The sequence below is a fragment of the Mobula hypostoma genome, chromosome 22 (genome assembly GCF_963921235.1).
Source record: "Mobula hypostoma chromosome 22, sMobHyp1.1, whole genome shotgun sequence".
NCBI classification, from domain to species: Eukaryota; Metazoa; Chordata; class Chondrichthyes; order Myliobatiformes; family Myliobatidae; genus Mobula; species Mobula hypostoma.
In genome coordinates, this window is record NC_086118.1 from 27,829,543 (window position 1) to 27,973,721 (window position 144,179).

General features: G+C 43.0%; 1 protein-coding gene and 1 long non-coding RNA gene across 3 annotated transcripts; one reads left to right on the plus strand and one right to left on the minus strand.

Annotated features, from left to right (window-relative positions):
* The first annotated feature begins 30,081 nt into the window (after nucleotides 1-30,081).
* On the plus strand, nucleotides 30,082-88,284 carry LOC134336505 (uncharacterized). The gene is made up of 3 exons (XR_010015808.1): nucleotides 30,082-30,212; nucleotides 30,332-30,516; nucleotides 87,811-88,284. It is a non-coding gene; the product is annotated as an uncharacterized LOC134336505 (long non-coding RNA).
* Nucleotides 88,285-107,299: 19,015 nt separating this feature from the next.
* LOC134336507 (uncharacterized) lies at nucleotides 107,300-120,950 on the minus strand. 2 transcript variants are annotated; one of them, XM_063030776.1, is made up of 4 exons: nucleotides 120,737-120,950; nucleotides 115,877-116,230; nucleotides 110,971-111,068; nucleotides 107,300-109,117 (listed from the first exon to the last, which is right to left on the minus strand). In XM_063030776.1, the coding sequence occupies exons 1-4, from the start codon at nucleotides 120,834-120,836 to the stop codon at nucleotides 109,019-109,021; spliced, it is 651 nt and encodes a 216-aa protein (XP_062886846.1). In that variant the 5' UTR covers nucleotides 120,837-120,950; the 3' UTR covers nucleotides 107,300-109,018. The 2 variants fall into 2 exon arrangements, 1 of the variants encoding a protein (XP_062886846.1); XR_010015810.1 differs by lacking the exon at nucleotides 110,971-111,068.
* Nucleotides 120,951-144,179: the final 23,229 nt, after the last annotated feature.

The following is a 144,179-nucleotide window of genomic DNA, read 5'->3' on the forward strand; positions in this document are numbered from 1 at the left end:
TGACCAGTCTTGGGGCTGTCATAAGGGAAGTCGTTAGTATAGTTGCACTAAAAATTTCTGAACATAGACTCAGTTGCTCCCTAGAGCTAGTTAATGGTCAACAACAGCCATTCAAAAGAAAGATTGAATTAATCTTGGCTGTAGATTTGCAGATCATGCTCCTTCCTTTGGTTTAACAGAAAAAGTGTTTTAAAAGGTTATATTTTAAATTTAACCCTATCTTTCATTGGTGATAACAGGATCCATTGCTGAATTGTGAAGAATGCAGTCTTCTGAGTTGTAAACAAATTTTACCTGGAATTCCATTCAAAGACCTTAAGGACTTAATTAACACGTGTAAGGGGTCTCACTTAACTGTCTCAATTTAGTCAGTTACAAGGGACACCTGAAAATGGACCAGACAAATTTAACCATGGCTCAGTTCAATCACAACACAGTGATTACATAAATGAAAGACCATCTCACATTACAACAGAGAAAAGCATGTAATGTGTATCAGTTCCTTTACCCCCAGATTATCTGGATGTAAGTAAAGCAGACAAAAAATAATTCCACTGAAAATTCATACCACAGACTATAAAAAAGAACTCCGACTGTGTGTTAGTTCCTGACCGATGAACATTTGAGAGAAAATAGTCTATTTCTGATTGCTGAGTCCTCTTCTGTACTCCCTTTTCACCTATGACTGCATTCCTGTACATGGTTCTAACTCCATAATCAAGTTCGCAGACGACACCACGGTGGTTGGCCTAATCAGAGGGGATGATGAGACGGCCTACAGGGACGAAGTCCAGCACCTGGCCGCATGGTGTACTGACAACAACCTGGCCCTTAACATCCAGAAGACCAAGGAGATCATTGTGGACTTCAGGCATGCTAGGAGCCACACTCACGTCCCCATCTACATCAACGGAACTGTAGTGGAGCGTGTATCAAGCTTCAAATTCCTTGGTGTCCACATTTCCAAGGATCTCACCTGGTCCCTGAGCTCCTCCAGCCTGATCAAAAAGGCACAACAGCGCCTTTATTTCCTTCGGAGCATCAAGAAAGCTCACCTCTGTCCCATGATATTGATGGACTTTTACCACTGTACCATTGAGAGCATACTCACCAACTGTATCTCAGTGTGGTACGGCAATTGTCCCATATCGGACTGCAAAGCACTCCAGCGTGTGGTGAAAACTGCCCAGCGGATTATCGGCACCCAATTGCCCACCGTTGAGAACATCTACCGTAAACGCTGCCTGGGCAGGGCGAAAAGCATTATCAAGGATGCATCTCACCCTAACTATGGACTTTTTACTCTCCTCCCATCCGGTAGGCACTACAGGAGCCTCTGCTCCCGCACCAGCAGGCACAGGAAGAGCTTCTTCCCTGAGGCTGTGACACTGCCGAACCTCACATCACAGTGTTAAGCAGTATTGCATCCGTATTGTATTGTCTCAGTACTTTTATATTTGTGTGCTGTAGCACTTACTTTTTATTCGCAGTTATTTTGTAAATAACACTATTCTTTGCATTTCTCGGTTAGATGCTAACTGCATTTCATTGACTTTTTATCTGTACTCGACACAATGATAATAAAGTTGAATCTAATCTAATCTAATCTAAAAGCTGCCTCCTATTGAGAGCTCACAGCATGTTGTATAAAATTATGTTGTTGTTTCTTTTCACACCGCGTGGCACATGGGACGGCATTTATGCCGTTTCTACAGCATTTGATTGTTTTTTTTATGAGACCAACGTTCAACTCAGCGCCAGCGGAAAGCACGCAAGGAGCTGACCGGATTCAAACACAGAAACATTGACCTCGAAGACTGATGCTGATGCCTCCACAGCATTGGCCAGCACTACATGATGTACTGATATTAATCTCTTCTAGATACTTAATTCAATGACATTTGATTTCTGCTAATTAAAGTAAGTGTATTGCAATAGTTTGAGAAATGTAGTATACTTAACCGTCATTGCTGTACCTGTACACGTAAGGATCAGAAAGGAAATACTGTGCATTAACCAGCTACTTTGATGTGTGTTGCTTGAATTTCCAGCATCTGCAGAATTCCTGTTGTTTACTGTATCCACCATTGTTTATGGGCGTGCTTATCAAAATTAGATTATGGGGACACTCAGTCCTCGTTTATTGTCATTTAGAAATGCATGCATTAAGAAATGATACAATGTTCCTCCGGTATGATATCACAGAAACACAAGACAGACCAAGACTAAAACTGACAAAAACCACATAATTATAGCATATAGTTACAACAGTGCAAAGCAATACCGTAATTTGATAAGAGCAGACCATGGGCACAGTAAAAAAAAGTTTCAAAGTCCCGCTAGCCCCAACATCTCACGCAGACGGTAAAAGGGTGAAACTCTCCCTGCCATGAACTTCCAGCGCCGCAAACTTGTCGATGCAGCATCCTGGAAGCACCCGACTACAGTCCGACTCTGAGTCCGTCCGAAAACTTAGAGCCTCCGGCCAGGCCTCCGACACCGAGCTCCGAACACCATCTCTGCCAGGTACTTCAACCCCGCCCTCGGCTGCCAAGCAACAAGCAAAGCCAAGGATTTGGGGCCTTCCCCTCGGGAGATTTCGGATCACACAGCAGCGGCGGCAGCAAAACAGGCATTTCAGAAGTTTCACCAGATGTTCCTCCATGCTCTCACATCTACCTCCATCAAATCAGAATTGTTCACGGCATCCTACTTAACAGATAACAGATATTCATCACCGGAGAGGCCACGCGTGCTGCGTCGCGTCGCCATCTTCTGCTCCTCCTCAAAATTCAATAATGAGAACTACTTATTTATTTAAAATGAGGAACAGCTTCTGTTTTTCCATTATTTTTCTGAGATTGTACAGGATGTTGTAATATCGACATTCCTTCTACCAAGATCAAAAAGGAACTCATGATTTTCTTCCAGTAAATCGTGATTGTAATAAATTGTTAGCTGGGTTGATCTTAGTTTGCTGCAGGTCATTTCACTGAACAATGGAAAGCTACATGAAGTGCAGAAAATGGCTTCATTTGCCTCAGGCCCAACGTTACTGGCAAATTTGTCATCCTTCTGGAAATGATTAACTTAAAAAGATGCTTGTATCTTTTACTTAGTCAGAAATGCCTCTGCCTACCAGACCACTTTTGATGTTCAACTTGTTTAATTACTGCCTTCTCTGCTGAGGTCAATCTCATCATCACAGTCATACAGCATGTAAAATGATTCTTCCGCCCACCATGTTTATGTCAATCTTTATGCCCATCTACACTAATCCCATTTGCCCTCATCAGTTGCATATCCTTCTGTGCCTTGTCTATTCAAGTGCATCTCTGACTGCTTCTTAAATATAGTGATTCATTCTTATTCTGCTTCCTTCTCTGGCAGCGCATTCCAGATGTCAATTACTCGGTGTAAAAGAAAATTTTCCCTCAAAACTTCCTCTCACTTTAAATGCATGCCCTTTTGTTTTCGATGGAAAAATTCTGACTTTTCATCCAATCCATGCTGTTTATGATTTTATATACCTCTATCAAGTCACACATCAGCCTTTTCGACTACCAGGAGAACTAGCCAAGACTTTCCAATTTCTCCCTCCAACTAGAAGCCTCAAATTCAGGTGAATCCTAGTGAATTTCCTTTGCATTTTCTCTAATGCCAACACAACCTTTTATAGTGTGGAACTGTACTTTCCTCCCAGTGCTTCGTCAAGTCGTAATATGCCTTCCCAGCTTTTATATTCTGTGCTCTGACCAATGGAGTCAAGCATGCCATTTGCCTCTTCACCACCCAATTAATCTGTGTGGTCACTTTCAGACAATCCTGTATTGAACTCTAAGATCTCTCTGTTCATAAACATAGCTCAGTACCTTGTCATTTACTCCATTTCAATTTTACTCAATCTTGTTTTTATTGCAAGGGAGCCAGTTCAAGACAGTAGTAGAATCATAGAACCACAGAGCACACAGCACAGAGCATAAACAGGCCACTCAGCCCATCCAGCCTGTGCCAAACATATATTCCATTTAGTCCCATTGGCCCGCTCCTGGACCATATCCCTCCATACCTCTCCCATCCATGTACTTACTCAAACGTTTCTTAAGAATTGAAATTGAGCCTGCATACACCAATTCTGCTGGCAGCTCATTCGGTATTTACAGCAAGCTCTGAGTGGAGAAGTTTCCCTTCAGGATCCCCTTAGATAATTCACCTTTCACTCCTACACTATGACCTCTATTTCTCGTCTCATTGAACCTCAGTGGACAAGCCTCCTTGCATTTACCCCGTTTATACCCCTCATAATTTTGTATTCCTCTATCAAATCTGCCCTCCTGTGCTCTAAGGAATAAAGTCCTAGCATAACTTCAGGTACTGGTAACATCCTTGTAAATTTTCTCTGTACTCTTTCAAACTTAGTGACACCTTTCCTAAAGGCAGATGAATAGAACTGCACACAGTTTTTCAAATTTTACCTCACCAACATAACATCCCAACTCCTGTACTCAGTACTCTGATTTACGAGGGCCAATGTGCCAAAAGCTCTCTTTAAGACCCTATCAACTTGTGACACCACTTCCAAGAAATTAAGGGTCTGTATTCCCAGATACTTTGTTCTACTACACTCCTCAGTGCTTTACTGTTCAATGCCTAAGTCCTATCCTGGTTTGTCCTCCCAAAGTGACTTGACTGCATTAAATTCCATCTGCTATTTCTCAGCCTATTTTTCTTGCCGGTCCAAATCACATGGCAAACATTAGCCTTCCTTGCTGTCTACTACACCCCCAGTTTTGCTGTTATCTGCAAATTTGCTGATCCACATCAACAAATCTTTAATATAGATGACAAACAACAATGGACCCAGCACTGATCCCAGAGACACACCACTAGTCACACGGACCTCCAGTCAAAAGGAAACCATCCACTTCCACTCATTAACTTCTCCAGCTAAGCTAATGTTGACTCCAATTTATTACTTCATCCTGAATGCCAACTGACTAAACCTTCTAGACAAGCCTCCTGTGCGGCTCTTTGTCAAAGGCCCTACAAAAGTCTATGTAGACAACGTCCACTACCTTTCCTTCATCAAGGTTCCTGATAACCTCCTGGAAAAACTCTATAACTTTGTTTAGATGTGACCTAGCAAAACACAAAGCCATGTTGTAGACATAAACTTGCGTGGAAGTTCTTCAGAGGCAATACAATCCATTTGGACAAGTTTTACTTCTGACTAAGAAGGCACAGTGAATCCTACAACTTATATTGGATTGTCTGTCAAGCTCCAATTGATCCCCATCTGCGTAGGAAAATCAGTTCTGTACCCCTTTCTGTTTTGTGCAATTGGTACTTGTTAGCTTCCCGACCCTACCCTGGCTTTAAGCTCTTTTTCTTCACAGTTTATTTTGCATTCCAATGATAATACTCCTTTCCATACATTTTGTAATACCTGCAATTTTCTAAGTAAAACAAAGGAACAGTTCTTTTGATAGGTCATCAGCTTGAAACATTAACTTTGTATTGTTCTCCACAGATGCTAGCAAACCTGTCAAATATTTTCAGCATTTCCTGTTTTTAAACTGAATAAAATAATTAACTCTGTATTTCAGCATCACTCCTACCTTTCTATCTGTGTATTAACCATTCTCATTCTACAAAAAATTAAAATGGAAGGCAGAATACTAATGATTTACTGGCCTCTTTTGTACATCATTGGTAATTTGAAAAATACATATTTGTGTTGATTCAGCCTTCATATTGAATGTGTTGTTTTCCTTCATTTATTCTTTTCCAGCCCTGTTACACGTCCCCTACATTATTTTTCACATCAAAATTACCAAACAGTATTCACATTCAACCATATTCTAAGTAAAAATCAAGGATACCATTCATGACTATGTGTTTTTTCCATGATTGAGGGAAACTGAGATCAGTTGTGTTATCAATAAATGCCAAGGTTCAAAGGTGCATGTACAGTACAACTCTGACATTCATCTTCTCCAGATAGCCACGGAATACAGAAAAACCATGGGAGTTGTTGAAAGAAAAGGTATCAACCACCCCTCCCTGCATGTATAAGAAAAAGAAAGGAACCTCTCAAGCCCCCCAACCCCCCACCCGCTCCCTCACACAAAAAAACTAACAGATCGCTCACACGGAAAAATGGCAGCTGGAACATTAAAAACCCAAGGCCCCAGCCCCCTCCCTTGTAAAACAAAAATAGCGACAATAACATCAAACCCCCAACTCCCTCCCACACAAAAAAGGACAGCAACAATAGTATTAAACTTCTAACCCCTCTCTCACACACAAAAACTAACAGATCGCCTACGCAGAAAAATACCAACAAAAACATTGGAACCCAAATCCTCAACTCCTCCCTCATACTAAAAGTATTGTCTGCCCATCAATCAGCAGCAAAAAAGAAAATGCAAAAAACTGAAGGAAACCAATATATACTACAGTCCAATAACCACATAAAACTCAGTATAACAAAAGCACTACAGAGAAAATAAAATCAGGTAAAGATGTTGTTACGAGAATACACATAAAATTAAGATGTTTGCTGGCCTGGGCTAGCATCAGTGGCATCAGCAGTTGGTCTGCCACCTGTCCTCAGGGGAAGGAGAGATAAGGAACAATGGAGCAGCGTCTGGAGATGTGTAATGAAGGGATGTGGGAGAGAGAGCTGTCTGGAGCGGCTCCCCCCTTTGAACCCTGAACTGTTTGAAGTGATGGACAGGCGATACCCCAGCAGGGGGATAAAAAGGGACAGGTTCGCTAAGACAGACACACACGCCACCCGAGGTAACGAGACCCTGGAAGCGGTACGCTTCTCACGAGTGGGTGAGAAGTACCAGACAACGACCAGGGTGGAAAGGTACGATCAGCGGGAACCCGGTGTGTGTCCGCCCTTGCCTGGGTGCCGGGTTCACTGCAGAGGATCGACCGCATCTGGAGGAGGGGTCACAGTCGGTGACCCCAGGTGACATCACCAAGGACCCGCCCAAATGCTGTTTGTGAGCCATCTCGCTGGTCTGTGAGTGAAGCCGTTCTGAATGATGAGTTGTTCCTGTTCTCTCTGTCTCTTCCCCCACCTTGTCCATCGCCATGGCAACGATTACTGCAAACTGAACTACTAAATGGACTGAACTTTGAGTCATTTTGAAATTGGTCATTTACCCCTAACAACGATAGAGCTTGATTGATGCTGTTATCTTAATTCTGTGCACATGTGCGTTTATCATCGCTGAACTGTTGCATTTATTATCCTTTCGATTAATGTGTTGCTTGTTTCTTTAATAAAACTTTCTTCGTTCTAGTACTCCAGACTCCAACTGAGTGATCCATTTCTGCTGGTTTGGCAACCCAGTTACGGGGTACGTAACAATGTATATATGACAAAAGTTTTATTTGAGAACGTCACCTACTTGTCCACAGCAAAGTGCAGAAAAATGCGGAAAAGAAAATAACTCAAGCTAAGGAAATCATCAAAATACTGTTTAAAATAACATGAATTCTGGGTTAACACAACTAATATGTTATGAGTTGTAACTTTAAAATGCTAAATGCTAAATATCACGCTGCTTTTAAATATGAAAAAAACTTTAATATGCTGAATTGACATTAATGCGTAAAACTACAGTTTAACAAAGACATTTTTAAGCATGGTGGATATTAAGAGGATAAATGTAAGTCAGAAACATTTTCTGGTTTCCACAGTGAAGCCAACTAATTCAGGATTTCCAACACAACTGTGGTAGGCAGGACAGAGATAGGCAGATATTGGACTCACAGTGTGTGACACATTATCATTGGTTTGCCAGCTGCAGAGCATTAATGCCAAAATGTCCTTGTGATTAATTGATCCTGTTGACTGAATTAGAATCAGAACCTAAACAGAATCAGGTTTAATATCACTGACATATGTCATGAAATTTGTTGTTTTGCAGCAGTAGTACAGTGCAATGCACAGCAAATACTACATACAACCAGGAAACTCACAGGGACCATCTTTTACTATGGGGAACTGTGAAAATTTGCAAAATGCTTCAATCCATATCTTTAGAAGGTCCCGATTAATGGAGGAACTTTTTGAACTGTAATGCTTTGAGGTAAAGGCAGCTGGAATCAGGTAAGACAGGATCTTCTGACAAGAACAAAATATAATACAGACAGGAGCAGCCACTAGTACAGATCAAAAGCTGCCCGTCTTTCAATAAGCAACTCATGACTTAACTCACCAAAACTTTCCACCATCTGCAAGGGGCAAGTCAGGTCTGTTGCCTACTGGCTAAGGTGTGTGCTACCTACAAAATGTACTGTAGTTACTCACCTAGCTTACCTTAAAAGCATTTTCTAAACCATGAAGTTTCCCACCATGATAGACCAGGTACTAGGTAAGCAAGTAAATGGGACACCTTTATCAGTACGTTTCCTTCCAAATGGCACACTCCAGATTTACGAATGTGTTACTATGAGATCACTTCTGCACAATAATGAAAATATATTCACCAGGAATGCAGAAATTCAAGATGGTAACTTTCTTAAAGGCAATTAGTGGTGGACCGTAAATGTTGGCCTTACTAATATATCAACTGCCTATAAATAAAACAACAAGAAAATAATCCTATCTTTAGGCGTAGCATTTCAAAAATAAGAGCTCACCATCAAACACACATTCGGCAAAATGACACAGCAGGTCATGAGCATTTCTCACTGCTCCAGTAACCAGGGTTCTATCTTGACATTTGGAGCTGTCATTGTGAAGAATGCTCTTTCAGTGATAGTATGACATTCTCCTGGATTCTGCAGTTTGCCCCCACATCCCAAAAATATGTTATTTGGTAGGTTAATAACTCCTGGTATGGAGTTGATGGGCAGGTGAGAGAGTATGGGCTGCAGATAAGTGTATGTGTGTGTGAGATAAAAATACTACAACTGTGGAAATTATCATCCAATGATCCTGTGTTCTCTGTCTCAGATGACGACGTCAGTAACAACTTTCAAGGGGATGAACCCTCAAAAGGTGTACCTGGCAGGGTGTGATGAAGTGCTTTGAGAAATTAGTCATGCTCGATCAACTGCCTAAGAAAGGACCTGGACCCATTGCAATTTGCCCATTGCCACAATAGGTCTACATCGGATGCAATCTCACTGACTCTCCACTTGGCCTTGGATCACCTGGACAATAGTAACACTTAAATCGGGCTGCTGTATATTGATTACAGCTCAACGTTCAACACAATCATTCACTCAGTTCTAATCAAAAAGTTCCAAAACATGGGCCTCGGTACTTTCTTCTGCAACTGGATCCTTGATTTCCTCACCAGGAGACCACAGTCTAAGCAGATCGGAAATAATATCTCCTCCTCACTGACAATCAACACTAGCGCTATTCAAGGATATACTTCTCTACTTTTCTACTCTTTCTACACCCACGGCGGGACACAGCTCAATTATCATCTATAAATAATATCATCCGAGGGTATTCTAATTGGTTGCATCACTGTCTGATATGTAGGGGTTAGTGCACAGGATCAAAAAAAAGCTGTAGAAAGTTTTAAACTCAACCAGATACATCATGGGCACCAGCTTCCTCACCAACCAGCACACCTTCAAAAAGTGATGCCTAAAAAAGGCAGTATCCATCATTAAGGACCCCCATCACCCAGGACATGCCATCTTTTCATTGCTACCATCAAGGAGGAGGTACAGGAGCCGAAAGACACACACTCTACATTTCATGAACAGCTTCTTCCCCTCTGTCATCAGATTTCTGAATGGACAATGAACCTATGAACACCTCCTCAGTATTTTTCCCTCTTTTTTTCATTACTTATGTAATCTATTTTTATATATAAAGTAATTAACACTATATATTGCATTGTACTGCTGCTGCAACACAATAAATTTCATGACATATGCTGGTGATATTAAACCTGATTCTGATTGATAAAGTTGTACTGAAAGCTGGACATTAATTTGATGGATTAAATGGAATCTGTCTATGTTATGATAAGAAAGATCCCCTCTGTTGTAAGAAATTCAACTGCAGAGGTATTCATAAACTCACCTTTGAAACTTAGAACTAGAAATTAACAAACTAAGGGCTCTTTCAGAGATCAGATTTTTGCCTTTTTTAGCAATGACAGATTTATCTAACCCAGAGAGAATAATAAAATAAAAGCATTTCATTCTTGTATGAACTTGTTCTCTGCAGTTTGTAAAATATTCTGTACTTTCCTTCCTCTTCCTCCGTCCACTAGCAAGATCACATTTGCACTATGATCATTAGCACCCATTTACATCAATTAGTGATATTCAAGCTGAGACCTTGCTTCTAAAGGGAATCCTGAATTAAATCTCTTGGCATGGATCAAGAGAATCGAATTGCTTCAACATATCAAACAAGGAAAATAATATTTAATACAGAGCCTTTCTATCATTCTATTAAATAGTTGGAATATTTACCATGTTGACTGCAGATCTTCAACTTCTTGCAAAGAAAAATGGACTTAATTCTTAAATGAGTACAAATCAAATTTATACTGAGGTGGGTATCATTTCTGAATTTGATGAGACTGAAAGAATAGAATGAAGAACAAAATGCTCTCTTCCATGCTTTACATTCAAACATAAAGTATGCCTAAAGTGCAGTTCCAAAGACGAAGTTAATTTTATCCACCAGATCTTGTTCTTCACAATGGAGAGACATTGGTCACTGAGAATCTTAATGACTTAATATTTTTAACCTAGAAGCCTCCTCTCTGTCAGCATCTTGACTGACCAGTTTTAGATTTTGCAGCAAGACGACAAGCGGTGATTGAGGCTGGAGCTTCCACTGAATAATTTAGAGTTCCTGAATGTACATAAACATTAAACAAGAACCATCTGTAAAATGTGTACAAAACTGACGAGGTGCTGTCATATTGATCTCTGTGAGGGGTCGGTTTAAAATGTCTGTGCAGTTTAGCACACGTTGTAGGACTGTAGAAACCTTTGTCATCTACCCATGTGTACAAAACCTCTATACTAAACCATCAGCACAGCGAATGAGGAGGAAATGGTGATAATATCATTCAAAAAACATACTGAGGAGACTCCATTATTGTTTTCCACTCAAAATAATGAATACTACATTCTACTTTATGTAACATGATCTAACACATCAGAATATAACCTATTTTCCATTCAATTCATGTATTATATTTCCTAATCTAATTCAATGTAAAGATTTTACAATATTCACTTTCTTTGAGATTAAAGAAAATCAGGCATTATTATATTTTTATACACATAAAACTTGAGAGCATATCCATGTATGTCTCCAAGCAGTGAGATACCGATGTGATACATTAATCTCTCAGCCATGAGTAATCCTCAGAACGGTTTCAGCTCTTCACTCTCTTCACATTATTTGCATCATTTCAATAACTCTTGAGTTTCGGTTCACATTGGATTTTTGCAGTGCACGCACATTTACTATTGAAAGCAGTATTTCATGTTACAACAAGAAAAAGCAAAGACTTCAAAGTATTAACTTTGAAATGCGAGTGTATTGCTGTTTCATATCATTGTTACACACTATTCTGCACTACATTTATCACAGTAGCAATGTAAATGTAGTATGAAAGGTTTCTAAAGGAACCAAAAGCTGAATAAATGATAATGAGTAGCTCCAGGGCCCCCTAGTGGTCCTTTTCAACCAAGAGTTGAACGTCCTTGAATTACTCCTGATGTTGTTATTCATTATAAATATTTAACTAAACATTGATGCATGTTTACAAAAAAAATCAAAGTTATACTGTGAAAAGTTTGTGTATTTTCATTGCCCTTCAGTAACACTGCTAACTGACTTGAAAGGACATCACAGCTATGGTTGGAAATTTCAGTTTCAGCTGGGAATGCCAAACATGCTGTTCCCTGAGCTATTAAAATTCATGAGATAAACTTGTTTCCATAATGCTGTTTGGTTTGGAAGTGAATGACAACAACTGAACAGTGATAATTTTTCGAAGCAGGTTCCCACATACCCTGGAGGTAATTTGCATCCTTGGCCAGGATTGGAGAGGTGTTCCCAAACTAAGCTTGTCAACTTCTGTCAGGGTATCATGTAGATAGAGTCCACTGCAGTATTTGTACTGGTGGTATGAGAGGAACTGATGTCTAGATTGCTTTGTCTTGGATGATGTTAAGCTCCTGAAGCTGTTACCCAGCATATGGCTTGCTGTCGTTGCCACAGCCTTTTTGCAATTTGGTCCAATTGTGGTTCTAATCACTGCGCAAGTGTGTTGACATCAGTGAGTTAGGCCGGCGGGAGGCATTTTAAAGGAAAGAGTTTTTTCTTCAGCGGTTTGATCGAGGCATGACTGCACAAGTGCGTGGACATCAGCAAGTTAGACCAGCAGGAAGGATTTAAATAGAAGACAGCTTTATAGAGCGGGCATCAGAGGAGCAGGTGACAGAGTAGAGGGAGTCCGTGTAGGAGGGCTTCGGCTCCATGGAGCTTTGGCAATAACGGGTTGAGGCGAGGTAAGTTATTTGTGAAGAATGGAAACAGGAAGTATGTCTGTGAGGCTGGTATTCTGGACTGAGTGTCAGATGTGTGATGTCTGGAAGACTCACAGCCTTCCGGACAGCCACATCTGCATCTGGTGCGTCAAGCTGCAACTCCTTAGGGACCGGGTTAGGGAACTGGAGACGCAGCTCAATGATCTTCATCTGGTCAGGGAAAGTGAGGAGGTGATAGAGAGGAGTGATAGGCAAGTAGTCACATCAGGGTCTCAGGAGGTCAATAAGTGGGTAACAGTCAGGAGAGGGAAGAGCAAGAGTCAGATACTAGAGAGTACCCCTGTGGCTGTCCCCGTTAACAATAAGTACTCCTGTTTGAGTACTGTTGGCAGGGGGCACGAACTACCTGGGGGAAGTAACAGTGGCCACACCTCTGGCACAGGGTCTGGCCCTGTGGCTCAGAAGGGTAGGGAAAGGAAGGGGATGGCAGCAGTGATAGGGGACACTACAGTTAGGGGGTCAGACAGGTGATTCTGTGGATGCAGGAAAGAAACGCGGATGGTAGTTTGCCTCCCAGGTTCCAGGTCCGGGATGTTTTCTGATTGTGTCCACGATAGTCTGAAGTGGGAAGGTGAACAGCCAGAGGTCATGGTACATATTGGTACATATCCCTGTAGACATAAGTAGGAAAAGGGAGGAGGTCCTGAAAACAGACTACAGGGAGTTAGGAAAGAAGCTGAGAAACAGGACATCAAAGATAGTAATCTTGGGATTACCGCCTGTGCCACGCGATAGTGAGTATAGGAATAGAGTGAGGTGGTGGATAAATGTGTGTCTGAGAGATTGGAGCAGGGGGCAAGGATTCAGATTTCTAGATCACTGGGACCTCTTTTGGGGCATGCGTGACCTGTACAAAAGGACAGGTTGCACTTGAATCCCGGGGGACCAATATCCTGGTAGGGAGGTTTGCTAAGGCTATTTGGGAGAGTTTAAACTGGAATTGCTTGGGGAGGGGGAACTGAACTGAAGAGACAGAGGAAGGGGTGGTTGGCTCACAAATAGAGAAAGCTTGTAGACAGTGTGAGAGGGAGAATAGGCAGGTGATAAGAAGAAATATGAACAAAGCGGATGAGCTTACAGCGTGGATCACTACTTGGAGCTATGATGCTGTGGCCATTGGAGAGACTTGGATGGCTCAGGGACAGGAATGGCTACTTAGAGTGTCAGGCTATAGATGTTTCAGGAAAGACAGGGAGGGAGGCAAAAGAGGTGGGGGCGTGGCACTACTGATCAGAGATAGTGTCACGGCTGCAGAAATGGAGGAGGTCATGAAGGGATTGTCTACTGAGTCACTGTGGGTGGAAGTTAGAAACAGGAAGGGGTCAATAACTCTACTGGGTGTTTTTCATAAACCACCCAACAGTAACAGGGACATCGAGGAGCAGATAGGGAGACATGTTCTGGAATGGCGCAGTAATAACAGGGTTGTCGTGATGGGGGATTTTAATTTCCCCAATATTGATTGTCATCTCACTAGAATGAGGGGTTTAGATGGGGTGGAGTTTTCTCAGTGTGTTCAGGAAGGTATTGGGAAATGAACCTGGTCAGGTTTCAAGTCTCTCAGTGGGAGAGCATTTTGGAGATAGTGATCATAATTCTATCTCCTTTACCATAGCATTGGAGAGGGACAGGAACATTCAAGTTAAGAAAGCATTTAATTGGAAGTAAGGTGGAAATATGAAGCTTGCTGGGAACTTGGAAGCATAAATTGGGAACAGATGTTCTCAGGGAGATGTACAGCAGAAATGTGGCAAATGTTCAAGGGATATTTGTGTGGCATTCTGCATAGGTACATTCCAATGAGACAGGGAAAGGATGGTAGGGTACAGGAACCATGGTATACAAAGGCAGTTGAAAATCTAGTCAAGAAGAAAAGAAATGCTTACGGAAGGTTCAAAAAACTAGGTAAAGATAGAGATCTAGAAAATTATAAGGCTAGCAGGAAGGAACTTAAGAATGAAATTAGGAAAGCCAGAAGGGTCAATGAGAAGGCCTTAGCGAGCAGGATTAAGGAAAACCCCAAGGCATTCTGCATGTATGTGAAGAGCAAGAGGATAAGACGTGAGAGAATAGGACCAATCAAGTGAGACAGTGGAAAAGTGTGTATGGAACTGGAGGAGCTAGTTGAGGTACTTAATGAATACTTTGCTTCAGTATTCACTATGGAAAAAGACCTTGGCGATTGCAGGGATGACTTACAATGGACTGAAAAGCTTGCGCATGTAGACATTAAGAAAGAGGATGCACTGGAGCTTTTGGAAAGTATCAAGTTGGATGAGTCACCGGCTACTATGGAAGGCGAGGGATGAGAATACTGAGTCTTTGGCAATGATCTTTGCATCATCAATGTGGATGGGAGAGGTTCCTGAAGATTGGAGGGTTGTAGATGTTGTTCCCTTATTTGAGAAAGCGAGTAGAGATAGCCCAGGAAATTATAGACCAGTGTGTCTTGCTTCAGTGGTTGGTAAGTTAATGGAGAAGATCCTGAGAAGCAGGAATTATGAACATTTGGAGAGGCATAATATGATTAGGAGTAGTCAGCATGGCTTTGTCAAAGGCAAGTTGTGCCTTCTGAGCCTGATTGATTTTTTTGAGGATGTGACTAAACACATTGATGAAGATACAGCAGTAGATGTAGTATATATGATTTTTAGTAAGGCATTTGATAAGGTACCCCCATGGAAGGCTTATTGAGAAAGTAAGGAGGCATGGGATCCAAGGAACATTGCTTTGTGGATCCAGAACTGGCTTGCCCACAGAAGGCAAAGAGTGCTTGCAGACAGGCCATATTCTGCATGGAAATCAGTGACCAGTGGTGTGCCTCAGGGATCTGTTCTGTGACCCCTTCTCTTCGTGATTTTTATGACCTGGATGAGGAAGTGGAGGGATGGGTTAGTAAATTTGCTGAAGACAAAAAGGTTAGGGATCTTGTGGTTGGTGTGGAGGGCTGTCAGAGGTTACAGCAGGGCATCAATAGGATGCACAACTGGGCTGAGAAGTGGCAGGCGGAGTTCAACCCAGATAAGTGTGAGGTGTAAACACGAGGAATTCTGCAGATGCTGGAAATTCAAGCAACACACATCAAAGTTGCTGGTGAACGCAGCAGGCCAGGCAGCATCTCTAGGAAGAGGTACAGTCGACGTTTTGGGCCGAGACTTCGTCCTGACGAAGGGTCTCAGCCCGAAATGTCGACTGTACCCCTTCCTAGAGATGCTGCCTGGTCTGCTGCGTTCACCAGCAACTTTGATGTGTATTGCTTAAGTGTGAGGTGGTTCTTTTTGCTAGGTAAGATATGATGACAGAGTATAGTATTAATGGTAAGTCTCTTGGCAGCATGGAGGATCAGAGGGATCTTGCAGACCAAGTCCATAGGACACACAAAGCTGCTGCTCAGGTTGTCTCTGTGGTTAAGAAGGCATATGGTGCATTGGCCTTCACCAATCGTGGAACTGAGTTCAAGAGCAGAGAGGTAATATTACAGCTATATAGGACCCTGGTCAGGTCCCATTTAGAGTACTGTGCTCAGTTCTGGTCACCTCACTGCAGGAAGAATGTGGAAACTATAGAAAGGGTGCTGAGGAGATTTACAAGGATGTTGCCTGGATTGGGGAGCATGCCTTATGACAATAGGTTGAGTGAACTTGGCCTTTTCTCCTTGGAATGACAGAGGATGAGAGGTGACCTGATAGAGGTGTACAAGATGATGAGAGGCATTGATCATGTGGATAGACAGAGGCTTTTTCCCAGGGCTGAAATTGCTAACATGAGAGGACCCATAAGGTGCTTGGAAGTAGGTACAGAGGAGATGTCAGGGGTAAGTTTTTTACACAGAGAGTGGTGACTGCATGGAATGGGCTGCTGGCGATGGTCGTGGAGGCGGATACAATAGGGTCTTTTAAGAGGCTCTTGGACAGGTACATGGTGTTTAGAAAAATAGAGGGCTATGGGTAACCTGAGGTAACTTCTAAAGTAAGTACATGTTTGGCACAGCATTGTGGGCTGAAGAGTCTGTATTGTGCTGTAGGCTTTCTATATTCTACGTTCTATAATCAATTTAATTAAATGATTTTATTATTGTCACATGTTTGAATTTACAGTGCAAGACTTGTCTTCCATGTCGTTCATACAGGTCAATTCAATACAACAATGCATAGAGGTAGTACAAGGTAAAACAATAACAGATTGTGGAGTAATGTGTTGCACTACAGAGAAAGTGTCCATTTTACTATAGTAGGAAACCATTCAACAGAAGCTGTCCTTGAGCCTGGTAATTTGTGCTTTCAAGATTTTACATGTTCTGCCTGATTGGAGGGGGCAGAAGACAGAATGCCCAGGGTGGGTGGAATGTGTGATTATACTGGCAGTTGATTTATGCTGATGTGATTACTAACCAATGGCAAACCCCAAGCAATAAATTGTAATGGCATGTCAAGAGAGGTGGTTGGGCTTTCCCTGACATTGGCTGGCATGGTCCTGCCTTTGCTGTTCCTTGGGACAAATCAGCACTTGCCCGAATATTGCCTTGGTTCTGTTGCACGCAATCATGGATTGCTTCATTTTCCGAGGAGTTGAGAATGGAGCCTTATTCCACGAAAGCTGCTAGAAGCAGGCTTTGAATATTTTTTTAAAGCAAATGTAGATAGGTATTTGATAGAGAAAGTTCGAAGCAGGTATGTGGAACTGAAATCTGCCATTATCTTATGAAATTCAGAACAGGTTTGAGAAGCCAAGTGGTTTCCACCTGCTCCTAATGTGTATGTTTGCATTGTGCTGGCATCACTGAGCATTCACAAACTATAAGATGTAGGAGCAGAGTTATGCCATTCTGTCCATTGAGCCTGCTTCACTATTCCATCATGGCTGATTTATTATGCCTTTCAACTCCATTCTCCTGTGTTTCCCCATATTCTGTAATGCCCTTACTAATCAAGAACCTATCAAACTTTGCTTTAAATATACCCAGTAACTTGGCCTCCACAGCCATATAGTATGTGGAAATAAATTTCACAAATCCACTCACAAATAACAGAAAATTTGCAGTTGCTGGAAAACCAGGCAACACATACAAAGTGCTGGATGAACTCAGCAGGCCAGGCAGCATTTATGGAAAAGAGTACATTTGACTTTTCAGGCCGAGTTCCTGTGGGGTCCTCCAACATTTTGTGTGGGTTGCCTCCACAAATTCACTGTCCTGTAGCTAAACAAATTCCTCTCCATCTCTGTTTTAAAGGAATGTCCTTCTATTTCTCTCTCTCTCTCCCCCTTTCTTTCTATCTCTATCTTTATCTCTTTATCTCTAAAATATAATGATTTTTGACACTGATTGTTCACGAGAAATAAGCAGTAAGACAATTTGAAACTGTTGCTCACTGTGGTATCAAGCATTATGTCTTGGGGATTTCAGAAATGGCCAGGTGTAAAAATGAAACTATTTCACTATTTCAACAAGTTAGAAACTACGAATAATTTTGAAGGTATCAACAATCATCTTGAATGTTACAATGAAAATGAAGATTTGGAGAATGCATTGTATGAAAGCAGTCCATTATCTGCACTCAGTGTCTGTGCTGATTCTGACAATCAAAAGAATATGGCAGAATAAATTGATTGAATTCCTCCATTGATATCTATTCGAAACCAATACAGAGTTTTGTAGTATTGTAGTAGTGTTAGTAATGTTCTAATTTGTTCTGTAATTAATTTAAATATATAATATGTTACTCAATTAAACAGTGTCTTTTCTATATCTTTTAACATTGGCTAACTGAGGCAGTCATTTAATATCAGGCTATTTCTGACTTTAGTTCAATAGTTCATTAGTTCCATTTAATATCAGAGAAATGTACACAGTATACATCCTGAAATTCTTTTCCTTTGCAGGCATCCATGAAAACAGAAGAGTGCCCCAAAGAATAAGTGACAGTTAAAACATTAGATCCCCAAAAGTCCCCCTTACTCCCCCTCCCATGAACAAGCAGCAGCAAGGCGATGTTCCTCCCTCACCGTGCCTCCCCCACCTCCACAAAAAGCATCAATACCCTTCACCCACCAAGCATGCAATTGCAGGGTTCCCAATAAAGACCATGATCTGCAGTTACAACGAAAACTAATCATTCTCCAGACAATTCAACATGCCACAGGCTCTCTCTCTCCCTGATAAAGCGAAAAAGAGATGTCCCCTTTCACAGCGAGAGGGAGACGCAACAGAACAACTCACTGATTTATGGTGTTAAAACTTCCATAGTCTTGATCTAAGTCACCAAAGTGTCAGATCCAATAAAAATACCAGATTTCTAACCCAGAAGTCATGTAGTGGAATTAAGCAATTAAGGTCATCCACAATTTTTCATAACTGGTTTTTAAAGTAAACCTGGAAGGGAATATGCAGTATTTATGCTCAGTGGCCTACAGAAAGATAGTCCAGTTAATGGCATAACCAGAATGGCCTGTTTACATCTCCTAAATTTATATAAAGATTTAGTTTGAGTTGCAGCATAAAATTATGGAAAACAGACTTGATCCTTTAATTTGAAGTTATGCCAGACTCAAGTCAATTACCAATTCTGATGTTGTAAACTTTTAAGGCAACATTTTTAGTTGCAAAGTCTAAAGTCTTCAGTATAACTGAATGCATGTTCGGAGGTCAATGCAAACACATCCCTCCCTTATTTTTAACTTGATTTCACTTGGGAAAGTTCAGTTGATTTAATGGTGGACTTTCAGTGTTAATTATCAAAGTTTAGCCTTGTTGACAAAGAAGACTGAAAGAATTTGTTTGCTGCAAGGTTCTTCAGTAAACAAGGTTTTGCATTGTGAGACAAGAGACTGCAGATGCTGGAATCTGGAGCAGAAATCAAACTGCCTGAGGAACTCTGCTGGTCAGATAAGGTTTTTGGTGAGCAAAAAGCACAATAGGAGAAAGTTTCACTTGGAATGCATTTTATTAAACCCTTCCTTCAAAATATGTAAACAAGTCTATAAAAATTACTTATAAACAATGGATTACATATAAACACTGCATACAATGACGGTAAAACAGTACATGATAAGAATAAATATGCCTGAACTGTTAATCATTACTTAGCTCTTTTGACATTAATACTTGTAGTGGTATTTTTTGCTTAACATTGGCACATTCATGTGGTAATACTGTATTGGGATATCTGTGTTTGTTTTACTTTAAATGTGAGAGTATTTTTCAATTTAAATCCAATAATGGAATTTTATTCACTGGTCATAATAAAATGCGGCAACATCATGATATAGGTAAAGGTCAGCTAAGTGGTCACACCACAATAACATATGAAATTATCACAAAATTTCTAAAGCTGTCACCATTTCTTTTAACAAATGCATCCAGACCTTCAGTAACAATGATTTTAACTCATAATAATATTAAAGACATCAGGTGGCCAATTGCAGAGTCAGAATGGTGGTTACCACCTCATGAAAATTGACAGAAACAAATGCCTCAGGAAACCAAAAATCTTTTAAAAGGACATTGAAATCAGGCCATGGTCATATGGAAGTACAGCATTGGATATATTATTCATACAGAAAGCAACAACATGGGAAGAGACAAACCACTCATAGACAAATTTGGAATTGGAATTTCCTTCCTCAATGCCTGTGGTTTGGCTGTCTGCAAAATGTATTAAATCCACAGAGAAGTAATTACCATGGTTTCACAACGTCTGGATTCCGCCCCCAAAATGTTTGAACATGTTACCGAGAAGAAGCCCACTCAATGGATATTTTTAAGGGCTGACAAATCTATTTTTTCATCAAAACGTCTTTGTATGAAAATGGTTAGAATGTCCATTTGGATTCTATTTTGATCAGAAGACAGCAGATTAATTTTAAAAGACATTTATGACCGGCGGTACCCCTAGACCAGTTGTATCCCATCGAGACAGTGTCAAGATAAATTCAGAAATTATTGTATCAGAAAAGAGGTGAGAAGCACCTGCATACATATTTATTGGTAGCAAGTGTGGAGAATGAAAGGGGAAATGGCAGAATGGTGGGCAATACTTAAGTAAAATTCTGCAACTGAAAGAGGAATGAATGTGAGACATAAATTCTGTAAGATACATCATGGTAGGCTGAACCAGAAGATTAAGGAGGAGTACGGACCATCAGGCCGTACTCCTGCTCCCAGTTTACAAACAGAAACTGAAACGGGAGGTCATGGTGTCAAAAGTGGTGTCGCATTGGATGGAGGAAACGGATGAGGTGCTCCGTGACTGCTTTGAATCGGTGGACTGGTTAGTATTCAAGGACTCAGCAGCTAACCTCAATGAGTATGCCTCAGCTGTCACAGACTTTATTTGGAAATGCACGGAGGACTGTGCGTCTCACAAGACGATCCGGGTATTCCCTAACCAGAAACCTTGGATGAATTATGAGGTCAAGTCCCATTTGAAGGCTAGAGCTGCGGCTTTTAGGTCCGGGGATACCAGTCGCTACACGGAATCCAGGCGTGAACTCCAGAAAGCCGTTAAGTGCGCCAAGAGGCAATATCGAGCCAAGTTGGAAGCCCAGGCTAACCAGAGAGATGCCAGTAGACTATGACAGGGTCTAAATGAGATCACTGGGCGCAAAGAAAAGGTTGGGAATATCAATAACTGTGGCACTTCTCTTCCTGATGAACTTAACGTATTCTACGCAAGATTCGAACAGAAGAGGAGCGTCCCGCTCCCTCCGGATGAACCGGACCTAGTGGCATCGAGATTCATCGTCACCGAGGAGGACGTTAGAAGGGCCTTCCTGAAGATAAATCCAAGGAAGTTGACGGGCCCAGATGGCATCCCGGGACAGGTTCTCCAGGCCTGTGCAGGCGAGCTAGTTGGAGTGTTTGCTGGCATCTTCAACTGCTCCTTGCTTCAGTCTGTTACGAGAATACACATAAAATTAAGATGTTTGCTGGCCTGGGCTAGCATCAGTGGCATCAGCAGTTGGTCTGCCACCTGCCCTCAGGGGAAGGAGAGATAAGGAACAATGGAGCAGCGTCTGGAGATGTGTAATGAAGGGATGTGGGAGGGAGAGCTGTCTGGAGCGGCTCCCCCCTTTGAACCCTGAACTGTTTGAAGTGATGGACAGGCGATACCCCAGCAGGGGGATAAAAAGGGACAGGTTCGCTAAGACGACACACACGCCACCCGAGGTAACAAGACCCTGGAAGCGGTGCGCCTCTCACGAGTGGGTGAGAAGTGCCAGACAACGATAAGGGTGGAAAGGTACGATCAGCGGGAACCCGGTGTGTGTCCGCCCTTGCCTGGGTGCCGGGTTCACTGCAGAGGATCGACCGCATCTGGAGGAGGGGTCACAGTCGGTGACCTCAGGTGACATCACCAAGGACCCGCCCAAAAAGTTGCTCGTGAGCCATCTTGCTGGTCTGTGAGTGAAGCCGTTCTGAATGATGAGTTGTTCCTGTTCTCTCTGTCTCTCTTCCCCCACGTTGTCCATCACCATGGAAACGATTACTGCGAACTGAACTTTGAGTCATTTTGAAATTTGGTCATTTACCCCTAGACAACGATAGAGCTTGATTGATGCTGTTATCTTAATTCTGTGCACATGTGTGTTTATCATCACTGAACTGTTGCATTTATTATCCTTTCGATTACTGTGTTGCTTGTTTCCTTAATAAAACTTTCTTAGTTCTAGTACTCCAGACTCCAACTGAGTGATCCATTTCTGCTGGTTTGGCAACCCAGTTACGGGGTACGTAACAAGTCTAAGATCCCCTCATGTTTTAAGAAGGCAACGATAATCCCAGTGCCAAAGAAGAGCAAGGTGGCATGCCTGAATAACTATCCACCTGTGGCTCTGACATCAATTGCTATGAAGTGCTTCGAGAGATTGGTTATGGCACACATCAACCACAGCCTACCGGTCAACCTCGACGCTTTGCAATTCACCTACCGGAGCAACAGGTCAACGGCAGATGCCATCTCTCTGGCCCTACATTCCTCCTTAGAACACCTGGAGGATAAAGACGCATACGTAAGGCTCCTTTTCATTGACTACAGCTCTGCCTTTAATACCATCATTCCAAATAAACTGATTCTTAAGCTCCGGAACCTGGACCTTAGCACTCAGGTCTGCAGCTGGATCTTCAGCTTCCTCATAGACAGGACCCAGGCTGTAAAAATAGGGGTCAAGCTCTCCTCTACAATCGCTCTGAGCACCGGTGCCCCACAAGGCTGTGTACTCAGCCCCCTGCTTTACTCACGGTACACCCATGATTGTGTAGCCAAGTTTCCATCAAACTCAATATATAAGTTTGCTGATGACACAACAATTGTAGGCCGTATCTTGGGTAATGATGAGTTTGAGTACAGAGAGGAAATTAAGAACCTGGTGGCATACTGTGAAGACAATAACCTATCCCTCAATGTCAGCAAGACGAAGGAATTGGTTGTTGACTTCAGAAAGAGTAGCGGACCGCACTACCCAATTTACATCGATGGTGCGCAAGTGGAACAGGTCAAAAACTTTAAGTTCCTTGGGGTCAATATCACAAATGACCTGACTTGGTCCAACCAAGCAGAGTCCACTGCCAAGAAGGCCCACCAGCGCCTTTACTTCCTGAGAAAACTAAAGAAATTTGGCCTGTCCCCTAAAACCATCACTAATTTTTATAGTTGCACCGTAGAAAGCATTCTCCTAGGGTGCATCACAACCTGGTATGGAAGTTGTCCTGTCCAAGACCGGAAGAAGCTGCAGAAGATCATGAACACGGCGCAGCACATCACACAAACCAATCTTCCATCCTTGGACTCACTTTACACCGCACGCTGTCGGAGCAGTGCTGCCAGGATAATCAAGGACACGACCCACCCAGCCAACACACTTTTCGTCCCTCTTCTCTCCGGGAGAAGGCTCAGGAGCTTGAAGACTTGTACGGCCATATTTTGGGAACAGCTTCTTTCCAACTATGATAAGACTGATGAACGGATCCTGACCCGGATCTGGGCCGTACCCTCCAAATGCCTGGACCTGCCTCTCGGTTTTTTTGCACTACCTTACTTTCCATTCTTCTATTTTCTATTTATGATTTATAATTTAAATTTTTAATATTTACTATTGATTTGTAATCCAGGGAGCGGGAAGTGCAGAATCAAATATTGCTATGATGATTGTACATTCTCGAGTCAATTGTTTGGTGACAATAAAGTATAAAGTATAAAGTATAAAGACAGATGTGATCCATGGTGGCTTGGTAGATTGGATTCAAAACTGCCTGGGCTGTGGAAGGCAGAAGATGGTGAATGAGGGATGTTATTCTGACTGGAGGTCTGTGATTAATGGTGCTTCCCAGTGATCAATGCTGGAATCTTTGTTACTTGTGATATAAATGACTTGGACGAAAGTGTAGGTTGGTAGATTATTAAGTTTCCAGATGACACAAAATTGATGGAGTTGTGGATAGTGAAGATGTTTGTCAAAAGATACAGGAGGATGTAACTCAAACAGAAATACTGAACAAGCAAAAAGTACGAACAGAGTTTAATCCAAGCAAGTATGAGATGTTACTCTTTGGAGGTCAAATGTAGAGGTAACTATACAGTAAATAGTAGGAATCTTCAGAGCACTGATATGCTCAAGGATATTGGATGCAGGTCTGTAGCTTCCTAAAAATGGCAATGTAAGTGGCAGGGTGATAAAGAGGGCATATGGCATGCTTGCATGTTGTATGGGAATTAAGTATCAAACTTATAGTGGCAAGTTGTGCTGCAGTGCATAAAACTTTGGTTAAGCTATGTTTGAACTATGTGTGTGGTTCAAGTCGCTGCATTTCAGGAAGAATGTGGAGGCTTTGGAGAGGATGTCACAAACAGTATTCGCTCTTGGGGAGATTAAATGGAGTTAGGGAGTTAGGAAATGCTTTGGATTGTTTTCTCATGAGCATTAGAGGCTAAGGGGCAACCTGATGGAAGTTCATAAAATTAACTAGCTGGCCAACATATACTTCTCATAACATTATGTATTTTTTACAAGATGGAAATTTCTGATACTGGAGGGCATAGCTTAAGATGAGAGGTGAATTTTTTGAAGGAGATTTATGAGGCTAGTTTTCACACAGGGTAGTGGAAGCAGATATGACAGCAATGTTGAACATGAATTTAGACGGGGATATGAACAGGCAGGAAATGAACAGATATAGACCATGTGAAGAAAGATGGAATTGATTTAATTTGGCATCATGGTTGCAATAGACATTGTGTGACTAAGGGCCACTTCTGTAATATACTGTATTGTTCTATGTTCTATCGTTGTATCTTGCTCCTCAAGAAAAAGCTGAAGATGGGAAGAAACGCTTTGGTTAAGAGAAATCAGAAACCATGAGGTTCTGAACATATAAGCAAAGGACACAATGTGGTTAGCACAGGAGCATAATCAGAATGGAGCAAGGTTTCAAGAAAGAGGTATAAGGCTGCATGAAAAGTATCTAGACACAGATGAATAACAAAGGTATTGAAAGGCTAGCAGGTGAGAGAGGTCAAGTTGAATTTATTGTTATGTACAAGGCATGTGAGGTACAGGTAGAATGAAATGTACAGTGCATCATCCACATGTAGATTCACAGAAAATAAATAAACTATGCATACTTTATACAATACTGTGAAGAAAAAACAGACTGTAAAATAAAACATTAATAAAAAAACACACACAATCAGAGGAAGTCCACAGAGGAGTAAAAGTGTTTTATTGCTGGGGTGGGACTAGGGTTGTGCAGATCAGTTCAAGGACCTGATGGTTGTACAAACATAACTCCTCCTGAACCCAGCAGTGGGGGTTGGGGGGGAACTTCTCTGCCTCCTGCCCAGTGGAAAGGAGGCAAGTTTAATGTCAAAGCGAGAATACAGTCAAATTGAGAACAGCAAGATAATTGCAGGAAGACGATAACAAACGTAGGAAATTATTTAACGTATCAGGATTGTGTTGTGATAACTGCAATGCTGTGAGAGCAGCAGAAGGAAGTTAAAATGCCGTTATTATTCAGCAGATGAGGAAGAGTTTGACGGACTCGGGCAAAACCTATAGAGAGAGAGAGATGCATGGTTGGTGCTGTGGAGGAAGGAAATGTTTCAGACACATGAACAAAGAAGGGAGAAGTGGAATTTATCAAAACAAAATGAAAGCAGGCCATAAAAGCAAGGGGTTAATGTGTCCAGCACAGTACAGAAAAAACGTATCTGTTGAATGTTCACAACAGGAATTCTGCAGATGCTGGAAATTCAAGCAACACACATAAAAGTTGCTGGTGAACGCAGCAGGCCAGGCAGCATCTCTAGGAAGAGGTGCAGTCGACGTTTCAGGCTGAGACTAGTTAGTCCTGACGAAGGGTCTCGGCCTGAAACGTCGACTGCACCTCTTCCTAGAGATGCTGCCTGGCCTGCTGCGTTCACCAGCAACTTTTATGTGTGTTGTCTGTTGAATGTTCCATTGTTTGTTTGTTTGTTTATTGATTGATTGACTGATTGATTGAGACACGGATAGAAAAGGCTCTTTCGGCTCCTTGAGTCACGCTGCCCAGCAATCCCCCAATTTAATTCCAACCTAATTAGATTACACTAGATTAGATTAGATTATGAGGACATGCAGTCCTCTTTTATTGTCATTTAGTAATGCATGCATTAAGAAATGATAAATAATCCTCTAGTGTGATATCACAGAAACACAAGACAGACCAAGACTGAAAAACTAACAAAAACCACATAATTATAACATGTAGTTACAACAGTGCAACAATACCATAACTTGATGAAGAACAGGACATGGCACAGTAAAAAAGTTCAAAGTCTCTCGAAAGTCCCACATCTCACGCAGACAGGAGAAGGAAGAAAACTCTCCCTGCCATGCCTGACCACAGTCCGACTCTGAGTCGTCTGAAAACTTCGAGCCTCCGATCAGCCCTCCGACACCGAGTACCGAGCACCATCTCCATCCGAACGCTTGGACCTCAGCCTCAGTTGCCAGTGGCAGGCAAAGCCGGGGATTTTGGGACCTACCCTCGGGAAGATTCTCGATCACACAGTAGCAGCAGCAGCGAACCGGCATCTCAGAAATTTCTCCAGATGTTGCTCTGTGCTTTCACGTCTGTCTCCATCAAATCAGAATTGTCCACGGCCCCTATTTAACAGATACGATATCATTTCACTGGAGAGCTGCGAGCGCTGCGTCGCGCTGCTATCTTCTCCTCCCGCTAAACATTGTAATTGCGGGACAGTTTACAATGACCAATTAACCTACCAACCAGTACATCTTTGGACTGTGGGAGGAAAGCGAAGCACCCAGATCAAGTGCACATGGTCAAGGAGAGAACGTACAAAGTCCTCAGTAGCAGAGACGGGAAATGAACCCCAGTCACCTGTACTGTAAAGTGTCGTGCAAATCACCACGCTACCATGCCGCCTGTATTGAATCACGGTGAATGTTACTCTTCCCCATACTTAATGGAAAAAAAAATCTTTGGTGAACCTTGGAGAAGGAGGGAATGTTGAGGAACATTCTCTGTGCTCAGAAATGATAGCAGCAATGCAGGATTTTGAGAAACCAAGAGAGAAGAAAAAAGCCTGCACTTTAGTCTGGATGGGGCTGTTATGACAGGGTCATGAAGTAAAACATATCCAGCTTGTGATAAGTCAGAATGATGGTAAACTCAATGCTTACGATAGTTGTGGATACAGAAGGGGTGATTCATTTAAGATCAAAGTGCAAGCAAGTTGCTAACAGATTGGGGCCTGTTTATTATGAAACACAAGGAAGATGGTTGAATCAGAACCATATGTTAGCAGATGAGCCTCATTACTCACTCAGAACCTATTGCCAGATCAGGGTTTCATTTGGTTGACTATGGCGTGGCAGAAGTACTGCAGAATTTCTCAGCATTTTGGGAGGATGAACAGCACAGGCAGATTAGAACCAAGCAAAAGGAGAGATGGAGGAAGTGTGCGGGAGATGAAAGCACATATCAAGGCCCTGAACAGACCCAAAGAGCTATGGAAAGAAACAATTAGTGGGATCAGCAAAGGGAGAGAAATATTAGGATCAGACTGCATGAAAGCAAGATTAGTGGTAGAATACTAGGCATAAACATTAGTAGTTCAGAGTGAGCCCATGAAAATCCTCAAGCAACAATATAATTTAGTTAACATTAATGTATGCAGTTATTTTCACAAAAGGCATTTACTACCCAAGCTGCTGCCCTAACTAGGAGATGTATTCTATTGAAATTGTGTAAAGGATGTAGTATTATATATATAAGTTGTCAGGACTCAGAGATCCTTATACTCACCGGGAACCACACTCGTATTGGGTGAGTTTTGCAACCAGATAACTTGTTGCACAAATTTCATAAGCTATTACATTTCTTGTTAATTTCTTAATGATGAACAGAAACTGAAATAAAACATGTTTTATATTTGCACTTATGGAACATGAGAGAACTTTTTTTTAATTCGCTCTGCTTTTTTATTGTTCTGGTTGTGGCATTGGTATTGGCCTATTATTGTCACATGAACAATACATTAAAAAGCTTGTCTTGCACTCTGCTCATACAGGTCAAAGCCATCACACAGTGCACAGGGAAGGACAAGGTAAAACAATAACAATGCAGAATAAAGTGCAGCAGCTACAGAAAAAGTGCTCTGCAGGTAAACAATTAAGTGCAAGATCATAACAAGGCCAAAGGTCCATCACACAAGATGTCCATCCCAGCGTCTGATAAAGTGGAATAGAAGCTGTCCTTCAGCTTGGTGGTGTGTGCTTTCATACTTTGTATCTTCTGTCTGATGGGAGAAAGGAGCTTTACTATAAATGATCTACAAAGTGTAATAGTTTTACCGTCTAATTTATTCAATATCTGAGTTCTCAAAGTCTAAACTGGGTAACAGGGCAGATAAATTAAATGCATGAAAAATGCTTCCAGTTAATCATCTCTTAATAGCTAGAACAAATTATTACAACGGGAACTTAGCCAAGTGGCAATAAAATGTCATTTTATTTATGGAACCCAAATTAAGAGCAATTTACAAACCCTTGCACTGTAAAGCAACTGAACATTCAAGATAAGATTACAATGCTTGACAGATTCATAGATCTGCTGTCAATTGTTTTTTTTCTGTTCTATGGTTCTAAGGGGCAAAAGAATTTTTGGCAGGTTTTATTTGAGTCTTCTATTCCAACAGTATAATCACGATTTAATTTTATTATACTTTAAAGAACACCAGGTGTGATTTTGCTCTTCTCTGCGATTTAGATGGTTGATTAGAATCACCCAGTTTGCAGACACGTAACAAGTAGCAAGGGTGCTCTTATTTACAATATGTGTACAGGTTTTTGATAGACTCCAGAGCTGTCTGGTCAAAGCCTTGGGGATCTTCTCCGAGCACACACATCAGGCTCAGACCACAGTTTTAACATGCTTCTATGGCTTCTATGATGAACTGAAGGAAGTTGAAAAACATCCAGGCCAAAAAAGCAGAAATATGGGACCTTCCACTCATCTGTCATAGGAAGGAGAAATTTCCAAAGACTGGTAACTCATTTTTGGTCACTTCCTACCATTTTCCTTGTACGGAAAGTGAATAAATATTGATGGTATCTGTGAACTGAAGACAAGGCATGATTTCTATAGCCGTGGTAAGATTCCAATTCTGCTAAAAGGATTAAATTTGGGCCAAATACTTTCTTCAGACTTTCAATTATGTTCCAACTCAACATCCTGAGATTTAATTTTATTTGCTGCCTTGCTAATTTTACATATAATTCTTTCTTCTAGTTTAGGATGGCACAGCTGAAATTGAGCGACAGTTTACTGGTGGTTAACAAGGCAAGTAATATGACTAATTACTTTATTAATTATACTCTTTCCGTCGTAAATTGTGGTATACTATCTCCACAAACAATGAAGAGGTGAGCAAAGACGAGCATGACTCGAGGATTGAGCCATGCGGGTGCGATGCAAATTTGAAGCATGGCATGTTTGTGGAGAAGTAGTCAGAGCGAGGTTGAGGCATGGTCGGGATGATGTCGGAGTCGGAGATCGAGTTGGAGCGAGCGGATCTCAGAAGAGGAGTTTCAGAGCCCATTCACCTAATCTGGGAGTGAGGTTGGACCAATCTAAGCTCCAAACTGATTTGAAAAGGTTGAGAAAGGCCTCGGGCTGGGCGACAGTGTACAGGCCCAGAACGTATTGCTGTGGTAGGGCCCGGGGTCTAACGCAGGGAATGACCTTGTGCTTGAATAATTAAATGCTCGCCCAGATAGGCTGTAAAGACAGGGTGCTGGGACCAGAGGCAAGGGTCTGGCCAATTCTGCTTGCTCTTCTGCAGCATTTTCTCCTCCCTCTGCAGTGCTGAAGCTGTGAGACTGCTCTGGCTGCTACGTGCTTTGTGCCTGTGACCTTTGCAGTGATTTGCCCCGCTGTGTAATGAACTGAAACCAAGGCTATGGGTTGCTCTGGGCTCCAGGTCTACGGACTCAGTTTGGTGCAGAATGCTTTTTTTGTTTGCATGATTTGTGTTTTCTCCCCCTCTTTCTCTGCACTTTGGGTGTTGGTCTTTTTTTCAAATTGTTTATTTTTTCGGGTTCCTTGCTTTGTGACTGCCTTCACGCAGACCAATCTCAAGGTTGTATAATTTATACATACTTTGATAATAAATGTACTTTGAGTCCTTGAATTCTTTGAATCTATGTTCATTTTACATGATTGCTGAGATTTATTTGACAGTTTGGTGTTTCTGCCCAGGGTTTGGGATTCTCAGAAAGTCAGACTGGACCACTGCAAATCCTCCACAAGCAGGTTGTTTGATTTCTGGACCAGTGGTTCTCAGCGTCGGCCATATGTCCCCAAGTGGGTCACGGTGGATATTGTGGGGACCTCAAGTGAAAAAAAAAGAAATGGGGGCCACAGGAGCATCTGAAAGGGCCATGGTAAGTTTACTGTTTTAATGGAATATTACTAAAATACATCAATAAATAATAAATGAATATATGTCATTGCAACCTTGATTGAAATAAATGGGAAAATATGCTAGATGATGCAAATGAGGAAGCACAACAGCTTATGCATGTGTTTGTATGTGGGGGGGGGGGCGGTATGGGGGGGCATGCAACATATCATTAATTGTCTCTGCTCCTGGTCGACCATGTAAAAATCACTGTTCACACCCTGCAGGGTCGCCCACTGAGCTGCACTCCACATCCACCCCCAAATCACAAACTGCAAACTGGGCGGGTCGGTCTGCAGCAAGTATGCAGCAGGAGGCTGGTTCGGTTTGCCTTTCACTGTCCTGTGCTACTTACAAAACATGACAAGAAGGTTGCAGTTACTGCTACGGGGTCATCTGCCAGAAACAGCTAAACTGCAGAGAGTTGCTACCAGATATTCAAAAACCCGTCAGTTTGCGTCGGTTACAAGGATCTCACGAAATACCCAAAGTAACAATATTAAGTTGCTGGTTGGAAGAGTTTTATATATTATAAATAAAGTATCCTTTTCAGGGCTTTGAAATTGTTTAATTTTTCATATAATATATTTAACATATCATAATATCATAACCTGTTAAAAGATGATGATTGATTTACATTGGAATAATTAGTACAGTTGACCAAAAAATACACCTTAGCAACTATTGGAGACTATGGAGGGTGGGGACAATAGAGGTAAATGAAAGTCAGAAGTGGGCCTCGAGCAGCAAAGGCTTGAGAACCACTGTTCTGGACAAAGGCTAAAAAGTTTCCAATGCATTTTATCTTGTACACTGGGCAGCATGTCGTTAATCACATGAACCTGATGCATCCTATTTCATTTACATTTCCACAATGACAAAGCCTGAGCTTTTATAACCAAATAATACATACTCACTAATACTCTGAATTTCATCTTCACTGCTAAATATTCTAAGAGTTTTGAAGTAGCAAGCCAGAATTAACCATATAACCATATAATAATTGCAACATGGAAACAGGCCATTTCGGCCCTTCTAGTCCGTGCCGAATGCTTACTCTCACCTAGTCCCACCTACCTGCACTCAGCCCATAACTCTCCATTCCTTTCCCGTCCATATAGCTATCCAATTTTACTTTAAATGACAATATCGAGCCTGCCTCTCCCATTTCTACTGGAAGCTTGTTCCACTCTCTGAATAAAGAACTTCCCCCTCGTGTTACCCTTAAACTTTTGCCCCCTAACTCTCAACTCATGTCCTCTTCTTTGAATTTCCCCCACTCTCAATGGAAAAAGCCTATCCACATCAACTCTATCTAACCCCCTCATAATTTTGAATACCTCTATCAGATCCCCCCTCAATCTTCTACGCTCCAAAGAATAAAGACCTATCTTGCTCAACCTTTCTCTGTAACTTAGGTGCTGCAACCCAGGTAACATTCTGGTAAATCTTCTCTGTACTCTCTCTATTTTATTGACATCTTTCCTATAATTCGGTGACCACAACTGTACACAGTACACCAAATTTGGCCTTACCAATGCCTTGTACAATTTTAACATTACATCCCAACTCCTATACTCAATGCTCTGATTTATAAAGGCCAGCATACCAAAAGCTTTCTTCACCAGCCTATCCACATGTGATTCTACCTTCAGGGAACTATGCACCATTATTCCTAGATCCCTCTGTTCTACTGCATTCTTCAATGTCCTACCATCTACCATGTATGTCCTGTTTTGACTAGTCCTACCAAAATGTAGCACCACACCCTTATCAGCATTAAATTCCATTTGCCATCTTTCAGCCCACTCTCTTAACTGGCCTAAATCTCTCTGCAAGCTTTGAAAGCTTACTTCATTATCTACAATGCCACCTATCTTAGTATCATCTGCATACTTTCTAATCCAATTTACCTCCCCATCATCCAGAACAGTAATGTATATGACAAACAACAGTGGACCCAGTACAGATCCCTGAGGCACACCACTAGTCACCGGCCTCCAACCTGACAAACAGCTATCCACCACTACTCTCTGGCGTCTCCCATCCAGCCACTGCTGAATCCATTTTGGTGGCATCCGTTAGTCTTGCGAGATCATGGATCTGCTCCTGGACTACTTCAATATTAATACCTAACGATTGAACCTTCCTAACTAGCCTTCCATGTGGAACCTTGTCAAAGGCCTTACTGAAGTCCATATAGACAACATCCACCGCTTTACCCTTGTCAACTTTCTTATTAACCTCTTCAAAAAATTCAATAAGATTTGTCAAACATGACCTTCTACGCACAAATCCATGTTTACTGTTCCTAATCAGACCCTGTCTATCCAGATAATTATATACACCATCTCTAAGAACACTTTCCATTAATTAACCCACCACTGACGTCAAACTTACAGGTCGATAATTGATAGGTTTACTCTTAGAACACTTTTTAGGCAATGGAACAACATGAGCAATACGCCAGTCCTCTGGCACCATCCCCGTTTCTAATGATTTTTGAAATATTTCTGTCAGAGCTCCTGCAATTTCTACACTAACTTCCCTCAAGATCCTAGGGAGTATCCTGTCAGAACCCGGGGACTTAACCACTTTTATATTCCTTGAAAGCACCAATACTTCCTCTTCTTTAATCATCATAGTTTCCATAACTTCTCTACCTGTTTCCCTTACCTTATACAATTCAATATCTTTCTCCTTAGTGAATACCGAAGAAAAGAAATTGTTCAAAATCTCCCCCGTCTCTTTTGGTTCCACACATAGCTGTCCACTCTGATTCTCTAAGGGTTTAGAGTTTTCTCCCGTAATATTCCCTGGAGTTTAGAGATTCTTCTGTAGCCACAAGAATGTTACTTGTCACTAAAACTGTCTTCAGCTAGAGCAAGCAAATGGCTTGCAGGGTGATATGCTCTTGATTCAGAGGAATGTGGCCTCCTAACTGAGATACACTCATTCTCATGGGAAATCACTGGAAATCAGCTGAGCTGACAGAAATTGAAACAGGAGAGAGCCCCCTGGCCCGTGCACTTTTTCTTTCATTTAATGTCATATCGGCTGATTTTCATCCTGGCGTATAACAATAAACTATAAAATAAGCTTTTTTTTAACTGTGCCCATGGTCTGTTCTTTATCAAATCATGGTATTGCTTTGCACTGCTGTAACTATATGTTATAATGATGTGGTTCTGTCAGCGTTAGTCTTTGGTTTGTCCTGTTTTTCTGTGATATCACTCTGGAGGAACGTTGTATCATTTCCTAATGCATGCATTTCTAAATGACAATAAACTAGGACTGAGTGTTCTCATAACCTAAATATTGTTTCAAACAAATGCAGAGCCTCATAAGTCTGGCAAGCATTTGGTTGCCATATTCACGTCTGAAATGGATGAAGGAAATGACTTCAATCCTTTATAATTATCTACGTTCTCAAGGGCCTTTTCCCAATATTGATGTATCACTAGCATAGACAAATATGAGAAGAAATGTCACAAAATAGCAGTTAAACTATTGCAATGTTTTACTTTTTAGAGTAAACTTTTATCTAGAATTAGCAGCTGTGAAGGCCAAGTCTTTATGTATACTTAAGGCAGAGGTTGAAAGATCCTTGATTGGTCAGGGCATGAAGGGATACGGGGAGAAGACAGGAGTTTGGGACTGAGACGAAAATTGGATCAGCCATGATGAAATGGTGGAGCAGGCTTGATGGACCAAATAGACTAATTCTGCTCCTATATGTTATGGTCTTATGATTTACTTTGAAGTATTGCTGACTATTTTGAATTTATTGCGAAGAAAATTTCCAACACACTGTCGTTAATTTTTGAATCCTTTCACTCTCCAGAAGTCTGCCTCCTTTGTCTGCTGAGCAGCCCCTCACTTAAGAAAAGCATTACCTTCATTTAGTAATGTTAACTGATAAATGGAGAATAATGATTGATAATGATCAATGGGGGAAAAGAAGCATTTGGTTTACTCATACACAAAATGCATGAGGAACTCAACAAGTCAGGTAACGTCAATAGAGGGAGATAAACAGTCAACATTTTGGGCTGCAATCCTTCATTGGGACTGGAAAGGAAGGGGACAGAAGCCTGGATAAGAAGGCAGGGGTAGGGGAAGGCGTATAAGCTGGCAGGCGATAGATGAGACCAGGTGTGGGGGAAGGTGGATGGTTGGGGGAGGGGGGGATAAAGCAAGAAGCACAAAGCTAGGAGGGGACAGATGGAAGAAAAACATCCAAGGAGAGTACAATGGGTGTTACAGTTATGCTGAAAATAGAAATTCTACAGAAAGGAGAATCTGGAACAAAATGCTTTAGGAACCCAAGAGAAGGGTCTTGACCCCAAATGTCCACCAGCATTTCTTCATTACTGCTGCAGGAGCAGCTGAGTTCCTCCATTGTTCTCTGCTTTTTTATTGGAACAGTCTCTCTGCGACTGCCATCCTCTCCTGCAGTATCCTTCTCTTCAAAGATCAGGGTGACGAGGCTGTGGATTTGGGACTGAAGCTCTTCACTGCTCAATTCTAACATGTTAGCAGGGATAGGCGAAATAAGTGCAGGAATGCGAGAGCAGCTCAAGGAAATGTTAATCATTCAACTGGTGAGGAAGAGTTTGAATGGTTTGAGTAAAAGCTACAGAGAGTCCTGGTTGGTGCTTTGAGGATGGGAATGCTTTCGACATGTGGTGAAGGAAGGTAAAAGTGGAACTTGCCAAACTAACCAAAGGTGATGGTATAAAGCATAGAACAATGTGCTCAGCAGAGCACACAAAAACCTCAGCTGTGGCTGGATGAAAACCCATTGCATTGAAATGATAATAGCATCTACTCCCAAGTCCCTGTTATTGTTAAATGTGACATCTGCACTCTGCATATCATGGCTGCGGATGAGTTTCCAGGCCTCCTGCTCACTCTACCTCCACATTTTCTGCTGGGCTTCTGTCATGAGATGCCAGACCCTGCCAGTTCAGGAGCACCTGACACTTGCGGTTAATTGCTCCCTCAATCTCTGGTCGTTCTTATGAAGGCAGTACTTATTGTTCTAGTTCGAGAGACCAATTTCATCTCATTCTTGCAGCCTGGGATTTGACAGGTTGTTTATGAGGGGGTGATTGAAAGGAATCAGCTTTTGGGGGACTTGAGGGTCTTAAAGTTGGTCATGCGACATATTTCTGTTGACACTGAGTGCTTTGGGCCCACATCGATGGTGATAATGGATCAGATGAAGTAGTGGTCAGTTTATCTGTTAGCTTCGCCTGCAGTAACATTGGTACCCTGGATATCTTTGTGGACTCTTAATGAGACAATGATATAATCCAGTAGGTAACAGTGCATGAAACTGGGGGTTGCCACAGCTTGCTGGCTAGCATAACACTTCATAGCATCAATGATAGGGGTTCAATTCTTGCCACTGTCTAGAAAGAGTTTGTGCTCCCTGTGACTGTGTGGGTTTCCTCCAGGTGCTCTGGTTTTATTTTACATTCCAAAGATGTGTAAATTAGTAAAAGTTAGTAACTTATGAATATGCTGTGTTGGAGGCGGAAGCATGTGGGCTGCCCCAGCACATCCTCAGATGCATTCCACAGTATTTTTGGATGTTTCAATGTATATGTGACAATTAATGCTAATCTGTATTTATCTCTCTGTCAAAACAAGGTGTTTATTATGAATTTTAATTTAAATTTGAATTTATTTAAATCTTACATCCATCCCACAACATAAGGGATTAAAAATCTTTGTGTTGTGACTCTGTTACATTGTACAGACATGTGAGTTTCTAGGTCTAATGGCTTGTAGAAAGAAGCTGTCCCATAGCCTTTTGGTCCTGGTTTTAATGCCGTGGTACCATTTACCAGATGGAAACAGCTGAAACTGTCTATGGTTGGGGTGACTGATGTTCCCGATAATCTTCCAGGCCTTCTTTACTCACCTTCTGCCGTAAATGTCCTCAATGGAGGGAAGTTCACATCCACAGATGTGTTGGGCTGTTGGAACCGTTTTCTGCAGTGCCCAGCGATCAAGGTTGGGGCAGTTTCCATACCACCCTGCGATACAGCCAGTCAAGGTGCTCTTAGTGGTGTCCCTGTAGAAGGTCTTGAGGATTTGGGAGCTCGTGCAGAAAGTCTTCAGTCGCCTGGGGTGGAAGAGATGCTGGTGTACTTTTTTTTTGCCTCACAGCCAGTGTGTACAGTCCAGGTGAGATCTTGTGTGATGTGCATATCAAGGAACTTGAAACTACTCACCTTCTCAAATGCAGTCCCATTGATGTCGATCGGGGACAAAACCACGCTCTAAATATTTCACTAAGAGAAGGACCAGTAAGAGTTGTTCCTTCCTATTTGCTAATCATGCCCTGTTGGAGGGTTGAGTCCCTTCCCACTCTTAAATTGCTGTAACTTAGGAGGATTATTTTGTCCCGCTTTAGCTACAGGATAGAATTTTTTCAAGTTTGGAATATATAGGGCCTGTCTCCTAAAACCCTCACTAATTTTTATAGATGCACCATAGAAAGCATTCTTCTAGGGTGCATCACAATCTGGCATGGAAGTTGTCCTGTCCAAGACCAGAAGAAGCTGCAGAAGATCGTGAACACAGCCCAGCACATCACATGAGCCAATCTTCCGTCCTTGGACTCACTTTACACTGCATGCTGTCGGAGCAGCGTGGCCAGGATAATCAAGGACACGACCCACCCAGCCAACACACTTCTAGTCCCTCTTCCCTCCAGGAGAAGGCTCAGGAGCTTGAAGACTCGTACGGCCAGATTTGGGAACAGCTTCTTTCCAACTGTGATAAGACTGCTGAACGGATCCTGACCCAGATCTGGGCCGTACCCTCAAAATATCCGGACCTGCCTCTCGGTTTTTTTGCACTACCTTACTTTCCATTTTCTATTTTCTATTTATGATTTATAACTTAAATTTTTAATATTTACTATCAATTTGTACTCCAGGGAGAGCGAAGCGCAGAATCAAATATCCCTGTGATGGTTACAGGTTCTAGTATCAATTATTTGGCGACAATAAAGTATAAAGTATAAAGTATATAGCCAACTCAGGATTGGGGTGAATTCACAGATGACTGTAGCTTGTTGGCTCTGCACCAGAGTGAGCCAAAGGATGTTAAGACATTCACTTAACATCAATTTGCTATCAGTTCTTGATAGCAAATTTCCCTCTTTGAAGTTTTATTTTTCAGAAGAGGGTGCATTCAGTATCCTCTACTTTAAACATGACCACCTCCTGCTTGTGCTTTACCCAAGGTCAAGCTGTCTGAGCTCCTGCACTACGATTGCAGAGAAGTGTTCTGATCTGATACTCCTGGGATTGTTCATGAGGATCTTGACATTCTTGTTTCTAAATTTCCTATTATGGAGTAGTTGTTCACTCTGTGTGTGCTCTTTTAACGTAACTGCTTTAGCAAGGCCATTGACAAGGTCCCACATGGGAGTTTGGTCAAGAAAGTTCAGTTGCTAGGGATTCAGGATGAAGTAATGAATTGGATTAAACATTGGCTTAGCTGGAAAAGCAGGAATGTGGGAGCAAATTGTTGCCTTTTTGAATGGAGACCAAGAACTAGTGGTGTGCTGCACGGATCAGTGCTGGATCTGCTGTTGTTTGTCATCTATATCAGTGCCATGGGTGATAGGGTAATAAAATGAATAAGCAAATTTGTGGCTGGCATCAAGACTGGGGGCATAACGGAGAGCAAGGATGGAGATCAAAGCTTGCTGTGGAATCTGGACCAGTTGGATAAAAGGTTCAATTTCATGTCAGAGAAATGTATACAATAAACATCCTGAATGCTTTTTCTTCGCAAAACATACGCGAAAACAGAGAAGTGCCCCAAAGAATGAACGACAGTTAAACGTGAGAACCTCAAAGACCCCCTCCCGCGCGTAAGTGGTAGCAAGGCAACAATAACCCCCTCCCCCAACAAAAAGACGCACCTGCTACTGAGCAGGAGTGTGAGCTAAGTGATAGCAAAGACACAGACCTTGCAGTTACCCCAAAGACTATCACATTTCACTCAGCATTCGGCAACCCAGAGGTTCTCTCTCTCCCTAATAAGGGAGAGGGAGGTGTCCCCCATTTTCATAGCGAGCGGGAGACATAACAACAACCCGCTGGTTTATGATGTTAAAAAGTCCATTTTGTCGCTTTTTACGAGCTCTTTGTCTGAAAATCACAAAGATCTCGGGTCTTCGGGCCCACAGTGAAAGATTTTCCAGTCTCCCCGACACACAAGTCTCCTGACATGACACTGACCCTCAATCCGCCTGTCTCCAGAGCCCCAAGATCTTAGGCTTCCAAACACTAGGCTGCCTCTCAGGCCGAACCCTTGGAGTGCTGAACAGCCGCAGGTTCTGAAACCTCGAGAACGGGTCCCATTCCCACATAGAACCGAAGTCTGCGTGTAACTCCAGGTCAGGGTCTACAAAAGAACCCTGAGAGGGAAAAATAAAGATATTAGCAATGGAAACAGAGCTGCTTCTGAAGATAAAAGTAAAGGAGTCGCTGTTTAGCACCATCTTAACTCCGCCTCCTCCACCAGTCCACCAGTGGGCTGCAAGGTGGCAGATAATATTTAATGAAGACAAGTATGAGCTCTTGCACTTTAGGAGGACAAACCAGGGCGGGACTTATGCAGTGAGGGGCAGGGCACTGAAGAGTGCTGTACAGCAAAGGGATTTGGAAATACAGATTCATAATTCCTTGAAACTGGTGTTACCCTTGAGGACTTGAATTACAGGGAAAGTTTGAACAAGGTAGGTCCCTATTCCCTAGAGCACAGGTGAATGAGGGGAGACTTGATTGAGGTATGCAAAATTATGAGGGGATTAGATAGCAAATTTCTGCGAATGGAATTCTTTTTGGCACAAAACACAAGGTGATCATTGAAATTACAAATTACATCAAGGTCTGAAACTTGACAGTCATACAGCCAGAACATGCTGCCAGCTCACTCCTGGTCTCTTGGCTAAGGATAAACACCATCTAATATGCAAATACTGACCTGCTAGGTACAGCTGCCATCAGGTCAATATTTGCATATTTGGTGAAGTTTGGATTGCATAATGTCCTGTTTATATCGTGGTGGGAAATTGCACAATGCAATGGAGCAGTGTGTGTGACTAGAACAAGCCCTTCTCACAAGATCAACTTAATCGCTGGCCAATTCCATTTCTCTGAGCTAGACAGATTGTCAAACCCATCACTTCTCCGCAACGACTTTAAATAAACCAAAAGTTTAATAATAATAATTTTTAACAGTTTAAACATTTAAATTCACTTAAAATCATTTAATTAGGAAACTGAATTAAAACAAAATGTATGTAATTGCTTTTCCTGCTTTTCCACGGTAGTTAGACTCAACACAGATTCTCCAGTGTAACTGCTAAGGAATTGCAGTAAGTTCTTACATTGCTGGTGAAGTCCTGTAATAGACATTTTCGATGCAATGTTTCATTTTTCCTAACTGAATTAAAAACATAGATTTTGTATATGACAAGTAATTGGCTGAGACAGAGCTTTGATGTGATGCCTTTTCTGATGAGAAGGGGATTAGAGAGAAGAAATTTGCAGTGGGAAATTCAAACAAGATTCTGGGAAACATTTTTTACCCATCAGACCTGGGAAAGAACTCAATGCCACAAGCAACACAAGTTGGATCATTAATATTCACTTAAATATTTTACACATACAGTACAGATACTAAGGCATTTTTATAGCCAACCTTTGACACTTGTGTAGGCTGTAAGTAATAAGAATACACAAAACTCTAGACCACAAATAGATGATTCCATGTATTTATAATCTGATTTATTTCACAATCTATTCCGGAGGAGAAATAAATCCTTTTGACATCTAACCCACAACAATATTTATGAAACTAATACACAATCCCTACATTGTCCCTGGCTAAGCTAATTCAAAGTATCTCTCCGGACCTGCACAGTCCATTGTCTAAGTTTAAATGAGGGAGGGGGGGCCTCCGTCGGTCAGAGTTGACTGTGAATATTGCGTCCTAGCTGTCTAGGTACGCAAGCCTGGGCAGGACGATCTGGTTGTAGCCCACGTAGCAAGCTCCCCCTCTTGACACATCTGATGAACCCAAAGGAACAGCAGAAACTGATACAGTTTGGTACCAGCAGCATCACAGGAGTTGCCAATCAGCATTGAACTCAGTGTAAGACTGCCTTAGGGATTCCAGCTCTGGATTCCTCCCTTGGGGTTTGCTCCTGAAGACTTCACCGTGAGAGGGTCTAGCCGCAAGGCAGTGGAGGTTTGAGATCAAAGTTTTTCTTTTCCTAAAGGAGCTGCCAACCACGACTGATAAGCCCCATCTGCCCAAAGCAACTGGTTTTAGGGTGCCAGTAACCCACCTTTTCCCCTTAACTGTCGGTAGAAATGGTTCTGCCGGACTTGATTGTCAGAGCCTATTTGAGGCACATGACCATTGGGAGCATTTACTAGGTAGTGAGGTAGTGGGAGCTTGTCCCCATTACCACCCCTGGCTATAACAACCTTAATGTAAGTACTTCATCTAAAATCAATGTTCCTCTGCTTTCATAAAATTCATCTATCTGAGCCTAACGGGAAGAGTGAGGGAGTTTAAAATAATTGCAAATGGAGATTTCCCTTTGTGAAACATTTCAACAGGCACACAGGAAGCTGGGAGCTCCAATGCCGTAATCAACTCTGCTTGTTGACACCACTCCCATAGGCCGAAACAAACAGGTGATGAATCAGCATTTAGGAAGGAAATTAAAAATCTGACTGCGTGGTGAGATAACAACCCCTTACTCAAAGTCAGCAAAACCAAGGACCTGATTATTGCCTTCAAGGGGAGAAAACCAGGGGTCCATCAGCCAGTCCTCTCTGGAGGGTCAAAGATGGAGAAGAATATCAACTTTAAACTGCTTGGTGTTATTATTTTGGAGATCTGTCCAGGGCCCAGTACGATCATGAAAAAAGCATAGCAGTGCTTCTACTTCATTTGGTGTTTACGAAGACATAGCATGACATCTAAAGCTTTGACAAACTTCTCTAGATGTGTGGTGAAGAGTATATTGACTGGCTGTATCACAGCCTGATATGGAAACACCAATGCCCTTGAATGGAAAATCCAACATAACATACCTGTCTATCACAGGTAAAGCCCTCCCCACCCCTGAGCACATCTACATGAAATATAGTTGCAAGAAAGCAGCATCTATCATTAGGGGAACTGCACCACCCAGGTCATGCTCTGTTCTTGCTGCTGCCGTCAGAAAGAAAGTACAGGAGCCTCAAGACTCACACCACCAGCTTCAGTAATAGTTATTACCCCTTAACCATCAGGCTCTTGACTTAACCAAATAGAATTACATCACTCAAATTCACTTATCCCATCAATGAAATGTTCCCACAACTTATGGACTCATTTATCTCATGTTCTCAATACTTATTTTTTATTTCTTCTTGTTATTTATTTCTTTTTGTACTTGCACAGTTTGTTGTCTTTTGCTCATTGGTTGAATGCCCAATTTGGTGTGATCTTTCATTGATTCTATTATGGTTATTATTCTACTTTGGGCCTATTTAGAATGCCCACAAGAAACTGAATCTCTGGGTTGTTTATGGTGACATATATGTGCTTTGAACTTAGGAGTTTAATCTGGACAAAGGTGAAGTGTTGTGCCTTGGTAAGTCAAATGTAAAGGGATAACCTCAGCAGTGTTGAATGAGCATAGAGATCTTAGGGTCCAAGTTCATAGCTCCATGAAAGTGGCTACACAGATTGATAGGGTGGTTAAGAAAGCAGATGTCATGCTTGGCTTTTTTAGTTGATGTACTGAGTTCAAAAGTCAGGAGGTTATGTGGAGTATTGCATACAGTTCTGGTCGCTCTATTATCGGAAGATCGCCTCACTTTCGGAAGGATGTGGAAGCATTGGAAAGGGTACAGAGGAGATTCACCAGGATGCTGCCTGGTTTAGAGAGTATGCATTATGATCAGAAATTAAGGGAGCTAGGGCTTTACTCTTTGGAGAGAAGGAGGATGAGAGGAGACATGATAGAGGTGTACAAGATAATAAGAGGAATAGATAGAGCGGATAGCCAGCGCCTCTTCCCCAGGGCACCACTGCTCAGTACAAGAGGACATGGCTTTAAGGTAAGGGGTGGGAAGTTCAAGGGGGATATTAGAGGAAGGTTTTTTACTCAGAGTGGTTGGTGCATGGAATGCACTGCCTGGGTCAGTGGTGGAGGCAGATACACTAGTGAAGTTTAAGAGACTACTAGACAGGTATATGGAGGAATTTAAGGTGGGGGTTTTTTATGGGAGGCAGGGTTTGAGAGTCGGAACAACATTGTGGGCCGAAGGGCCTGTACTATGCTGTACTATTCTATGTTCTATGTTCTATATTAAGACCATTGAGGCTTTGGAGTGGATGCAGACGTTTTTACCAAGATGCTGCCTGGATTTGAGCGCATGTGCTATAATAAGAAGTTAACCAAACTTGTGTTATTTCCTCTAGATCACTGGAGGAGCAATCTAATAGAGGTTTATAAGATTTTGAGAGTAATAGGCAGAGTAGACAGACTATCTTTCTCCCAAGGTTGAAATGTCAAATATCAGAGGGCACGCATTTAAGAGGATCTTTTCAAAGGAGATGTGAGGGGCAATATTTTTACATAAAGAATGATGGTGCCTAGAATGCACTGTCTGGGGCAGTGGTAGAGGCAGGTACTTTAGGGACTTTTAAGAGATATTTGGATAGGCAAAGGAATGTGAGAAAAATGGAAGGGTATGGACATTGCGTAGGAAGAAGAGATTAGTTTAGTTGGCCACTTGATTACTAATTTTAATGATTCTGTTCCTGTGCTGTACTGTTCTATGATCTATATCCCTATGGAGATTTTTCAGCACATTAGTATATTACCAAAATACTACCAGTATGTCTCCTGTTCCACTAGGGGCCTACATACCCTTGACTAGTGCTATTCATCAATCTAAGATGCCTCCCGAGCCACCCATTGTTCACACAGTGGTAAATCAGACCACCAGTCTGTGCTCCAGAAGCAGAAATGTGGGAATCCAGTACAGAAAGTCATGACGCAGCAAAGTTCGCTCGCCTAAAGGAAGCTGTCTGCTGACACGAGTATCTGTTTCAGAAGCAGCAGGAAAACATTGACCACTGAGTCGGCAGTCTCAACCAACTCTCCACCTCATTACAGCAACCCCCACACTCGTCAACCTCCTCCCTTAGAGCACCAGAGCAAGGTTTCGAAGGAACCCCAACCTGAAGCCGCAACTTCCTGTCCCAGTGCGTCTTCCACTTTGAGCTCCAGCCATCTCTGAATTCTACAGACAAAGGCAATCTCACTCTTGACTGGGTGATCTCTGACCTTAGCTGATGCTAACGGACAATAAAAGGACCTTTTACAATAATTATGAGGATTTCACCACTGAGATGCGCCGGGTTTTCAAATACCTGGAAGTGGAAGTGGAAGGGGGTGCTGTGGATTGGATACATTGCCTTCATCAAGACTCATGCTCAGTGCAGGGTTGCACCATGGAATCATGGGCCCTTGTGCAGAATGTGTCTGGAATGTGGAAGCACTGCTGATCCATTACCATCATGGCATGTTGAAGAGCTTGAAAGAAAAGCTGTCAACTCAGGAGATGTCCATCCACCTCGACAGTCTCATCACTCTAGCCCTCTGTATTGACAAGCGTCTTATGGCACAAAACCGCAGTTCCATTCTCAGAGCCACTTAAGGCCGCAGGACCCTCATCAGCGATGACTCCAGTATCCACGCAGTTAGGGAGAGCTTCCTTGTACCCGCAAGAACATGAGCGTTGGTGGAAGAATATCCTGTGTGCTTTCTGCGGAGCAGCCAATCAGCTATGCATCAAATGTCGACGGCATCCGGGAAGTGGTACCACCGGTTAAAGGCAAGGGCCTTGTATCTGGTGAGCTCCTTCCAGTCCCTCATTCCAGCACCATAGCCTGACTCACTCTCTCTGTCCTCCTCCATATCCAACGGCTCTAAGAGCACGGGAGGCTCTGGTGGATTCCAGTGCAACGGGCAGCTTTCTGGACTGGAATCTGTATGTGGAGCTTGGGCTCCTTACTGAGAAGATCTTTCACTCCTTCTGCATCATGGCCATTGACAGACATCCATTGGGCTCCAGGATGTTTAGAGCATGCACATGGCTTGTGCACGTGATTATCTGAGCGCACTCGAGTCCATTCAACTCCACCATATTGACTCACCCAAAACTCCTCTCATTTTGGGTTACCTCTGGCTCTCCACACATGACCCTCACTTTGTCTGGTCATCCGGTTCACTGCTGTGTTGGGGACCCCCCCCCCCCAACCCCCACCTGCAACCTCAGGTAAATTAACCCCGTAAATTCATGGAGTTGATGAAGATCCTCAACCTCACAAAACATCCACAGGAATGTGACAACTTAGCCATCGCCTTCAGTGACAGGGAAATCAGCACCCTGCAATCTCAGAGACTACACGATTGTGCATTCGACCTCCTTTTAGGCATCACCCCTCCCTGAGGTTGTCTGTTCTCCTTCTCCTCTCCTGAGACCCAAGCCATGAACTGCTAAAGCTTCAGTAAACCATCCCAGTCCCCAGCCAGTGCAGGATTCTTCTTTGTCAAAAATGAAAGTTGCTTGGGCTGCAACCCTGCATTGACTACTATGGACTCAACAAAATCACTATTAAGAACTGCTCCCCCTCTCCCCTTGATGGAAAGGGCATTTGAAATACTCCTTGGGGACAAGATCTTCACCAAACTCGATTTAAGAAGCACAGGCAACCTGATCTGCATCCTCCAGGGAGATGAGTGGAAGACGGCATTCATAACACCCACTGGCCACTACAGAAGCAGAGATCGTCTCCTGCTACCTTCTGCTTCCCTCTTCACACCTCAGTGAATTTGTCGATTGCCTAGCATCCATAGGACATGGTCAGATAGTAAGAGCAAGTGGAGAAATTTCTGCAAATCTTTACTGCCTTGAACCCATGGAAAAAGTATCTGTACTGGGCCAAACTGTCCCATAATCGACACACCTCCTCTGCCATGAAATGCTTCTTGGCTACCAAACCCATTGTTCCCTGTAGAGGACCCAACGGAGGAGGCCCTGGTTTGCTGCTGCTGGAATGCTTGGCGGAAGACACAGAAGGCCATCCTAGCTGCCAACCATGCCTACTATCACTAGGCCAACTGCTGGAGGGACCCAGCCGGACTACTCCAACATGGAGACCATGTCAGGCTGTCCACCAGAGACTTACCTCTGCACATCAACTCGCCCAATCTCTTGCCCTGGCTTAATGGTCCTTTCAAGTTTACCCATCACATCAATCCAGACACTTACCATCTCCAGCTGCCACCCTCCCCCCTGGATCACACTTACCATCCACATGTCTTCCTTCAATCTACCTGAGCCTGCACCCTCTGGAACCTAGGATGGCAGAAGGTGGTCCAGAGCACACGATTTGCCAATTGAAGGGTTCACTTCATTGTGGACAGGGTGTGCAGTACCTGGTTGCTTGGGAAGGGTATGACTCAGGGGAGAGGTCTTGCTTCATGGATCCATCACTCGTTGAGGAATTCCATCAGACCCATCAGGCACATCCCAATATCCACTCAGCTAACAGGATTCACCTGCCACTCATTTCTAACTCATCACCTGCAGCCTATTTAAACCCTGCCCTCATCCACAGTCCTTGTTCTCCCATCAAAGCAGCCAGCCTCCACCAGTTACTCCTAGCTTTTAGTTACCTTGTCTGTGGTGCATATTATCTGTTCTCTCGTATTTTGTGGCCTCTCATGGCTTGTTATTTTACAGTCTATTATTAAAGTTACTGTTCAATGCTGAATTGTCTCCACTGTGCTGCTTTTGGGTCAAGCCTCCTCTACGTTTCCTGACAACAATATTAACAAGTGCGTTGAGGACTGTGTTTCAAAGAGAACAATTGTGTGTTACCAAACCAGAGCCATGGATGAACTGGGCGATCTACTTCCTACCGAAGTCTAAGTCTGAAGCATTCAAATCAGGTGACCCTGATCTTTACAAGAAATTGAGATATAATTCCATAAAGATATCAGAGATACCAAGAGAAGATATCAATCAAAATTGAGTACTAGACTAGCTGTCAGTTGCAGGGCTTAAATGGTATAAAGGGTTAGAAAACAAAGTCAGAAAGCATAGCTGACCACAGCCCATCCCTTCCTGTTGAGCATAACATACTCTGTGCACAGAATGGCATTAGAATGCCACCACCGATCCCAACAGCCTTGAGTGCACCTGAGACATTTTTAACCTCCCTCTGCTTCAACTGGTGGTTCTCACCTGCTTTTAGAAGAGCATTGTCATTTCAGTACCTAAGAAAAGCAAAATAATTAAAAAAGACTAACACCCAATGGCTCTGACATCCCTCATCATGAAGTGCTTTGAGAGGCTGGTCATGGCACGCTCCAGCTTCAGCCTTCCAGGCAATCTCAACCCATTGCAATTCACCTTCTGCCAAAACAGGTCTATGCCAAGTACCATCTCCCTGCCCTACACTCATCTCTGGAATATTGAGATAGTAAAAACACCTAGGTTAGACTAGTGTTTATTGACTACCACTCTGCCTTCAATACTATAAGTCTTAGGAAACTTATCACCAAACCCTGGATCCTGGAAGTCAACACCCCCATCTGCAACTGGATCCTCAACTTCCTGAAGAACAGACTGCAAACTGTAGGGATAGACAGCAACATCTCTGCCATGATTATTCTAAACAGTGGTGCTCCACATCTTCAACCCCCTTACTCTACTCCCTGTACACTTAAGTCTATAGTCAGATTCTTCTCTAGCTCCATCTACAAGTTTGCAGATGATACCACTATTGTGGGCTGCACCTCGTATAATGATGTTGGAGTGCAGGAAGAAGGTAGAGAGCAAAGTGACATGGTGTCATGACAACAAACTTTCTCACAATGTCAGGAAAACCAAACAGCAAGTCATTGACTTCAACGATGACATCATTTATTCCAACGATGTTGAGTTTGAGAGGTTGACAGCTTCAAGTTCTCAAGAGCAAAAATCACCAATAACCATGTTCATGTCACAGCCAAGAAAGCTCACCCATGCCTCCAGGAGACTAAAAAAATTCTGGATAGTGCTTACCAATTTTTATCAATGCATCACAGAAAGCATTTTATCTGGCTTGATCTGGCAACTGGTCTGCACATGACTGCAAGAAACTGCACAGTTATGGACACAGCTCAATACATCATGGAAAAAAGTCTCACCTCCATGGATTCTGTCTATACTTCTCAATGCCTCAGTAAAGCACCAGCATAGTCGAAGACCCATCCATCACAGCCATTCTCTCTTCTACCCTCTTCCATTGGGCGGAAGATAACAAGGGCCTAAAACCATATGCCACTATGCTGAAGTGCAGTTCGACCTTGCTGTTATAAGACTATTGAATAATTCCTTAGTGAGATAAGATGGATTCTTAACCTCATAAGATCTTGCAACATATTGTTTACTTGCATTGTACTTTCTCTGTTGCTGTTAGGTTTTCTTCTACATTCTGTTACTGCTTTACCTTATTCTAACTCAATGCTTTGTATAATGAACTGTACAAACAGTATGCAAGACAAGTTTTTCACTGTATCCTGGTGCATGTGGAAGTGATAAACCAATTCCAATTCTATTTTCTTCAATGCACAGTTACAGATAAGGGGAGTTGGTATGTTTGAGAGAGAAAATTGGGGGAGATTGGCTAATTCCAGCTGTGGGACAGTTCTGGATGTCTGACGATGGGCAATCTTGCATGCTTTTCTCTGGAGTGGAGAAAGCTCAGGGGAGAACTGATAGAGGTTTATGAGATTAAAAGAGACATAGACAGAGTAAACAGGCACCATCCATCTGCAGGGTTGAAATATCTAATACAGAGGATACATTTAAGATGAGAGAGGGTTAAGTTCAAAGGAGATGTGCAGAACAAATATCTTTACACAGACTGCTGAGTGCCTAGAATGTGATACATATGAGGGTGGTGGAGGGAAATATAAAAGAAGTGTTCAAGAGGCTCATGGAGGTGCAGAAAATGGAAGGATGTGGACATTTTGTAAGCAGAAGTTATTAGCTTACTTGGGAATTTTATTACTAATTTAGTTATTTCTGCACAACATTGTGGGCTGAAGTTTCTGTTCCTCTGCTGTGTTGTTCTATAAGTTGAAGAGTGATCTTGTACAAGGTCATGCTAATAGAAAATACATAGCAGTCAGCCAATAAATATGAACATTATTGCTGCTGTGCATAGCTAGACTAGTTTGCCTCAGGCTATGATGTGACCAAATATCTTAGACAATTTTCATCAAACCTGCAAACTGTTTTCTGAAGGCAAACTGACAGTGACATAACAATACTCACATTTTGAAAACTTATAAAGCACAGGCTGGATGGTAAGCTTCAATGAAGAATGATATGAATTCAGTTTGATTGAAATGACTGAATAACTGTTGCTGCAAGAACTCTTTAATTAACATGACAGAGACTAATCGGAACCAGAATCAGGTTTACCATCACTGTCTTAAATTATCTGAAATTCATTGTTTTGCAGCAACCTTGCGGTAAGTTGCAAAATAATTTAACAGTACAAAGAAAGGGAATGATGAGATGTTGTTCATGGCCCATTCAGGAATCTGATAGCAAAGGTGAAGAAGCTGTGTCTGATGGTAGTAATGAGAAGAGAGTATGCCCAGGTAGTGAAGGTCGTTAATGAGGATGCCGCCTTATTGGGTCACTGCATCTTAAAGAAGTCCTTGATGGAGGGAAAGTTTCTGCCTGTGATAGCCCTACACCCTTTGCAGCCTCTTGTGATCCCAGGCATGATGCAACTAGTCAGGATGCTCCCTACAGTATGTACATCTATAGAAATTTGCAAGGATCTTTGGTGATATACCAAGTTTCCTCAAACTCCAGATGAAGTAGAGCTGCCGGTATGCCTTCTTTGTGTTCACATCAATGTGTTGGGTACAGGACAGATCCTCTGAGATGTTGACACCCAAAATCTCAAAATCTGAAAGCTCCACACCCTTTCCACTGCTTATGCTCAAATATGGACATTTCTAATGCATATTCTCTTGACTTCCCCTTTCTGCTGCCCACAACCAATACCTTGGTCTTGCTGATAGTGAGTGCAACGTTTTTGTTGTGACACCATTCAACCAGTCGATCTACATCACTACTGAATGCATCCTCACTGTCATCTGAGATTTTACTAGTAACAATGAATTTGTCTGCAAATTTATAAATGGCACTTGAGCTGTGCTTAGTCACAGTCATGAGTGTAGAGACAGGAGAGCACTGGGCTAAATACAGATCCTTACATTTCCCCTCTGTTGATTGTCAGCGAGGCGGAGATGTTATCATAAAATCTGCACTGACTGTGGTCCCTTAAGGAGGAAGTCGAGGATCCAGTTGCAAGGAAGTTAAAAAGACCCAGGTTAAGATACTTGGTGATCAGTACTGAGGGGAATTTGGTATTAGATATCATGGTGTGCACTGACAGACAACTGAACCCAGGTATAGAGAAACGACAGTCTTGCATGTTGAGTCAGAAATAAGAGTTTATTCATCGAAATTCCAACTGGTTTGACTGAGCAACAGCGCGAGCCGAATCATTCTCGAAACACACACAAGGTCCCTTTGATAAGCGCTAATTGGGAGTCAGCTTTAAATAATTACAGCAGGCTGAAAACCCGTGCCAGTCAAAATAAACATGACAAGATTAAGCAGAAAGCACAAGGGTTTAACGACTGTAGATAACACAACAATTAACAGATACAGTTGCAAGGCTAGCAGGGCTCATGACAATTACACCGAGCTATAATTGATAAACAGCAGTCTGACATATGTTTTCCTGTTGTCAAGATGATCCAAAGTGGATTGGAGAACTAGTGAGATTGTATCTGTTGTATACTGGTTGCAACAGTTGGCAAATTGAGCATGTTTAGATCCTTGCTCAAACTGGAGTTAATTCTAGCTATAACAAACCACTCAAAGCACTTTATTAATGAGCATTGCAGATAGAGCCAGCTCACACTGCTCTACTTGGACACCAGTATGATGCCCTTTTCAAGCAGATGGGAACCTCAGAACACAGTAATGATAAAAGGTGAAGATTTCCTTGAAAACTCTAGCCAGTTAGTTGGCACAGTTTTTCCCTCACCCTGCCATGTCCATCATCGGAGCTTGATGCCTTCCAAGGGCTCGCATTCTTGAAGGATGTTCTGACGTCAGCATCTGAGACAGATCACAGGATCACCGGATACTGAAGATGTGTGCAGATGTATCATTATTCTCCCTTTCAAGCTTTGCATAAAGGGTGTTGAGCTCTTTGGGAAGTGAAGCATCATTGCTGTTTATGTGACTGCTTTGAGTCAAAAGACTGGACCATGTTCAAAGACTCAACTGATATCGTAGATCATATGTCACCACCACAAAAGACTTTTCCAGCAAGTGAATTGAGGACTGTGTATCCAAGAGGACAATCCATGTGTTTCCAAACCAAGAACCGTGGATGAACTGGGAGATCCACTCCCTACTGAAGTCTACGTCTGCATCATTCAAATCAGATGACTTTGATCTTTACAATAAATTGAGATATAATTCTGTAAGGCTATTTGAGATGTCTAGAGATAGCATTAATTAAAATCAAGCATTTGATGGCTCTGGGCCTGCACTTACAGGAGTTTAGAAGAATGAGGGGGATCTCATTGAAACCTATCAAATATTAAAAGGCTGAGATAGAGTGGATATGGAGAGGATGGTTTCTACTGTGGGGGAGTCTAGGATGAGAAGGCACAATCTCAGAATAGAAGGATGATCCTTCAGAACAGAGATGAGGTAGAATTTCTTTAGCTAGAAGGTGGTGAATATGTGGAATTAATTGCCACAAGCAGATGTGGAGGCCAGTTCATTGGGTATTTTTAAAGTGGAGGTGATAGGTTCTTGATTAGTAAGGGTGTCAAATGTTATAGGAAGAAGGCAGAGGAATGGGGTTGAGAGCAATAATAAATCAGCCGTGATAGAATGGCGGAGCAGACTAATTCTGCTAATGGCCCAATTCTACTCCTATGTCTTATGCTGTTAGGTTTTAACTTGAAGGAAGTAACAGCATGTAAACACAACTACAGCTGTTATGTATCTCATTGTGTCTCTAATTTCACATGGAATTGCCTTTTTGCTCTCACAATTAAGCTGCTTCACTGTGGTTCAAGTGTTTCACCATAAATGCATAATAATGATCAAGCACACTGGGAAGAAATTCAAAATTATTTCTGGAGGATAAAATGAAGGCCAGCTTTGTGTCATGATTTCTCACATTCCTTGTGGAAATAGTTCTAAAGTGGAGGGTGCAAAGCGCAGAAGCAGCCCTCCTCCGCACACAAATCAGGGTCTCATTACAGGGCCTGTATAAAATCAGTCCGCAAGTGAGCATCTCATGCCCTGCTCAAGGTTTATGTAATCTACCAATACTACAAAAGTGGCTATTGGGCAGAGGCAAAAAAATTAGATTTGTAAGATTCAGCAGCATTGGGTGAAATAAAGTGTTATGGCAGACAGCCACCTGCCCTATCTCCCCCACCATATCCATCTTCCACTTTTTTTCCAGAACCTATTTATGCAACTGTTTCAAGGTTAGACTATAAGACTATAAGACAAAGGAGCAGAAGTCGGCCATTCGGCCCATCGAGTCTGCTCTGCCATTTTATCATGAGCTGATCTATTCTCCCATTTAGTCCCACTCCCCTGCCTTCTCACCATAACCTTTGATGCCCTGGCTAGTCAGATACCTATCAATCTCTGCCTTAAATATACCCAATGACTTGGCCTCCACTGCTGCCTGTGGCAACAAATTCCATAGATTCACCACCCTCTGACTAAAAAAATTTCTTAGCATTTCTGTTCTGAATGGGCGCCCTTCAATCCTTAAGTCATGCCCTCTCGTACTAGACTCCCCCATCATGGGAAACAACTTTGCCACATCCACTCTGTCCATGCCTTTCAACATTCGAAATGTTTCTATGAGGTCTCCCCTCATTCTTCTAAACTCCAAGGAATACAGTCCAAGAGCGGACAAACGTTTCTCATATGTTAACTCTCTCATTCCCGGAATCATTCTAGTGAATCTTCTCTGTAACCGATTACACTCACAGCCTGACTTGAAATTGGTCAAGCCTCTGTTTTGTGGAAAATCCGTTTGCTGAATAGGAGCCAGACGCTATATAATACAACCTCATTCAACCCTGAGGTTAATCTTTTAAGAAACAGGCTCAAGGGTTCCAATCATTGTAACTGAGGTCGTGTTCTTTCCCACTGTCACCAGGCAAACTTCTGTATACATTCTGTAAACAAAATGTTTTTCTACACCAGTCGAATCTGAAACAAAGGTTAAGTGCATAATAATTCCTGAAATTTACCAATTGCTAAGTGAAAATCTTAACGTACAATAGTAATAATTAGAAGTAATTATAGGCCAAGTTTTTTGTGCAGGCTCAGATTCCTCTGCGTGGTAACTGAATAACTGCATGTAAACTGGAGGAAAATTGTGTGTAAACTGTATGATAAAGGACTCTAGCTCATTCGAAATGTTCTTGCTTAAAGCAATAATGCAAATTATGTTTTGATGATTAGTTTTAATTGTTACGTACCCCGTAACTGGGTTGCCAAACCAGCAGAAATGGATCACTCAGTTGGAGTCTGGAGTACTAGAACTAAGAAAGTTTTATTAAAGAAACAAGCAACACAGTAATCGAAAGGATAATAAATGCAACAGTTCAGCGATGATAAACGCACATGTGCACAGAATTAAGATAACAGCATCAATCAAGCTCTATCGTTGTCTAGGGGTAAATGACCAAATTTCAAAATGACTCAAAGTTCAGTCCAGTTCAGTTCGCAGTAATCGTTGCCATGGCGATGGACAACGTGGGGGAAGAGAGAGATAGAATAGGAACAACTGATCATTCAGAACACTGCTTCACTCACAGACCAGCGAGATGGCTCACAAACAGCTTTTGGGCGGGTCCTTGGTGATGTCACCTGAGGTCACCGACTGTGACCCCTCCTCCAGATGCGGTCGATCCTCTGCAGTGAACCCGGCACCCAGGCAAGGGCGGACACACACCGGGTTCCCGCTGATCGTACCTTTCCACCCTTGTCGTTGTCTAGTACTTCTCACCCACTCGTGAGAGGCGCACCGCTTCCAGGGTCTCGTTACCTCGGATGGCGTGTGTCCTGCCTTAGCGAACCTGTCCCTTTTTATCCCCCTGCTGGGGTATTGCCTTTCCATCACTTCAAACAGTTCAGGGTTCAAAGGGGGGAGCCGCTCCAGACAGCTCTCTCTCTCCCACGTCCCTTCATTACACATCTCCAGACGCTGCTCCATTGTTCCTTATCTCTCCTTCCCCTGAGGGCAGGTGGCAGACCAACTGCTGATGCCACTGATGCTAGCCCAGGCCAGCAAACATCTTAATTTTATGTGTATTCTCGTAACACTTCCCCCCTTTAAGGATTTTTACCGGGAGGTAAAAATTACAAACATGACTACATTATCTGATACATACACAATATACATCTTTATCAGCTATTTGGCTAATACAGAGAATTTGAAGCTGTCAACACCTTGACAGACAGTCATCACATTTTCTGTTCCTTTTACACGTGTTATTAATAAAATAATCCCTTAGACCAGGCTCCAACTCAGCAAACTTCATAGTGGCCAAAAACACTGATGAATTGCGACCAATGTAACCTCTCATTTGGTTTTGTCCTGGACCACAACAACAAGGGTCGTCCCATTCCGGCTCAGTTTTCTCTCGCAAGGGCTTAGTAGGAGGGGGACGGGTATTGACCGCAGAGTTATTGCAAAACTTCCTGCAGTACCCCACCATCTCCAAGAGCCTTCTGAGGGCCCTCTTGTCTGTCGGGGTTGGGAGGTCAGCGATAGCCTGCACTGCAGCCTGCATCACTGCCAGCTGCCCCTGTGTCACCACAATTCCCAGGTAGGTGACCCTCGTGTGGCCGAATTCATTTTTTTCAAGGTTCACTATCAAACTGGCTTCAGACAGCCGTATTAAATTGCCAATACACACCTCTGTGGTCATCAGCCCTTTAGTCACTGAATTACTCAATATATATGAGTGTTCTTTACTGGGCTGCCCTATTGTAACAGACATAACCCAACGTCCCAGTTCTTTGCATTTCCTCGGGACAATCAAACACATAGGTGCGAGTCGTTTAATTACTCCTTCTAAAGATTCGCTTTGGTCGGGGATTAAGGGAGAGACCTTATCAGTAGACCTGGCCAAAACAATAGCCTTCTCCCATCTGACCGATCCCATCCTAATCTTTTCAAAATGGTTTTTTTCTCTTAGCAGGGGGCCCCTAGCTTCATTGATTTCCACGCTAACACCGACTAGGTTTGTTAGCATATCAAAAGCCGGTGACCGTCTCAGTTCGCGTCGGTCATGATCAATAACATTCTTCCCCCTGGGCAGCCGGTAAATCTCTTTCATGATTCCACCAACTGTTTCCTCCAGCACTGCAAAATGTCCACCGGGGGGTACCTCGTGGGCCATGTTAAAAACCTCATCCCCATAACTCTTTGCACCACCCCCCATTCCTCATCTGCGGGTACTGTACTTGATTTCCCTTTCTTCCTTAGCACTTCCTCCTCCGCACAATAGCTTGTCAAGGCTGTGTCAGAGAGAGCTGTCTCTGCCAAAACCATCAGCCCCTCGTCTCGCTCCTGCGTCTGCAAAAATTCTTTCCTGGCTACTGCTACGTCTGTCCCAGCTCCCTCACTACCTCTTATCTCACTACACCCTGTCTCATACAAGGTTGGCAGAAATGTTTCAGCCAAATTCACCATCGCGGGCGGGGCCTCCATGCTGGCAGGCTGACCCGTCAATCTCACGACTGGGAACACGATTCCTCCGGCGATGTCATTACCGAGCAAGACTTCCACGTCTTTCATCGGTAATTCGGACCTCACCCCGATCGTGACTAGTCCAGAGACCAGGTTGCTCTGTAAATGTATCTGGTGCAAAGGGACTGACTCTGTCCCTTCCCCAACACCTTTGACCTCTACCTCCCCAGTCTGGGTCTCTGAGCTAAACTCTAATACACTCTTCAGTATTAGTGACTGACACGCTCCCGTGTCTCTCCAGATCCGCACTGGAACTGGTTTTAACCCCTCCTTCACTGACACCAATCCGGCCGAGATAAACCTCTCGCGCCCTTCCTGAACTTTGGCAGACCTGTCCTTCCCTAGCGGTTCGCTTAACAGTTCGATACAGCCATTCAAAATTTCCGCTTTTCCTTTCCCCGTCTCCTTCCTTGGGGCAAAGCACCTGGACGCAAAGTGTCCGACTTTCCCACAATTATAACAGACGACCCCAGGAGACTTCCTACCAGACTGCTCCCGGTCTACCTTATCCTTTTCACTAGTCCCCGGCTTACTTTCTGACTTTTCCGGCGGACTCTCCCCGCCGTCCTGACTACCCTTCTGGTAGCCTTTACTCGGGGCAACCTTCATTTTATGCGTCAACGCATACTCATCCGCTGACTTAGCAGTTGCGGCTAACGTGGCTGCCTCTTTCTCATTGAGGTAGGGTCTCATACCCTCAGGGACACAACCTTTAAACTGCTCAATCAGAATCAGCTGCAGCAGTCTGTCATAATCCCCCTCTACCCCTTTCGAGGCGCACCAACGCTCACAATATGTTTGCATCTCACGAGCAAACTCCAAATACGTGCGGTCCCACCGCTTCCTCGCATTCCGGAACCTCTGCCGGTATGCCTCCGGGACCAACTCATAAATCCTGAGGATGGCCTCCTTCACCACCTCATACTTCTGGGCATCTTCCGCGGATAAAGCGGAGTAAGCTTCTTGGGCTTTCCCTTTCAGTACACTCTGAAGTAACACAGCCCACTTATCCCTCGGCCATTCCTGACTTATAGCCACTTTTTCGAAGTGGAGGAAGTACCGATCCACATCGGTATCGTCAAATGGGGGAACCAGCCTAACCTCCTGGGTCACCCGGAACCCTCCACCTTGGTTCGGCACGAGCCCCTGCTCGGCCCTTATCTTTAACTTCTCCAGCTCGAATTCCCTTTCCCTCTGTTTCTCCTCTCTCTCCAACTGTCTGTCCCTCTCTTTCTCTTCTCTCTCCAACTGTCTGTCCCTCTCTTTCTCTTCTCTCTCCATCTGTCTGTCCCTCTCTTTCTCTTTGTGTTCTAACTGCCGTACCCGGAACTCGTGCTCGAGTCTCAGTTTTTCAAGCTGTACCTGTACCGCGTCTCCAGCAGGTTTTTCAATAGACACCTCCCCCAGCTCACCTTGGGGAAACACTCCTTTAGATACATAGTGCTCTACAATAGCTCTGTGTATCTCCTCTCTCCTCATTGTCGACTTCACCTTGGCAAGATTCACCCGTTTGGCCACAGCTATCAATTCCGATTTCCTGGCATCCTCTAATGCCTCCAAGGTCGGCGCCTTTATAAATTCCTCAACCTCCATTTCTGCTGTTTGTCTTTTCTTTCTTTCGGGAATTTTAACCCAATCAATTTACTCCGTCCCAAATTTAGCGTTCAAAATCCCGGACGAGAACCCCACTTATGTTACGTACCCCGTAACTGGGTTGCCAAACCAGCAGAAATGGATCACTCAGTTGGAGTCTGGAGTACTAGAACTAAGAAAGTTTTATTAAAGAAATGAGCAACACAGTAATCGAAAGGATAATAAATGCAACAGTTCAGCGATGATAAACGCACATGTGCACAGAATTAAGATAACAGCATCAATCAAGCTCTATCGTTGTCTAGGGGTAAATGACCAAATTTCAAAATGACTCAAAGTTCAGTCCAGTTCAGTTCGCAGTAATCGTTGCCATGGCGATGGACAACGTGGGGGAAGAGAGAGATAGAATAGGAACAACTGATCATTCAGAACACTGCTTCACTCACAGACCAGCGAGATGGCTCACAGACCAGCGAGATGGCTCACAAACAGCTTTTGGGCGGGTCCTTGGTGATGTCACCTGAGGTCACCGACTGTGACCCCTCCTCCAGATGCGGTCGATCCACTGCAGTAAACCCGGCACTGGGCCCAGGCAAGGGCGGACACACACCGGGTTCCCGCTGATTGTACCTTTCCACCCTTGTCGTTGTCTGGTACTTCTCACCCACACGTGAGAGGCGCACCGCTTCCAGGGTCTCGTTACCTCAGGTGGCGTGTGTCCTGCCTTAGCGAACCTGTCCCTTTTTATCCCCTTGCTGGGGTATCGCCTGTCCATCACTTCAAACAGTTCAGGGTTCAAAGGGGGGAGCCGCTCCAGACAGCTCTCCCTCCCACATCCCTTCATTACACATCTCCAGACGCTGCTCCATTGTTCCTTATCTCTCCTTCCCCTGAGGGCAGGTGGCAGACCAACTGCTGATGCCACTGATGCTAGCCCAGGCCAGCAAACATCTTAATTTTATGTGTATTCTCGTAACATAATATACAAACACTGACAACACAGAAAATACAAGGATGAGAAAAGAAGTTGCAGAAAGTGCAATCGGTTGCTAACCAGCATTAATTTAAAATTAAGACTGGTTAGCAAATGATTTAAATTTAACTTTAAACTGCGCTGTCTGTTATCTTCCAATACTCTTAAACCTGATGTAAGAGGTTTGTGAAGTAACTTCAGTAGAAGAGGTTAGCTGATATTTCTGTAATGTAAATTTTAAGGTATCGAAGCGAAGTTCTACTTCAGGCACAATCCAGATCCAGATTAATCCCAGTCTGAAAAGAGTTCCTTTTTTCCTTAAGGTTTCAATCAATAGCTTATATATTGGTCTTACAAATTATGATTTTTTTTCAAAATATCGGTTCTAAAATTATATATTTGTATATAAAATTAAGAAGCTAATTGTGACTGTGATCTTGATCAGGGTAAAGGAATGCTGATACGTGGGTGAATCAGCAGCTGAGGCTGTAGGAGGACACAGAGAACATTCTAAGTGATGGCTCTATACATTGCATAGTTTCATGGGAAAAAGGATTAGTAAAGATTGAAATAACTATCAAAAATGCAGCAAATATCAGAATCAGGTTTATTATCACCGGCATGTGGCGTGAAATTTGTTAACTTAGCAGCAGCAATTCTATGCAATACATAATCTAGCAAAGAGAGGGAAAAAAAACATTGTAATAAATGAACAAGTAAATCAATTACGTGTATTGAATAGATTTTTAAAAATGTGCAAAAACAGAAATGCTGTATATTAAAAAAAGTGAGGTAGTGTCCAAAGCTTCCCATGTCCATTTAGGAATTGGATGGCAGAGAGGAAGAAGCTGTTCCTGAATCACTGAGTGTGTGCCTTCAGGCTTCTGTACCTCCTACCTGATGGTAACAGTGAGAGAAGGGCATGCCCTGGGTGCTGGACGTCGTTAATAACGGACACTGCCTTTCTGAGACACTGCTCCCTAAAGATGTCCTGGGTACTTTGTAGGCTAGTGCCCAAGATGGAGCTGACTAGATTTACAACCTTCTGCAGCTTCTTTCGGTCCTGTGCAGTAGCCCCTCCATACCAGACAGTGTTGCAGCCTGTCAGAATGCTCTCTACGGTACATCTATAGAAGTTTTTGAGTGTATTTGTTGACATGCCAACTCCTAATAAAGTATAGCTGCTGTCTTGCCTTCTTTATGACTACATCAATATGTTGGGACCAGGTTAGATCCCCTGAGATCTTGACAACGAGGAACTTGAAGCTGATCACTCTCTCCACTTCTGATCCCTCTATGAGGATTGGCATGTGCTCCTTCATCTTACCCTTTCTAAAGTCCACAATTAGCTCTTTCATCTTACTGAAGTTGAGTGCCAGGTTGTTGCTGTGGCACCATTCCACTAGTTGGCATATCTCACTCCTGTACGCCCTCTCGTCACCACCTGAGATTCTACCAACAATGGTTGTATCGTCAGCAAATATATAGATGGTATTTGAGCTATGCCTAGCCACACAGTCATGGGTATACAGAGAGTAGAGCAGTGGGCTAAGCACACACCCCTGAGGTGCACCAGTGTTGATCGTCAGCGAGGAGGATATATTATCACCAACCTTCACAGACTGTGGTCTTCCGGTCTACAAATACTTGGTAGGAGGCAAAGAGTTTGGAGAGAGAAATGTCTCTTAATGTCTCAGACTGGTGCAAAATCATCAGCCTGGAAAGCACTGACATTGCTTCTGGACTCATCATTCCACAGATTCATCCTGACCTACTGAATATTTCTAGCATCTACTGTTTTTAATTCAGATTTTTGGTGTTTGCAATATTTTGTTTTAAGTAAAAGATATTGTTGTTTTGAAACAGGTGAATGAGACATGTTCTTTCTCATGCCTGTGAGGACGAAAGCTACGCTGCAAACAGTTTGAGGCAGGGTCCTGTCATTGATTTCAGCTATAGTGTACAATAGAAGTAAAAACGAGCTGGTGTAAACAAAACTCCGAGGTCCTAAGGGCTAAACTTTTCACAGTTCTGGGTTCAGCCTATTTTCAACATCACACCATTGTTTCAGAGTTTAGGAAGGAAGTCCTGATGAAGGGTCTCGGCCTGAAACATTGACTATTTAATCTTTTCCGTGCTGTCTAGCCTGCTGAGTTCCTCCAGCATTTTGTGTGTGTGTGTGTGTGTGTCTGTGTGTAGGAAGGAAAGTCTGTATTAACAAGAGAAAATCTGCAGATGCTGGAAATCCAAGCAACACACACAAAATGCTGAAGGAACTCCGTAGGCCAGGCAGTATCTATAGAAAAGAGTAAACAGTTGATATTTCGGGTCGAAACCCTTCATCATTGGGTCTCTTTGTAAGTCTATATTAGTATTTTTTTTTTCCAGAGGAAAGATAGACATAAAGGTAAGTAGATTTAGAGAGAAGTCTGGAATATAAAGCTGTGTTGGCTGAAGACAGAACCACCACTGATTAAAGCTGAGAATGTTTAAGATATTAGGAATAATGCTGTTATCTTAGAAGGTTGTAGGGCTAGAAGAGATTATAAAACTAAGGAAGTCTGAGGCAATTCAGGTTGATTTTAAATTAAAGTTGACAATTTTAAAACTGCTTGAGCTCTTAAAATTGCAAGCCAGTGAGCCTTGAAGTGATTGGTGAGTGCCACTCACTGAGTTAAAGTATGGGCAACGGAATTTTGGCTATCCTGAGGTTATCAGAAATTAGAACAAGGGAAGCTAGTAAGGTGAATGTTGTAATAATCAGGTTAAAGCAATGTTGTAAATCATAATTGAAGGTTTCAGTAACAGGTAATTAGAAGCAATAATAGTTTTAAGAAGTTATGCAGATGTGTAACTTGCGCTATAAAGTTCACTTTGGGGTCAAGTATGAAACCAGTGTTACAAAGCACCTATCTTTCTCTCAGACCCTTTGCCAGGGAGAGCAAGAAACCCATTTGAAATGAGTTTGTCAGACAATCTCTTTAGTCTCCTCCTGATATTTGATTGGAAAAAGAAACTTCCTCTCATCAAAGAAAAGATATTAGTTGGACAACTAAGAGAATGCGAAGTGGCCGTGAAGTTGAGCTGGACTTCTAGCATTCATGATGGTCGACTGGTACACCAGCCACCACCTTCTATGTGCATTTCCTTCAATGTGTGCTATCTATAGCAGGTCTGATAACTACTCTCGCCTCTCTTTTACTCTTTATATATCTGAAAAATAATTTAGTATCTTCTGTGATATTAGTGGCTAGCTTACCTTCATATTTCATCTTTTTTCTCCTTTTGGCCTTTTTAACTTGCCTTCTGTTTGCTTTTAAAAGCTTCCCAATCCTCTAAATTTCCACTAATTTTTGCTCTATTGTATGTCCTCTCTTTTACTTTTAAGTATTTTTTTACTTCCCTCGTGTCATCCTGACCTTAGAAAACTTCTTCTTTGGGATATATCTACCCTGTATCTTCCAAATTGCTCCCAGAAACTCAAGTTCTGTTGTCACTCCTGCTAATGTCCCCTTCCAATTAACTTTGGCCAGCTCCTCTCTCATGCCTATATAATTCCCTTTACTCCACTGTAATACTGATATATCTGACTTTACCTTCTCCCTCGCAAGTTGCAGAGTGAAGTTTATTATATTATGATACTGCTTCCTATGGGTTCCTTTACCTTAAGCTCCCTAAACAAATCAGGTTCATTACAGAACACCCAATCCCAAATAGCCTTTCGTCTAGTGGGGTGAACCACAAGCTGCTTTCAAACCCTATCTCATAGGCTTTCTACAAAATTCTTTCTCCTGGAATCCAGCACCAACCTGACATTCTTGCATATTGAAATCCCCCATGACTATTGTAACATTTTCCTTTTGATATGCATTTTCTATTGCATCTTCCATTGTAATATGTAGCCTGCAAACTGGCTTATAGTTCCCTGACATTGTCTTCCTACATTTTTGAACAAAAAAGTCACATTGGCTGTTCTCCAAACATCTGGTACCCTCCCTGAACTTGGAGAGTTCAGAAAATGTTTAAATAATGAGTTCATTTATCTCTGCAGCCACATCCGTTAAAATATTGGTTAAATTATCATCTCCTGGTGATTTGTTTGCCTTCAGCCCCATAAGTTCCCCACACCATATACATTCTGTCTGGGATTTTTACAAGTTCCTCCCTGCTATTTTAAATTAGCCCTCATAATAGCTTGTGGATATACTGTTTCACAATGAAGACTAATGCAAAAATAATCCTTTAAACATACCCTCGCGTGCAAGTTGCAATATGCAAGTTTTCTCTCAAAAATCATTTTCTCCCTTCTTAAAAGCTTGTCAGTCCTTGGGCTTACCACCAGCCCTTTCCACTTTTACACAACATTATAATTGCCTTACTTAAGTTGAAGAGAGTGGTTACGATCTAGTGGCAGTCACTGTCAAACTATGAAGGGTGATTGATAAGTTCGTGGCCTAAGGTAGAAGGAGTCAATTTTAGAAAACCTAGCATATTTATTTTTCAACCTAGTCCCCTCCTTCATTTATACACTTAGTCCAGCGATCGTGGAGTGTACGGATCTCTTCTTTGTAGAAGTCGGCGTCTTGGATCTCCAGCAAGTGGTCCACAGCAGGGGTGATTGATAAGTTCGTGGCCTAAAATAGAAGGCGATAAGTTATCCTTTCTTGGAACGTGCCTCTGTCACCAACTTACTCCAGTTGGATTTAGGATTCGTTTTTGAGCCTCTCAATTTGGACCTTCTGAGGATCCCAGGTACTCACATTTTATTGACTCTGCCTCTTGTTGCTTCTCCCGTCAAGCTCTGAAGGCGACCCTCTCCACCATGAGGAGGTATTTGGTGTCCCTGTCCCAGATCCTTCCACACCTTTGGGACACTTTCTTCGCCGTCTGTAATGGTCCTACCCGTTATTTCATCCTCCGTCGGATCCATGCCTGCAATCGCCGTTTTTTTGACTTTGTCATGTTAGGCAAAGATCGCAAGATCTTACATCTGCAGACCCCAGAGCCTGCCGGCCCCGATGCTAGCTGGCATGAACTTCATGTTGCAGCCGCTGCGATCTCACTGGCTCCAACACTTCAGGGCATATTCAAAACCCGGACTCCAGCAATGACCATGGACACCTTCAAAGTGATTGCGCAACCATCAACTGCGACTCCAGCCTTGAACTCCAGGCCGGGTCTTCATGTGCTGCTATTGTGACTCCCGTCTCCCCTTCCCCCACCACCACTCTGCAACTCCGTATCCCTCAGATCCCACCGTCAGCTCCTCCTGGGCCCTCAGAGGCTCCACCTTCCTCTCACCCCAACCCTCCCCTCTCCATTGACACTCCCAGCCTCCCCTCTCCCCCCTCTGATCCCAGCTCTCATCCGTGCCGGGTCTTTACCATCCCCTCTGACCTTCAACTGTCTGAGGCAGAATGCTCTGTCCTCAGTAAGGGCCTCACCTTTGTCCCCCTTCGCCCACACCTCAGCGAGTTCCACGTTCGCCATGATGCGGAACTCTTCTTCTGCTGTCTCCATCTCCGAGCCTACTTCTTCGGCAAGGACTCTTCCACCCCCAGCGATGACCCCTTCTCCTGTCTTCAACCCTCCTCCTCTTCATGGACACCCCGCTCTGGTCTTCTGCCTGCTCTGGATCTCTTTATTGCTAACTGCCGACGGGACATCAACTGTCTCGATTTCATCGTACCTTGTTCCCATTCCAACCTTACTCCTTCCGAACGCTCTGCTCTCCACTCCCTCCGCACTGATCCTAACCTTACTCTTAAACCCGCCGATAAGGGGGGTGCTGTTGTAGTCTGGCGTACTGACCTCTACCTTGCCAAGGCACAGCGACAACTCACAGATACCTCCTCTTATTTACCTCTCGATCGTGACCCCACTAAGGAGCACCAGGCCATTGTCTCCCACACCATTACCGACTTTATCCGCTCAGGGGATCTCCCATCCACTGCTACCAACCTTATAGTTCCCATACCTCACACTTCCCGTTTCTACCTCCTACCCAAGATCCACAAACCTGCCTGTCCTGGCAGACCTATTATCTCAGCTTGCTCCTGCCCCACCGAACTCGTTTCTGCATACCTCGACACGGTTTTATACCCCCTTGTTCAATCCTTTCCTACCTATTTTCGTGACACTTCTCATGCTCTTAAACTTTTCGATGATTTTAAGTTCCCTGGCCCCCACCGCTTTATTTTCACCATGGATGTCCAGTCCCTATATACTTCCATCCCCCATCAGGAAGGTTTCAAAGCTCTCCGCTTCTTTTTGGATTCCAGACCTAATCAGTTCCCCTCTATCACCACTCTGCTCCGTCTAGCAGAATTAGTCCTTACTCTTAATAATTTCTCCTTTGGCTCCTTCCACTTCCTCCAAGCTAAAGGTGTAGCTATGGGCACCCGTATGGGTCCTAGCTATGACTGTCTTTATGTTGGCTTTGTGGAACGATCTATGTTCCAAACTATTCTGGTATCTGTCCCCCACTTTTCCTTTGCTACATTGACGACTGCATTGGCGCTGCTTCCTGCACACATGCTGAGCTCGTTGACTTCATTAACTTTGCCTCCAACTTTCACCCTGCCCTCAAGTTTACCTGGTCCATTTCCGACACCTCCTTCCCCTTTCTAGATCCTTCTGTCTCTATCACTGGAGACAGCTTATCTACTGATGTCTACTATAAGCCTACTGACTCTCACTGCTATCCGGACTCTTCCTCTTCTCATCCTGTCTCTTGCAAAAATGCCATCCCCTTCTTGCAATTCCTCCGTCTCCGCCGCATTTGCTCTCAGGATGAGGCTTTTCATTCCAGAATGAGGGAGATGTCCTCCTTTTTTAAAGAAAGGGGCTTCCCTTCCTCCACCATCAACTCTGCTCTCAAATGCATCTCCCCCATTTCATGCACATCTGCTCTCACTCCATCCTCCCGTCACCCCACTAGGAATAGGGTTCCCCTGGTCCTCACCTACCACCCCACCAGCCTCCGGGTCCAACAAATTATTCTCCGTAACTTCTGCCACCTCCAACGGGATCCCACCACTAAGCACATCTTTCCCTCCCCCCCCCCGCTTTCCGCAGGGATCCCTCCCTACGCGACTCCCTTGTCCATTCGTTCCCCCCATCCCTCCCCACTGATCTCCCTCCTGGCACTTATCCTTGTAAGTGGAACAAGTGTTACACATGCCCTTACACTTCCTGCCTTACCACCATTCTGGGCCCCAGACAGTCCTTCCAGGTGAGACGACACTTCACCTGTGAGTCGGCTGGGGTGATACACTGCGTCCGGTGCTCCCGATGTGGCCTTCTATATATTGGCGAGACCCGATGCAGACTGGGAGATCGTTTTGCTGAACACCTACGCTCTGTCCACCAGAGAAAGCAGGATCTCCCAGTGGCCACACATTTTAATTCCACGTTCCATTCCCATTCTGACATGTCTATCCATGGCCTCCTCTACTTTAAAGATGAAGCCACACTCAGGTTGGAGGAACAACACCTTATATTCCATCTGGGTAGCCTCCAACCTGATGGCATGAACGTCGACTTCTCTAACTTCCGCTAATGCCCCACCTCCCCCTCGTACCCCCTCTGTTATTTATTTATATACACACATTCTTTCTCTCTCTCTCTCTCTCTCTCCTTTTTCTCCCTGTGTCCCTCTCACTATACCCCTTGCCCATCCTCTGGGTTTTTTTCCCCCCTCCCCCTTTTCCTTCACCCTGGGCCTCCTGTCCCATGATCCTCTCATATCCCTTTTGCCAATCACCTGTCCAGCTCTTGGCTCCATTCCTCCCCCTCCTGTCTTCTCCTATCATTTTGGATTTCCCTCTCCCCCTCCCACTTTCAAATCTCTTACTAGCTCTTCCTTCAGTTAGTCCTGACGAAGGGTCTCTGCCCTCTTCCCTCTAGGAAGACTGTACCTCTTCCTAGAGATGCTGCCTGGCATTCACCAGCAATTTTGATGTGTGTTGCAGGAGATAAGTTATACAGCTTTCGTTATATGCACTGGCAGTTCAACTCTTTGAGTGATTATGCAGAAAATTTGAAGTTAATAACTCATCTCCTTTTACCTTAGGCCATGAACTTATCAATCACCCTTGCTGTGGTCCTCTTTCTGGAGGTCCAAGACGCTGACTTCTACAAAAAAGGGATCCGTATGCTCCATGACCACTGGACTAAGTGTGTAAATGTAGGAGGGGACTATGTTGAAAAATAAATGTGCTAGGTTTTCCAGAATTGACTTCTTCTACCTTAGGCCACAAACTTATTAATCACCCCTCGTATATCTGGAATTCTGTCATTTTGTGTTCACTACCTCCTTGTGAATCTTTAACCCAGGCAACCTGTTCATATGCTATATCTTCACATTATGGTCTGGGTCAATTTTGACCCGGCCCAAGAATCCCTTCATAACAAGTGTCTATACCAAATTTTGAACCACAGATCTATTTAGAATGTATAGTCTATCTGACATTAATAAATGGGTGATTAATCCTTAATTAATGTTTCAGAGATCAAAAATCCATTTCAATGGATATGAGTCAAATTTGATCCAGAACAGCCTCAATGTACAAAAATTGGTAGTACCTGTACAGAAGTATAACATTTTTAAATATTTTCATTTTTGCGCATTTTGGGTCACTTTAGGAAAAGTCATCAAATTTCAGCTAAAAAAAATGGCATTCAGGGTGTTTTTACTGCTGTCAAATGTTAAAACGGGTCAAGTTTGATCCGAACAGTATGTAAGGTTTAACCACAAGATCTCATGTTCATCCTTCCTTATTACTCATGACCAAATCTAAAATAGTCTGCTGCCTGGTAAGTTTCGTAACATACTGTACTGAGAACTAATCCCTGACGCACTTCGTAAATTTCCTCTTCTGCAATACCCTTGTCAGCTTGATTTATCCAATCAATATATAGGTTAAAATCTCCCATGATGATTCTGGTTTCCCTTAATCATGCCTAGTAGTTCTTTTTTTCTCCATTTATGTTCCATTCTATCAAGAGATGACATTTTGGGGTCTATAGCTACTCCCCACATACAAGGGGTGATTGATAAGTTCGTGGCCTAAGTGGAAGGAGTCAATTTTAGAAAACCTAGCACATTTATTTTTCAACATAGTCCCTTCCTACATTTACACACTTAGTCCGGCGGCCGTGAAGCATATGGATCTTAGACCTCCAGAAGGTTTCCACAGCAGGGGTGATTGATAGGTCTGTGGCTTAAGGTAGAAGGAGATGAGTTAGACAGCTCTCATTACATGCACGTGTAGTTCAACTCTTTGAGTGATTATGCAGAATGTTTGAAGTTAATAACTCATCTCCTTCTACCTTAGGCCACGAACTTATCAACCACCCCTGATGAGTTATTAACTAATGAATTATTAACCTCAAACTTTCTGCAGAAGCACTCAAAGAATTGAAATCCATGAGCTGTATAACTTCTCCTTCTACCTTAGGCCTCAAACTTATCAATCACCCCTGCTGTGGACACTTTCTGAAGGTCCAAGATCCATATGCTCCACGACCGCAGGATGAAGTGTGTAAATGTAGGAGGGGACTATGTTGAAAAATAACTGTGCTAGGTTTTCTAAAATTGACCCCTTCTACCTTAGGCCATGAACTTATCAATCACCCCTCGTATATTGTTTCTCAGTTTTTTATTATTTCAATCCAAGTTGATTCTACGTCAAAATCCACTACTTTATTTCACATCTCAGCATTGCTCAGATACTGTACTTTCCTTGATAACAATAACCTCACCTCTTCCCGTTTGGTATGTTCTTTTCGTACATTGTATCACCAGGAATGTTGAATACTCAGTTCTGGTTACCCTGCAACTATATCTCTAAGGGCGATATTGGACCATACTTGTACTGTATGTTGCTATCTTATTGCAAATACTATTGATATTGGTTTATTACTGTCACAGTTATTAAGATACAGTGAAACAATTGTTTTACATACAATGATAAAGGTTGAATAATTACACAGTACATTGAGCTAGATAGAATAAGGCAGAAAAATACAATACAGGATAAAGTACAAAAGCTACTGAAAAGTGCAATTGAGGTAAACAATAAAATGTAGGGTCATAACAAGGTCAAGAGTCCATTTTATTGTACAAGAAGTCCATTGAAGATTTTGATGGCAGTGGGACAGAAGCTTTCCTTGAAACCTTGTGATAGGTGCTTTCAGGTTTTTGCATCTTCTACCCAATGGGAGAGGGGATAAGAGACAATATCTGGGATGTGGTCTTTGTTTAAGCCTGTTTCTTTACTGTTAGTGAGAAATATAGACAGCGTCCATAAAGGTTCCTGTGATGTGCTGAGCCATGTCCACAAGCCTTTACAGTTCTTTGTGTTCACATGCAGTACTCTCACACATTGATTGGCTATTTCTCCTTCACTATCCTGTGTCTCTACTCTCTCATTTCCTCTCAAATTATCAAGCATTCTGTTTCTGGAATTTTCCATTCCTCCCCTGGATCAAAGACCTGTCGACAATGCTATTTATGTGATTCCCCAGGACTCTGGTCCCAGCATGATTCAGGTGAAGCTCACTCCCAATAGAGCAGCTCTCTCCATTCCCAGTATATTGGTGCCAGTGTCCCATCAATCAGAACTTCTTACTACTGTGGCGACCCATTTTCTGGCACACACGAACCGGCTCACGAAACAGCGTGCGCAGGCAGAGGGCTGGCAGCAAAAAGGGCGCCAGGCCATCTTCACCAGCAGGGGGAAAATCCCGCGCGCAGAAAGGGTCTGGGAATATGCATTCCCCACAGTAGTCCCGCCCAGGGAGGGCGGGAACGGGAAGGCTTTAAAGCGGGCCGCGAAGTTTGAATAAATCTCTTTCATCGCAACTCTAACTCACTGACTCCGTGTGGTTATTCTAGCGCTGTGTGTAGCACATCTCTACAATTGGTGACCCCGACGGTCCAAACGATATTTGGACCAGAGATGACCGACGCTGCATCTGTTCACGCAGTTTCGTTAAAACTGCCAAGCTTCTGGACGCTGCGACCCCATTTATGGTTCGAACAAGCAGAAGCACAATTCCACATACGGCAGATAACCTCGGAGTCCACTCGTTACTACTACGTGCTGAGCTCCCTCGACCAGGAGACTGCTGCACAAGTTGAGGAGTTTATACAGTCACCTCCGGAGGACGGCAAATACACAGCATTCAAAGCCCTGCTCATAAGGACTTTCGGACTCTCACGGTGCAAACGAGCACGCTGCTTAATGCACCTGGATGGTTTGGGAGACAGGCCGCCGTCAGCATTAATGAACGAGATGCTGGCCCTGGCTGAAGGACACAAACCCTGCCTCATGTTTGAGCAGGCGTTCCTAGAGCAACTGCCCGAGGACATATGCCTGCTGCTGTCTGACGCAGATTTCAGCAACCCCCGGGAGGTGGCAGCCCGAGCAGATGTGCTGTGGAATGCCAGGAAAGAGAGAGGGGCATCCGTCGCACAGATCACCAAGCCGCGTGCCCAACGACAGACCAGACCAGGCCCGGCAGCAGAGCCTACAAAACCCGGCGACGGGAGTGAGGAGCCCAACGAACAATGGTGTTTCTACCACCAGCGGTGGGGCACGGAGGCCCGCCGCTGCAGACCGCCCTGCAAATTCCCGGGAAACGCCAGGGCCAGCCGCCGCTGATGGCTACGGCGGCTGGCCATCAGGACAGCCTCCTGTACGTCTGGGACAAGCAGTCGGGACGCCGCTTTTTGGTCGACACCGGAGCGGAGATCAGCGTCTTACCTCCAACGAGTTACGGCACCCGCAACAGAGAACCGGGACCCACCCTGAGGGCCGCTAATGGCAGCACAATACGAACCTATGGCACCCGCACGGTGCGGCTACAGTTCAGCTCCAGCCGGTTCACGTGGGACTTCACACTGGCCGCCGTGGCCCAACCACTGCTGGGGGCAGATTTTCTACGAGCCCACAGCCTGCTGGTCGACTAGCAAGGGAAGCGATTAGTCCACGCCAAGACTTTTCAAACGTTCTCCCTGGATGAAGCACAGTTGCCAGCCCCACACCTGGACTCCATCACGCTGTCCGACGATGAATTCACCAGGGTCCTGGCGGATTTCCCATCAGTACTGACACCGCAGTTCACGGCAGCCATGCCCAGACATGGAGTACAGCACCACATCCCGACCCAGGGACCACCCCTCCACGCCCGTGCTCGAAGGCTTCCCCCGGACAAGCTCCGACTGGCGAAGGAGGAGTTCAAGAAGATGGAGGAATTAGGGATCATACGACGGTCCGACAGCCCATGGGCCTCCCCCCTTCACATGGTGCCCAAAGCAACGGGGGGCTGGAGACCATGCGGTGACTACCGCAGACTGAACGAGGCTACAACGCCAGACCGCTACCCTGTGCCGCACATTCAAGACTTCGCAGCAAACCTACACGGCGCAAGGATCTTTTTCAAGGTAGACCTCGTCCGGGGATACCATCAAATCCCTATACATCCGGACAACATCCCCAAAACAGCACTTATCACCCCGTTCGGACTTTTCGAATTCCTCCGAATGCCGTTTGGTCTAAAGAATGCCGCACAGACTTTCCAGCGGCTAATGGACGCGGTGGGACGCGACCTGGACTTTGCATTCATCTATTTGGACGACATCCTCATAGCCAGCAGTAGTCAGCAGGAGCATCTGTCCCGCCTGAGTGAATTCGGCCTTACAATCAATCCAGCCAAATGCCAGTTCGGACTCGACACCATCGACTTCCTGGGCCACAGGATTACTAAAGACGGGGCAACCCCGCTGCCCACCAAGGTAGACGCGGTCCGCCTCTTCCCCCGACCCAACACAATCAAAGGCTTGCAGGAATTCGTGGGTATGGTGAATTTCTACCACCGTTTCCTCCCCTCAGCAGCCCGAACCATGCGCCCCTTGTTCACTCTAATGTCGGGTAAGGGCAAGGACATTACCTGGAATGAAGAGGCCGCAACCGCTTTCGTTAAAACCAAAGAAGCCTTGGCAAACGCCGCGATGCTAGTGCACCCCAGAACGGACGTTCCTACTGCCCTCACGGTGGACGCATCCAACACAGCAGTCGGTGGAGTGCTGGAACAACTCATCGAGGGTCGCTGGCAACCCCTGGCGTTCTTCAGCAAACACCTACGACCACCCGAACTCAAATACAGTGCTTTCGACCGGGAGCTATTGGCACTATACCTGGCAATCCGGCATTTCAGGTACTTCTTAGAAGGTAGGCCCTTCACCGCGTTCACTGACCACAAACCGCTTACCTTTGCGTTCACTAAGGTGTCCGACCCCTGGTCGTCCCGCCAGCAGCGACATCTGTCCTACATCTCCGAGTACACAACGGACATCCGGCATGTCTCTGGAAAGAACAATGTCGTGGCAGACGCACTTTCCAGACCTACCATACAGGCCCTGTCCCAGGGGGTGGACTATGCAGCACTGGCAGAGGCACAGCAGGCAGACACTGAGATCCCCAGTTACAGGACTGCAGTCTCCGGTTTGCAGCTCCAAGACCTCCCCGTAAGCCCAGGTGAGAGGACCCTACTGTGTGACGTAGCTACCGGCCAACCCCGCCCCGTTGTCCCAGCAGCCTGGCGCCGGCGGGTTTTCGAATCCATTCACAACTTAGCGCACCCCTCCATCAGGACAACCGTCCGGCTGGTCTCCAACAGGTTCGTGTGGCATAGACTTCGTAAACAGGTCAGTGAATGGGCCAAAACGTGTATGCAGTGCCAAACGGCCAAGGTGCAGCGGCACACCAAGGCTCCACCGCAGCGATTCGAACCCACCCGCCGGAGGTTCGACCACATCCATGTGGATATCATGGGGCCCCTGCCAGTGTCACGAGGAGCGCGGTACCTCCTAACTATGATAGACCGGTTCACCAGATGGCCAGAGGCAGTCCCGCTCAGCGACACCACCTCCGAATCCTGCGCCCGAGCACTGATCGCAACCTGGGTAGCACGCTTCGGGGTACCGGCCCACATTACCTCCGACAGGGGCGCCCAGTTCACCTCCAGCCTGTGGTCGGCTATGGCAAGACTTTTAGGAACACAGCTACACCACACAACTGCCTACCACCCACAGTCGAACGGACTAGTGGAGCGCTTCCACCGTCACCTGAAATCGGCTCTCATGGCCCGCCTGGAGGGGCCTAACTGGGTGGACGAGCTCCCTGGGTCCTGCTCGGAATCCGCACGGAGCCCAAAGAGGATCTACACACCTCGTCGGCCGAGTTGGTGTACGGCGCGCCCCTGGTCGTCCCAGGAGAGTTCATACCAGCCCCAAGGGGGCAAGAGGAAGAACCCACAGCAGTCCTGGACAGGCTACGGGAGAGGCTCGGTAACCTGGCCCCCATACCCACTTCACAGCACGGACAGAGCCCAACCTGCGTACCCAAAGACCTGCAGAACTGTAAGTTTCTTTTTGTACGACGGGGCGGACACCGGGCACCACTACAGCGGCCCTATGAGGGGCCGTTTAAGGTGATCAGGAACAACGGGTCCACGTTCGCGCTGGACATTGGGGGGAGAGAGGAGGTATTCACGGTGGACCGACTCAAACCGGCCCATGTGGACTTGGCGCAACTGGTCCAGGCTCAGGCACCGCGGCGCAGGGGCAGACCTCCCAAACAGAGGCCGATCCAGACTGTGGACATTGGGGGAGGTATCGCCGGTTCTGGGGGGGGGTGGGGTTATGTGGCGACCCACTTTCTGGCACCCACGAACCGGCTCACGAAACAGCATGCGCAGGCAGAGGGCCGGCAGCAAAAAGGGCGCCAGGCCATCTTCACCAGCAGGGGGAAAATCCCGCGCGCAGAAAGGGTCTGGGAATATGCATTCCCCACAGTAGTCCCGCCCAGGGAGGGCGGGAACGGGAAGGCTTTAAAGCGGGCCGCGAAGTTTGAATAAATCTCTTTCATCGCAACTCTAACTCACTGACTCCGTGTGGTTATTCTAGCGCTGTGTGTAGCACATCGCTACACTACCACACTATACTTTGTACTTATTGTAAATTGACCTCTCTCTTTACCCTTTGTTAATTTGTACATGGTCAGTGTAATAAACCAGAATTTATTAGTCTTGAGTTTCTGCTTTTCAATTTTGCCTCGAACTCCTCAGAACCCACCAACAGACCTCTCTGCCTACTGCTAATGTAATCCATGACACTGGATCTTTCTCTTCCCTTGGGAAATTCTTCTCCACCCAGAAGAGATGCCTTTTAAAAATTGAGCCAGGCAGATAACACAAACTTCAGTGACTCACTGTCTTTGTGACAGAGAAGGGTGTCTGAGCACCTAATTATACTACATTTATCTTTTCTCCATTCTTCCTTCCCCACCCAGCCCAAAATATCTCTATGTTCTGCCATGGTGCCCTGGACCAACACCCGACATGAACGAGAAAGAGAAAATAAAAGAGCAGACCATGCAAACAATAAAAGCAAGCAACCATTCCGATCCAAATTGAGTCCTTAGATCCAATCCTCAAAGCAGCCAAGGATAGGCCCAAAGCCTTGGTGTTAGCTCATCATATTAGCGGGCACGGTGTACAGCAGCCGGGGCAGTCTTCATAGACTCAGCCGCCATGGAGAGTGCAGGGTGAACATCATGGAGAGCGAGCAAAATTCCGGCACCCTGTCTTTCCAATCTATCTGGGCAGTTGTTTAAATTGCATAAACAATGTCTTGACCTCACATAGGACTTGGGCATCATTGTAGCAAAAGGCTCAGAGCCTACACCATACTGCTGAGATTCTTCCTCCAGGCCCAGATTTTGCTACCCAGCCCAAAGCCTCTCTCAAACTCTTCAAATCGGTTTAGTTCCCAGAGTGACCCAACCTCACACAAGTCCATCGGAACTCCTCAACCTTGGCTTCTCCTCTCCGAAGGGCTCACTCCCTCCGTGTCAATGCTGCAATACACCAGCATCGTTCGTCCCTTGAACTTGCTTCACCTTCGCTCGCCTTTTCACTGTTTGCAGTTATAGTTCACCACAGTTTACTTGTGAGGTACCATGGAGGGATGCCTGGCACGGGGAAAATTGGCAGAATCAGAATCAGGTTTATTAGTGCTCATGCGCCGGTCGTGCATGCAGCCTGGTACAGCCATTCCGATCTATTCTTTTACTTTCTTCTTCTTACTTCTTAATTTACATTATTTTTGTTTTTTTTTTCTCACGGTAACACATCGAAGCTGCACCCTCTCTAACATGCTGGTAGAGAGGTTTTTATTTGGGTTTTCTTTAGTGCTGGAAATGGTTACATCCCAACACGTGGGACAGAAGCAAAGTCGCATTGTGTATTCCACGGACCAGCAAATCCTGGCCAGCTTAGCTAACAGAGCGGCGGACAATCCCCTGCTGAAATCCGGAGGAAAACACATAGAGGATGCAGAGGGGGATCACAAAGCCGAGGAAAGAGGACCGGGTGGAGACAACAGAGACTTTTGGAGAAGAGGAGTTCGGTGGGTAATACCGTTCCGGCTGACCAGAAGTGCACTGAGAGCGGTAAGCATAAAGGAGTTTCGTGCTTACTGATCTGGCTAACAACGGATGGTGCAATCCAGGGTATATTACGATCGAGGAACGTGTTTGCAGACTGGATATTGAACTTTTTACTGTTGGACTTTGGCCACATTCCACCGTGATACAACACTGGTGGCATGGAAGGTCGTTCCTGCCTGTGGCCATCGAACGTGCAGCTCCTCCCGTGGAGGGTCAGACACCCTGAGCCAATAGATTGGTCCTGGACTTATTTTCCATCTGGCATAGTTTGCATTTTGGTGTTTGATTGTTGGGGTTTTTTGTATTGCTATATTTACGCTCTATTCTTGGTTGGTGCAGCTGTAACGAAACCAAATCTCCCTCGGGATTAATAAAGTATATATATCTATCTATTATCACTGATATATGTGGTGAAATTTGTTGTTTTGCGGCACCAGAAGAGTACAATGACCATAAGTTACGTAAGACCATAAGAACAGACTGAGGCCTTTCGACTCATCAAGTCTACTGCACAATTTGATCATGGTTGATTTATTTTCTCTCTCAACCCATTCTCCTGCCTTCTTCCTGTAACCTATGACATCCTTACAAATCATAAATCTATCAACCTCCACTTTAATTACACCCAGTGACTTAGCTTCCATAGCCATCTGTGGCAATGAATTCCATTGATTCTCCACAGTAAGGAAACTCCTCCTCATCTGTGTTCTAAGGTGATGTCCTTTTATTCTGAGATTGTGTCATCTGGTCCTAGACTCTCCCACCATTTGAAATATCCTCACCATGTTAACTGGGTCTAGGCCTTTTAATATTTGGTAGGTTTCAACGAGAATTCCAACTTCCCCCTCATTCTTAAAAACTCCAGTGAGATCCTGGGTTAAAGCCATCAATTAGTTCTCATATGTCAACACTTTCATTCCTGGGATCATTTGTGTAAACTTCCTCTGGATCCTATCTAGTGACAGCAGACCTTTTAGAATTGGGGCCCAAAACTGTCCACGATGCTTCAAATGTAATCCTACTACTTTCTTGTTGAGTAGCCTCATATGTGACACCTTGTCAAAGGCCTTCTGGAAGTCCAAATGAACGCCAACCTCTGACTCTCTTCTGTCTATCCTGCTGATTATATCCTCAAAGAATTCCAACCAATTTGCCAGGCAAGATTTCCCCTTAAGGAAACCATGCTGCTTTTGGACAATTTCACCTTGTGCCTTTAAGCACCCCGAAACCTCATCCTTCGTAATGGATTCTAACATGTTTCCAAACACTGAAGTCAGGCTAACTGACCTATAATTTCCTTTTTTCTTCCTCCCTCACTTCTTAAAGAGTGAACTGACTGTTGTAATTTTCCAGTCCTCCAGAACCATTCCAGAATCTACAGATTCTTGAAAAATGACTGCTAATTCTTCCACAGCCACTTGAGTGACCTCTTTCAGAACTCGGGCGTACAGTCCATCAGGACCAGGTGGTTTATCTATCTTCAGATTTTTCCATTTCCCAAGCACCTGCTCCTTAGTAACAGCAACTTCAGCCCCCTGACACTCTTGGATTTGTGGCATGTTGCCATTGTCTTCCACAGAGAAACTGGTGCAAAATACTTATTCAATTCGTCTGCCATTTCTTCATTCCCTATCACTACCTTTCCAATGTTTTTTTTTCAGCAGTTACAATATGAAATAATTAATAAATAAATAAACAAACAAACAAGTGAATAAATAGTTCCAAAAGAGAGAAAATTAGTGAAGTAATGTTCAGGGGTCCATGGACCGTTCCAAAAATCTGATGGCGGAGAGCAAGAAGCTGTTACTAAAGTGCTGGATATTCTTCTTCTGGCTCATAAACCTCCTCCCTGATGGTGGTGATGTAAAGAGAGTGTGTTCTAGTTATTGAGGGTCCTTAGTGATAGATTCCACCTTCTTGAGCTTCTGCCTTTTAAGGATGTTCTTGGCCATGGGGAGTTTAGTGCTCATGATGGAGCTGGATGAGCCTACAACTATCTGCAGCTTTATTATTTATCCTCTGCATTGGCACCTCCATACCAGGCACTCGTGCAATGATTCAGAATGCTCTCCACAGAACACCTGTAGAAATTTGCTGGAGTCTTTAGAGACATACCAAATCTCATCAAACTCCCGATGAAGTATAGCCGCTGATGTGCTTTCTTCATGATTGCGTCAAAAAGTTGGGCCAAGGACAGATCCTCTGAGACATTGTTGTCCAGGCGTCTAAAGATGCTCACCATTTCTCCTGCTGACCCCTCGACGAGGACTTCTGTGTGTTCTCCTAACCTCCCCTTCCTCAAGCCTACAATCAATTCCTTGGCTTTGCTGATGGTGATTGTCAGATTGTTTTTGCAACACCACTTAACCAGCCAATCTACCTCACTCCTGAATGCCTGCTCATCAGCAAATTGAACAAAATATTTCCTCAATGTCAGTGATGATTTTAATAGAAATCACAAGTGAAAGTACTCAGGACGTAACCAGGGTGAAGTTAAGCAGATTCACCATCAGGTGGCACCACCACGCAGAGCGACAGCAGGGCTACCTTCTCCCAGACTTAGAAGCTGCTGACAAAATAGTATGTGTTTGGAATAGTTGGTGGGTTCTCAGGTTTGATGAGAAAAATGTGGGTGGGAAAGGGAATAAATGATAGATTAGGGACACTGAAGGATTAAAATGCAGTTAGCCTGGTTATTGTAGTAAATGTGGTTATGCAATATGCAGAATCAAAGCAGAATAACAGGAAATTTTAAATTTCCTATGAATTTGTTTAAGGAGATTCAACCTAGCTTTCATTTAGTAATTGAAACTGTGACGTAACTGAAGGTGAAACCTTCAGAATTCACTATTTCACTTTCAAACCCGACTGGAGTTTTACAAATTACATCAAAATATGCTGAACAGAATTCATCAAATTAGGGTTTCATTACAGTAATTGAGAATGAAAAATGTTGTAAGTTCAATCACTCTCTGAGTTTTCTCTTTACCCTTCTGATACTTACATGTGAAATGCATAATTAAAGAAATAAAAACAGTAACAATTGTATCACATTGCATAACATATTTTCCATATTACACAGAGATTTTCAGGAATGATAATTTTGCGAATACCTACTGAAAGTCAACATTTGCTTGTGCATGCATGGTTGATTTAGAGCAAGGGTCCCTAACCATTTTTATGCCATGGACTCTCACCATTAACCGAGAGGTCTGTGCACCCCAGTCTGGGAACCCCTACTTTAGGCTGTTCCTGTGGTGGTCTTGTATATGCCTGCCAAATGAGGCCAATAGATGCATGTAAATCATGTCAGTCAGTGAACAGTGCAGTTCATCTTTTCTCTCCCACTAGTTTACAATGAATATCTGGTAATCAATAGCCAACATGGGTGGTTATAGACAATAGACAATAGGTGCAGGAGTAGGCCATTCAGCCCTTTGAGCCAGCACCACCATTCACTGTGATCATGGCTGATAATCCACAATCAGTACCCTTTTCCTGCCTTCTCCCCATATCCCTTCGCTCCACTATCTTTAAGAGCTCTATCTAACTCTTTTTTGAAAGAATTCAGAGAATTGACCTCCGTTGCCTTCTGAGGCAGAGCATTCCACAGAACCACAACCCTCTGTGTGAAAAAGTTTTTCCTCAACTCCGCTCTAAATTGTCTACACCTTATTCTTAAACTGCGGCCTCTGGTTCTGGACTCCCCCAACATTGGGAACATGTTTCCTGCCTCTAGCGTGTCCAATCCCTTAATAATCTTATATGCTTCAATCAGATCCCCTCTCATCCTTTTAAATTCCAGTGTATACGACCCCAGTTGCTCCAATCTTTCAACATATGACATCCCGCCATCCCGAGAATTAATCTCGTGAACCTACGCTGCACTCCCTCAATAGCTAGAATGTCCTTCCTCAAATTTGGAGACCAAAACTGTACACAATATTCCAGGTGTGTTGTGCATCTGCATTTCCTTAAGACTGTGACCCAATGGGCCACTGATAAGAAGACCAGCAAAAAAAAATACTCATTCTTCAATCAGGCAGCTTTCTGCTTTCTTTCTGTTTGCTGTTGAGGTGGTGAGTGGATAAGGGGTTGGCCATTTGTCACCAGCCTTCTAGACATTAGATTGGACCCCACATCAGTCATTAGCTTCCTGATATAGATGGTACCTGTGGCCATGCTCCTTCTTGCTCCTATTTGAGAGAAAATCTGACCACAATCTACTCCATTGCTCAAGCAACAGCCCAGGAACCACTGGGTTAAGAGCTCTCAACTTACTGCACAACTGCAGAGGCAAAGTTGTGCAGCACGTGCAATATTGGGTCTACTTTACTACTTGCGCAAGCGAAGTCCAAACAAAGTTCACTGCATCTATCCATGAATTCTTGGTGAATTCCCCTGGGGAGCTCCCCTTACCAATACAGTCAGATTTTGTAGCCTCATTCACTTGAATGGGGAATTCCCATGTGGAGATCAGGAGAAAAGTGCTAGGTTTCAATTACTTATTTTTTAGTAATTTTGTTCCAACACTTTTCTTACTAAGAACGAAAATAATGTTCTTTCTTTTTAATTATTTGAAAGCATTATAATCAATTTTATTATTCCTCAAAGTTAAAGACAATGAAAAACTTTTGTATTACCATTTAGATTTCGACAGGGGCAAAACTTCACTCTCAAATTTGCCTTCTGTAAATGATTGCCAGGGCGTCCTTAAGTTGGAGCCTCAGCAGTTTGTTGCATGAGTCAAGTCATCACCAAGACTTCACTGGCATCTGTTTCTGATTCCTGGGTGTGGGTGGTCGACCAGACCAAACTTGATATGGCAACATTGTTGACAGACTAGCTCAAGTGAGATCCAGCTGATTGTACTTTCATACACTGAAAAATTTCTTGAATTGAATAGCTTTTTGCTAATTATCCTTTGCATTATAGTCTGCAGCAAACTTTGAATTTAATTGGCATTGGAACTCAGCATCTAGAGTTGGGTCTTAACAGAGCTGATTAAATTAAACTATTAGCTGATCTATTAAGCTCCTCAATGGTTCATCTTGAGCCTGTTTGCTTAAGATTTCTAAGCAACATACACAAAATGCTGGGAGGAACTCATCTACAGTGGGCAGCTGTCGATCCCAGGGGATCATGGATTTGTACCTCTGGTGGACCGTGTCCTCTCCAGGGTGCAAGCCTGGGCGGGAAGATTTGATGGACCAGCTACTGCCCAGGCAGCGGGTTCTCCCCCTCCATGTCACTGATGTAGTCCAAGGGAAGGACAAATGTTGTTACCGTTTGGCACCAGTGTTGTTGCAGAGGTTGCCAGAGTGCATCATAAACAACATCAAACTGCCTTAGGGACCCCGGCTCCAGATTTCTTTCTTGGGGTTTACTCCCTAAGCCTTTGCCATGGGTGAGTATGGCTGCAAGGCAGCGGAGGTTTAAAATCAGAGTTTCCTTCTCTGAGGCGGGCTGCCGTCCAAGACTGACGAGCCCCACCTGCCCGAAACTCATCTGTGGAGGTAATAAATGGTCCACATTAAAGACAGAGACCCTTCACCCTGAGCAGTGCCTCTTCTGCTTTGATAAATATAAAACTTGTATGGCTCATGCACGGAGTTTTTATTTAATATTAATTGTAGAGCAAGATGGTAAGATGGCAGAGCACTTGGGTTGCAGCAGCCTCTCTGGGTCTAAGCAAAGGTGTAATTGTTTGTCCTTTAAGTCTTTTTTATGATCACAAGGCACTAATAGATATGAAAAACATCAGGTACTGCAGGTCTACTCCATCAGTGAGTTGCTCCATAGTGGTGTAACTGGATTTGTTGTGTATTGTGTTGCTGTCTGCTACAGCAACACAAGGAGGAAGACATCGGAGGCAGTGTGCAGTCCAACAACGGTGAAAATTGCTATCTTTTTTCTTGTGGAGGTGTTTCTTGTGATTGCTGTTGGACTTTGCTAATTTAGAATACTGCAGGTTTGGTTCACTAGGTGATTGGATAGCCTGGTGGCAGGGAAGCTGCGTGGTCTCGGTTGTTGCGTAGACCAAGCACTTGTAAGGGGTTTCTTCTTTTATGTTACTGCGTAGGCTAATTAAAATGGCTTCTTTGTTATGTTATAATTAAAATGGCTTCTTTGTTATGTTAAATGCTGAGAAAGTTCTCTCGCTAGCAGCTTGTTTAGGTTATATTGTTGATAAGAGCCAATGAACCAATGGGTGTTCATGTTATTCTTTCTAGTGTGTCTGTAAGTTATTGTGATGCGCGGGTTTTTGGGCAGAAGGCACGATGGACAGAGACAGAGAATAGACAAGGTGCTGTGAGCTGGCTAATGGGGTCGGACCCCGAGCAGGAGTCCGAGGTCCAGGGTCTTCGGCGAGGAGAGGAGATGGAGACAGACTGGTGTGGAGCGTCTGGTCGATCACCGTGGGTGGTCATGGGCAGCAGGTCGAGATGGTCAGAGGGGATCGAATGGTGAAGAGAGGATCGTTGCTAGAGCTCCAACTGTTGTGCACGAAGAGATTGAACTTTGATAAGTGTGGCACCTTTTATTTTCCTTTCATAATTTATCTCTATTATTATATAGTTCCAGTAATATCTATAAACTGTAATTCATTTAATCGTATATGGTGTATTGTCTGTTATTTGGCGGGGTGGGGTACATCACACAACATCCACACAAACTTAATTTCCCAGTTTGGCGAGGCCGAGGGCTACTTCCCTAGACGACAGCAAGCTGAGCATCCCTGAGGCTTGCCAGGGGGCTACACACTCATGCTGCAGGGTTGCCTGTTGTATCTGCCCAGGGGAGAAGATACCAGAAGCAATGTGACGCTGTGGGCATCCATGCTGTGTTGGGGCCTGGCCCATCCATAGGTGCTGCCTTCCAGTGTTTACTCAGTGAAAGCCAAGCTGGACTGCATTCATCTGAGGCTGCACTAGTGCAAGGTGAGGAACTGCTGCTTGTTCTTGCAGAAAGCATCGCTCAAGGACAACTTTCCATGCACCATCAATCTGTAGGCTATAACACTCAGGAACTTGGGCTATATTATTATTGTCTTTATGATTGTATATTTTACTGCTATCATAATTATATGTGCAATATGTGTTATGCCTGGCATGTGGGAGTTGTTCAAATATCCAGGATCAGCATTTTACATTAAGGAGTAAGGACAAAGGTCTAAAAGTTAATCAGAAAGAAAAAGAAAGCAGATGTAAGGTTTGAGAAGCTAATTTCAAACTGCATCCTTGTTGAATATAGTCATAGTCATAGTGATACTTTATTGATCCCGGGGGAAATTGGTTTTCGTTACAGTTGCACCATAAATAATAAATAGTAATAGAACCATAAATAGTTAAATAGTAATATGTAAATTATGCCAGTAAATTATGAAATAAGTCCAGGACCAGCCTATCGGCTCAGGGTGTCTGACCCTCCAAGGGAGGAGTTGTAAAGTTTGATGGCCACAGGCAGGAATGACTTCCTATGACGCTCTGTGCTGCATCTCGGTGGAATGAGTCTCTGGCTGAATGTACTCCTGTGCCCACCCAGTACATTATGTAGTGGATGGGAGACATTGTCCAAGATGGCATGCAACTTAGACAGCATCCTCTTTTCAGACACCACCGTGAGAGAGTCCAGTTCCATCCCCACAAGATCACTGGCCTTACGAATGAGTTTGTTGATTCTGTTGGTGTCTGCTACCCTCAGCCTATAAAAAGATAATAGGAGGTTGCTCAAGCAGGTCAAAAAGGGAATTGAAATGTTCTTGGTGATAAAGATCAAGGGGAACCCGAAAGCATTTTATATATATCTTAAGAAACAGAATAACTGAAGAGAGATAGGTCTTCTCAAGGACAATGGAGGAAGCCAGGGCAAGTGGCTGAGGTATGAAGTGAGTATTTTGTTTTGGTACTCACCAAGAAGAAGGACGTAGAGGATAGTGAATGTAGAGTGGGATATGCAAACAAATGTTCTGGGACATCTGAGATTAAGGAGGAGGTAGTGCTGGGTCCTCAATATGGATAGATCTCCATAGCTTGATGGCATACAGTATATCCTAGAGTATTAAAAAAGTAAGTGAAAAAGTTACTGAAAACTTTGACAAAATCTTTGCATTCTGACTTTCAAAAGGCAAGTTCCTGGATGACTAGAGAGTAGTAAATGCTGTGCTTTTGTTCAAGAAGGAAACAGGGATAATCCAGGTAATTATAGGCCAACAAGCCTTACATCAGTGCTGTGGAATTTACTGGAGAGGGTATTGAGGCATAGGATTTACAGTATGTGCATTTGGAAAAGTATAACCTGCTTAAAGACAGAAAGTATAACTTTGTGCAGGGCAGCTCATACCTTATAAACTTGACTGAGTTTTTTAAGGATGCGACAAAGGAGTTTCACTAGGGTGGGGCAGCGAGCGTTATATACGTGGACCATAGTCATGCATTTGATAATGTCCCTCATGGTAAATTGATTCAGAAGACAGATGTATGAGATCCAGTGTGAATTGCAAGTGTGGATTCGGAACTGGTTTGCTTATAGAAGATATAAAGTAGGGGTGGAAGACTTTTATTGGGCCTGGAGGTCTGTTCTGCAAGGTTTGGTGCTGGGATCTCTTATGCTGGTGTTACATATCAAAGATAGGGATGTAAATATACATGAGTAGATTAGCAAATTTGCTGATGACACTAAGATTGGCATAGTTGTGGGCAATATAAAGGACTGTCGATTGCAAGAGGATATAGAAACATAGAAACATAGAAAATAGGTGCAGGAGTAGGCCATTCGGCCCTTCGAGCCTGCACCGCCATTCATCATGATCATGGCTGATCATCCAACTCAGAACCCTGCACCAGCCTTCCCTCCATACCCCCTGATCCCCGTAGCCACAAGGGCCATATCTAACTCCCTCTTAAATATAGCCAATGAACCGGCCTCAACTGTTTCCTGTGGCAGAGAATTCCACAGATTCACCACTCTCTGTGTGAAGAAGTTTTTCCTAATCTCAGTCCTAAAAGGCTTCCCCTTTATCCTCAAACTGTGACCCCTCGTTCTGGACTTCCCCAACATCGGGAACAATCTTCCTGCATCTAGCCTGTCCAATCCCTTTAGGATTTTATACGTTTCAATCAGATCCCCCCTCAATCTTCTAAATTCCAACGAGTACAAGCCTAGTTCATCCAATCTTTCTTCATATGAAAGTCCTGCCATCCCAGGAATCAATCTGGTGAACCTTCTTTGTACTCCCTCTATGGCAAGGATGTCTTTCCTCAGATTAGGGGACCAAAACTGCACACAATACTCCAGGTGTGGTCTCACCAAGGCCTTGTACAACTGCAGTAGTACCTCCCTGCTCCTGTACTCGAATCCTCTTGCTATAAATGCCAGCATACCATTCGCCTTTTTCACCGCCTGCTGTACCTGCATGCCCACTTTCAATGACTGGTGTATAATGACACCCAGGTTTCGTTGCACCTCCCTTTTTCCTAATCGGCCACCATTCAGATAATAATCCATTTTCCTATTTTTGCCACCAAAGTGGATAACTTCACATTTATCCACATTAAATTGCATCTGCCATGAATTTGCCCACTCACCCAACCTATCCAAGTCACCCTGCATCCTCTTAGCATCTTCCTCACAGCTAACACTGCCGCCCAGCTTCGTGTCATCCGCAAACTTGGAGATGCTGCATTTAATTCCCTCATCCAAGTCATTAATATATATTGTAAACAACTGGGGTCCCAGCACTGAGCCTTGCGGTACCCCACTAGTCACCGCCTGCCATTCTGAAAAGGTCCCGTTTATTCCCACTCTTTGCTTCCTGTCTGCTAACCAATTCTCCACCCACACCAATACCTTACCCCCAATACCGTGTGCTTTAAGTTTGCACACTAATCTCCTGTGTGGGACCTTGTCAAAAGCCTTTTAAAAATCCAAATATACCACATCCACTGGTTCTCCCCTATCCACTCTACTAGTTACATCCTCAAAAAATTCTATGAGATTCGTCAGACATGATTTTCCTTTCACAAATCCATGCTGACTTTGTCCGATCATTTCACCGCTTTCCAAATGTGCTGTTATCGCATCCTTGATAACTGACTCCAGCAGTTTCCCCACCACCGACGTTAGGCTAACTGGTCTATAATTCCCCGGTTTCTCTCTCCCTCCTTTTTTAAAAAGTGGGTTACATTAGCCACCCTCCAATCCTCAGGAACTAGTCCAGAATCTAATGAGTTTTGAAAAATTATCACTAATGCATCCACTATTTCTTGGGCTAAAGAGTCAGCGGGTAAAGATTTGCGAGATGAAACCATTTATCAGCAGCTGTTGAACTGCATATAGAGATGAAACCACGGATTCTGCCTATTTGTTTTATATAGATCCATTACTTAAATGGGCAGAGAAGTGGCAGATGGAAGTTAATCTAGGCAAGTGTGAAGTCTTGAATTTTGAGAGATAAATGAAAAGAAAAGATATCCAGTTACTACCATTGTGGTACAGCGGGATCACGGGGTCCGTTCCATAGTTCATAGGAAGTCACTAAGGTGGTAAAGAAGGCATATAGCAAGCTTGTTTTCACCAGTAGGTATAAGGAAGTCATGTTACAGCTATAGAAAACTGCAGTAAGACCACAGTAGGAGTATTGTGTTGTGTTCTGGTCACCCCATTATAGGAAAGACGATGGAGAGGGTGCTGTAGAGGTGCCTAGTTAGAGGATATGAGCTTTTAGGAAAGATTGGTGCTTAGAATAGTTACAAGAGGTAGTAGTGGAAGCAGGCAGTCTGGTAGAGTTTCAGAAGCTTTTAGATAGACACACGAATATGAGGGGATTGGATGAATATGGAAGATACCCAACAAGAGGACATTTAGGATAAATTAGAATCAAGATTGGAAAAACACAGTGGGCTAAATTGTACTTTTCTATGCTCTACTGCAATTAATCAGTTGTCAGCAGCATTTCTAGCACGTTGATGGAATGGATGAGGTACCTGTGTATTATTCATCCTTCCAGAAGATCCTTGTAAATTTCTTGAGGCTAAAATGGTTTATTTCCAACATCATTTTGCAACCACAATCCTGGCAGCTCCTGCTCCCAGTGCCAGTCAATCTTTTGAACCAACTTCTGGCTATACTCCTACTCCTGTACCAGGTCGAAGATATAACATCAGTAATGGGCTCAGGGAAGATAGTTTCCATCTTTCTGTTGGTCATTTGTTATTTTGAAACATGCAGTTTTTCAAACACTATTTTATTCTGGATTATGGATGTTTCAGTTTCTATGAAATTAGCATCTGATGTTTTTATGAAGGAGCAAATTGCTACATTGTTTTCAGTTTCATGTTCAATAAATTTTCCTTAATTGATTTAGCTGGGTTGGGATATTTGTGATTTATTTTATCTTTTGTGGATTAGCCTGAATATGTGTCAAGGTAAAGAGGTAGGACATGAAATATTAGCCTTTATCCAATTTTTCACATGTAGATAGAATTACATTGGGAATTAAATGAGCCTTTAGAGGACTTGAAGTTGATGGCATGCTCATTAGGATTTACATAAGCTTATCTTTCGGTAAAAATGATTTAAACTTTGAAGCTGTTAATACAGAAATGTAAATTTATTTTATAAATACAATCAGTTCCTTATAAATTAATGAAGGAAGTTTATGTAGAATTGACAGAAGATAAAAGTTACTGATGAAACCGAGGGAAATTACTATATATTTATAGCAAGGGGATTTTCATTCAAATATTTGAGAAGGAACATGTGTAAAATGAAACAGGTTTGGCTGGTTCAATTACATTTGGCAGGAAATCAAATGTATCAAATATGTATTGAATCTACACAGTATGCTTCTTTGACAAAATTATGTATAAAACCAGAACTGCATTTACTGGAAATCTAAAGCAATAAACACATGCTTCTGGAAGTCCTCAGAACATCAGGCAGCATCTGTGGAAACAGCAACCAGTCAAATATTTCAGGTGTAAATCCCTTCCTCAGGACATTAAAAATGTTAATGCTGTTTCTCAGCAAATTTATATTCTCCTTGGCTATGATACCTAATTCATTGTATCGGTTCTTTGTTTTCTGTTTCCGTGTTTGGGTTACTTTAATTCCTTTTTGGTATTTTTCTATTGCATGCACTATTCAAATGCCGTGTTTGCAAGTTCCATTTTGTTTAATTTCTACAGGCAAAATGATCATCTGATGTTGCAAGTAGTTGCATTGCCCTGAAGCCCAAGGATATTTCATAAACAACAATATGGACAATATGGGCAGCTACCCATATATTAAATTTGAATTTAAAAATAAAATGACAAACCAAAACAATGCAGGACTCCATTTAATTCAAGGGGTAGCCTTCTGTTCCAGGTCAGTGAGATGCTGGGCCAAATTTAACTTACACCCAGCTAGCAATTTCATCGGTTTCGTTTCCATCTTCCATGTTTAGCAAAGTAATTTATCTGAAGGGGATCACCAACCTTCAGTAAAAGAGTAAGTGCAAGTAAATATTTTGTTTTCTTTGATTTTTTACATGGGTGCTTTTAATCAGCTACTGGTAGTTCAATGAATTTAACACTATTTGGAGTAGTTTTTTTTAAATGCTTTAAAAAATGGAGACATAGAAAACTGTTCAAAACCATTGAATCTCACAGATTTCAGAGCAAGTTTGGTTAATCCCGTGAAGCCCAACAAGGTAAGCGCAGCCACCAGAAGAGCTCAAAGTGGTGGGGTATTGTACACAGGAGCTGTGCCATGTGCAAACATTAAATAAATGTTTACCCTTTGAGAACGTTTATGGCAGGTTTCTGTGTCCATTTGAACAGACAGGTGTTATTCCTTTGTACCATTACTCAGCTTTTCCTATTTGATTGTTGAATAGCAGGTGGGCTTATAATCATGTGCCAATAAATGGAATGAAGTTGATGCCGATAATGGATGCCTCTGAAAGAATAGCTAAGTTATTTGGCTGATTTGTGTCTTTCATTATACCAGTTGGGTGGAGGAAGTTGGATGCAAAAAATAGTTTTGCATATGGTTGTTAAATTGGTGGATTGATGGAGCATGCAAACATACAAGAAGCTTGCAATTATAAGAGTAGGGTGCATTGGCAATATTTTCTTTGGCCTCCTTATCTCCCACTTCTTCCTCATTAGAAACTTCCAAATTCTTTGCTTTGTTCCCACTACAGATTTTGGGAATTCTGGTTGGTGAACATGAAAGGTTGCAGTAGAAAAGCAGCATCCATCATCAAAGATCCTCACCACCCAGGCCATGCTCTTTTCTTGCTGCTGCCATCAGGGAGAAGGTACAAGAGCCTCAGGACTCACATCACCAGGTTCAAGAACAGTTACTACGCCTCAACCATCAAGCTCTTGAACAAAAGGGGATAGTTACACTCATTTAAGGACTCTTTTAAGAGCTCTGTTACATTGTTATTTCATGTTTGTTATTCGTTGCTATTTTTTGCATCTACATTTGCATAGTTTGTTTACAGTTTACAGTTCCTGATGTTTACAGTTTACTGTTACTGTTCTATAGTTTTGCTAAGCATGCCCACAGAAAAAGAATCTCAGGGTTGTATGTGGTGACATGTATGTACTCTGATAATAAATGAACTTTGAACTTTGTGAGCACTGGAAGATAATTCCTGATCTGACCAAGTTCTGAAACTTACCATCAATATATCTGATGACAGGTGGCATTTGTTGCATTGTTCCTGAGTCTCTTGTTGCAAGCCTTTCTGAGGGAGGTTATCATAACATTTTAAATGGTTATCTCTTTAATCTAAGTAGGCTGCTGGAATACCTGCTATGAGAGACATATTGATGGAGTGCAATATCAATGAAAACATCAAGTGATCTTGGATGTGTTTGAAATAAAAATGTGATGGTTAGTAGTGTTATTTATAAACTACATTAGTGATTGCAAGAAGTAAAAACATTGCAAGTTGCAGGTGGTGCACACGTTAACCTAAATCTGCCAGAAGTCATGGTAGGGTGTAACTATGTGTGACTAGATCAGCTACCCACACTTCTAAATGGATGGTCCAATAACTTAACAATTCAACCACAGCATTTACCATCAATGGTCTATGTTATCAGCTCATGCAGATAGGTTCCAATTCCAGATATGAAGAATCAAATGACAGATTATTATCTAAATGGAAAATATCCTCAAAAAAGTGAAGTATGGAGACTCCTGATGTTTTTGTCATGAGCAGCATGTAGTTGATAATATAGTAGAATTGCAGGCCAAACAAAATTGACCAGATTAATTTCTTTAATTGGAGAATTGTCCTATCAAGAGTGACTAAACAAAGTCGGTATTTGAGGAAGTCTAGAAGTGTGATGGGTGATTATAATGAAATGTATAAGATTATAAAGAAGCATGTAAGGATAAATGTTAAGATACTTTCACTAGTGGGAGAGCCATGAACAAGGATGCATAATTTTAAGATAAGAACATGGTCATTTAAAACCAAGGTACACAAAAATACCACGTCACCTCTGGGATTCTTCCCCTCCCCAGAGAGTTGTGGGGGCTCATTATTATCATCATCATTATATGCCATGTCATATGACATGGGCAATCATGGTCTCATGATCATCTACAGAAGTGGTTTGCCATTGTCTTCTTCTGGGCCGTATTTTTACAAGATGGGTGACCCCAGCCTTTGTCAATACTCTTCAGATGTCTGCCTGGCATCATTGGTTGTATAACCAGTATGCACCAGCTGCTCATACGACCATCCACCACCTGGTCCGTGGCTTCACATGACTCTGGTCGGGGAGGGGTGGAGGGCGTGGTGCTAAGCAGGTGCTACACCTTGTTAAAGCATGACTTTCAGGCTAGTGGAGGGAAGAAGTACCTTACACCTCCTTTGGCAAAGACATATCTCCACCCTGCCACCCAAAGTATTTAAAATTGAAAATTTTAAATTTTAAATGCCGTTATAAATATTTAACATGGAGCTAAATAAAATGTTGAAAGATCAGGGATTAAGAACTCTGAGAATCTGCAGAGAAGTAACTGAGGCCTGAGTAAATCAGTCACAATTACACTGAATTGAGGGCAGACTTCAGGGGCTGAGTGATAAATTCCTGCTACTACTTTCTGGTGTCCTTGTGTTTTCGAGAGAATTAAAAATTATTTGTTCTGTGCATCAGACAATTTCTATATCCTGAAGGTGTTAGTCACGTGCTAATAATTTCCATGAGGTAACTGTCGTGAAACCCTTGCATTCACTGAAAGTCTAGACCACTGACAAGTCTGCACAAGGAGAATGTGCCTGGTGAGATGAATATTTGTCAGCTGAATGGGTTTCCTGTTCATTGCTTTTTTTTCATTCATGGGAGGAAAGGTTCATTTAAATCAAAAGCATTTTTTTATTTCCCTTGCTCCACTTTCTTCTTGGCTGAGTCCTTGATCAACTAATAAACGGTGACGTTACAGGTTGAAAACATTGAAAACAGGTTCAGGAGTAGGCCATTCAGCCTTTCGGGCTTTGCCCTCATACACTTCTTTTATACTGCCTCCAATTAATTCAGATTTCCCCACCTTCTCTCCATATCCTTTGATCCCTTCAGCGTTTATAACTCTATCTACCCCCTTCTTTGGATGGTGGGCTGGAGATACATCTCTACCAAAGGAAGTATAAGGTGCTCCTTCCATCCACTCACCTGCAGGTCACCCTTGGCCAAAGTGTCACACATGCTCAGCCCCCCAATCACAAAAATCCACGGGAGCAGGTGGTGGATGGTCATATGAGAAGATGGTGCATATCCTAGTTAAGTGACCACTGTCACCAGGCCGACAATTACTGAAGAGTATTGATAATGGCTGGGGTCACCTGTCTTGTAAAGACGTTGCCCAGAAGAAGGCAATGGCAAACTACTTCTGCAGAAAAATTTGCCAAGAACCATCATGTTCATGGAAATGTCATACAACATGGTACATAACGAACAAATCCCCTTCTTGTATCTATTTGATAATTTGGCATTGAATTCCATTGGGTCATCAGCCATTGGATGTAGACATTTCTCCTGATATTTGTTCCAAAGTGGGTACTTCATTCTCTGAGGCTTTGACTCCTGGTCCTGCATTCACCAGCCATTGGGAACACTCTCCCAGCATTTAGTCTGTTTCATCCTGTAGGAGCCATATAAGTTACCAATTTTATTCTCCTAATGTGAAATGAACATAGGCCTGACTGACCAAATTACTCATCATGGAGATGACACATTTAACTTCTTCGTGGTATTGTGATTAGCTGAGTCCAAACCATCAACCCGGCAGGATCCCATTACTTAGTGCCTATTTTTACTCTCCTACTCTCTGTTTTCACTCTGTCAGCAATTTCTTAAGGCATTCTGGTATATTGTCTCCAATGCATTAATTCTGTGTGACATCTTCTTGGGCAGCACCTTATTAAAATCCTTCTGAAGTTTAAAAATACACTATATTCATTGTTCCTCACATTCCTATTCCATGTCTTCAAAAAAAAACTCTAATAGATTTGTTAAGTATGACTTCACTTCCATGTATCCGTGTTGACCTTGTCCAATACTATTAATGTTTTCATGGTGTTTCATTGTATTATCACTTATTAATTATTCCAGTATTCATCCACTTCTTCTTAGCCTGTAATTCTCATTTTTGCTTTTCTCTTTTTTTCTATTAGCTGTCTTACATTTGTCACTCCCCAATCAGTAGAAACTGTTCCTAATGAGAAAAAATTTTGAATGCTGATTAGCAACCCATTTCTAGCAATACTTCCTTTATCATGCTCCAATGTACGTTATCAGGACCAGCAGACTTTTCAAGCATTACCGTTCCTTTAACGTTTTTTATTTGTTTGCCTTTGGTTCCTTCCTTTTTCTAGATGCGAGGTTCCTTAATCTATCTGGCATGTCCTCATTTGTGAAAACAGAACTACAAATACGTGTTTAATTCCACTTCCATCTATTTGTTTGTTCTTTATTAGTGAGAAAGAGAGAGAGAGAGCCTATGACATGTCAACTGTGTTTTTTTAATAGATTGTTGATCATGGTCTCTCTTTGTGTCGCAATGGGGGCGTTGGGAACGGACCCACATGCAAGACACAGACACTGAAGTACTAGGAACAGGACTTGACTAGAGTAGGGACGTGACAGGATACAGACAAGGAGCAGGGACAAGAACGCAGACTTGGGCTAGGACATGGACGAGACAGGGAACCCGGACAAGGAACTATGCACTAGGAGCCTGGGCTTGGCCTCCAAGCCAGAGACTGGACAAGGACCCAGAACCTGGGCCTTACCCCGGGCTTGGGCCCCAGAACCAGGCAATGACATGACATGACTACAGGACAGGACGTGGCTGGGGTCTAGAGGCTTGAGGCTGGAGGCTGCAGGCTGGGGTCTTGAGGCTTGAGGCTGGAGGCTGAAGGCTGGGGTCTTGAGGCTTGAGTCTGGAGGCTGCAGGCTGGGGACGAGGCTGGAGGCTGCAGGCGGGTGACTTGAGGCTGGAGGCTGCAGGCTGAGGTCTTGAGGCTTGAGGCTGGAGGCTGCAGCTGGAGTCTTGAGGCTTGAGGCTGGAGGCTGGAGGCTGGGGTCTTAAGTCTGGAGGCTGCATGCTGGGGTCTTAAGTCTTGGAATGCGGAGGCTGATAACTTGGAGGCTGGAGCTCAGAGACAGACTGGGAACTGCACATGAACATAGCGCCGGGACTTATTATTCAAAAAACCGGGACATTTTCAACACGACACTACATAGACATAGAGCTGGGACTTATACTTAGACAAACCGGGACTCAACTTCTTCTCCACACCAAGGTGAGATAGGTCCATCCATTGAGTAATGGCAGAACAGCCGGACTTACCCAACAGAGGCAAAGACAAGACAAGACAGGACCCCCTGCAGGGCAATGGCAGAATGGCCTGGCTTACCCCACGGAGGCGAGGACAGGACAAGACAGATCCCCCACAGGGCAACGGCAAAATGGCCTGACTTACCCCACGGAGGCAAGGACAGGACAAGACAGACCCCCCACAGGGCAACAGCAGAATGGCCTGACTTTCCCCATGAAGGCGAGGATATGAAGAGACAAACACTGAAGAACGACAGACAGTTCCATCTTTGCATCGGGGTTGCTCCGAGTCACAGTTAAGGCCAGCAACCTAGGCTGGCTATGGAAACAGCCAGATCCCTACCTAGCTTGGAGTGGTTGATGGCCACTCCGTTGGCCCAGGAAATGGCCAAATCCATACCGCAAAGACAGCTCCGACTACCGACAGCAAAGCTCCATGAAGCTATAGTTCTCTAACGCGGCCTAAAGATGACAAGAGGCCACTCTAGCCTTCCACCGGCAGGGAATCTTCACAAGACAAACCAGCAGCCCACACACGACCCCAAGGCCACTTATATTCCAAGCCCCAAGATGGGAATTAGGTGCCTATGATTAACTCAACCAAAACAAGGGACAGCTGGAAGACCCGGAGTCCTGAGTCTATGGACAGGACCATGACCGGAATACGGACTTCACGAACCGGACCATGACACTTTGGGGGCTTTGCAGTTGCAAGCATGGTGGGTGGTGGGGGTGCCAATGCTTTCTGCTGGAGCAAGTGGATGGAGGGTTAATGTTTTTGCTGCAGCTTGTGTGTGGGAGGGGGAGGAGGCCTTTGGAGTTCTTATGTTTTTTCTGTCATTTATTCTGTGGGGTTTTTCTTCTGTTTTGTGGATGTCTGCAGAGAGTAAGAATTTCAGGTTGTAAGTTGCATGCATTGTCTTAAATTTTATGGAACTATTGAACCATTGTTCTCAAACATAGTTTTGACAATTTCTGAATGAGGGAATCTCATTTTGTTTTCTCTTCATATTTTTTATTGGAGCTTTTTCAATTGGTTTTCATATTTCACACTCTATCTTGCTCTCTTACTCAACACACACCACAACAGCTACAATGGAATGCAAAAGTTTGGGCACCCCAGGTCAAAATTTCTGTTACTGCGAGTAAAAGATGATCTGAGTTCCGAAAGGCATAAAGTTAAAGATGACACATTTCTTTAATATTTTAAGCAAGATTACTTTTTTATTTCCATCTTATACTTTTTCAAAATAACAAAAAAGGAATAGGGCCTAAAGCAAAAGTTTGAGCACCCTGCATGGTCAGTACTTAGTAACACCCCCTTTGGCAAGTATCACAGCTTGTAAATGTCTTCTGTAGCAAGCTAAGAGTCTTTCAATTCTTGTTTGGGGGATTTTGCCCATTCTTCCTTGCAAAAGGCTTCTAGTTCTGTAAGATTCTTGGGCTGTCTTGCATGCATTGCTCTTTTGAGGTCTATCCACAGATTTTCGATGATGTTTAGGTCAGGGGACTGTGTGGGCCATGGCAAAACCTTTAGCTTGCGCCTCTTGAGGCAGTCCATTGTGGATTTTGAGGTGTGTATAGGATCATTATCCTGTTGTAGAAGCCATCCTCTTTTCATCTTTGGCTTTTTTACAGAGGGTGTGATGTTTGCTTCCAGAATTTGCTGGTATTTGATTGCATTCATTCTTCCCTCTACCAGTGAAGTGTTCCCTGTGCCACTGGCTGCAACACAAGCCCAAAGCATGATCGATCCACCCCTGTGCTTAACAGTTGGAGAGGTGTTCTTTTCATAAAATTCTGCACCCTTTTTTCTCCAAACATACCGTTGCTCATTGCGGTCAAAAAGTTCTATTTTAACTTCATCAGTCCACAAAACTTGTTTCTAAAATGCATCAGGCTTGTTTAGATGTTCCTTTGCAAACTTCTGATGCTGAATTTTGTGGTGAGGATTCAGGAAAGTCTTCTTCTGATGACTCTTCCATGAAGGTCATATTTGTGCAGGTGTCGCTGTAGAGTAGAGCAGTGTACCACCACATCAGAGTTTACTAAATCTTCCTGAAGGTCTTTTGCAGTCAAACGGGGGGTTTTGATTTGCCTTTCTAGCAATCCTACGAGCAGTTCTCTCGGAAAGTTTTCTTGGTCTTCCAGACCTCAACTTGACCTCCACCATTCCTGTTAACTGCCATTTCTTAATTACATTATGAACTGAGGAAATGGCCACCTGAAAACACTTTGCTAACTTTTTATTGTTGCAATGAGCGACAGAAGTGAACCCAAATGCAGGACAGAGGTACGAAGATTGAGTTTGGAGGCTTATACAGGTGTAAATGCCGAGCAGAAAACCGGGGGGATCTTGTCATGGAGCCTTGACATGGAGCCTTAACTCAGAGGGACAGAGTCTCATAGGTAAACTTTGAAACTGGAACAAACTTAGAACAATCAGTTCTAAGCGATCGGGAAGCATAGTTATCACACAGGAATAAGACCAACGAACTGGCGACTAGTGGTTGTGACTTCAGGGTTCTTATACCATTCTTGATGGAAACCATGTGTGCCATCATCAAAGAGAATAGGAAGCAATTGGAAAATTAATGATCGGGATCATGGCATAATCAAAGAGAATTAGGAGCAAGATAGGGAAAAAAACGATCAGGACCATGACAGTACTGCCCCCTCCCTCAACGGGAGCCTCCAGGTGACACACCAGGCTTGTCCAGATTGTCTCGATGGAAATCCCCGATGATGGAAGGGTCCAAGATGAAGGAACAGGGTATCCAGGAATGTTCCTTCGGGCCGTATCCCTGCCAATCAACCAGGTATTAGAGGTCTCTGCCTCGGCGGTGCACACCCAGTAATTGCCAGACGGTGTACGCTAGGTGGTTGTCAACGATCTGGGTGGGTGGAGGGGGCTCGGCAGAAGGGCATAAAGGGCTGACAGATACCGGATTCAATTGGGAAACGTGGAATGTAGGATGGATGTGAATAGATTTGGGTAGTTTGAGTTGGACCACCGAGGGGTTGATAATACTCTCAATCTCGAATGGTCCCAGGAAACGTGGGGGGGGGGGCAGTTTCTTGGGCTCATTCTTGAGGGGGATGTCTTTAGAAGAGAGCCAAAGCTTCTGCCCAGGCCGATAATCAGGTGTAGGAATCCGATGGACATCTGCAATTCTCCGGTTGCGGTTGGCCTAATGGAACAGGGCCGCGCATGTGTCTTTCCAGATCTTGCGGCACCGGCAAAGATGGGCCTGAACAGAGGCACAGCAATGTCATCTTCATGAGCAGAGAACAGAGGGTGTTGGTAACCAAGGGAGCATTCAAAGGGAGACATTCCGGTGGCGGTACTGACCAGAGAGTTGTGGGCGTACTCTACCCAAGCGAGATGGGTGCTCCAGGATGACGGGCTGTTGGCGGTTATGCAGCACAGTGCTGCTTCCAAATACTGGTTAGCTCGCTCTGTTTGCCCGTTCGTCTGCTGATGAAAGCCGGATGATAGATTTACTGAGGCTCCAAAGGCTTGACAAAAAGATTTCCAAACTTGAGAGATGAATTGGGGGCCCCGGTCCGAAATAATGTCCGAGAGGATCCCGTGAAGGCGGAAGACATGATGGATGAGAAGGTCAGCTGTTTCATGAACTGTAGGGAGTTTGGAAAGGGCTACGAAGTGCACAGCTTTGGTGAAGCGGTCCACCACGGTGGGTACTGCAGTGTTCCCATGTGAAGAGGGTAGTCCAGTAACAAAATCCAGAGCAATGTGGGACCAAGGGCAGCTAGGAACAGGTAGAGAATGAAACAATCCAGCAGGTGGTCAGTGGGAAGCTTTTCCACGGGCACAAACAGAACAGGCAGAGAAGGAATGGGTGTCAGCGTCCATGGAGGGCCACCAGAAACATCTCTTCAAGAGGAACAGAGTCCGATCGATCCCGGGATGGCAGGCTAAATGAGACGTGTGCCCCCACTGGAGAACTTGAGATTGAACGGAATCAAGCACAAAGAGGCGATTGGAGGGTCCGTTGCCTGTGTCTGGTTGAGTCTGTTGGGCCTCTTTGACTATGGCCTCAATCTCCCAGGTGAGGGCAGCCACTACACAAGATGGTGAAATAATTATCTGAGGGTTGGGAAGGTCCTCCTCAGAAATGTATTGATGGGAGAGAGAAACGGGCTTCCCGTTCTTGGACTCCAGATGATAAGTGAGTGTAAATCTGAACTGACCAAAAAATAGTGCCCAATGGGCTTGTTGGGAACTCAGGCGTTTGGTGGTTTGGATATATGCAAGGTTCTTGTGATCGGTCCAGAAGATAAACGGATGTTCCGCTTCCTCCAGCCAGTGCCTTCACTTCTCCAAAGCAAGTTTGACCGCCAGTAACTCGTGGTTCCCTATGTCGTAATTTCATTCGGTGGGGGACAGCTGGCGAGGAAAGAATGCACAAGGACGAAGTTTTTGGTCAGGGCCTGAACGTTGGGAGAGTACCGCTCCCACCCCAGAGTTGGAGGCGTCGACCTCCACAATGAATTGATAAGAAGGGTCTGGTTGGACTAGGATGGGAACGGAGGTGAGACACCTCTTCAGCTCTGAGAAGGCAGCGTCCTCTTCAGGCTCCTAGTGAAAAAGGGTCTTAGGAGAGGTGAATCGATTAAGGAGTGCTGCCACCCGGCTGTAATCGCTGATGAAATGACGATAAAGGTTTGCGAACCCCAGAAATCGCTGGAATTGCTTGAGTGTCGTGGGTGTTGGCCACTCCACCACCACCCGGATTTTTTCGGGATCCGCCCTCACTTGCCTGCTCTCGATGATGTATCCTCAGAAACTGACTGAAGGAAGATGAAATTTGTACTTCTCGGCTTTTATGAATAATTTATTCTCCCAAAGCTTCTGCAGAACCTGATGGACATGGTGGGTGTGTTCCTGAAGATTGCTGGAGAAGATAAAAATGTCATCCAAATAAACAAGCACAAAGCGGTTAATAGAATCTGTAAGGACATCGTTTATCAGGGCTTGGAAAATAGCAGGGGCATTGGTGAGGCCGAATGGCATGACCAGGTATTCGAAGTGACCAAGATGGGTGTTGACGCTGTTTTTCACTCATCTCCCTCCCTTATCCTGACCAGATGATAGGCAGTTCGTAGGTCCAACTTTGAGAAAATGGTGGCTTTGTGAATGGTTCGAAAGCACAGTTGAGAAGGGGCAGTGAATATTTGTTCTTTATGGTTATGCTACTTAGGCCTCGGTAATCAATGCAGAATGCCGAGCTGGTGGCGTAGTGCCATCAGTGCTGGACTTCGGGGCGAGAGGTCCTGAGTTCGAAACTGGCTGGCCCCCTTGCACGCCCTCCATCCGTGCAGGGTTATGAGCTGGTGATCGCTTAAAAAAAACTCACTCGGCAGGAGGCAAAGGCAAACCACTGCTGTAACTTGCCACGTACATGATTTCCCAATAGAGTGGCGTCAGAGCGGTGTGGAGGGAAATCGTCCGCCAACTGGAAATTCCATACGCGACCTACCGATGATGACAAATTAATGCAGAGATGCAGTGAGCCATCCTTCTTCCCTACAAAGAAGAAACCTGCGCCAACAGGGGAGGATGAGGGCCAGATAATGTCTGCCACGAAAGATTCATTTAAGTAAGCCTCCATTGCCTCTCCTTCTGGCTGGGACAAGTTATACAGCCGGCTGGTGGGTTGAGAGGCTCCAGGGAGAAGGTCGATTGCACAATCATAAGGGTGGTGTGGAGGTAGGGACAGGGCCCGTTGTTTGCTGACTACTTCTCCCAGATCACGGTACTCTGCTGGAACTTTGGATAGGTAAAGGGTTTCAGCGGCAGACAAGGTCGTGGTGACTTTCACAGAGGAAAGAACCGATCGAAGACAAGTGAAGTGACGGAATGGTCTCCAGCTGGCTATCTTCCCAGTGGACCAGTTGATGTGAGGATTATGGTGGACCAACCAGGGATACCCAAGAACCATAGGAGTTTGAGGGGAGGAAATTAAGTTAAATTGTACCTGCTCCCGATGGTTCCCAGACAGAATTAGAGACAAAATTAGTGTGCAGTGTGTGACCCGGGCCAGAAGTCTGCCATCTAGTGCCCTGGCTCCTGAGGAATTCCGGCCCAGGAAGCTTTGTCTTTATCCAGAAGATTACCCTCAGCACCGGAGTCCACTAGAGCTGTCAGAGGCAGAGATTGTTTTTCGTAACATAAAGTTGCCAGGGTCCGCATCCAGGTTCAGGGAACAGAAGGGAATGTTGTCTGGCTCACTAGGGTCCCCCTTTCTACTGGTGAGCCTTCCTTCTTTGGCCGAAGGGGACAGGTAGCTCGAAAGTGGCCGGACTGGCTGCAATATAGACACTCACCCGCCCTCAGTCTCCGGAGTCGCTCTCGCGGGAGAGAGGTGGTTCCGTCCCAGCTGCATGGGTTCCTCTCCCGGGGTGGTGGAAATGGCTGGGCTGGGAGCTACTCTTGGAGCTGGAGGAGGAGAGAGACTTGTTCTGGCGAGAGGCGGAAACGAGTGCCATGGAGTGGCCAACTGCGGTGGACGAGCAGGTCTTTCCCTATGGCATTCTCGGAGACGATTGTCCAACCTGTTGGTGAGGGAGATTAAGGAATCCAGGCTATTGGTGTCGTCTCTTGCCGCCAACTCATCTTTCACCCTGTCACTGAGAACATCCCGAAATATCTCTTGGAGTGCCTCATCATTCCACCCCGAGTCGGCCGCTAAGGTCTGGACTCCACAGAATACTCGGCAACACTGCGGGAGCCCTGACTTAGCAGCATCTTGACCATGGACAGGCTGGTCAAAGATCTTTCTCATCTCTGTGATAAAGGTGGGTAATGAAGAGCAGGTTTCCAGCTGGTTATCCCAAACAGCTGTAGCCCACGCTAAGGCACTTCCTCACAACAATCCCATGATATAAGCTACCTTTGATTTGTCTGTGGAATATGTGGATAACTGCTGATCAAACACCAAGGAACATTGCAGAAGGAAGGCCTGGCACTTCCCCAAATCCGCAGCGTAGTGTTCAGGTTCAGGTATGTGCGGCTCTCTTGACGGTGGTGTTGCTGACACGTAGGGGGTTGCCACGACAGACTGTCTGGACTGGTTTGACTGAGTTCCAGGAGAGGATAGGGTAAGATTGGTGGATACACGGTCCACCTGGTCACCGATCTTTGTTACATTAGCGGACAGGGAACTGAGGTTATCCACGCCATCTCGGAGGAGTTGATCGTGCAGACCCAGTAGGGAGCCCTGGCAGGCGAGGACTTGTTGCAGGGTCTTCGTGTCTGGGTCCATAGTGACCAGATCATTCTGTTGCCATGAGTGACTGAAGTGAACCCAAGTGCAGGACACAGGCACGGAGATTGAGATTGGAGGCTTACACGGGCGTAAACACCGAACAGCAAACCGGAGGGATCTTGACACGAAGCCCTAATATGGAGCCTTGACTCAGAGGGATGGAGTCTCATAGGTAAACCTTGAATCTGGAACTAAACTTAGAACAAATGGTTCTAAGCATTCGGGAAATGTAGTTATCACACAGGAATAAGACCAACGAACTGACGACTAGTGGTTGTGACGTCAGGGTTCTTATGCTGAGTTCTTGATGGAAACTAGGCGTACCATCATCAAAGAGAATAGGAAGCAATTGGAAAATTAACGATCGGGACAATGGCATAATCAAAGAAAATTAGGAGTAAGATAGGGAATAAATGATTGGGACCATGACACTTCTCCTGCTTTGTGGGCATCATCTATTTTAATTTTCAGAGTGCTAGGCAGCTGCTTAGAGGAGCCCATGGCTGCTGATTGTTGAGATAAGGATTGAGGAGTCAGGGTGTTTATAAAGCTTTGAAATTTGCATCACTTTGCCTTTCCTAATGATGACTGTGAACAAGCCATAGCCCTAACCAGCTAATTAAGGTCTGAGACTTGGTAAAAGTTATCTGAGAGCTCACTCTAAAGTAATACAAATCAAAAATAATACACTAATCTTGCTTAAAATGTTGAAAAGAATGTTTCATCTTTAAGTTTATGACTTTTGGAGATCAGTTCATCTTCTACTCACTTAACTATTCACAGTAACAGAAGTTTTGACCAGAGGTGCCCAAACTTTTGTATGCCACTGTACATTTGAATGGTGACCTCTGTATGATACCAAAAGTCAATTTCGGATTCAAAATTATTATAAACCCTCAACTGCTCCTATGCTTGTAGTTATAAAATTGGTTTTATTTCATTAGAAATATTCATCATTTGTGTTCCATGGAGATTTGAAAATAAACTCATGATTTTACACAAATTTAAAGCAGTCAGAATTATGATGGTACTTTTTTTTTACTTTCTTTTTTTTTAATTTTATTTTTATTTGGATAAGGAGTTCACAATTATCATGTACTTTTTTCACACATATAACCTTTTCCATTTTTTTACATGTATAAAACTACAATTATTTATACATTCTTAAGTACACATTGAGATGATATAAAAGCAAAATAAACATTTAAATAGATAATTATGTACTGTGGTAAATCTAACCTATTAGGCTAAGTAATGAAATTAGTTGTTAAGAAAAATGGTAATAATAGTTTCCATACAACCCTTCTGGACCATTTCCACTGGTCCAAAATGTTGCATACAAGCCTATATACCAACCATTGTAGGTGTTTATATCCCAATTTGTTCGTGCTTGTTCCTGCCCGCAGACATAATTATCCAATCCCTATGTACTTATTTACTTAATTTTTTCATTTTTTTTTATCCCTTTCCCAAATCTTTCCCTTTACTTGTGTTAATTCGCTATTTTCCAAAAAAAACCAACAACAAACATTTAGACTAGGGGTGCTTACGTTAGCAATATTACTGTGTTGATGAGAAGAGCAATATAAATCTGAATTCGGCTTGCAGTTCAATACCTAGTAAATCAGTTTCTCGCCTATATAATGCACTCTCCCATGCTAAAAATGTAAATACACTGTAGATTAAAGAGAAGTGGGAGAAAGAAACGGGGTTGGTACTTTCAGAGGAGGCTTGGGGGAAAATCTGCAGCTTTCAATGGTCCTCGACTAATTCTTTGACTTGGAGAGAACATTGTTGGAAAAACATTATAAGATACTTCAAGACCCCATATCAGGAAAAATATAAAGATACAAATGTGATGTGTTGGAGAAGGTGCGGCTCTAAGGAGGCAAATCATTTTCATATTTTCTGGGATTGCCCTAAATTAAGTCTATTTTGGGAAGGTATTCATAGAACATTAGTTAAGGTACTTAGGTCCCAGATATCTCTGAACTTTGAGACGCTCTATTTGGGGCATGTATTGTTCCTTGAACAGAAGGAAGATATAAAGTTGCTGCAGGCCCTCTTAGCGGCAAGTAAGAAATCAATCACAAGAAAATGGCTAAATCCAATACCACCTACATTAGAAGATTGGTACGAAATTATCTTGGAAATATTTAAAATGGAAAAGTTGACCTACTCCCTGAGAACTCAAAAAGAAACATTTTATCAAATCTGGAATAAATGGATTGAATATATAACCCCAATGCGAGCAGACTTTAGATGACTCTCCTAATGATTTATATTGCTCTTCTCATCAACACAGATGGTACTTTTCATGCATTCGTTTCAGACAGCAGGGCAGGCTTCTGAAAGGTTTGATACGAGAAGTGAAAAAGCTGTGAGTAAAATCTAAATCAGTGTCAAGCTACCATGACATTACATTGAAATTTGAATTAAGAAGCAGGATTTATAATAGTTACACTTTTTTGTCTTGGTTAATCAATAGGATGGCTAAAACATTGTATTTCTAATTATCACTAAAGTGGGTGTAGTGAGAGTTGAATAAACTGCATTTGCACGTTATCTGATCTGTTATAATTGGATTAGTAAATAAATTCAAAATCTGGCTTTGTTATTTTGTTGGTGTAACGTTAAAGCCCACAGTATGGATTAGTGTGGGGTTGATTAGCCAGGGTGAACATCATCAGTGCAGTTGGCCTTGGGCGAGGAGCAGGGAAAAGCAGTAAATCCTGCTCCCAGTGCAAAGCAAATTCCCTGCACTCGCTCCTATAGATGATACAATCCAAACAAAGAGGAAGACTTTATTAGTATGTAGTTGTATCATGGCTCAATGTGGACTATGCATTTTCCAAGAAGATCTGACTCTCTGATCTCTAGGATGTTCCTGGTCTCTCTCTCTCTCTCACACACACACCAACGGACATCAAGTCCTGTTGGAAGATCATCAACTTGGTGAGAAATGCCCTTTAGTCTGCCCATAACGTTGGTCTTCCAGCACAGAGAGATGTTTGTAGTCAGAATGCTGCCGACTGGCATATTCTAGGCTGCAGGGGTGCGTGCAGATAGACACACTGAAGCTTTGTGCAGCCACTGAAATGTTGACACCAAGGAACTTGAAATTGCTGATTCTCTCCATTTCTGATCCCTCTATGAGAATGTGTTCATATTTCCTTATCTTACACTTCCTGAAGTCCACAATTAGCTCTTTGGTATCACTGGCGTTGAGTGCAAGGATGCTGTTGCGACACCACTCAAGTAGCTGGTATATCTCAGTCCCGTATGCTGTCTCATCTCCATCTGAGATTTTACCAAACTGGTCATATCATCAGCAAGTTTATAGATGGTATTTGAGCTATACCTAGCCACATAGTCATGGGTATAGAGCAGTGGTGCAGTGCTAGCCGGAGCACACGGGAGTACGTCCCGCACAAATTTAAGAAAAAAGCTGAAATAAACAAGCTAACTAATTAGGTGCTGCCCGGGGTGATTTGAGTATCTCAGAAACTGCTGATCTCCTGGGATATTTACACACAGCAGACTCCGGAGTTTACAAAGGATGGAGCCAAAAACAAAAAAAATCCGGCGAGTGGATTTAACATGATGTTTTTGCTCACAGAACAGCCACTGGCTGGATGTTTTTTTTTTGTTTTTAGCACCATTCTTTGTAAACTCCAGAGTCTGTTGTGCATAGAAGTTCCAGGAGATCAGCAGTTTCTGAAATACTTAAATCACCCTGGGCGGCACCTAATTAATTAGCTTGCTTATTTCGGCTTTTTTCTTAAAGATGTGTGGGACGCGCTCCCGTGCGCTCTGGCTAGCACTGCACCACTGGTATAGAGAGAGTAGAGCAGTGGGCTAAGCACCCTGAGGTGCACCCATGTGGATCGTCACCAATCAGCACAGATTGTGGTCTTCTAGTTAGGAAGTTGAAGATCCAATTGCACGAGGGGGTACAAAGGCCCAGTTTCTGTAGCTTATCAATCAGGACAGTGGAAATGATGGCATTAAATGCTGAGCTATAGTCAACAAACGGGAACCTAGCATAAGGGCTTGCAGAGATCATCCAGCATTTTGTGTGTGTTGCTCAATCACTTTGAAAGTGGAGATGTAGCATCAGTGACTTGTAGGAGTACATATTGGTTTGATTTCATAATGAATGTAATGGTTGTATTATCTTTATTGTATATGATTCATAAATAAAGTTTAGTTTTGAAAATTTGAAAAACATCTTTTAAATCTCACCTTATCTCCTTGCCTGCCCATCACCTCCCTCTGGTGCTCCTCCTCTCTTTCCTTTCTTCCATGGCCTTCTGCCTCTCCTACTAGATTCCCCCTTCTCCAGCCCTGTATCTCTTTCACCAATCAACTTCCCAGCTCTTTACTTCACCCCTTCCCTCTCCTGGTTTCACCTATCACCTTGTGCTTCTACCTGCCCTCCCCCCACCTTTTAAATCTGCTCATCATCTTTTTTCCCTCCTGTCCTGCTGAAGTGTCTCAGCCCAAAACGTCAACCATACTATTTTCCACAGATGCTGCCTGGTCTGCTGAGTTCCTCCAGCATTTTGTAAATGTTACATAGGTACATTGGCTAAGTGTTTAATACTATCCACCATTTGAAGGCCACTGATCCAGACATGAGCTTAAATCCTACCATGACTTTGGGAAATTTAATTTAAAGTAAAAAATACCTCTGTTATTTTGTCAGTAAGCCAAACTCAGGAATGGTAAGTATGGTAATACTTAATTGTAAGGAAAATCCATCTGGTTCATAACTTTTTGTTAGGGATGGGGAACTATTAACCTTAACTGGTTAAGTCCACATTTTATCCAAACTTAACTCCTCAGTTCACAGGCAATTAGGAATAGACACGTTGCCAGCAACATCCATATTCCATGACTGAATAAGTAAAACAATAAATCATTGGCACATTGGAATTGTTACTTTCATTCACTGTTCTTTCTATCTGTCAAGAACCCTGTGATGGGAATAAAGAACCAGCAGAAATGGAAAACACTTTGGAGTCCAGTTTTGCTATTAACTAATGGTATTTATTAGTAACTACGCAATACAGTAATATAAATGCAGATATATCAAACAGGTTAGCAATGATTATATATATAAGTAAGTGTGGAAATACATGAAAACCAAACTTCTTCAAGTCTAGGGGTAAATAGATAGTCTTACGATGATGAGTAAAGTTCAGTTCAGTTCGTGGTATTAAGTTGTGTAGTGATGGGGAGAGAGAGAGAGAGAGGGACAGACAGAGGGAGAGATTTGAGTCTTCAAGTGAGCTGACGCCGTCGATCTTCCCGTTGTCCTCCGAATTCCTTTAGAAGTCACCAACTGTGACCACAACAAAGGGGACCATTCATCTGTGGTGGAATTATCAATCCAGGTGAAGGTTAGACACACAAATAACTGCCCACCGGTCACACTCTTTTCACACTGCGAGTGCCGCTCATCGATCCGCCTGATCGATCCTCCAAAACCCACCTTTTCAGTGTCCAAAACCATGTGTCTGTAGGTCTATCATCTGACCTTCTACTTATCTCACCGTGCTGAATACCAACTGTCTCTCAAGTAGCTCCTGCTTTCTCTCTCTGTAAGAACTTACAAGCAGGCGACGTCCTTGTAGAAAGTATAAACAAACTGTGAGCAGTCTTCGCCTCTCTCTCTCTCTCTCTCTCTCTCTTTTTTAACAAGGTGTCTGTGTTCCACAACACTCTCTCTCTCTTTTAAAAACACAGATCATAGGGGTAATTCAGGACCCCATCACACCTCCTTCCTTCAAAAAAAATTTTGATGCAGGCAAAATTTTTTTAGTTTAAATGTAAATTACAGAGTTTGAAACAATACATGTATAGTCATCAGTTAACAGAGCAGAACATGTACAATTCCTGACAACAACTGGATAAACAATCGACTATAATATTGTCAGTACCTTTCACATGTTTGATTTTAAGTCATATTCTTGCAATATCAGACTCCAATTTAATAACCGTCTATTCTTATCCTTCATCTTAGTTAGAAACACCAATGGATTGTGATCCGTGTAAACCACAAGTGGTCTCTGGGCAGGACAAACATAGACTTCAAAATGTTGTAAAGCCAGAATAAGTGCTAGCAATTCCTTTTCAATAGTGGAATAATTTTTCTGGTGCCCATTAAATTTCTTTGAGAAATAGGCTACTGGGTATCGAATGTCATCCACTCCCTTCTGTAACAGTACTGCCACAGCAGCTTCGTCACTAGCGTAAGTTGCTATAGAGAATGGTTTTGAAAAAGCAGGTGCTTTGAGCACAGGATGATAACCACAGGATGGTTTTCAGACATTCAAATGCCTCCTGGCAAAGATCACTCCATACAAATCTTTCACTCTTCCCTAGGAGTTTCGTTAGGGGGACAGCGATGTCAGCAAAGTTCTTACAAAACTTACGATAATACCCCACCATTCCCAAAAATCTTCTTAAAGCTTTCTTGCCAGTTGGAACAGGAACCTCAGCAATAGCTTGAACCTTGGCCTGTACAGGAGCCAGCTGGTCCTGGCCTACTACATAGCCCAGATATGTAACTGTGGCATGGCCAAACTCACTTTTAGTGAGGTTCACAGTATGATTGGCCTTGGAAAGTCTGTCAAACTGTTTTTCTACCTTGCAATATGCTCTTTCCATGTGTCATTCCAGACTACTAAATCATCGATATAAGCCCCTGTGTTTTCTAAACCCCAAATTACAGAATCAATCATTCTTTGAAATGTCCCTGGAGCATTTTTCACCCCAAAGGGTAAAACATTTTACTCATACAGCCCCGAAGGTATGACAAACGCCGAGATTTCTCTGGCCCTGTCGGTCAAAGGAACACATGAATATCCTTTTAGCAAGTCAATTTTTGTGAGGTACTTAGCCTTTCCCACTTTATCAATACAGTCATCAAATCTCGGGATAGGATAAGCATCTGTCTTGGCCAATTCGGATTATGGGCCACTTTCTTGAAATGTAGGAAATACCTATCAATTTCTGCTTCATCAAATGGAGGTATTAACTTAATTTCTTGACTGACACTAAACCGCTCACCACGGTTTACCACTTGATCTTCACGTTGCCATTTCTCCCTCTCGAACGCTCTCTATTTGTCTGCCTCTTCTCTCTCTTCTTTTCACTTCTTTTCTTCTCTTCTTTCTTCAATCTCTAATTTAAATCTCTCTAACTTCATCTGTTCCAGTTGTACCTGGACCTCCTCTTTCCCTAGAGGAAACCTCTTTAACTCCCCCTCATCAAATTCCTGTATAGAGACATAATATTCAACTATTTTCCTTTGAATTTCTACCTTCGTCATACTTTTCTTCAACTCAATTCTCAACTCTTTAGCAACTTCCCGCACATCATTCTTTTTAGCTTTCTTCAAAGTCACCGGGTCTGGAATACCCTAACATCCATTTGTGCTGTTTTTCTACACATCCAAATCAAAAGGGATTTTCCCCAATCAAATCAAACAGGGCCCCAACCAATTTGTTCAGATCCTGGACTAGCCCCCAATTTTGTCACATACCCCGTGACGGGTTAAAGAAGCAGCAGAAATGGAAAACACTTCGGAGTCCAGTATTGCTAGTAACTAATGGTATTTATTAGTAACTACACAATACAGTGATATAAATGCAGATAAATCAAACAGGTTAGCAATGATTATATATATGTAAGTGTGGAAATACATGAAAACCAAGCTTCTTCAAGTCTAGGGGTAAATAGACAGTCTTATGATGATGAGTAAAGTTCAGTTCAGTTCAGTTCATGGTATTGAGTTGTGTAGTGATGGAGAGAGAGAGAGAGAGGGAGAGATTTGAGTCTTCAAGTGAGCTGACGATGTCGATCTTCCTGTTGTCCTTCGAATTCCTTTAGAAGTCACCAACTGTGACCACAACAAAGGGGACCGTTCTTCTGTGGTGGAATTATCAATCCAGGTGAGGGTTGGACACACGAATAACTGCCCACCGGTCACACCCTTTTCACACTGCGAGAGCCACTGATCGATCCACCTGATCGATCCTCCAAAACCCACCGTTTCCGTGGGCACAGCAAAGCTTATTCAGTGTCCAAAACCATGCGTCTGTAGGTCTATCATCTGACCTTCTATTTATCTCACCGTGCTGAATACCAACTGTCTCTCAAGTAGCTCCTGCTTTCTCTCGCTGTAAGAACTTACAAGCAGGCAACGTCCTTGTAGAAAGTATAAACAAACTGTGAGCAGTCTTCGCCTCTCTCTCTTGCTCTCTCTTTCTTTCTCTCTCTTTTTTAACAAGGTGTCTGTGTTCCACAACTCTCTCTCTCTCTTTTAAAAACACAGTTCATAGGGGTAATTCAGGACCCCGTCACACTATCACAATTTATAGACCCTTCTGTTAAGGACAGAGGGGGTTGAGACATAGGATCTTAGAAAAGTACAGCACAGAAATGGGCCCTTCAGCCCATCTAGTTCATGCTGAACCATTTAAACTGTTTACTCGCATCGACGTCCACTGGGACTGTAGACCTCCGTACCCCTGCCATCCATGTACCATTCCAAACTTCTCTAAAAAATTGAAATCAAGCTCACATGTACCACTTGCACTGTCAGCTCTGTCCACACTCTCACGACATTCTTAGTGAAGAAGTTTTCCTCATGTTGCCCTTAAACTTTTCACCTTTCACCCTTAACCTATGACCTCTGATTGTAGTCTAACCCAAGCTCAGTGGAAAAAGCCTGCTTGCATTTAACCTATCTCTACCCCTCATAATTTTGTATATCTCTATCAAATTTCCTCTCAAGAAGGTAATTGAAGATCAAATGTTACTTAAACAAGGTTTTCACACCATTGTATGACATTGATCAATGGCTGACAGAGTACCAAGTTTCCTCTTCACCCTTAAAACAGCTTATAGGCACTCATGAACAATGAGGGTGGAAAGAAGAAGAGATTTTTTTTATTAATGATAAAGTAAAAATGTATACAGAGTACATTTATATCATAATGGAACAGAATGTTATTTATACAGTATTTTTACATTAGACATATGTATTAACTATCATCATAAGTACCACCTTCTACAAATCAACCAAAATGTACTCAGACAAATACTTACGTTGTCAAATAACACTGTGTAAAAAAAAGTTTGGATACTTCCACAGATTCTAGTAAGCCTTGGTTTACTGTGATGATGCATTTAGACCCTCACAGAAAAACTGAATCAAATGTTCAAAGCCCATTGTAGCTGAAATTATCATACCATGCTTTGGGTTCGCACCAGATAAATGTCTTCATTCACTGAGTTTGGAGCTCGTTTACGTTGTGACTGATCCCAATGGTAATGTTTTCTTACCTAAAAATTAAAACAATTTTAAAATTTGCCTTTTTTCACTCAGCTTATAGATTTTAGAAGAGAGATTCATGCAGTCTTAATTTTTAACTTATGATTTTTCACTTATTTTCATGCAATTCTTTATAATTATCATATGTTGTTTTTGTTACATGTTGTGCTAACACACCACAGCAAATTCGGAATACATGTAATACATGTATATAGTGAATAAAGATTATCCTTGCATATCCCAATTATGTTTAATAGACCTTGAAAATATCTTTTCCTTGGAATCAATATTAGTTGATATATTACCTCTGCTCTAATGCTAAGCCATTCTCTGCTCTGCTGTCTATTGATACCCCCAGTAAAGTTAATCCCAGGAAATGTCTTGATTTTTGGCAAGGGTAATAATCATCAGAGATCCATGCTAAGTCGATGTGAGCTGGCTTCTTGAATCATGGAATATGGGAAGATACTCCACAATACTGTTGGGAAGGAAGTTCCATGGTTTACACCTACCAATGATGCAGGAATAGGAATATATTTCCAAACTAGGAAAATTTGGAAGGAAAGCTGCAGGTGATGTTCCCCTTCACCTTGCCTTGTTCAGTCCAGGTTTAGGAGTTTATAGTGAAGGAACCTTGTGATTCTGGAGTCCATTTCCCCACAATGGTCCCAGAGCCCATCTCCCCAATGTGATCTCAGTGTTCAGCTCTATCGAGTGATCCCAAAGTGCATCTCCTCAGAATGGTCCCAGAACCAATCTCCCCATGTGATCCCAGGGTCCATCTCCTTTGTACGATCCCAGAGTTCATCTCCCAAATGTGATCCCAGTCTATCTCCTCAGTATGGTCCTCGAGTCAGTCACCACAATGTGATTGTCGAGTCCATCTCTTTAGTTTGATTTCAAAGTTCAATTCCCTGAGGAGGATCCTGATGACCAGCTCTACAAGTTATACTGGAGTTCATGCCTGTGTGTGAGAGACAGGACCTTCGCCTGAGTATGTTTCTGGTGAAATGCAATGCATTACTCAATGTTTCATTTCACTCATGCAATTATATAAAGAAACAAATGTTTATGTTTTTGGTTTTGACTAGGAATAATTAAACCATTTTACATCTGTACTAAAATATACTGTATGTTAGATTAGATTATGAAGACACACAGTCCTCTTTTATCGTCATTTAGTAATGCATGCATTAAGAAATGATACAATAGTTCCTCCAGTTTGATATCACAAAACACAGGACAGACCAAGACTGAAAAAACTAACAAAACCATGTACTTATAACATATAGTTACAACAGTGCAACAATACCATAACTTAATGAAGAACAGTCCATGAGCACAGTAAAAAGTTCAAAGTCTCTCAAATGTCCCACATCTCACGCAAACGGGAGAAGGAAGAAAAACTCTCCCTGCCATGCCCGACCGCAGTCCGACTCTGAGTTGTCCGAAAACTTCGAGCCTCCGATCAGCTCTCCGACACCTAGTACCGAACACCATCTCTATCCGAACGATTCAACCTCAATCTCGGTCGCCAACAGCAGGCAAAGCCTGGGATTTTGAGGCCTTCCTTCTGGAAGATTCTCGATCACGCAGTAACAACAGCAGTGAACTTGTTAGATGACTAAAGTAGAAACCCTTGATGAAGCTTGTACAATATACTTTAGCAAGGCTGTAGACAGCAATTTTCAAATGAATGTATCCTTAAATACATCTGTTCCCCTCTCAATATTTCTTTAATCGGATTAATTATCTTACTTTACTCTATAATTTTTGACATTATACGGCATTATAAATATTTGAAACAGAGGAACTTCCCGTAGAGTATTAACAGAACTAGTCCACAAATCATGAAAACAGCTACCAGTATAATCACTGTGATCATTACTGGATCCTTCAAATAAACTACTTTGCAGACATCTTTTTCAACACAATTTGCTGCACAGGTTTGGTCGTCAGGCTCTGGGAAGATAAGATAAAATATGCACACATTTATATTTTAATTTTACCATTTAGCTACAAATCAGAGTGAGCTTAATGAGTATTTTTACGGAGAAAACAATATGAAAGCTAGTCTGTTGCAGATTCCTGGTTCTGGGTTACTGTACTTATAACTGGTCAAAATTGAATTGAAAATTGGCTTACTATTAGTAAGGTTTGTAAATGACAGAGGGACTAATGCCAAAGCACTAATGATCATGCAATAAACTGATGAGGTCTGAGCAGGCTAAGTCAAAGCATAGCAAGGTAAAAATGGGGTTCCAGATGACAATATGGAGGCAGATGTTAGTAGAACATCAGACAAAGTTAGAAAATCAAAAGGTTGAGCATTGTGCGACTAGTGTCCTGAGCTGTGTATATTTCAACGCAAGAGGTATCGTAGGAAAGGCGGATAATAGTGCTGAAGTTGAGGTAGCTAGTTTACAAACAGAGGCAATGTGTAGTGAGGAGAGGCACTTGATAGGGCAAACTTGCAGTCAACAGGAGGAGATGCAACGTAAAAGGTGGACAAAATTAAAAAGGGTAAATACAGTGCTGAAGGTATTATATTTGAATGCACACAGTATAAGGAATAAGGTAGATGAAATTGCAGCAGAGTTGTAGATTAGAAGGTATGCTGTTGTAGGCATCACTGAATCATGGTTGAAAGAAGATTACAGCTGGGAGCTTAATGTCCAAGGCTACACATTGTATTGAAAGGACAGGCAGGAAGGCAGAGGGGTGCAGCAATGCTCTGCTGGTGAAAAAATGAAATCAAATCATTCGAAAGAGGTGACATAAGGTCAGAGGGTGTTGATTCATTGTGGATAGAGCTAAGGAACCACAAGGGTAAGAAGACCTTGATGGGAGTTGTATACAGAATCTCAAACAATAGTAAGGATGTGGTCTATAAATTACAATGAGAGATAGAAAATACATGCCAAAAGGGCAATGTTACAATAGTCATAGGGGATTTCAAAATTCAGATATATTGGGAAAATCAGGTTGGTGCCTGATTCCTGGAAGTGGAGTTTCTAGAGACCCTACAAGATGGCTTTTTAAGGCAGCTCAGGGTTCATCCCACGAGGGGATCAGCTATTCTGGATTGGGTGTTGTGTAATGGACCAGAATTGATGAGAGAGCTTGAGATAAAAGAACACTTTGGGGAAAGTGATCATAATATGATTGATTTCACCCTGAATTTTGGGAAGGAGAAGCTAAGGTCAGATGGATCAGTATTACAATGGAGTAAAAGGAATTACAGAGGCATGAGAGAAGAGCTGGCCAGAATTGATTGGAAAAGAACACTGGCAGGGATGACAGCAGAGCAGAAATAGCTGGAAGTTCTGGAAACCATTTTGAAGGCACAGGATATATAAACCCAAAGAGAAAGAAGTATTCCAAAGGAAAGATGACACAACTGTGGCACAACAAGAGAAGTCAAAATCAACATTAAAGCCAAAGAAAGGACATATCACAGAGCAAAAAAAAAATAGTGGGTAGCATTTAAAAACCAAAAGAAGACAACTAAAAAAGTCATTAAGAAGGAAAAAATGGAATAAAAAAGTAAGCTAGCCAACAATATTAAAGAGGATACCATATTTCTTATGTTTCTTAAGATACATAAACTGTAAAAGAGAGGCACCAGTGGATAACAGACCACTGGAAAACAATGCTGGAGATATAGTAATGGGGACAACGAAATAGCAGATGAACTGAATAAGTATTTTGCATCAATCTTCACTGTGGAAGACATTAACTGTATGGTGCAAGTCCCAGGTATCAGGGGGCATGAAGTGTGTGAAGTTACCATAACTAGAGAGAAGGTTCTTGGGAAAATGATAGGACTGAAGGTAAATAAATCACCTGAACCAAATGGTGTACATCCCAGCGTTCTGAAAGAGGCGGCTGAAGAGAATGTGAAGGCATTTGTAATGATCTTTCAAGAATAACTAGGTCCTGGAATGGTTGCAGAAGACTGGAAAATTGCAAATGTCACCTCACTCTTCAAGAAGAGAGAGAGTCACAAGAAAGGAAACTATAGGCCAGTTAGTCTGACATCAGTGGTTGGGAAGATGTTGGAGTTGATTATTAAGGATAAGGTCTCAGGGTACTTGGAGGCACATGGTAAAATAGGCTGTAGTCGGCATGGTTTCCTCAAGGGAAATTCTTGTCTGACTAATCTGTTGGAATTCTTTGAATCAATAACATGTAGGATAGACAAAGGGGAAATCGTCAATGTTGTGTAATTGGATTTTCAGAAGGGCTTTGACAAGGTGCTGCCATGGTATTACAGGAAAGATTCTAGCATGGATAAAACAGTGGCTCATTGGCAGGAGGGAAAGAGTGGGAAGAAAGGGAGCTTTTTCTGGTTGACTGCTGGTGACTAGGTGTTCCACAGGGGTCTGTGTTGGGACCGATTCTTTTTACGCTATATATCAGTGATTTGGATGATGGAATTGATGACTTTGTTGCAAAGTCTACAGATGAAATGAAGATAGTTGGAGGAGCTGGCAGTTTTGAAGAAGTAGATAAGCTACAGAAGGACTTGGACAGATTAGGAGAATAGGCAAAGAAATGGCAATTGGATTACAGTGTTAGGAAGTGTATGGTTATGCACTTTGATAGAAGAAATGAAAGATTCAGAATTCAGAGTCAGGTTTATTATCACTGGCATGTGACATGAAATATATTAACTCAGCAGTGGCAGTTCAATGCCTTACATAATATAGAAGGATAATAATAATAATAATAATAATAACAAATAAAGAAAACTTATTCGGTATATTATACAGTATATGTATATTGAATAGAATAAAAATTGTGCAAAAATAGAAATACTATATATTTTTTTTAAAAAGTGAGGTAAACTGCTTTCTAAATGGAGAGAAAATACATAAAAACTGAGACATAAAGGAACTTGGGAGTCCTTGTGCATGATTCCCTAAAGGTTAATTTGCAGGTAGAGTCTGTGGTGAGGAAGGAAAATGCGACATTAGCATTCATTTTAAGAGGATTAAAATATAAAAGCAGGAATGTAATGTTGAGACTTTATTAAGCACTATGGCACCTCACTTGGAGTATCGTGAGCAGTTTTGGGCTCCTTATCTGAGAAAGGATGTGGTGAAACCAGAGAAGGTTCAAAGGAGGTTGACGAAAATGATTCCAGGATTGAATGGCTTGTCATATGAAGAGCATTTGATGGCTCTGGGCAGTATTCAGTAGAATTCAGAAGAATGAGAGGTGACCTCATTGAATGGTAAAAGACCTTGATAAAGTGGATGTGGAGAGGATGTTTCCTATGATGGGAGATTCTAAGACCAGAGGACACAGCCTCAGAATGAAGGGGTGTCCTTTTAGAAAGGAGATGAGGAGAAATTTCTTTAGGCAGAGTGTGGTGAATTTGTTGAATTCTTTGCCACTGGCAGCTGTGGAGTCCAAGTTTTTAGGTAGATTCTAAGGCAGAGGTTGATAGATTCTTGATTGTCAGGACATGAAGGGATGTGGCGAGAAGGCAGGAGTTTGGGGCTGAGAGGAAAATTGGGTCAGCCATGATGACATGGCAGAGCAGAGCCGATGGGCCAAACGGGCCAATTCTGCTCCAATCTCTTATGGTCTTATATAAAAGTTATCATTTGAAGAAGAAACAACTAACACAGAAGAAAAAGATTGTCAAAATCTGTTCTGAGAGCCAACATAAGTGGCAAAATTGAAAATGGTGCTTGTTTTAAACAAGTTTGTAAACTGTCCTTTTGAAAAAAATCAGCTTACTTGTTCCTGCATCAGAAAAACAAACTGTGGGTGGTTGTTTTAAAAGAATATCAGTGAAAAATGATTGAGAAATTTCTTCAATGAAGTACAATCACTACTGGAAGCGGTTCAGCTTATTAAACACAGCATTGAAAGACAGCACCAGATAACGTTGATTTCTTGTATGAACTAATGAAACTTCTCGGTACAAAATTTAAACTCTTTATTCTCCTCAATAGATGCTGCCTGACTTGCTGAGTTCCTCCAGCATTTTGGGTTTATATACAACTCAGCCTTTATCTGCTAAAGTCAACCTGAAATGGGTCTTAAACCCAGAACCTTTTCACTTAAAGCTAACACAACTATGGACCAACAGATTTCTGTTTAAAATATTAATATATTACTATTATTATGAACATTATTACATGTTGCATTATTTTTTATACTGTAGGTTTCCAAAGAAGATAATTATTCCTTAGAATTAAAATTTTAATGAATAGCAAAAGCACATCTTTTCCACAATCAAAGAACAAATTTGTTGGTGTCATGCTCAACTAGAATAGACCACAATAACATGAAATAATCCTCCTGGCTCCCAAGAATTAAAGTTATTGTTAATTGACTCCTCATGCTTTGTTGTTTTTCCAATCCACATTTAAATCAATGCCGTTTCATCCAAATAAAGAGAGGGCAATCACAATTCATTGCTTCCTCTTGGAAATTCAACTATGTTCTGGATGGAATTTTCTTATAAATTATTATGAAGGGCAAGACTGAATATTGCACTTAAAATGCAATTACTTCAACTTCATTTCTCAGAACAATGAAAAGAATTTTGACTAACAAACTGCCGATTTCCTTACAGAAAGATCATTAGAAGCAAAGGAAATTTTGCTTGGGATATCAGTGCATTGAAAATAACTGGAAACAAAGTGACATCTGAGCAAATACATATGTAATTTGTATATATACGTAGCTTTTTATCAGCAGTTTTATTTCAGCCTATAATAATGGAAGAAAACTTCATGCATGAAGTATACCTGATACAAGAAGAAGGGTTCCTCTTCCATGGAAGTCAGAAAGTTTGGCCTCTTTGATCCCAGTGGTACAATAATAAAAATTAGTATCATTTATCTGGAGATTTCTGAACTGAATGGTGACACTTTCTTCATCTTCGATTGTCTTATTACAGTTGAGTCGATCCCAGTATGATACTGCAATGTGTGCAATTTCATTTGCTCCAGTGAAATAACACAGATCCTCCGGTGATAGAGGATTCTTTTTAAAGTGAGTACCCACTACCTTTCCATTCCTAACTGTAATTTTACACTTTATTGTAGCTGATTCTCCTTTTTTTGCCAGTTTGGAGTGTGGAAAGTGCTCAACAGAGCCATCTGTAAAATTACACAATTAAAAATATAGTCAGTGCAAAAATGAAGGGACCAATAAGAAATACTTTAATGTGAATGTTTTCCTAATTTAAAGATAGATAGAGAGGATGAGGATCATCATGTGATCACTGATGAGGTGCCACAGGACAAAGCTGGTTCCCTGTAAGAACTTAGTGTTGAGAATCGTTACATTGGGTCCTGCAATGTAACTTTGTGTGTTGTACATTGAACCCCAGGTCATAATTAATCAGAATCACAGGGTATTTATCATTTTGTGTTCTGATTTTGATTTCATGAAGCTAGCTAGTACAGATTAAATCACGCTTGCATCTCTCAATGCTCTTTGCCTTTATCAGCTGTGGGAAGCCACTGAGTAGAGTCTGATATCTTCATGATGGACTACCACATATTCAGATTCTCCAATATTGTGGCATTTTTTGGAATGCCATGGTAGATGAGGTGAGCAGATGAGAGTGCCTTGGGAATAAGCAGTGACAAGTGACATATTCAGGTCCGTGTACAGGCGATAATGAGAGGAAATAATGCTTAAACTGGATATGAGGGTGTCACCAGAACAGAAGATTTAACATACAGTCAAGTCAGTCAGTGCATCATGCAATCTTATTTCAAATAGCTGCAATAGAAGTCCCCCATGTTACTCTATGTCTCATTGCTGGTCATGAAAACTATCAAACATTTACTTCCTACCTCATACTCACACACTCAAAAAATTTCAACATTCACATCCTGACCTCACAATTAGATACATTCCAATCAGTAAAATAAGGTACATTTCAAGGTAGTCTTTCACACATTTTCCTCACTGCTGACTGAGAAGGTTCAGACAATTTTGGTCTCAAATAAGTATATAAATATAGTTCCAAATAATGGTTCAGAACTCAAGCACACACTGAAAAAAAGATAGGAAAGGGGGCAATAAACAATAAAAGCGGACAAGCACGTGATTCTTGCCTTGCAGGTGGCTATCATTCTGAAATCTGCCACAAAGTGTACAGTGGAAAAAAACCTTTCAGGTAAATGAACTCTCTTCATAACTCTGATTTCTGATGAAAGGTCAATGATCTGAAACTTTAACTTCTTCCAGATATTTCCTGATCTGCTGATTATTTTCAAAAGTTTCTATTTCATTTGATTAACGCTAATTTGTACGCTTTCAGCAAAAGGCTTTAACACATATTCGCTAACGAACAATATGATAGTTTTCTTCAGTACAAAGTCTCCAAGATCATTGGGTTTGCAAATGGTTCTTCCCAATCTTTAGTCATAACTTAATATTTATTTTGGCCAGCTTAAGCTGTGATATTTTGCTCTGCAGTAAACATTGCAATACAACATCTTTTCATTGGCTTCAGTGTCTTCCTGAGTATCATTCTCCTCTGCAGCTTTCCTATGAAAATATTAGTCTTGTGGTAAGTATCTCCTTACTTGCATTTCATATCAAAGGAATCTATGAAAGCCAAAATACCGCAGATACTGCAAATCTTAAATACATACAGTAAATGCTGGAAATACTCATCAAGTCAGACAGCCTCTGAGGGAAGAGCAGCAGCATTAATGTTTCAGGCCTTCATCAGAATGGGGATGAAGGAAGACCCATCATCACCAACATTTTTTTCGACGACTGCAATTTTCTATGTTCTTTCTTTCTACTGTCATGGTCAAATTTTTGCCATACTACCTCCTTTAAGATGTGACATCGTATATGTCCAATAGTATTCAGAATCTTTTTTCCTTTGTTTAATGATTGCAACTGTAATTGGTATTGTTATTACTTTTTGTCACATGTACTGAGATACAGTGAACAATTTAGCTTTGCATGCCATCCATGCACATTACTTTAAAACGCAAGTACATTGAGGCAGAACAAGAACAAGCAGTAAAATAACGTTACATATAGTGTAACAAATATGAGGAAGTGCAATGCAGATTGGCTTTTAAGTGCAAGGGCTGTGATTAAGGAGATTGTGAAGTTAGGAGTTCATTATTAACATACAGGAGGTTATTTCAAGAGTCTGATAAAGGTGGTATAGAAACTGTCCTATTTCTGAGTCGACAGTGTTTTCCTGGCTCGACAGGAGGTGCTATTCTATACGGATCTGTACTGGGACACCTGCTCTTCGTGAGTTTTAAAAAAGATTTGGAAGAAGTGGAAGGTTGCAGATAACACGAAAGTTGACGATGTAGTAGATTTCACAAAAGATTGCAGTAGATTAAAACAGGACATTAATAGGATGCAAAGCTGGGCTGAGAAGTGGCCAAAAATGTGTGAACTTGAAGGCAGAGCACTGGGTGAGCAGGATTCTTAGCAATGTGTAGGAATGGAAAGATCTTGGGGTCCACAACCACAGATCCTTTAAGTTGCCATACAAGTTGATAGTTTGTTCAGATGGCATGTGGTGTGCTGGCCTTGATGAGTCTGGGATTGAGTTCAAGAATCACAAGGGCTATATGAGAGGGAAGAGTTAGACTGAGCTTAGGGTAGATTAAAAGTTCAGCACAACATTGTGGGCCAAAGGGCCTTCACTGTGCTATCATTTTCTATGTTCTTGGTTCTTTTCAAGAAGAGGAAGCAAGGATAAAGAATTCTCAGACTATGCATTATTCTTACCAGAGTGCATAAACCACAGTGATTTTAACACAAATTTCTAATTAGATCATAAGTGACGAAAAGATTTTAAGTTTAATTGTTAGAACAAAAACAAGTTTTAAGTTTTTGAAAGTGCATGTCTTAACCCTGATAAAGGGTCCCAGCCTAAAAGTCAACTCTTTATTCCTTTCCTTAGAAGCTGCCTGAACTACTGAGGTCCTCCAGCATTTTGTGTGTGTTACTCTGCATTTCCAGCTCTTGTGTTTAAGAATTTTTTTGCTGGCTCTGTCTTCTATTAACAATTATTCAATTTTAAGCATTAACAAATTTTGCAAGTTATCAGTATTGAAACTGCTGAGCTGATCATCTGAAGTACAGTATTTCAGAAACATGATTGATCCAAAACTTTAATTCTGTTATTCACTTCTCAAATCCACAGATACGGCTTGCCAAGCTGAACAATTCCCAGCATTTTAAATTTTAAATTTTATTTTTCCAGTTTCTGTTTTTGCTCTTCAAAATTTTTGGAAGAGTTGTTGAGGCAAATGCAATGTTAAGGTCTTTCTTTATTATTTTTGTATATTCAAATGTTCTAATGTAGTTTTGGTTTCATTTTAATAAGTTATTTTAATATTGTAATACTTTCTAATCCAACAATATTATGCGCAGCTCTCCGGTGAAAATGACATCGTATCTGTTAAATAGGGGCCGTGGACAATTCTGATTTGATGGAGACAGACGTGAAAGCACAGACGAACATCTGGAGAAATTTCCGAAATGCCGGTTCCCTGCCGCTGTTACTGCACAATCGAGAATCTTCCGGAGGGAAGGCCTCAAAATCCCTGGCTTTCCCTGCTGCTGGCGACCGAGATTGAGGTCAAATCGTTCCAATAGAGATGGTACTCGATGTCGGAGGGCTGATTGGAGGCTTGAAGTTTTCGGTCGACTCAGAGTCGGACTGTGTTCGGGCATGACATGGAGAGTTCTCTTCCTTCTCCCGTCTGCGTGAGATGTGGGACATTCGAGAGACTTTGAACTTTTTTATTGTGCCATGGACTTTTCTTCATCAAGTTATGGTATTGTTGCACTGTTGTAACTATATGTTATAATTATGTGGTTTTGTTAGTTTTTTCAGTCTTAGTCTGTCCTGTGTTTCTGTGATATCACACTGGAGGAATATTGTATCATTTCTTAATGCATGCATTACTAAATGACAGTAAAAGAGGACTGTGTGTCTTCATAATCTAATATTGTGTCCCAGCTTGGAGCTTACAAATATATGAAAAAGAATCCTCAGATATTAACTTAAATTTTCACCTATTCGATTAACTGATTTCCTATCAGCATAGCTGCATTTGGCTATTTATTCACATTTTTAAATTAATTCATTTATTTGCATGCTAAAGACCAGAAGGATTGAAATATATAGTCTGACATGTTGTTTACACGTTAATTGCATCATTTAGGGAATTATAAAAACATTGATTCGGAATTTTGCCAAGGAAAAAATTAGAAAGTTCTATTCTATAATAAAAATCACGGTTGAAATTAATGCTTTGAAAGAATAGATTTCATTTTTAATATTTGCTACTAATATAGAAACATGACCCAAATGTACCACTGAAGTGTGAGAAAATTGAACACAAAGCTATATAACCTAGATTAGAAAAAAAAATGTGCCTGACATTCTTTGAGAGAGAAAGAGAATCATAGAAGGGTCTAGAGTAGGAAAAGAGCTTGTAAAATGCAATGCCAAAGATACACTGCATGTGTCAGTTATTTTAGATTAATTTACATTCCAGAAAAGGACATGAAGAGGAACAAGCACATGTTGTGGTAAAATGTTTAGTATAAAAGCATTATTTATAATTTGAAAGATTTCATAGGAAAATGTTTCCTACCTGGGCCCTCTGCAGTAGTCATTGTGAAGAATAAAATTGGAAGATAGAGTAACATTAGTACAGCCATATTTCCTTCTCGCAAGTAACTTCTGTGAAACATCTTGAAACAACTGTTAATTACTGCCTGATCATCCTACATCAGGAACTTCCTTAAAAGGCAGGCCCCCATGGTGTGCTCAATGGTTTATGCTTTGCTGTCATTTTCAGTAAAGGTTATTGTCCTGCCAAATGTCATTCATCCATTTTATTTGTTTAAGTGATAAAAATTACTTAATTCTTTACAACTCCTCCTTTGGAGGGTCAGACACCCTGAGCCAATAGGGTGGTCCTGGACTTATTCCTGGCATAATTTACATATCACTATTTAACTATTTATGGTTTTATTACTATTTAATTATTTATGGTGCAACTGTAACGAAAACCAATTTCCCCTGGGATCAATAAAGTATGACTATGACTATGACTACTATGAATCAAATTTCCATAAATACAGAAATATGATCAAGTACATGTAACCCTTGGGCTCGCCCAGTTCGTGTCCGTCTAGGGAAATCAGCCTTCGGCCCTGCGAAACTGGCTAATCATGTTTGTGTGGATGCTGTGTAATGTACCCCCGGTTACAAACCCACAACGCAAAATATCAGACAGTACACCATATGCAATTAAATAATTGAACTTTATGAATCTTAATCTGAATATAGGGTTAGTAATGAAAATAAAAAAGGGCCCAATTCAAGTCAAAGTTCACATTGGAGTTCACTCAGTCGTCATTCTTCCACCATCGATTTCCTCCGAGCGTCGCCGACCTTCGGACCATCAGATCCCAGTCCACTGCGTCTGGCGGTCTACCAGTTCTCTCCACACGCGTCTTCCCTCTTCATCTCTCCTCGACAAAAACCAAGAAAAAAACATCCTTCCAGATACACAAGACAAAGCAACAATCTCAAATTGGTTAACATGCATAACGATAGTCCTGTTATCTCCAGCTATAACCCAAACATCTCTGCTACAGGGAAACCGTTACCTCAGCAGTGAACATCACAGAGAAGCCATTACATTAGCTTTAGCAATGAAACATTACAAAGGAGCCATTACATTCTCCCCCCACCAAATTTAGTCATGTCCTCATGACAACGAGATAATTCGCCAACCCTTCCTGCAAAACACAAAGCCCAATCCAGGTGCAAAAGGCAGTGACGTAGCTCCCCAGAACAGTGGAGATCATGCCCTGTTCTCCAGGTACTACATAGGCCAACTTATCTGGTGGTCTCCTCATTCTTTGAGACCTCCGTACCTCCTCACCTAAATCTTCAGACTCGGACGCTACTGGGGATACTTCAGGTCTACTTGGCGAGTCCTCCCTCGATTTATCACTCATGCCCCAATGCAACTTGGAGCCCTCCGTCCCATGTCCAGGCCCGGCTTCCTCTCCTTCAGGGTCCTGCTGTAACCCAGGCTGCCCACAGATAGCACCCCCCCCCCACTTCACCTGACTTAGTGGGAGAATGGCCAGGAGTCTCTTCCTCAATCCATGGGGAGTTAGCAAAAGGCAGCATGTACCACATCTCCAGATCATCATCCTTTGAATCAGTATCCCCCTCATGGGTGGAGCCCAGCCCAGCCTCTCCTGCTGTGGGCCCTGCAGTCACCCCACGTTTTTGCATAGTCCTCTTACTAGGTGTAGGCTCCAAGTCGGACTCTGGGTCTACCCGCCCCTCTTGTCCCGAGGCAACAGGTGGTTCCGATGGAGAATCTTGACAGGCCCATTCCCCTGCTCTGGTTTCACCCAAGAAACTGGTAGGTTTGGCATCTGACTCTCCACCACATAGGGTATGGCCACCCAGCGGTCAGCCAACTTGTGCTTTCAAATTCCTTACAAGGACTTGGTCTCTCAGCAGGAGTTGGGAGAACTTCACTTTTTGATCATACCTCCTCTTATTTCCTTGGTTTTGCTTGGCAGCCGCGACCCCAGCCAATTCATAAGCCCTTTTCAGCTCTCTCCTCATATCAGACACATACTTCAGATAAGGCTTCGGTGGTAAGTCACCCTCATCAGTCCCAAAAAAAAGGTCAAAGGGCAACCTCACCTCGCGCCCAAACATCAGATAATATGGCAAGTACCCAGTAGCTTCATTTTGTGTACAGTTGTAACAGTGAACTAGATGCCCAATATGTTGACTCCACCTGCTCTCCTTGCTGATCTCCAGGGTCCTGAGCATGTCTAGCAAGTTGCGATTAAACCTCTCAGGCTGGGGATCGCCCTGTAGGTAATAGGGCATGGTCCTCAACTTCTCAACTCCAAGCATGCCCAATAACTCATTAATGAGTCTGCTCTTAAAGTCCCGTCCCTGGTCACTAGGTATCCACCTGGGAAGGCCATAATAAATGAAATACTTCCCCTATAACACTTTTGCCACTGTAGTTGCCCTCTGGTCCTTGGTAGGAAAAGCCTGAGCATATCTGGTGTGGTGGTCCACGATGACTAAGACATTTGCCATGTTGCTGGTATCAGGTTCTATGGACAGGTAATCCATACACTCCAGGTCCAGGGGCCCTGCACTCTGCAAGTGGGACAAAGGAGCTGCCCGCGTAGGCAGTGTCTTCCGCTGTATGCAGCGAATGCACAACTTGCAGCATTCTTCAACCTCCAACTTCATTCAGGGCCAGTAAAACCGGTCTCTGAGCAATCCATAGGTCTTTTCCACCCCCAAATGTCCAGCATCATCATGAAGTGACTTCAACGCAATCCTCCAATACTTCTTGAGCAGGACCAGCTGGCAATGCCCGGGTCGGTCTGGGGGTGACGTGACCTGGTATAAGGTCTGGTTCTTCAACTCCGTTGGAGGCCATTCTTCAGTAATGGAGGCACCAAAGCATGTTTCGTCTTCTCCACCTGAGCCATGTCTCCCTTTTCGACCGCAGACCAAATAATGCCAATGCCCGGATCATTTCGCTAAGCAGCTACCACTTCCCCAGAACTCAATTCCGGCAGCTGATTTCTCTTCAGAGCAGTCAGGTTACAGTAAACTTGGGGGATGGTGTCATCAGAAGCCCCCAATTGATCCACTGCTCGATCCTGCCTCTCCTTTCCCTCTGCCTTCACGGTGATGGCAAACGGACACATGGCCTTCACCCCAGGGGCAGGAACGCTCTCCCACTCCTCGTCCCTGTCCAGTCCCTCATGCACCCGTCAGGACAAAGCATCAGCATCAACGTTCCTGCTTCCCGGCCGGTACTTCAGGCTGAAATCATAGGCGGCCAACGCTGCCAACCACCGATGGCCTGTGTCATCCAGTTTCGCCGAGGTTAGGATGTAAGTTAGGGGGTTGTTGTCCGTCCTCACCTGAAACTTGGCCCCGAAGAGATAGTCACTCAGTTTATCCACCATTACCCATTCCAATGCCAGGAATTCCAACTTGTGCATAGGATAGCTTCTCTTGGAGGGCGACAAACTCTGGCTGACAAATGCCACAGGTCTCAACCCGGTGTCTTGATCCTGATAGGACACCCCCTAAACCCTCTCGGCTGGCATCTGTGTGAAGTACATACAGCAATCGGGAGTCTGCAAAAGCCAGCACCGGTGCCTGGGTCAGCAGCTCTTTCAACGACTGAAAAGCCTCCTCACACTTTACATCCCACTTCTGTCCGAAGGGCTCTGACAGGTTTAGATATTCTCCACCTTCCTGTCCTTTTTACCCCCTTCCCTTTCTTCCCCAAGGGAGGGAAACCACACAGAAGCTGATTCAAGGGGAGACTCACTTTGGCATGGCCCTTCACGAATCTCCGATAATAACCACAGAATCCAAGGAACGAGCGCAGAGTGCTCACAGTCTGGGGCCTTGGCCAAGTGGTCACCGCTTCTATCTTGGCTGGGTCTGTAGCTACTCCATTGTGAGATTATGTGTCCGACGTAGCAAACAGATGTTTTGCAGAACTGGCACTTGTCCAGGGAAGAGGTACAGTAATGTGACCTGCGACCCGGTGTCGAGTATGGCTTTAGCGTATAATCCCTCTATCCGTAGCAACACACTGGAACGTGGTCCCACTAAGCCTTCAGGAATAGGGTCTTTTGCTTTCCGGAGTTCCTTCGTTCATTGCTGGGAACGTGTTCCCCCAGAGACGCCAGACCGTTCCCTCACTGGGTCTCCCCTAAGTTTCTCGACACCTCTCCCTGCTTAGATGCCCAGGGAGCTCACTCTCTGAGGGGCTTCCTGCGGCTCACATTCCCACCAGAAGTGTCCCTCTTCCCCACAGTTATAGCACACGCTACCGGCCGCCCCTCTTCTCTCGGAACCCCAGCCACCCTCAGCCCTCTGCATATTCTGTCCCCTTGGAGGGGGGCCCTCACTACCAGACCTATCATATGGAGGGTCTACACCTGCTGTTAATACCCGGGACATCTCAGTTCTCAGTTCTGCCACCATCTCCTTTACCATTCCTTGGGTTGGGCTGGCCCTGGTCACTTCACCACAAGAGGCTACTGCTGAGGACTGTACCCTGCTGACGGAGTCCTCTCGCGGCTCCAACGCGTTCTCTTCCTCCCGCAGCTCTCTGATCAGCTGAACAAATGAGGGAGGGGTGCGCGTTTTACCTTTAGAAGGTGTGTGACAAACAGCTCAATGTGAATGTGATTCCTGCTCATCCTAGTGCCAGCTGGCTGAGGATTGGATAGGCCCTGTGGCCAAGTGGTTAAGGCGTTAGACTAGTGATCTGAAGGCCATGGATTCGAGCCTCGGCCAAGTCAGCATGTGTGTCCTTGAGCAAGGCACTTAACCACACAGTGCTCCAGTGCTACCCAGCTGAGAATGGGCGCCGGCAAAAATGCTGGGGGTTAACCTCGCGATAGACTGGCGTCCTATCCAGGGGGGAGTCTCGTACTCTCAGTCGCTTCACTTCACGGAAACTGGCATAAGCACTGGCCTGATGGGCCACAAGGCTTGTGACAGACTTTAATAATTTAAAAACCTCTTATCTTCTATTTACATTATGAGAGCCCTCTCAGTTACAATGTGTTTTGTTCTGAATTCATTTCACGGTTGAGCTGTTGAAAGAGACTGTAGATCGTCCAACAGCCCTTAAGCAGGTACCCGGGATCAACATAATAGAAGCTACTGTACCTGATGTAAATAGGGGACAGATTTTTTTTTATCAGGATGTTCAATAATACTGGCAACTGACTTGGAAAATAACCGTGGTAAACATTTTGATGTCTTGACCTGTGGCTTTTGGACAGCAAATTGGCATTTTATAAACTAATATCACTGCCTGCCAAAGCAATTATTAGCAGAATTGTGATACAAGGTTATCAGGTACTTAGGAGGAGCCATGTAGAGTACAATGTGTACTATTCAAAGCACAAGGAAGATATTCATGTTCCGAAAGAATGTTAAAGTCCTGGTGTTAATGGTCTGATATGCTTTAGAAACAGGTACAAAAGCCATAGCAAAAGAAATTCTGAGTGATGATTCCATGGACTTGACTTAGAAAAGTATATGAAATTGTGAAACTTGTTAACAAATGTTAGACTTTGGTAAATTAAACAGAGAAAGGGAGAGAGAGGGAGAGAGAGAGAAAGAGAGAGGGAAAGAGAGAGGGAGAGAGAGAGGGAGAGAGACTGTGAGAGAAAGGGAGAGAGAGAGAGATTGTAGCTGAAGATAGAAGAGGTATAAATTGCAGAATGCAGAGGTCAGAATGGTCAATGACGGTTTTAGTAATTCAAACCATATCCATTAGTTTTTGGTCATGTAGGACTAGCAGATTTTCTGGACTACATTAGATTAGATTGACTTTATCTATCACATGTACTTCGAAGCATCAAAATATACAGTGAAAAGTGTCGCTTGCGCCAGTGCCCAACACAGTCCGAGGATGTGCTGGGGCAGCCTGCAAGTATCCCCATGCTTCCTGCACCACCATAGCATGTCCACTCTAACCTGAATGTCTTCGGAGTCTGGGAGGAAACCAGAGCATTTGGAGGAAAACAAGACAGTCATGGAAAGAATGTACAATCTCCTTACAGACGGCAGTGGGAATTGAACCTAATCACCCATCACTGGCAGTGTAAACTATTACATTAACTACCATCCTACTGGGCTGCTCCCATTCCACTCAGACATTTCCTTTTTAATTGCAGGAAGCAGATTAAACTTGGCAACTCCCATTCAAACAATTCCAGAACCTTTGCTTTGGTTCATCTCAACATGATTTTGATCGGTTTGTTCATGTTTTGAAACCATATCTGATAAATTTCTATAAAGAACTTCAGTCATGCAGCTTGTCATGATAAAAATTTAGCCATTATTCGTAAGAAATCGGTTCATAGTTCATAATGGATCAACATTTTTTTAAAAGAATTAGCCTCTGGCTGTGAAGGTTATGTATCAACATCTAGCACAGAGCCACTCATGTAAGATGCCATGAATGTATTTTCATTGAAGGAGCGGTTGTTTTGACTAAATGCAAGTACTTATGCGGGTAATTAAGACAACTGAAAATCCCCTTAAGCCAAATCTGTCTACTAAGTAAAAGATATAGTTGCATCCTTCATGCTCATTTTTTAAATTTCTAAATAATTTGTAAAAAGATCTAAAAGAAATCTAAAGGAAGTGCATGGCTTTATTTACCCTCATAGTGTCATCCACTCTATGCAATCATGGTGTTAACAGTCCTGTCTTCTTCTTCTTTGGTTGTCCATCGAAATCGGATGACGACATCCCTCCTTTAACGGTAAGATCTTTGATGACTACACTGTCCTATCCTGGACGCACAAGCTCTGGTGCAGGTGGGACATGTATATGTGGTAGTGGTGGCAACCATGGCTGCATTTCTCCTGGCTCTCTTCTGCTGTCTTCTGGTTGTTCTTTCCATCTCCAGAATACGAACCCCGTCCCTACACAGCCGCCACCGAACGGCACGGCCAGCAGTAATATCCTCCAGGTCCTCGGGTCCGATCCCGCACCTCCTCAAAGCATTCTTCATCTGATCCTTACAGCCACTCTTCGGCCCTCCAGCCGAGCGTTGACCATGATGCAGCTGGCCGTATAACACTCTGCGGGGTAGCAGACATGGGGGCATCCCTATCACGTGCCCCAGTCACTGCAGCTGACGCTGGGTGATCATGGCCTCAATACTCCTGCAGTTGGTCTTTACAAGTATTTCAGTGTGAGGCACCCGCTCACGCCAGGTAACTTCCAGGATGCGCTGGAGGCAGCTTATGTGGAAGCGCTCCAAGGACTTGATGTGACGGCTGTAGGTTACCCAAGCTTCACAGCTATAAAGGAGGGTGGTGACACAGACCGCTTTGTATATGGCGACCTTTGTGGAGGGACAAAGGCTCCCGTTTTGAAAGACTCTACGCCAAAGTCTCCCAAAGGCAGTTGATACCTGTTTAATGTGGCTCTGGATGTCGTTGTCAATGCCGCTATCCTCAGAGAGAATGCTCCCCAGGTATTTGAAAGATGGCACCACTGACAGCTTTTCATCACCAACAGTGAAGGCAGGTAGAGTGGGTGGGACACGGCACCCCACCAGCAAACCACTCCTGCCCTGTGGCACTGACAGCCAGCCCCATCCTGCTGTACGCTCTCACCGCCACTGCAAGGACAGTCTGAAGATCCTCCGGAGTATGGGCCACAAGAGCACAGTCATCTGCATACTGCAGCTCCAGGACCCGCTCTCTACGGAGTTTGGTGGTTGTGCGGAGCCTCCTGATGTCAAAGAGGTTGCCATCTAATCTGTCGTCCACTGCCACACCGCTGCTGTCTTCAGTCTCATTGTGGAGAAGCTTGGTAACACACAAGAGGAAGATGTTAAAGAGCACTGACGCTAGCACACCCCCCCCCCCCGCCTCACCCCTGTGCATACAAGGAAGGGCTCGGACTCCAGTCCTCCCATGGTCACCCGAGCAGTCACCCCACCGTGGAACCGGCGGAGGATGTTAACAAATTTATTGGGACAGCCAAACCTGAGGAGGACATCCTATAAGAGCTCTCTTTGCACAGTGTTGAATGCTTTGGAGAGGTCAACAAAGGCCATAAACAGGTTCTGATGCTGCTCCGGGCACCCTTCCTGAAGCTGCCGGGCTGTGAAGATCATGTTGATCGTGCTCCTGCTCTTCCTAAATCCACACTGTGATTCAGGCAGCATTGACTCGGTGATGTTGCTGATGAGTCTCTGAAGCATCACCTTAGCCAGGACCTTTCCAGCAACAGAAAGGAGTGATATGCCCCCACCACTGCCGCAGATGGCCTCACCACCCCTGCTCTTACAAATGACAACGATGCTTGCATTTCTCCGTTGCTGTGGGATGATCTCATCGGTCTTGGCCTTGGTGCTATACTGGTAGAGGCTGCGCATACCCATGTATCCTCCATTCTTCAGTAACTCAGCAGGGATATTGTCAGTGCCAGGGACTTGTTCTTAAGGGAATGGACAGCTGATAGAACCTCCTGGAAGGCTGGTGGTAAACTGAGGTCATGGATAGGAGGAAGTTCAGGCAGTTCGTCCAGGATGGTGGGGTCTGCAACAGAGTCCTGATTAAGCAGGGTGTTAAAATGCTCAGCTCACCTCAGCAGAATGGTATTCTGATTCTTCAGAAGTGTTAGACCATCTGCTGTTTTCAGGGGAGTAACACATCGATTTATTGGGCCATAGATGATTTTGACAGCATTGTAAAAATTATGCATGTCATTATTATCAGCAAAGGACTGGATTTCATGTGCCTTTTCAGTCCACCACTTATTTTGTATGGCCCGTATTGCCTTTTGCACTTTCCTCCGAGCTGCCTGCCAATGCTGCCTGATGCTGGTGGATGACGGGTTGTCTAAAGTTGCCCGATGTGCTTTGTGCATGTCCTTAAGCAAGTTGTGGATGGTGTCTGAGTTATCGTCAAACCAGTCTTGGTGGGTCCTGCTCTTATGGCCGATGGATTGGGATATGGCCTCATAGAGCGCAGAGCTGCTATAGGTCCACCGTTGTTCCATGGTATTTTCTGAGCTCAGACAAGGTTCCAGCTCCCTTAGTTTCTCAGCTAGGATGCGTCAAAACATATTTCTTGCTTCTGTCTTTCTCAGGCGGTTACAATTTAGCCGCTTTTCATTGGGTTTTTGCAGCCGCAAGGGGTTCGAACTTTCATATGGAGCTTGGCCACAATCTTATGGTGGTCAGTCCAGCACTCTGCACCTCTCATGGCACGGGTGATGAGAACATCCTTGATGTCACTATGTCTCACAATGATGAAGTTGATCATGTGCCAATGTTTAAGGCAAGGGTGAATCCACAAGGTCTTATATTTTGCCTTCTGCTGGAAGATGGTGTTGGTCATGGTAAGGTTATGCTCAGAGCAAAGAGTAAGTAGCCTCATGCCATTTGCATTCACCTTGCCAATACAATGCCTACCTAGCACTCCACTCCATATCCTGTTGTTCTACCCCACCCTAGCGTTGAAGTCCCCAAGCAAAAGGATCTTATCATACTTAAGGATCCAGAAAAGAGCTTCATCCAATGTCTGATAAAAGCATTCCTTGGCCTCATTCTCAGATGGCAAAGTTGGTGCATAGGCACTGAGAAACGTGGCATAACGTTTCTTTGCCAGGGGGATACGGAGGGTCATTAGTCTTTCTCTAATGCCAACAGGTGTGTCTGTGAGACTTGGTAGAAAGGTGTTCTTGATGGCCAATCCTGCTCCATGGAAATGTTGTCCACCTGGGGGTGAAACCTTTCCAGAAGAAGGTGTAACCCATCCCCTCCTCTGTTAAAGAGCCTTCATCCAGGAGCCTGATCTCACTCAGGGCAGCAATGTCGATGTTGTAGCGCCTCAGCTCAGCAGCGATCAAGGTTGTTCTCGGTGAGGTCTGTCAGAGATGCCATACGAGTCCAGGAGAGTCCTTATGTTCCATGTTGCCAGTTTTAGATTGTATTGTTTCTTATTTCGACCGCAGTAGTGGAATAACCTATCCAGGTGAGTGATTAAATGGGCAATTTTTAGGTCACCTTTTCTAGGCCCTTCCCCAATTGAGGTGAGCAGTGCAGTCCCTAAGTAGGCTGTTCAGTCGCACAGGGGTCTGCCGAAAACAGCTGCCACTCAGTCCCAGCTGCTCGCGACCAAATACCCTGTGTCACTGCCGTGCAGGGTTCTGACTAGGAGCTCCCAGTCCACTCGTACCTGCTCCCGTTGCCAGACGCCCCATCACCGTCAGACTTCAACCATATGTAAGGTCCAGGTATTGTTCACCACGGTCAGAGGTGAAGACCTGCGCACGGAAGATTTTAAAGTGCCCACAGCGGGTGCGCCATCCCCAGTAGCACTATCTTCACCATGATGCGGTAAATCCCGGTGGCAAGGGTGATCCCAGGATAACCGATCCCACATCTTGGCTGCAGGAGGCTGCCAAGTCCTTAGTCTGTTAAAGTCCGCCTATTGCGCGCTGCCAGCACATTGGTTTTCTGTCAGGGTGTGCTGTCTTAGCCTTGTCTCAACAGACTTGCCACAAGGCAGTGGGGCTATTTGCCCATAACAGTCCTGTACATTTGTAATGTTAGCACATTTTATTACAAAGCACTATAGCCATTCATATCAACTCATACTGAGATTAAGCATATCAGCACCAGGGTGTACTTGTCTCCTGCTCTGCTGAATTTCATGGCAATTTATTATTCCTTTGAATACAGGCGTAAGAATTAACAGCACGTTACTTGGAGGATGAAAAGTTTCAGCAGGTGTTTTCCAACTCCATTCTCATACTACTCTCAAAATAAGTGGCATGGTAGTTTATTTAATGTTATTTAATAAATTGACTGCTGTTTTCCATCCTTGGATATCGTAATGTTTTAGACCATAACCAGATGGTCAAGATTATCCAGAACTCTGAGGTTATCGAAGTAGTGAAATGAAAGTGGGCAATGTGTATTGGAGTATTTAATGTGCAGATTTAATGGAGGAGAATCGACTCCTTAATGGTGGGAGGTCAACATATGAGGTGACTATCTGCAGAGCAGGTTGATCATGACATGAGTAGGTGTGCAATGTTGCCCTGGCACTTTGACACCAGATATCAATAACTCAGATTATTCCACTGGAACTAAACACCTCAGATGAAATTTTGATCAGTAGGAAAAGTGATAAGTAGCAAGAAATATTCATACCACTGAAGTGCCAGACAAGAGTTCTCTTTTTCAAGAAAGAGTCCAAACATCTACTTGACATTCACTCACACAGTCAATAACACAGCACAGCAAAGATTGTTCTTCCTGAATACATGTGAGTGTATCTTATGGATTTTGTGCTGCTGATTATGAGAATCACCATGAAATTTCCCTATTGCTCACCATTTTGAAAAAAATCGCATATACGTGTTATTTCAATTCATAATTCAAGTCAGAATAACTGATGCCAAATTAAGGAAGGCATTATTTTCAGTCCACAAATCAAACAAGTTATCAATGCTTGTCATGTTGACATATAATCCTCAACTCCAAAAGGTCTTGTCTCAAAAGGAATGTCTAGGAATAGTCTGCAGAGTTGTACTGTGGGTTAGGAGTAAGATTTTATGTTTTCAGTAGAGACAGGCAGAAGGTCGCTGCATTGTTCTGTTATTATTGGCTACTTGTCTGCTTCTTTCCTGTTTTCCTCAGGGCAAAACCAGCCCAAGAGAAGTCACACTACAGGGGTGCCTAAGACTTCTTAGTACTGTCATATGTGCACCCTATCCTCCATCAGGTTAAGTCGGACTAACGTAGTTTCATTAGCACCATTCCTCATTTCTAAGCTCAATAGTAGAACCGATCCTGTTTGAGTATAGACAAACAATTAATTTTTCTCTTTGGTTTCTTTTTACTGGTATTATTTTATTAAGTTAAAAATCCCTTACAACATTAAATCATAGACCATAAGACCATTAGACATAGGAGCAGAATTAGGCCATTCAGCCCATCGAGCCTGCTCTGCCATTCCATCATGGCTGATCCCAGATCCCACTCAATCCCATACATCAATGTAAAATGATACAAATATTCATATATTCAATCTATATACATCTTCCACAACACTTGATTTGTCTTCTGTCACCAGAATTCATATTATAAATTTGACAGTAACATTTTTACTGTCGTCAAATCTATCATCTCAAGTTCTTGCTACTGTGGGAAGTTGGGTGCCCATTCAGTGAATGTACTTTTATGTTGACAAGTTTTAATTCCATTTAATTCTGACAATCTCAATATTAGCATCCAGGGATGGGCTTTCCTCATTTGATAATTATATAGTCTACTTTAATGTCATTACATTGCCCCTTGGCAAGTGTGTATAAGCAAATCATGTCTAAGTTTAGCAATCATTTCTTATTTTGTTTACCTTCTATCAGTTTTCTTCTGAGTATGATCATGGGTTTGTGATGAGAATCTATCACTCTTTTGGTCATATTTATTGCTGTTGGGGAAAGTCATATCTATCTATGTATTATGTTATGTTAAAAATCAGTGGATTCCTGACTGTGGTATCAAACCTAGCTTGTTACTAAGATTTGACATCACACTGAACTACATCAATGCTGTTCAAGTTGAGAGCAAGAGCAAGAATGTAATACTAAGGCTTTATAAGGCATTAGTCAGATTGCACTGTGAGTATTGTAAGCAGTTTTGGGCCCTTACCTAAGACAATGCTAAGAAAGCACTGGAGAGCGTTGAGAAGATGTTCATGAGTTTGGTGAGTTATTTATAAGATAGATGGTGCAAAATTATATTTTCCTGTAAAGTCTGAATTTACGGGAATAATTTTGCATCATCTATCCTATAAATAATTCACCAAATCTTGAGTGTCTAAAGGAGATCACTTCTGATTCTTCCAAATACCAGTGGATTTGAGGATGAGCTTCCTCAATCTCTTTTGTAATCGGCCAATAGTCTGTGCAACCCCTTTGTCAATGTGAATATACTCTTTGGAGACAAAAGTGACTATAGAAGTTAGAGGCTGGAGTTATGAACAATCTGCTAGAGGAACTCCGCAGGACATGTTGCAGGGCTTTGACCTGAAGTATTGACAATTCCATTCCCCCCCCAGATGATGCTCCCTCCAAGAGGCCCACAGCCTTGTCATAGGATTTGGAGGCTTGCGTGCCTCAATGATCCAGAGAGCTATGTTGACTGGAGTCAGGGCCCTGTACTTTAACTCATGGTAGGGTTAACCATACCAAACAGTTCAAAGGGTGGAGGCCAGATTAAGAGAGGTCCACCAGCCCTCTGTCCATCTCAGGGCTAACAACCCTGACTGGTCGACAAAAATCTGTTGCAGAAGCAGCAATGAAGAATCCTGTGTCTGCGTGCAATGGTATCCCTGAGTCTACACCCAGGATTTGCCTGACTGACAGTAGTGAAAACCAGGAGGAAGCTACTGCCATAATGAAGGAAGACCCGAACACTGCCAAGATCAAGAGCAGAATATTTTACTGCCCTAAACACAGCAGCCTAACATGATGACAGATGACGGTCAACCCTTTAAGCTCCTCCAGCAGGTTGTTTGTTGCAAATTATTTCTTTTGTTCGATATATACTGGAGATCTAAGAATCACACATACCCCCAAATGAAATACTCCAACCCTCCTGTAATAAAGGACAATAAACAATAGAATGCTGTGCCTGCAAGGTTCATACCTGCAAACTCCAATGTATGAATCAGAATCAGAATCAGGTTTATTATCACCAGCATGTGTCGTGAAATTTGTGAACTTGGCAGCAGCAGTTCAATGCAATACATAATACAGCAGAGAAAAAAACAGAATAAAATAATAATAATATTAAATAAATAAGTAAATCAATTACAGTCTACATATATTGAATAGATTAAAAATCATGCAAAAAAACAGAAATAATATACATTAAAATTGAGGTAGTGATCAAGGGTTCAAAGTCCATTGAGGAGCTGGATGGCCGTGGGGAAGAAGCTGTTCCATGTGAATGGGGTAAAATAGTTTACTGCAAATTTGTATGAATACAGATGGAATTCTACAGTACATGCCCTTGTCCTCAGACAACGCTGGTGAAATAAAATCTCCCAGATCAGTCAGCTCTCACATCTATTTTTAAATGCTGGATTTTCCTGGGGAATGCATTAATTTCATACAGAAACAGAAATGTCGTACAGATACTGATTGAAGTGATATCTTCACTAATCTCTCTCCCTCTACAGCAGAATCTTGTTCTTAAACTGGAGCATGTGGAATACAACGTTTTTTAACAACGTTATCAAACACTACATGAATTACTTTGCAGCATTGAGAATAGCATTGTTAAAGAGATTGTAGAAATTTTCACACAAATTTAAGGCTACGAGGTTCAGTTTAAACGTAAGACTGAAGAGTGGCAGTCACTGGAGACTGCATGTACTAGAATCTGGAGGAGTAACACAAGCAGCCGGACTCCTCAGCAGGCCAGGCAACATCTGCAGAGAGAAATGGACAGTTTAATTTAATCACGTAATCCCTGTATGAGATGACACAGTGGCATAGTGTACCGATGTTACAGTGCCGATGACACAGGTTCAGTTCCTGCCATTATCTGTAAGGAGTTTGCACGTTGTCCCCACAACCATGTGGGTTTCTTCCAGATGCTCCTGTTTCCTCCCACATTCTAAAGCAGGTTAATAGGACTCATCGGTGTAACTGAGTGATGCAGGCTCATTGGGCCAGAAGGGCATGCTGCTGTATCTCCAAATATTTAAAAAAAGTAAAATAGTAGTATTTCTGGCTTGAAACCCTTCAGCTGGACGGGAGGAAGCCAGTATAAGGAAGTGAGGTTGCAAACACAAGTGATTCTGTAGATGCTGGAAATCTTGAACAACACACACAAAAAACTGCAGGAACTCAGTAAGTCAAGCAGCATCCATGGAAGGGAATTCACAGTGGATGTTTCTATTCCCCACTCTCTTACCTCTTCTCTTCTCCTCACCTGTCCATCACCTCTGTCTGGGACCTCTCCTCCTTCCCTTTCTTCCATGATCATTTTCTTCAGCCCAGTACCTCTTCCACATATCCTTACCAGATCCTTACTTCATTCTCTCTCCCCCATCTACACACCTTCCTCCTGATCTGATCTCATCTGTCTACTGCCAGCTGATACTTCCCCCTATTCCCTCCCTCCCCTTCTTATTCTGACTTCAGCCCCCTTCCTTTCCAGTTCCGATGAAAGGGTCTTGGCCTGAAACGTCGACTGTACCTCTTCCTAGAGATGCTGCCTGGCCTGCTGTGTTCACCAGCAACTTTGATATGTGTGGCCTGAAACATCAACTGTTTCTTTCCTTCTGTGGATTCTGCCTGACTTGCTGAGTTCCTCCAGCATCATGTGTGTGTGTGTATGTGTGAGGAAGAGCAGTGATGGAGGATCCAAGGTGAGGAGGGGTTGATTGGCAGATGGATTCAGGTGAGGAAGGGTGGAAGTAGTGATGGAGGGTGGGAAGTGATAGTGGAGCCAACAAATTCTTGGAATCTGATAAGAAAGTAAGATGGATCATGAAATGATAGATGGAGGAGGACCGTGAAGATGGGAACAATGGAAAGAAGAGGCCCAGTGAGAGGAATGTGTAGGATATCAATTTTTTTTTACTAAGTGTTTTACTAAAACAAAGCAAGACCATGCCAGGTAAGAAAACAGGTAAAAAAAATAAAGCAGAGAAGACTTTGCAAATACTGGTCTCTATAGAACTGATTGTCATTATCTTAATTTTCAAACTTATTTATTTTGGAGGATCTGGGAGTTGTTAGTGAGGCCAGCATTACTTGTCAATCTCTAATTGATCCTGAGACAGTAGAGCTGACATGCCTTTTCAAACCATGTGCTCCTAAAGTGCTAGTGACTAGTAAGTTGAAAATTTAGATCCAACAACAAAAAAGACTGATGATATAATTCCAAACCACTTCGATGTGTGATTAGGAAGGAGAGAACTTGCAATGTTTTGTCATGCTTTTGTCCACCTTTATGATCTTTAGAAGATGATGTCAGAATAGCCTGGGCATAGGACTATCTAAGCCGCGAAGGGAGGGCGGCCATGCAGTAAATGAATTATCCCATGCACATAACCTTCGTTGTGGCACAGCCGGTAGTTTCTTTTACATAATGTTTTACTAAAGTGTCGCACAGTTTTAGGGCCATGTAAAAATTTCTTGCTCAGAGCAATGGTTGGCCTGTGCAGCTGAAAAAGAGAATTTAGAGGGAAGGTTGAGTCTAGATGAGTAACTGGAATATATTTTGTAGCTGTCACACACTTCAGCATTGTGTGCTGGTTGTGAAGGGAATTGGGTCCCTGTAAGGCAGATTGCTTTATTCCATTTGATATTTAGCTTCTTGAGAGTTATCTGCTCACAATTTTCCATCAGCTATTACATACCCACTACTTTCAAACAAAAACAGTTTTGCCAAACACGTTTACAAGAAGCCATCATCTCTAAAATAAGAAAACACGGATTAAATTGATTTCACGTTTCAGTTATACTTTCAATATCTGCAAACAATTTTGCTTTGCAAGACAGTTTTTTTTCCCTCTGCCATCATATTCCTGAATGGTCAATGAACTCGTGATTACTACCTTTGTTTATGATTTATAGTAATTGATTGTATTTCTTTGCACTGCTACCATAAAATTTAAAAAGTTATGTCATATAAGTCAGCACTGGTAAATCCGACTCTGATCCTGATCAGTGTGTCATTAAATGAGTTAATTATGGCTGTTCTCAAAATTTGTGTGGGAGATTCCATTGCGCAGTTAGTCGTTATTTATTGCTTGATATGCATGCAGCTCAATAAAGTAATTGATAACCGTATGGCCCTGAAGTGAAACATAGCACCTTTTAAATCTTGCTCACCTGAATCAGAATCAGAATCATGTTTATTATCACTGATATACACTTAGTAGCCTCCTGTACCCTAATAAAATGGCTACTTTGTCCAACCACTTCAAGGGTATTTCCATTAACAAGCAGGTGTACAGGTGTACTTAATAAAGTCACCACTGAGTGTATGTTGTGAAATTTGTTGCTTTGTGACAACATCTCTACCAAATGAGGTGTAAAGCATTCCTTCCCTCCATTAGTCTCAGGTCATTCTTGGGGAAGGTGTAGCACCTGCTTAGTGCTTCCCCCCCCCAACCCAATCAGGGTCACGTGAAGCAATTGAGAGCAGGCGGTGGATGGTCATATGAGTAGCTGGTGCATATCACAAGCCTCAGTTATGTGACCACAGACACCAGGCAGCCAATCTCTGAAGAGTATTGTTAATGGCTGGGCTCACCCATCTTGGAAAGACACTGCCCAGAAGCCAATGACAAAGCACTTCTGTAGAAAAATTCGTCAAGAACAATCATGGCCATGAGACCATCATTGCCTACATCATATGACACAGCACATAATCAGAATGATGACGGTGATTGTTTGAGGAAATCCTTGCCCAATTACCATCAGCAAACTCCCACCGCGCCTGATGACCCTGTGATTTCAGTCTCTGAGGCTGACGTGAGAGCATCTTTCAGGAAGCTGAACCTATGGAAAGCACCTGGCCAATATGGGATACCTGGCTGAGTACTAAAGTACTGTGCCGGTCATCTGGCTGGAGTATTCAATGAGATCTTTAATCTCTCACTTCTGAGGTATCCACCTATAGTTCATAGTTCAAAGTAAATTTTATTATTGAAGTACCTATATGTCACTATATTTATTTTCTTGTGGGCATACACAGCAAATCTATAGGATAGTAACTATAACATGATCAATGAAAGATCAACTAGAGTGCAGGGGACCACAAACTGTGCAAATGCAAATTTAAATAAATCGCAATAAGTAACAAGAACATGAAATAACAAGGTAAAGAGTCCTTAAAGTGAGATCATTGGCTGTGGGAATATCTCAATGGAAGTGAGTGCAGTTAACTGCTTTGTTTAATAGCCTGATGGATGTTAGGTCGTAACTGTTCTTGAACCTGGTGGTGCAGCTCCTGAGGCTTTTACCTAATGGCAGTAGTGAGAAAAGAGCATGGCCTGGGTGGTGAGGATCTCTGATGATGGATGCTGCTTTCCTATGTTCCAGTGTTTTATGTAGATGTGCTCAATGGTTGGGAGGGCTTTACCTGTGATGTACAGGGCAGAATCCATTACATTTTGTAGGATTTCCCATTCAAGGGCAATGGTGTTCCCATCTGAGATCAGCCTGATGGAATGGGAGAGTAGACTTGAGAGGCTGAATGCCTAAATCTGCTCCTATGTCTTATGGTCTTATGGTCTTACCAGGCCATGATACAGTCAGTCGATACACTGTCCACTACCCACCTATAGAAGTTTGTCAAAGTTTTTCTCGTCATGCCGAAGCTCAGCAGACTCCTAAGAGAGTAGAGGCGCTGTTGTGCTTTCTTCACAATTGCATCTACGTGCTGGGTCCAGGACAGGTCTTCTGAAATACTATCACCCAGGCTTTTAAAAATGCTAACCCTCTCCACCTCCGACCCTCCAATGAGGACTGGCTCGTGGATTCCTGCTTTCCCCTTGCTGGGGTCGACAATCAGTTATTTGGTCTTGCTGACATTGAGAGAGAGACGTTGTTGCCATGACACCACTCAGCCAAATTTTCAATCTCCCTCCTGCATGCTGATTCATCACCACTTTCGATTTGGCCTACAAAAGTAGTGTCATCAACAAATTTGAATATGGTATTGGACCTGTGCTTAGCCACACTGTAATAGGTGTAAAGCGAAGAGAGAAGAGGGCGAAGCACACAGCCTTATGGTGCACTGGTGTGATGGAGATTGTGGAGAAGATGTTGTTGCCAATCTGAACTGACTGCGGTCTGCAAGTGAGGAAATCCAGGATTCAACTGCATAACGAGGTATTAAGTCCATGGTCTCGGAGCCTGTTGATTAGCTTTGAGGAAACTCAAAGGGAGGAGAAGATGGTGGCACGACGCAGCGCACGCGGCCGTTCCGAATGAATATTGATTATGTGTAACGAGGGGGCCGTGCACAATCCAGATTTGATGGAGACAGCCATGAGAAGTGCAGAGGAACATCTGGAGTAACTTCTGAAATGCCTGCTTCACTGCCGCTGCTACTGTGCGATTGAAAATCTCCAGAGATGAAGGCCCCAAATCCTCGGCTTTGCCTATTGCCTGTTGCCGGGGCCAGAGTCGAAGCGCTTGGCAGAGATAGTGCTCGGTGCTCGGTGTCGAAGAGGTGGTCGGAGGCTCGGAGTTTTTCGGACGGACTCAGAGTCAGACTGTGGTCGGATGTTTCAAGGATGCTGCATCGGCAAGTTGGCTGCGCTGGAGGTTTACCGTCTGCGTGAGATGATGGGACTTTCAAAACACTTTGAGACTTTTACAGTGCCCTGGTCTGTTCTTATCAAATTACAGTATTGCTTTGCACTGTTGTAACTATATGTTATAATTATGTGGTTTTTGTTAGTTTTTAAGTTGGTTTGTCATGTGTTTTCGTGATATCATTCTGGAAAAACATGGTATAATTTCTTAATGCATGCATTACTAAATGACAATAAAAGGGGACTGTGTCCTCATAATCATAATCATAATAATAATCATAAACAATGGTATTAAAAACCAAGCTGTAATTGAAAAAGCACCTTTGCTGTCTAGATGTTCCAGAGTTGAGTAAAGAGCCATTGAGGTGCATCTGCTGTGGACCTGTTGCTCTGGTAGGCAAATTGGAGCCTATCTAAGTTTCCTCTCAGTCATGAGCTAATATGTTTCAACACCAGCCTCTCAAAGCACTTCATCACTGTGGATATAAGTGCAACTGGGCAATAGTCATAGAGGCAGATCACTATGTTCTTATTGGGCATTGGTATAATCGAAGGCTGTTTGAAACAGCTGGGTACCACGCACTTTCAAAGTGAGAGGTGAAAGATGTCAGTGAACACACCAGCCAGATCAGCACAGTTCTTTAGTACATTGCCAAGTAACTCCTACTTCAAGTACGTTTCAAGGGAGATCAGAGATGGAGAGGGTCGGCAACTTTAAATTCCTTCTTGTTAACATTTCAGTGGGAAATAATCCTGAGCCCAGCATGTAGGTGCAATTCTGAAGAAACTATGGCAGTGCCTCAACTTTTTCACAAGTTTGTGAACATTCAGCATGACGTCTAAAACCTTGATCAATTTTTATGGTTGTGTGGTGGAGAATATGTTCACTGGCTTCATCACAACCTCTGTATGGAACACCAATGGCCTTGAACATAAAATCCTACGAAAAGTAATGGATATGGCCAGTTCGTCACAGATAAAACTGTCCCCACCACTGAGCACATCTACACGGGGTGTTGTCGCAGAAAAGCATCATCCATAATCAGAGTCCCCCACCACTCAGGTCTTGCTCTCTTCTCGCTTCTGCCACCAGGAAGAAGGGACGGGAATCTCAAATCTCTCACCATCAGGTTCAGCAATAGTTCTTACCCCTCAATCATCAGGCTCTTGAACCAGAGGGGTTAACCACTCAACTTGATTTGCCCCTTCACTGGATTGTCCCTACAACCTATGGACTCTCTTTCAAGGATTTTTCATCTCATGATCTCAAAATTTATTGCTTATTAAGAAGTAAAAGGATAGACTATTTTCTAAATAGAGAGAAAATTCAAAAATCTGAGGTGTAAAGAGACTTGGGAGTCCTTGTGCAGGATTCCATAAAAATTAATTTATAGTTTGAGTCTGTGGTAAGGAAGGGACATGTGATGCTAGCATTCATTTCAAGAGGACTAGAATATAAAAGCAAGGATGTAATGTTAAGGTTTTATAAGGCATTGGTGAGGCCTCAGCAGTGCTTTTTAAAACCCTAACATAATGTCTTTTGGGCCCCTTATCTTAGAAATGATGTACAGACACTGGAGCTGGTTCAAAGGAGTTTCACGGAAATGATTCTAGGATTGAATGGCTTGTCACATGCAGGGCATTTGATGCTCTGGGCCTGTATTCACTAGAATATGTAAGAATGATGGATGATCTAAATAAGATCTATCAAATAGTGAACGAACTTGATAGAGTGGATGCGGAGGGGATAATTCCAATGGTGAGAGAGTCTAGGACCAGAAGACACAGCCTCAGAACAGAGGGGTGTCCTTTTAGAATGAAATGAGGAGGAATTTCTTTAGCAGGAAAGTTGTGAATCTGTGGAATTCATTGCCACAGGAAGCTGTAGAAGCCAGGTCTTTATGAATATTTAAGGCAATGGTTGATGGATTCTTGATTAGGGTGGGTGTGAAGAGAGATGGGGAGAAGGCAGGAGTTTGGGGCTGAGAGGAAAATTGGATTAGCCATGATGAAATGGTGGAGCAGACTCGATGGGCCAAATGTCCTAATTCTGCTCCAATATCTCATGGTATTATTATTATTTATTATTATTATTTCTTTTGTTTTATTTTATATTTGCACTGGTTGTTGTATTTTGCACACTGGTTATCCACCCTGTTGGGTGTGGTGTTTCATTGATTCTATTTTAGTTCTTGGATTTATTGAATATACCCAGTGAATCTTAGGGTTGTATATGGTGACATATATGTACTTTGATAATAAATTTACTTTGAACTTTGAACTCACGATGTGACCTTCTCTACACTGGAGAAACCAAAAAGAGATGTAGTGACTGCTTTGCAGAACACATCCACTCAATTTGCAAAGGTAACTCTGAGCTTCCCATGGTTTGTGTCTTTATTTCTCTGTCTTACTCTCAATGGGAACTCTTTACCTTTAGTATTCTACTGTTCTCCAGTGAAGGCCAACATTACCACAAATGATAGCATTTTACCTTTAGTCTTGGACGTTGCAGCACATGGCTGAGATTAACATTTCCAGATAAGTAGCATTTTCTGTTTGTCAGGACACGCCTCCTCAAACCTAAGGTCATTAGCAAGTAATGTTTACTTAACTTTTCTCTCCCCAGAGATTACCTAACCTCTGGGTATTTCCAACATTCTTTTTCAATTCCAATTGCAAGCAGCTGCTTGCTCTGTATCTCTGAATACTTTTAATCTTCATTTTCCTTTCAGATTCATTTACCCTATTCAGATTTCAAAGTTCAAGGTAAGTTTATTATTAAAGTACATATATTTCACTATAAACAACACTGAGATTCACTTTCTTCCATGATTAGCTAGTATTTACCACCCTTAAATTGCACCAATGTTATCTGAGTCACTGGATTCACTTTATGCTCCTCATCAAAAAACATTTGCTTGGTTTACCACACGCTGGAGAAACTCAGCAGGTCAGGCAGCATCCGTGGAAACGATCAGTCAATCAACATTTCAGGCCTGAACCCTTCATCAGGACTGAAGAGTTCCGGCCCGAAACGTTGACTGATCGTTTCCATGGATGCTGCCTGACCTGTTGAGTTCCTCCAGCATGTTGTGAGTGTTGCTTTGACCCCAGCATCTGCAGAGTATTTTGTGTTTATGATTTGCTTGGTTTACCTTTTTCCCTTACTTTTCTTATTGTGATGAAAGGTAGCCAATTGAAGTATTAGCTCAGTTTCTTTCTCCACAAATGCATGCCGGGGCCATTCAATATTTCTTGTTCTTTCGTCTTTTGGATTTCAGCATCTGCAGTTGTTTTGGTTTGCACACTATTTTTAGATCCTTTATTATTCTTCCTTTCAAAAAAAATGACCAGAAGTCATAGTTAATCATTACCTTATACAAGTGACATAGGATTATCTTTTCACTCTTGTACTATGGTATTATTTAGTCTCTGCTCACCAATCTTCTCACCCAATAAAAAGCAACCCTCATGACCTTTTCTCGTTTACTAGTAAAGACTTTCATTGCATCACCTTAATTATATTTTTGTAATGATAACGTACCAGCATTTCTGCAATTCAAACAATTCCTGGATATACTGTTGAATGAATTGATAAACAAATCATATTCATGGTCCTATGTAACGAATTGCCCCACACAGGCAAATTTCTTCTCTAAACCTATACCAAAGTGTATAATTTTCCTATAAAATTTTGTTACACCCACTACTACTCCACATAATGCTTTCTTGGGAGAAATCCCATTGATTTGACAGTTGTAATTTCTCAGTCTATTGCTACTTTCATAAAGTTTATACAAATTGTCAGTAATTCCTCAGTATCCTTATAAAAAGAAGGAAATTATTGTGAACTACCCTAGGTCTTTCACAGATTTAACAATATTTCCGTCTTCCATTTCTTTTACTTGAGTAATTCCTTAGTTATGTTGAAATAATGTTTATTTGAATACTTTTCGGCCTTTTTAATGCTTTGCTTGCTTGCAAGCAAGCATACTTTGTAGCCCTCTGCATGAAAAGTCTAACTGGTTCTGTGGCTTTCCGTTGAATTAATATTTTCTTTGTTGTTCTTGTTGTTTTGGCTCAATACCCTACAAAAACAGTCTGCTTTGATCAGCAAACCATCCCTTCCCAGCACCATCACCCTTCATAGTTTGTACC

Excerpts from the sequence above, each read along its gene's own strand:
- LOC134336507 (XM_063030776.1), bottom strand. The coding sequence starts at position 120,836 with ATGTTTCACAGAAGTTACTTGCGAGAAGGAAATATGGCTGTACTAATG. Across the intron at positions 111,069-115,876 it reads AACCCTTCTTCTTGTATCAG|AGCCTGACGACCAAACCTGT; the intron begins GTATACTTCATG and ends TTATCTTCCCAG. Across the intron at positions 109,118-110,970 it reads TGATCACAGTGATTATACTG|GTAAGAAAACATTACCATTG; the intron begins GTAGCTGTTTTC and ends TTTAATTTTTAG.